The 144,179-nt window shown below is 44.6% G+C and overlaps 1 protein-coding gene across 1 annotated transcript; it reads right to left on the bottom strand.

Annotated features, from left to right (window-relative positions):
• Nucleotides 1–53,166: 53,166 nt before the first annotated feature.
• SDAD1 (SDA1 domain containing 1) lies at nucleotides 53,167–131,646 on the bottom strand. Its single transcript, XM_073637319.1, has 22 exons — nucleotides 131,390–131,646; nucleotides 129,925–130,029; nucleotides 123,628–123,726; nucleotides 120,854–120,964; nucleotides 119,040–119,111; nucleotides 118,863–118,963; nucleotides 117,936–117,993; nucleotides 117,714–117,785; nucleotides 117,526–117,627; nucleotides 114,417–114,486; nucleotides 112,227–112,330; nucleotides 109,669–109,726; nucleotides 102,479–102,537; nucleotides 97,918–97,994; nucleotides 89,801–89,898; nucleotides 84,268–84,344; nucleotides 80,262–80,391; nucleotides 80,084–80,175; nucleotides 75,127–75,317; nucleotides 65,057–65,144; nucleotides 60,773–60,934; nucleotides 53,167–54,178 (listed from the first exon to the last, which is right to left on the bottom strand). Exons 1-22 carry the CDS (start codon nucleotides 131,477–131,479, stop codon nucleotides 54,128–54,130), a joined length of 2,067 nt encoding a protein of 688 aa, XP_073493420.1. The 5' UTR covers nucleotides 131,480–131,646; the 3' UTR covers nucleotides 53,167–54,127.
• Between the last annotated feature and the right edge of the window lie 12,533 nt (nucleotides 131,647–144,179).

The following is a 144,179-nucleotide window of genomic DNA, read 5'->3' as shown; positions in this document are numbered from 1 at the left end:
GGCGTAGTCGGACATTCCAAAACACTGATAAATAGACTGCCACAATTTGGTCTGACCAAACTGAGCCACGGGATCGGGTTGCCACTACTACCCCCATCATCGCACTGAAGCCCGGTTCCGGGTGCCCCACGGCCCAGGGGGCGAGTCAACTATATAAGCCAGGAGCCTCCGGTTTTTGCAGCCGAGACTTGAAGTACACGACTGGGCCAGGGGCCGGTCCCCTTCTTGCGGCCTACGATCCCTCTGTCTTCTGACAGATTCGGAGCGTACGGGTGCCGTCCTGCACTCGCCGTACCCCCTAGGATGCCTTTCAACAGAACGGAGCCTTCTCCCTGCTCCCCTCCTGGGCCTCTTACACTAGGCTCTAGTTGTGGAGAAGAGCTCCTAATGAGACTCTGCTCCCAGACTGTTCTTCTGAACTGTCTTCTCACTACTCAACTGCCACCCTAAGATGGCTTCCCTATCTATACTCCCTTCTACAAGTGCTCCCTCTAACTACTTCCTCCACCCACACCCACTACTGCTTCCCCCTACCTCTGGGTTCCCCCCACTCCAGCCAGGGTCAGGGCTCAGCAGAAACATACATTGCGTCTTGCCCTTCCAGCCGGCCTGGAGCAGTGTAGTGTTGGATGCAGGTGTTGGGGTTCCGGGCAGCACTCCCTCCTTACTTGAAAGAAGGAGATACCACACCTCTGGGTGAGGTGCAGTACCCCTGTGGCGACTGAACCCTTAGGGGCGCCACATAATTTTGTTATTTATGTATTGATATTTTACATTACATTTATACACCTTTTAGACCAAAATGCTATCTAAGGGGTAACGTTTCTCCTTGTGGAGAATGACAAGCCAAGCCTGGTATGTCAGAGTGAAGAGATTTAAAAGCCATGTATGTTCCTCTGGGAAATTAAATATGCAAATTGTCTCTTCAGAGCTGGTTTGGCTTTTATCATATTGCAAGGCAAGGCTTTTAAGAGTCGATATTGACTTTTAGGATTGCTGCTTCCAATAGGTGGTATTAGAGTTCTAGTCCTCTTCCTCTCTGAAGAGACAATTTGCAGACCAAAATGATAAAATCCTTTCAAATATTTAAGTTTACAGCTTGAGGATTTTAATTAAACAAGATCAACCACTTCCTGGAATACTTCATGAAGTAATATAAAATCTTCATCAACTATATATAATTAGGAAAACTAAAAAAAATTCCTTTCAAACTTATTTTGTATTTTCATCATTCTTGGAAGGGGGGTTAAAGGGAACCTGTCACTAGGTTTTTGCTCAGTAATCTGGGGACAGCATGAGGTAGGGGTTAAAACACTGAATTTAAGGATGTCACATGTTAAGCTGTGTGCTGTTGCTTACTTATAATATAGGTTTTATCACCTGGTGATTATCATTGCTGTGACTAGCTGGCACATGGGCACTCGTCCAACTCGGCCCCCTTCTGTGATAAGCAGCTCACTGTCTATATAATATGTACACAGAGACATATTATATTCTGCTTTTGTCGTCATTTTCCGAGACCTGTAACGTTTTCATTTTTCAGGATGTGAGGCTGTGTGAGGGCTTATTTTTTGTGCCCTGAGCTGATGTTTTTACTGATACCATTTTAGGGTAGATATAATGTTTTAATTGCCTCTTATTGCAATGTTTTGATTTTTTTTCTCATAACGCCATTTACCGATTGGACTAATTTACTTGATATTTTGAAAGATCAGACATTTCTGAATGCAGTGATGCCACATATATATATTAACATTTTTTATTATTATTGTTTTATTTTTAATGGGGCAAAAGGGGGGTGATTTAAACTTTTTTTTTTTTTACTTTTTTACTGAATTTAATAGTCTGTCATGACAACCCATCGACGCCCTGTGATCAGGTCTCGAGCCAATGGGCAGAAGGAACGTGCTCCCTGCTTGTATGTGTTAAATGCCGCTGTCAGTGATTGATTAACCCCTTTACCCCCAAAGGCTGTTTGTACCTTTATGACCAGGCCAAATGTTACAATTCTGACCAATGTCATTTTATGACGTAATAACTCTGGAACGCTTCAACGGATCCCACCAATTCTGGAAACGTTTTTTCATGACATATTGTACTTCATGATAGTGGTAAAATTTCTTCGATATGACTTGCGTTTATGTGTGAGAAAAATGGAAATTTGGCGAAAATTTTAAAATGTTGCAATTTTCAAATTTTGAATTCTTAGGCTGTGTGCCCACGATGCGTTTTTTATGCGTTTCCGCAGAGGCAAAAATGCTGCAGAAATGCTTAAAAAACGCTTGGTAGAAGGCCTGCCATGTTCCCCAATGATAATCCGCATGTGCTGTGCACATGCTGCGGAAATTTCCGCTGCGGATTATCATTGCGGAAAAAAACGCAGCACTACCAATTATTTTGCGGAAGCGCTACGTTTTCGCCGCCATTGACTTGCAATGGAACGCATGGATTGCGCATCACTGTATATGTAGATGCGCATTCCATGCGTTTCAATGTGCGGATGATACCCGGGTTTGGAGAAGAGGAGACTCTCCTCCGGACCCGGGTACCATAGAACCTGTGAAAAAAAGAATAAAATAAAAAATATATGTTATATTTACCTTCTGATGGCCCCCGCTGCGCTCATCCTCCCATGCCGGCAGATCACGGTGGACTGAAGGACCTGCGCTGATGTCATAGTCATGTGATGGGTCACGCGATGCTGACGTCGGCAGGTCCTTCAGTGTACCGCGATCTGCCAGTAGCCAGGACGGAGCGAAGTAAGACTCCGGGGGCCATCGGAAGGTAAGTATATATTTATTTTTTATTTTTTACCATTCTCTACGGTCACAGTATATAAATCCATGCCGGTTGCATGGATTTATATAGTGTGACCAAGTTGACAAGCACTTTCCAAGTGATGCTAAAATCGCTTGGAAAGCGCTTGACAACCCGCATGCGGAAATGCATGTGAAGAACGCTTCCCTTCCGCATGTCCCTGGCAGGAAAAACGCATGTACAATCCGCATGTACAATCCGCATGTACAATCCGCATGCACAATCCGCATGTACATGTGACACCCCAGGGGTCTGGTTGCCACAGTGATAGAGATATTACGTCTGAGAGCAGGTGGGAGGTCTCTTGGTCAGGAATCCTGTGCATGCCACACCTCCTGCCCAGTCCTGGGAGGGGAAGAACTTCCCCTATATAAAACTGGGGCTGAGGCAGGGTTAGAGAGTTAAGAAGGAGAGTTAAGAAGAGGAGAAGCAGCTATAGGAAAGAGAGATCAGGAGCTCTGGGGAAGTCGCGCTAAAAGGAATCAGGGGCTGGCAGCTGTAGAGCTCGCCCTGATTGAAGAATTATCACCGGACCCGGAGTCCGAGGCTGTGGGGACTAATCCTTACCCAGCAGCAGAAACCGACCGGCAGGGGATTTCAGGTCCTCTGGCCAAGAAACCCAAAGGTACGGTCACACGCGTGGGACCAGCACCGCCGTCGTGGAGCGGAAGCCACTAGAAGGCCCCGAGTCACCGGCCATACGGGTGAGCACCACACGGTACACTCAGGGACGTGGGCTACTTTTACCCGCCTCTAGCAAGGTAGCCAGAAGAGTACAATTAGTTGGGGAGGCCTACAACTCCGCCTGGCCAGGGGAAATCCCATCTGCTCAAAGACTGACCAGGCCCCGATCGCTAGCCAGTACTCCGGGAGGGTCTATCTTTATCACCAGTAAAGACCCTGAACTACACCGCATCGTCTCTGAGTGGTTCCTGCTACCCCCATCATCCACGTCGGCTGCCCTGAGGCCATACCCCTCCCGTTGGGGGTTATACCATCTACGCTGCACAATCGTACCACCGGCCTCAGCGGTCTGCCCTGCAGCGGCAGCTCCATAGCTGCATTCAACGGGTGGCGTAGTCGTCCAACATCTACTGCTAATACTCAGCCACACAGTTTGACTCCCTGGGCACGGACCGGGTCACCGCCACGAGACTACTACCCCCAACAGGCCCGGCTCCGGGTAGTCCCCGCGTGCGCAACGCTACACCAAGCAGGCCCAGGGGCGCGTCATACAATCCGCATGCGTTTTTTCTGCCAGGGGAGATGCAGAAACGCTCAGGAAAAATCCGGAGCATTTCTGCATCGTGGGCACATAGCCTTATGCCCTTAAATCAGAGAGATATGTCACACAAAATAGTTAGTAAATAACATTTCCCACATGTCTACTTTACATAAGCACAATTTTTGAAACAAATTTTTTTTTGCTAGTAAGTTGTAAGGGTTAAAAGCTAACCAGCGATTTCTAATTTTTCCAACAAAATTTACAAAACTAAAAATTTTTTTTAGGGACCACATCACATTTGAAGTAACCTTGAGGAGTCTATATGACAGAAAATACCCAAAAGTGAGACCATTCTAAAAACTACACCCCTCAAGGTGCTCAAAATCACATTCAAGACGTTTATTAACCCTTCAGGTGCTACACAGGAATACACAGGAATTTTTGGAATGTGTAAAAAAAATGAACATTTAACTTTTTTTTCCCAAAAAATGTACTTTAGACCTAATTTTTTTATTTTTGCAAGGGTAACTGGAAAGAATGGACCCCAAAATATGTTTTGCAATTTCTCCTCAGCATGCCTATACCCCATATTTGAGCGCATGGCAGAGCTCAGAAGGGAAGGAGCTCCATTTGCTGGAATAATTAGCGGCTGCCATGTTGTGTTTGAAAAGCCCCTGATGTGCCTAAACAGTAGAAACCACCGACAAGTGACCCCATTTTGGATACTAGACACCCTCGAGGAACTTATCTAGATGTGTGGTGAGCACCTTGACCCCCCAGGTGCTTCACAGAAGTTTATAATGTTGAGCCATGAAAATAATAAAAAATCAAATTTTTCCCACAAAAATGGTTTTCAGCAACAAATTTTTCATTTTCACAAAGGGTAACAGGAGAAATTGCAAGACACAATATGTTGTGCAATTTCTCCTGAGTACGCCGATACCCCATATGTGGGGGGAACTATTGTTTCGGCGTAAGGCAAGGCTCTGAAGGGAAGGAGTGCCATTTGATATTTTGTGCTCAAAATTTTCTGGAATTATTAGCGGATGCCATTTCTCATTTGGAGAGCCTCTGATGTCCCTAAACAGTGTAAACCCCCCAAAAGTGACCCCATGTGTGGTGAGCATCTTGAACCCCCAGCTGCTTCACAGAAGTTTATAACGTTGAGTTGTGAAAATAAAAAAATCCAAATTTTCCCACAAAAATGTTATTTTAGCCCCATTTTTTTTATTTTCACAAGGGTAACAGGAGAAATTGCCCAATACAATTTATTTTGCAATTTCTCTTAAGTACACCGATACCCCATATGTGGGGGAAAAGTACTGTTTGAGTGCACGGCAGGGATCAGAAAGGAAGGAGTGACGTTTTGAAACTCAGATTTGATGGAATGGTCTGTGGGTGTCATGTCGCATTTGGAGAGCGCCTGATGTGCCTAAACAGTGGAAACCCCCCACAATTGACCCCATTTTGGAAAATAGACCCCTCTAGGTATTTATCTAGACATGTTGTGGGTTCTCATCACTATAGAAATGCCAAACATGTGGATGCTAAATGTGGTTTAGGCACACTGGGGCTCAGAAGGGAGGGGGGCATTTAGATTTGGGAGTGCAAAATTTGCTGGATTCCTTTTGGGGGGCAAGGAGCCATAGCGCTTTTCCAGAGCCTTTGTACTACCAGTAACGTGGCAGCCCCCTATATTTCCGATAACAGATGATGCCCCCGAGTGGGGGCTTTTTGGTGGATTGAGTTGAAGCTTTTATTGGGAACATTTTACATAACATTTAGGATCACATTTATCCGGTACTCTACACTGAGCACTTACATCGGGATTTCCATCTAAATCTCTGAATGACATGATTCAGATGAAGTCGTGGGAGCGCCAATCGGAGTGCACGGGGGCTCCCTCCCTCTGCATGCCTGTTAAATTTAGCGATCGCAGCATTTAGGGGGTTAAAGTGCCAGGAGTGGACCTGGCACTAAGTGACAGCTGACACCCGGCGGCAATCGCACGCGCACAGCCCCTGTGCATGCAAAATCACCTGGACGTACTCAGTACGTCCAAGGTCGGGAAGCATTTACCAACCAGGACGTACTGAGTACATCTAAGGTCGGGGTTAAATCAGCCATCAAGTGCATATAAATATTTTGATCACGCCCCTAGCCACACCTCCAAACCATGCCCATGTATCATTTTTTTCTTCCCTGGCAGGAGGTGTCAGAGGAGTGGTGGCAGTGAGGAACATTCAGCAGATGCCTGAGACTGCAGGGCGTAGACCTAAATCCAGAACTGTTCGCTGTATTCGGGATGGTTGGAACTAGAGATGAGCGGATCGATTCACGAGTCTATGGTCCAGGGTGCAGGTCAGTAGTACCAGGCGGATGGACAGGAGGCTGCGAATCTCTTACCTTCCGGCGTGGCTTTTGATTAGCCAGGGCCGGTGCGACGTCATCTGTATGTCCTGCTCATCTCTAGTTGAGATCTATGGATTTATTTTTTGTTCATTCACTCATCTTTATGTAGTTTCACTATATGACATCTGGCTTTTTAATGTCTGTAAGGCCATGTTTACATGTTGCAGAAATACTGTGTTTTTTGTTTTTTGCATGTGTCCGCACCAAACTACGCAATAACAATCTTCTCTGGTTATTTTATTTTTGCTGCATTTTTTATGCCTTTCCCTCTTCTTTGATGTGTTTTTTGTGCAGATTTGAAGCCACGTTTTTAATAGTACAGAAAAGTTTTGATTCTGCATTTAAAAAAGTATCTGCAGACTTTTACGTGTTTTTTTTAAGCTCCACCTAGAAGACAAGAGAGAAAAAAAAGCACCATAACCGCACAGTTCAGCAGCTTTTTTAGACGCTCAGTGGGCACAGTTTTCATGAAATAACATGGACTTTGCTTGGACAGTTAAACACAACAGAATTTCTGTGCTAAAAATGCATCAGAAAATACGCAGCATTTGTGCTACATGTGAACATGTTCTAAATGTCCGAGCAAAGTGGATGTGATTTAATGAAATCTCCTGCCTACCCTCAGTGCATCTAAAGAAGCTGCTGAACTGTGCTGTTGTGGTGCTTTTTTTTTATATATAGGCTTCTATGTGGAGCCTGAAAAAAACGCATGTAAAGAAAAATGATGTTGCATTTTAAGGCTATGTGCCCACGTTGCGGACCTGAAGCATATTTTTTACGCTTCTCCCTGGCGGGAAAATCGCATGCGGATATTACATGCGGTTTTCCCGCCAGGTAGAAGCGTTTGTGAGGCGTCTTTGCATGCATTTCCGCATGCGGGTTATCAAGCACTTCTCCAAGCATCACTTGGAAAAGTGCTTGACAACTTGTTCAGAATGGTAAAAAATAAAAAAATAAACTTTATACTCACCTTCTGATGCATTCTCTGCCCCGTCTGGAGTCTTGAGCGGCTCACGCTGTTGTGTGCAGGACCTGCGGTGATGTCATTGAGTCATGTGGTGGGTCACATGACTCAATGACGTGGCAGGTCCTTCAGACAACAGCGCGACGGAGGGAAAACATCAGAAGATAAGTATAAACTTTATTTTATTCTTTTTTTTACAGGTTCTTTGGTACCCAGGTCTGGAGGAGAGTCTCCTCTCCTCCAGACTTGGGTACCATCCGCACATTGATTCCGCAGCGCTTCCGCAAAATTAATGAACATGCTGCGGATTTTTGACTGCAGCATATACGCTGCGGAAAAATCCGCAGCATGGGCATTGACATTGCGGAATGCCATTGGGGACCATGGGGTGCGGATCTACATGCGTTTTTCAAGCGTTTACGCTGCGGAAATTCCGCAGCATATACGCTTGAAAAACGCTACGTGGGCACACAGCCTTAAGCACAGAATCAAAGCTTTTCTTTAGTATTATAAAAGCATTAAAAACACGGATTCATAGCTGCACCAAAAACGCAGATGGGGGAACACTAGAAAAACTCAGCAAACATGCAATAATCAGAGAAGATTGTTATTGCGTCATACGGTGCGGACAACTGTAGAGAATGAATAGAAAAAAACACCAATTAAGAGTGAAAGATCAGTTCAGGGGGAGAAAGAAGAACATTTTCTGATAAGTTATATTACAAAGTTGCCTATTTTCATGTGTACTAATGATTTTAAATATAAATGTTAAAATGATGGTTACTTTTTGAGCTTAAACATAGCCTGTAAGGTTAAATGTAAGTACATGCAGATTTTGATGCTGGTTTAGATCTGGATTTGTCTCTGAACCGAAGCTTATTTCAGCTTTTGCGTTACATTGCATGCAACATGTGGATTTTATTCTATCTAAATTTGTCAAGGCTAAATTCTTTGTGGAAAAATGATACACATAGGTTTCACCCAAAGCATTCAATGCGCTTCATTTCAGTTATTAGAGTGACATGTTTAGTAGTGATGAGCAAGCATGCTCGCTACTGCTCGGCGCTCGCCGAGTATTTCTGGGTTGCTTGGGCGGGGAACTCGGGTCTCCTCCCTGCATGTTTGGCGCTCTTTACAGAGCCAATGAACATGCAGGGATTGCCTGCCATGCACTGTGATGCCGTAGCCATGTTAGTTGTGCCATTACAGTGATTGGCTGGCCGCACAGCGTCATCAGGTCTATATCAGACCTGGCGCCGCCATGCTCGTCACAGTCACTCCGGATCAGACAGTGTAGAGAGAGGTGCTGCTGTGTCAGGGAGAGATTTGCTTGTGTATTAGGTAGTGTAGGGAGAAAAAACGTACATTACACATATCCATCTTAACAAACAGTCCTTCTGAGGACTAACTAATCCATCTGCAGAGATATCAGGCAGGCAGTGTATATAGCAGACTGCAGTGCATATAGCACAAGAGGCTCCATTCCAATTCTGCCTTCTGCTGCTGTTAGATATTTCTATACAAAGGCCCAGGTCTCAGGGGCCAGGAATACTTTTCTTTGGATCTTAATCCTCATTATTTGCTTAAAAAGCCATCCAGAGAACACCATTTTTCTGCGTCATTTGCTTGTTGGCACTGCAGAATACAGCCAGGTCCTTTCCATATTATAGTGCTAGATATCCAGCTATTTAAAACTGTGTTTTCTCCGTCACATGGATCACATATACGTTGTCAGAAAATACTGCCATTTCTGGCCTCCATTAAAAATTTCTTTTAGTGTGTCAGTGAAGAAATTCACAGCAGTTTGCTGTTCAAACTAGTTACCTACAGGTCAGGTATTTAAAACTCTGTTTTCTATATCACACGGATCACATATAAGTTCGCTCCAAACTCAGTCATTTGTAGTGAGCGTGGAAGATACTGTCCTCCATTTAAAATGGGCAAGGCACATGGCAAGGGACGGGGAACTGGTAATGGTGCATGCAGAGGCCGAGGACAAGGCCGTGGGCAATCTGAAATTGTGCCACAACAAACACCCACATCTTCTCGCCTGACCATCCTGTCCCAATTTCTAGGGGACCGCAGCACACCACTATTGAACCCAGAGCAGTGTCAAAAGGTTGTTGGTTGGATAGCGGATAATGCTTCCAGACACTTTGCCACCACCACCACCAACACCCTGTCTTCCACACGGTCAAGTCTCAGTAGCCGTGAGTCTGGACCGCATATTCCTCACCCTGATCCTCCTTCCTCCCACCATGTCGAGTACCCAGAGTCAACTGATCCCACACTTGGACACTCTGAAGAGCTGTTCACTTTTCCATTTATAGATTCGGGCCTCTCGCCCGGTCCACTTGAAGTGGGGCAAGAGGAGATCGCGTGTAGCGATGCCCAAATATTTGAGCAGTCACGGTCACAAGAAGGCGACGGTGGGAAAGTGTCACAAGAGGTGATGAGAGACAATTGCCAGAAAGTCAGGAGGAGGACCAGGGTGCGGAAGTGGAAGACGAGGTGGTGGATGATATTGTAACTGACCCAACCTGGCAGGAGGACATGCAGAGTTAGGACAGCAGCACACAGGGGGGGGCAGAGCACCCCAATAGGCAGGAAGAAGCAGTGTGGTGGCCACAGACAGAAGGTAGGCAACCGTTCCCCGTAACACCAACATGAAGGAAGTTGCCAGTACAACTGTTAGGTCTTCCCGAGTCTGGTTGTTTTTTAAAGACTCTGCCGATAACCCCAAAAAGGCCATTTGCACCACCTGCCAGGCCAGCATCAGCAGGGGTAGCAAAACGACCAGCCTGACCACCACCATCATGATTAGGCACATGGCAGCAAAGCACCCGACTTTGTGGGCCGAATCCCAGGGTCCAGGAACAGTTTCTACGGGTGGCACCATTGCTTCTTCCGCTGTTGTGCATGCAAGCCAATCCCCTGTCCATGGTGCATGCAAAGATGCCTCCTGCCCTGCACCTGTCGTTGCACACTCTCAAGTAGCAGCATCATGAAGCACGTCCATGTCATTGTCCCAGTGCGTTCAGTTGTCCATACCCCAGTCCTTGGAACGCAAGCGCAAATATGCAGCCAACGCCCCACAGGCCACACTACTAAATTCTCACATTTCACGACTGATGGCAATCGAAATGTTGCCTTTGAGGCTCGTGGAGATGGAAGCATTCCACAACTTGATGGCGGCAGCCGTCCCTCGGTACTCAGTCCCCAGCCGCCACTATTTCTCCCGGTGTGCCGCCCCCGCATTACACAAGCACGTGTCCCAAAACATTAGCCGTGCCTTCAACAACGCAGTTACCGGTAAAGTCCACCTAACCACGGACACGTGGACAAGTGCTTGTGGGCAGGGACGGTACATCTCGCTGACGGCACACTGGGTTAATATAGTGGAAGCCAGAACCCAGTCGGACCCTGGGACGGAGCACATCCTCCTGACGCCAAGGATTGCGGGCCCTAGGTCAATCAGGGTTGCCCCCACAGTCTACAGCTCCTGCACCTCATCCTCCTCAGCCTCCTCCTCCTGTTTAGCCTCCATCTCCGAAATGACCACATCAGTCACAAGCTGGAAGCACTGCAGCATTGCCTCTGCCAAGCGGCAACAGGCTGTGCTGAAGCTAATATGCTTAGGTGACAAACCGCACAATGCTGAAGAGTTGTGGACAGCTCTGAAAGAGCAGGAAGATCACACCACTGAACCTACAACCAGGCATGGTCGTGTGTGACAATGGCCGGAACCTGGTGGCGGCTGTGAGGCGAGGTGAGCTCACATACGTACCATGCCTGTCCCATGTGCTTAACCTCGTGGTTCAGCAGTTTCTCAAATTCTACCCGGAGCTGCCGGATCTGCTTGTGAAAGTACGCCACCTGTGTGCCCATTTTAGAAAGTCAGCTACAGCTTCCGCCGCCCTTGCAGTGTTTCAGCAGCATTTGCAGCTTCCGGCTCACAGACTGGTGTGTGATGTCCCCACGCGTTGAAACTCTACACTGCAGATGTTGGGAAGGATTTGTGAGCAGAAGAGGGCAGTTATTCAGTTCAGACTCCACACATAAGACCTCAGGAGTGGACATGGATGTCAGACATATGTACCATCCTCCAAAACTTTGAGGACTCCACCAAGATGGTGAGCGCGATGACGCCATAATTACCGTCACCATCCTGCTTCTCTGTCTTCTAAAACGCTCTCTGCTCACAATCAAAGAGGATGCATTGCAGGCGGAGCACGATGAGATGGAGTAAGGAACCATATAAGGTGATTACACACAGCCAAGCCTCATCTCATCCCAACGTGGATTGGGTGACAATGAGGAAGAGGAGGAGGAGGAAGGACAGGAGCTAGTTTCATGCACTATAGATGGTACTACCTGCACAGCTGTCATACCGTCTGTTCAGCATGGATGGCCAGTGGACAGAGAGGAGGAGGGGGAAAGCATGGTCAGTCATCCTCTTGGTGAGGATACAGAAGTCTTGCCTGTTAGTAGTCTGGCATGCATGGCTGAGTTTATGTTATGCTGCCTTACCCTCGCATTCTCAAAATTTTGGGTGACAGTCATTACTGGTTGGTGACACTTCTAGACCCACGCTACAAGGAGAACTTTATATCTCTTATTCCTGAGGCGGACAGGTCTACAAAAATGGGGCTGTACCAGAAGGCCCTTGTTGCGGAACTATTAAAAAAATTCCCACCTGAAAACGCTGGCGGCATAGGGCACACTTCGTTGGACAACCAAGGAGTACAGGCGAGAGAGACACAACTTCAATCCAGCAGAGGCAGGGGAACACTGTCAAGTTCTGGGAGAGTTTTCTAAGACCCTCCCCTTGCACAGGCCTGAGGCGCGGGGTACTCTCACAACGAGTGCAAAGTTTGGGAAGATGCTGAGGGAGTACCTTGCCGACCGTACCAATGTCCTCCGTGATTCCTCTGTGCCTTATAATTTTTGGGTATCCAAGCTGGATACGTGGAATGAACTGGCTCTCTATGCCTTGGAGGTCCTGGCCTGCCCTGCCGCCAGCGTTTTATCAGAGCGGGTTTTTAGTGCCGCTGGTGGAATTATAACTGATAAGCACATCTGCCTGTCAACTGAAAATGCTGACAAGCTGACTCTTATAAAAATGAACAAGGGCTGGATTGGGCCAGACTTCTCAACACCACCGAATGATAGCAGCGTAACAAACTCTAATCCAGTGTCTTTTCTTGGGAGGTGTATTCCCATGCACCTTTTCACACCCACACATGGGTATACGCTTCCTGATTGTGGCTATTTGCTCTTGTCCTCCTACTTCTCCTCATCCTCCACCACCATATTACCAGGGTGACTGTGGTCCGTGATGCAACACCCACATAATTTTTTTAAAGGGTGTTTATGATGCCCGTAAAAAAATGTTTTATACAGTATGTTCATGTATGTTCAGGGGTAAATGTTTGTCAGCCCATACACTTAGTGCATGGGCATTGCAAGTATAGGAGGCCCGCTCCTTTCTAATGGGAACATTTTTTTATGAGGCCCTCCTCCACGTCTCTTCCAAGGGGCATTGAAGTGTCTCCAAATTTTTGGCTGTCCTTGCATTCACTGCATAGGCCAATGTAGCACCCTGAGGATTCGGCTGCTACAGGGGTATTGCACCTCAACCCAGAGGTGTGATATTCCACTCCCGGGTAAGGATGGAGTGTGGAACTGAGCTCAGACAGACTGCATGCACTACATACATCCCATTTCAGAGGAGCAGGCCGACGGTACTCCCACTTAGAAATGTGCAGGTACAACCGAGCCTGTTCCTGGCTGGAGTGGGAGGGGGGTGGTACATCCCATGTAGTGTAGGGGCAGATAGGGGGAGCAGTCTGGGTAGTGTTAGGAGCTCATTGGGTGCTGGTCACCTGAGCTCACACATAGAGGGTGTATATAAGGTGGGCACCAACTGAGATCAGGGTCAGTCTGTCAGAATCAGGAAGAGGAGCAGAGCAGAGCCCTAGAGAGAGAGAGAGGAGGAAGAAAGAGAAAGACCCAGAGGGGGAAGACTGAAGGGACCCAAGAACCCAAATTAGAACACCGGGTGAGGAGTCAGCATCAGGGTACCGGAACCCAAGCTGGTGGGGGTAAAGACATTCCCCAGCCAGAGACCGGAGACCGTGGGCAGTGTCTGTCACGGTCACCCACTACATTCACCCCGAAGGCACACCACATGGAGGGTCAGGGAACCCAGGGCCAAGGGTGTCCCAAAAGAAGGCCCGAGGGAGCTGGACCTAGGTGAATCCCTGGTGGGGACGGCTGAAGAAAGGACAGAGGGAGAGCTCAGGGCCACGCTCCGGACTTGTTTGGGGGTTGGCTGGATCCAGGACCTGGTGGACGCAGCACGGCTCGGGTGGTCACTAGCAGCTGGAGTGACCAGTACAACATCTGCAGTAAGTAAACACCCTTAACTGCACAACCCGAGTCTGTCTTCATTGCCGGCTGCACCGCACCACCACAACCCCCATCCTCTGCACCTGACCCCCTGAGGCTATACCCCTCCCGTTGGGGGTTATCCCACCAAGCTGCGCACCCATCATCAGCCTCAGCGGACCCTGCTGCAGCGGCGGCCACAGTGACCGCATCCCAACGGGTGGCGTAGTCGACACAAAAGAACTTTAGTAACATCTGTAAAGCTGCCACATAACACTGAGCTTGACGCCCTGGGCACGGGGCCGGGTCACAGCCGCTCGGAGACTACAACCCCCCATCTGATCCGGTGCCGGGTATTCCCCTCAAAAAGGAATATGTCCCAGGGGGCGCGTCAACTTTGGCGTAGTCGGCAGGATTACGTGCCCACAACAACCGGGTACTGCGTGCCTGAAGAAAAGTGCAAGTTTACCTCAGAAAGAAGTCTCCCGCCGGTTCCGGAGGGTCCACGCCATCGGACTCCATCACCAGTCGTTTCCCGCCGATTGTCCGCCATTTCCAGCTTGTTCCCGCCATCTGCAGAGTTTCCCGCCACTGGGCGACGCTTCCCGCCAAAACCGCAGATTTCCCGCCTTGGAAGAGCAGCGGACGCCATTATGGGCGTGCCAAAGGAGGGCAGGAGGCCACCTCCCATCGTGGGCCAGGACAGAAAATGGCGCCAAAAGTGGAAACCGCCCCCACCAACAGAGACTGTGATGCTGGAGGTGTCTGTCAGCGTGAAAGAACTACCCCTGGAGCTGACAGTCACCGAGTTGCCCCGGGACCGCCCTCGAAGTGGGAGGAGACGAAAGAGAAGAGAAAAGATGGGTGTCGCTTGGAGCAGTCTGGAGCGAGCGCACCCGGAGGCAAGAGGTCTAACGAGGAGTAGCGGAGGAGCTCACCCGGAGATGGAGAGAAAGCAGAACAGCACCGGCCCGCTGGCCAGGAGTCTGCTAGAGACCGAGGAAGGAGGGCAGAGCAGCACCGGCCCGCTGGCCAGGAGCCTGCCGGAAGCAGAGCAGAGCAGCACCGACCCGATGGTCAGGAGCCTGCTAGAGTCCACAACCCCGCTAGGTCTAGCGGAGATCCTAGCGCAGCTCCCCCGAGACCGGGAGTGTGCACAAACTGCCCTGGAGGGCCTCGCAAGGAGGATGGCCCGGGTACAGCGTGAGATACTGGCGGAGTGGAGCCGGGAGATGGCTCAGCACGCAGAGACCAGTCAGCGGAGCACGCTACCCTGGAAGAGGAAGCAGACCGCCTCTGAGGATGGCGCGGGAGGACCCAAGGCCGGAGACGGCGCCGAGGAGGGAGCCGAACGCATGGAGGCAGGTAAAGGGGACGCCTATACCCCAAGCCGTGACACCGCTCACCTGCCCCAGCTCCCCGTCGCAGAGCCCGAAAGTCCCCCTGCTGTGCCCGTAGCCGCCACGTCACCGCAATGGACTAGGCCCCGACCGGAAGCCGCCGCAGCGACCCCTGTGACGTCACGCGCCTCGACCCGGAGCGTGACAAAGCAGGAAATACCACCAGCCTGGTCGCAAGGCCTAGTACCCTCGGGCGCCGCATCACCAACAGCGCCCCCTACCTCCGCGGAGCCTCCGGCCTGGCCGCAAGGCCAGGTAGCCCAGGGCGCCGCCGTATTAACGGTGCCCTTCACCTTCCAGGTGCCCCAGGCCTGGCCGCAAGGCCTGGGCAACCCGGGCGCCACCACCACCGCGCCCGCGCCCGTAAAACCAAGGGTGCCACACCTGGGGAAGGACTTGTTCAGCCAGCTCACATGGCCGGACGGGCGGCCCTTCATCTGGCCCGAAGGATACCATGAGCTGGAACGGCAGCAGAGACTAAGACCCCTGGATGAACCCCTGATTCCGGCTCCGAAGCCCGTGGCACGGATCTCGCCCCCGCTAGCGGAAGCGCAGTTTGAGTGGGACCCCACTGGAGAAGATCTAATGGGGTTCACTCAGGAAACTAGGGCAGCTGCAGCAGACCGCGCCGAGTGTTGCCGACAGCAGCTCGAGGAGTTCGCGAGGGAGCGGAGAGAGAGGCGGGTCCGGGAACAACAGGCCCAAATAAGGAGCGCCGAGCAAAAGAGCCGGACCAGGAGGGACCCCCGTGCAGCGCACAGTCCCCGTACCACCGGGACTGTCATCAAGTTTAACCAGCAGCACGGGTGGGGCTTCATTCGCGACAACAACACCCACGGCGACGTCTTTGTCACGCGCAGAGACGTGGAGTCCCATCTGCCGGAGGGGCACAGAGGTCGTGACCTCTACATCGGAGATGAGGTCACCTTTACCCGGCACAAGTGTGCCAAAGGACCTTACGCCCTCCACGTACACCGCCTGACGGAGGAGGAGTTGCGGTGCGAGGAGGAGGAGCAAGAGGACCCGGACGGGTCTGAAGTTCAAAGAGCAGGAGGAAGACGCCGTTGAGTGCGGCAGAGCAGGAGCTGTAAATAAGTTACCCAATGGGGGTATAAAGAAACTGAAACTGTTGCTGCTAAAATAGTCCCCGTTGGGACCAGTGAACTGTTACCCGTTAACCCCTTCATCCTACAGGCTGAGGACTGTGAGCAGCCATTCCCTTCCCTCTACCTGGCCGAGGACTGAGAGCGGCCAACTTTCCCTGTATATAGTTGCGCGTCCTAAAGCGCCCCCTACCAGTTTTATAGAAAACCAGATTTTCTAAGAGACTGTCGCACTTTTCCCGGACACACGGTGCACAGTGTCCGGAGGAGGAACCTGAAACAGGAGACGACGAGAAAGTTTTATCTGCTAAGATATGTTATTTATATAATGTTTTTATATGTTTTATATGTTTATATGAAAAATTTTGTATGTTTTGGTGTTATTTATGTCTTTACAGCCCGAGGACGTGCTGTGATTTACCAGGGGGGAATGTAGCACCCTGAGGATTCGGCTGCTACAGGGGTATTGCACCTCAACCCAGAGGTGTGATATTCCACTCCCGGGTAAGGATGGAGTGTGGAACTGAGCTCAGACAGACTGCATGCACTACATACATCCCATTTCAGAGGAGCAGGCCGACGGTACTCCCACTTAGAAATGTGCAGGTACAACCGAGCCTGTTCCTGGCTGGAGTGGGAGGGGGGTGGTACATCCCATGTAGTGTAGGGGCAGATAGGGGGAGCAGTCTGGGTAGTGTTAGGAGCTCATTGGGTGCTGGTCACCTGAGCTCACACATAGAGGGTGTATATAAGGTGGGCACCAACTGAGATCAGGGTCAGTCTGTCAGAATCAGGAAGAGGAGCAGAGCAGAGCCCTAGAGAGAGAGAGAGGAGGAAGAAAGAGAAAGACCCAGAGGGGGAAGACTGAAGGGACCCAAGAACCCAAATTAGAACACCGGGTGAGGAGTCAGCATCAGGGTACCGGAACCCAAGCTGGTGGGGGTAAAGACATTCCCCAGCCAGAGACCGGAGACCGTGGGCAGTGTCTGTCACGGTCACCCACTACATTCACCCCGAAGGCACACCACATGGAGGGTCAGGGAACCCAGGGCCAAGGGTGTCCCAAAAGAAGGCCCGAGGGAGCTGGACCTAGGTGAATCCCTGGTGGGGACGGCTGAAGAAAGGACAGAGGGAGAGCTCAGGGCCACGCTCCGGACTTGTTTGGGGGTTGGCTGGATCCAGGACCTGGTGGACGCAGCACGGCTCGGGTGGTCACTAGCAGCTGGAGTGACCAGTACAACATCTGCAGTAAGTAAACACCCTTAACTGCACAACCCGAGTCTGTCTTCATTGCCGGCTGCACCGCACCACCACAACCCCCATCCTCTGCACCTGACCCCCTGAGGCTATACCCCTCCCGTTGGGGGTTATCCCACCAAGCTGCGCACCCATCATCAGCCTCAGCGGACCCTGCTGCAGCGGCGGCCACAGTGACCGCATCCCAACGGGTGGCGTAGTCGACACAAAAGAACTTTAGTAACATCTGTAAAGCTGCCACATAACACTGAGCTTGACGCCCTGGGCACGGGGCCGGGTCACAGCCGCTCGGAGACTACAACCCCCCATCTGATCCGGTGCCGGGTATTCCCCTCAAAAAGGAATATGTCCCAGGGGGCGCGTCACCAACACTATGGGAGACTCTCTCCTTTCTAATGGGAATTTGTTGTTACTGTGGCCCTGCTCTATGTGTCTTTAAATTCTTAGTGGGGTTTTTCCTAAAATTGGTCAGCCATTGGATTCACTGCATACCCTATAACTGTATAGCAGACTCTCTCCTTTCTAATGGGAACATGTCGTACTTGTTACTGTGGCCCTGGTCTGTGTGTCTTTAAATTCTTAGTGGGGTTTTTCCTAAAATTGGTCAGGAGTTGGACTCACTGCATACCCTGTAACTGTATAGCGGACTCTCTCCTTTCTAATGGGAACATGTTGTACTTGTTACTGTGGCCCTGCTCTGTGTGTCTTTAAATTCTTAGTGAAGTTTTTCCTAAAATTAGTCAGCCGTTGGACTCACTTCATACCCTATAACTGTAAAGCAGACTCTCTCCTTTCTAATGGGAACATGTCGTACTTGTTACTGTGGCCCTGTTCTGTGTGTCTTTAAATTTTTAGTGGGGTTTTTCCTAAAATTGGTCAGCCGTTGGACTCACTGCATACCCTATAACTGTATAGCAGACTCTCTCCTTTCTAATGGCAACATGTCGTACTTGTTACTGTGGCCCTGCTATGTGTGTCTTTAAATTCTTAGTGGGGTTTTTCCTAAAATTGGTCAGCCGTTGGACTCACTGCATACCCTATAACTGTATAGCAGACTCTCTCCTTTCTAATGGGAACATGTCATACTTGTTACTGTGGCCCTGCTATGTGTGTCTTTCAATTCTTAGTGGGGTTTTTCCTAAATTTTGGCAGCCCTTGCAGTCACAGTATGGGCATTACCACTATAGGAGACCCGCTCCTTTATAATGGGAATTTTTTTTTTACTGAGACCCTCCTCTATGTCTCTTCAAAAGGGTATTGGGTTGCATCCAAATTTTTGGCAGCCCTTGCAGTCACTGGATACGCAATAACAGTAATAATGAGAACAACAAAGCATAGCCGGCTGATGGCTCTCTAACAATAGCGAGGGCCAACTGCTGGCCTTTTAAGAATAGTAAGGGCCGTCTGATATCCCTATAAAAATAGGCTTTATGACTTTCAGAGTCCCTCCATCATAAATTAAACAGGATGTGTCTGATGATGTGTCACACACCACATTGCCAGATAAGGTAGTAAAATGTTAAAATTACATTTCCCGGTGAATGCATTTGTCTTAAAAAAAAACGTAAAAAAACCAAACCAATAGGATCTTTCTTTAACCTCAATGTAATCACATTGTTCAGCTCATGTACCTCCTCCTCCATCTCCGAAATGACCACATCAGTCACAAGCTGACCGCACTGCAGAACTGCCTTAGCCAAGCGGCAACAGGCTGTGCTGAAGATGACATGCTTAATGCGCCCAGCGCTGCAGAGTTGTTGAAAGCTGTAACACAGCAGCCTGATCTGTGGCTCTCACCACTGAACATACAGCCAGGCATTGTCGTGTGTGACAATTGGCGGAACCTGGTGATGGAGAAATGACAGCCGGAGTAGATACGGTTTCCCTCTATGCCAGTGACTCGCCCCCTGGGCCGTGGGGCATGCGGATCCAGGCGATAGGGGAACGATGGGGGTAGTAGTGGCGGCCCGGTCCCGCGGCTCAGGGTGGTCAGACCAATGGTAGTCTGCTACGTGCTTCAGATAATGTCCGACTACGCCACCCGTGGATTGCGGTTATTAGGAACCGCCGCTGCAAGGCAGTCCGCTGGGGCTGATGATGAATGCAGCTGGGATGGTGTGACTCCCCACGGGAAGAGTGCGGCCCCAGGGCAGTGTAGTGGATGGTGGGAGTGATGGTGGTGAGAGTCCCAGTACCGGTAGTGCTGGAGGCGCGAAGGAGCACACAGACAACAAGTTACAGTCCAGGGTCTTTACTCACAGTTCATTTGTTCCGGGTCACTTCAGTCAGCAGTGACCGCCCGAGCCGTGCTGCGTCCACCAGGTGGGGGGCTCGGTCAACTCCCAAGCAGTTCAGGAGCATGGCACAGGACCCCCTTTAATCCTTTCTCTGGCCTGCCTCACCAGTGACCCACTTTTGTCCAGCTGCCGCGGACTTGTGCGGTTAAACGTGGGCCCCGTCCTCTGCTGTCCTATGTGGTGCCTTCCTAGCAGGTTTGATGAGGTGTCGCACCAATAGATGATCACGACGACCGGTCTTTGGCTGAGGGTAGTTTCTCCTCCACCAACTTGGGGTCCGGTACCCTTAATCTGCCTGACCCTTCACCCTGGATTCTCGTGGGTTCTTAGGGTCCCTTCCACCTTCTTGTTCCTGAGCCCTTCTGTTTCTCTGTCTCTTCTTCTCCCTTTCCATTCCTTCCTGTTCCGTTCTCTTGGAGCTGAGATGAGCCAAAATCTCAGCTCCCCTTCACCTCCTCCTCGGCCTCTCACTAGGCCCTCCTGGAGTAGAGCTCCTACAGAGCCTCTACTCCCTGTCCTCTCCTCTGACTGAACGAACTTCTCTTCTCTCCTAGAGCTAAGATGGTGCCCACCTTTTATACCTCCCTCTGACCATGAGCCCAGGTGACCAGCAACCAATGGGCTCCTGCCTATGCTCAGGAACCAACCCCTATCTGCCCCTACAGCACTGGGTGTTCCACCCCCCTCCCCACTCCAGGCAGGGACATAGTCGGTCGTGCCTGCACTTCTGTCTAGTGGGAGCACCGTTGAGCTGTCCCTCGGAAATGGGGTGTGTGTGCTGTATGCAGCTAACTGAGCCCTGGTCCATACTCCATCCTTACCTGGGAGTGAAATATCACACCTCTGGTCTGAGGTGCAATACCCCTGTAGCGGCCGAACCCTCGGGGCGCTACACCAGTCCTTTCACTGACCTAAATACAACTCTCAGCAATAAAAGTTGTGGACTGGCTCCGTACCGTCCCTGACCACATTCACCTGACCACGTGTTTGTGGTTAGGCGGTCCTTCCCAGTAAGTGCACTGGGCACGGGTAATGTTGTGGGATCCGTGCTTGTGGAAGGCGGAGGCGACACCGGGAGAAACAATGGCGGCTGGGGACCGAGTATGGACACCCGGCAGCCGCCGGCATGAGGTTATGAAAAGCTTCCACCTCCACGAGCCTAAAAGGCCACATTTCAAGTGCAAGCAGCTGTGAAAAAATTGGCAGTATAGTATTGCAGCCTGTGGGTGGGTGGGTGGCTGGCTGCATACTTGCGCTTGCATTCCAAGGAATGGGGTAGGGACAACTGAACGCTGCACTGGGACAAGGACGTGGACGGTGATTGTTGCAAGTCTGCAATGACAGGTGCATGGTGGGAGGCATCTTCGCATGCGCCAAGGATCACTTATGATGGGCAGACTTTTAGGCAGTGACCTGGGAGTCAGAAATGCTTCCAGAGGTCTTCCCCTTGCTGTTCCCATGTCTTTTCAGCACTGTATGCATGTGTCTGATGATGTGTCACACACCACATGGGCAGATAAGGTTGTAAAATGTTAAAATGACATTTCCCAGTGAATGTATTTGTCTTTGTTGAAAGCAATGCAAAAAGTGCAAAAATGCATCAAAAACGCTATGTGTGAGCATAGCCCAAGGTGTGGAGGAGTATTTTTGTTTTTGGTTATTTATTTTGCTTTATATATATTGTACATGTCATGGAAAGGATGTTCCTTAACATATTTCCCAGGAAAATCCATTTTGGTTTCGTTTTGGTATGTTTTATTGTGAGTCCGTAAAAGTGGCGTAATACCTTTGACAGCAGTGACCTGGGAGTCAGAAATGCTTCCAGGCGTCTTCCCAATGCTGTCCCCATGTCATTTGAGCACTGTTCCCATCGATTTGGGCAATTTTTAGGCCCCCTGCAGACCGCCGGGGGGGAGCCGCCTGAAAAATGTTCGAGTTTCCCATAGACTTACATTGGTCTTGTTGCGCGGGTCGAGCACCTGAGTATTCCAATTTGCTCGACCCGAGCATTTTAGTGCTCGCTCATCACTAATGTTTAAACATTTCTGTGGAAATTTAATAAAATTCTCCATGTAAGGCCACATTCACACGTTCAGTATTTGGTCAGTATTTTACATCAGTATTTGTAAACCAAAACCAGGAGTGGAACAATCAGAGAAAAGTATAATAGAAACATGTCACCACTTCTGTATTTTTCACCCTCTCTTGGCTTACAAATACTGATGTAAAATACTGACCAAATACTGTGTGTGTGACCGTGACCTAAGCCTTATACACTTGACCTAGTACATTTTGGTCCATAATGCAGTGCACATTAGAAACTGAAACTTCCATATTCCGCTGAATGGCATATATCTTCCTTCTTAGAAACATTGAAAACATATTTTTGAGAAGACAGTACAATTTGATACGTGAGACATCTAATAGTGTGATTCACATTTTTTGTGGGCAGTTTCCAATAAAATATACTGTGGCAATGTGAAAATATATTGTGAGATCTTTATGAAAAAGAACATTGTCCTTGGTGCAAAAAAAAAAAGTTTTCTGGTTACATCCTTACTGAATCCCCTCTGGAGGGTCTTGGCTCATTTTTGCATTCCACTGACAACCCAACATTTTCTCCAAAGACACGCATTTCCTATAACAACTAACTTGGTATTCCCCGACTTTACTCTCATGAAAAATGAAAGCATTTATGAGGTCTTTTATTGCACTATTTATTTGATGATGCAATGGGTGACTTACAGACATGGTTCTTTTATGTTAGTTTCACCTGATAATTATGTCCTCCTTGTACAAACTATGACAATTAATCTTAACCCTTTTCTGAATTAGGATTTTTAATAGACAAGCAAACTATAAAACACAGTGAAAGGTTAAAAGGTTGGAATTAAGAGGGTTTGGGTGTCATCACTTAATCAGATATTTTTAAAATGTATATCCAGGTATGCGTTAAAATAGGACCCAAGGACAGTACTTGACACCATATCACCCACTGTGAAGTTGCGTTTCTCTATACCTGATGTTCTATATTGCTTGGAGGTACACTTCAAGTAAAGGCTTATTCATACAGTAGTGTTCAAAATAATAGCAGTCCAATATAACTAATCAGATTAATCACTATTTTTGGTGTAAATGATATTACCACATGTCAAACAATTTACCAGTTGGTGCAGTAGATTCTAAGAAAACCAACAGACTCAGCATTCATGATCTGCATGTTTTTGAGTCTGTGTATTTGAATAATGAATTGAAAGGGGGAGTATTCAAAATAATAGCAGTGTGGAGTTCAATTAGTGAGGTCAATCATTCTGTGAAGAAACAGGTGTGAATCAGGTGGCCCTTATTTAAGGGTGAAGCCAGCACATGTTGTACATGCATTTCTCCTTGAAAGCCTGAGAAATATGGGTCGTTCGAGAAATTGTTCAAAAGAACACCCTTTTCTCTGGTATGCATTTCTCAGGGATAGTCGTCCATGTTCATAAGTTCTTTTCCTGGACTATTCTACCCTGTCGTGCCCCGGTAATGATTCCTGCCCTTGCAAGGGCAGTACCCAAGTATACCCTCAACTTAGTCCAATAAAAACCCTCCCGACGTGTTTCTTTCTCCTTTCGGAGAAGTCATCAGGGGAGTATGATGAGTTTTAATATTAAAATTATTTTAATATTATTTTTGCTGGAAAGAGTGGTGGCAGCACTCTTCACCACTATGAGAGATCACTCACCACTGTGAGGAAGCTCTTTGGACATTTTTAAACACTTTTTCACTTTTTAAGCACAAAGTCACTTTTTTTCTATTTAATACCCGTGCCTTCCCAAATGCCTAACATACTCCTCCGATGACTTCTCAGAAAAGAGAAAGTAACACGTCGGGACGGTTTTTATTGGACTAAGTTGCTAGGGCAGGAACCATTACCGGGGCACGACAGGGTAGAATAGTCCTGGAAAAGAACTTATAAACATGGACGACTATACCGGAGAAATGCATACCAGTGAAATGGCCACCTTTTGCTTTGATGACTGCTTTGCACACTCTTGGCATTCTCTTGATGAGCTTCAAGAGGTAGTCACCGGAAATGGTCTTCCAAAAATATTGAAGGAGTTCCCAGAGATGCTTAGCACTTGTTGGCCCTTTTGCCTTCACTCTGCGGTCCAGCTCACCCCAAACCATCTCGATTGGGTTCAGGTCTGGTGACTGTGGAGGCCAGGTCATCTGGCATAGCACCCCATCTCCTTCTTGGTCAAATAGCCCTTACACAGCCTGGAAGTGTGTTTGGGGTCATTGTCCTGTTGAAAAATAAATGATGGTCCAACTAAACGCAAACCGGATGGAATAGCATGCCGCTGCAAGACGCTGTGGTAGCCATGCTGGTTCAGTATGCCTTCAATTTTGAATAAATCCCCAACAGTGTCACCAGCAAAGCACCCCACACCATCACACCTCCTCCTCCATGCTTCACGGTGGGAACCAGGCATGTAGAGGCCATCCGTACACCTTTTCTGCGTCGCACATAGACACGGTGGTTGGAACCAAAGATCTCAAATTTGGACTCATCAGACCAAAGCACAGATTTCCACTGGTCTAATGTATATTCCTTGTGTTCTTTAGCCCAAACAAGTCTATTCTGCTTGTTGCCTGTCCTTAGCAGTGGTTTCCTAGCAGCTATTTTACCATGAAGGCCTGACGCACAAAGTCTCCTCTTAACAGTTGTTGTAGAGATGTGTCTGCTGCTAGAACTCTGTGTGGCATTGACCTGGTCTCTAATCTGAGCTGCTGTTAACCTGCGATTTCTGAGGCTGGTGACTCGGATAAACTTATCCTCAGAAGCAGAGGTGACTCTTGGTCTTCCTTTCCTGGGGCGGTCCTCATGTGAGCCAGTTTCTTTGTAGTGCTTGATGGTTTTTGCAACTGCACTTGGGGACACTTTCAAAGTTTTCCCAATTTTTTGCACTGACTGACCTTCATTTCTTAAAGTAATGATGGCCACTCGTTTTTCTTTACTTAGCTGGTTTTTTCTTGCCATAATACAAATTCTAACAGTCTATTCAGTAGGACGATCAGCTGTGTATCCACCAGACTTCTGCACAACACAACTGATGGTCCCAACCCCATTTATAAGGCAAGAAATCCCACTTATTAAACCTGACAGGGCACACCTGTGAAGTGAAAACTATTTCCGGTGACTACCATTTGAAGCTCATCAAGAGAATGGCAAGAGTGTGCAAAGCAGTCATCAAAGCAAAAGGTGGTTACTTTGAAGAACCTAGAATATAAGACATATTTTCAGTTGTTTCACACTTTTTTATTAAGTATATAATTCCACATGTGTTAATTCATAGTTTTGATGCCTTCAGTGTGAATGTACAATTTTCATAGTCATGAAAATACAGAAAAATCTTTAAATGAGAAGGTGTGTCCAAACTTTTGGTCTGTATTGTATGTTACCTAACCATCTGGACATTACAAATGAAGAGATATGACAGATATGACATTTATGAATATAAGAGTTTATTGTGTCTGTTATATATAGCTCTTAATGTCCTGAGGTTAGCAGGATCTTTTTAAGTTAAGCTTCTCGGGTCTATGGCAATTGAGACCTGTATTTTTTATAATGACAAGTAAAAGTTAAGTTTTAAGAAAATCTTCAAGGCTGTATCTGGTAACAGTTGAGAGGTGCCAGAAGTTGGTTGACTCTATGCAACATAGATGTGAAGCAGTGCTAAAAAAACTGTGGGTATATAACTAAATATTAGGTTAGTGATTCACAGGAATGCCAGCCAAAAATAAATGGAAAGAGGGGAGTGAAGAAATATATATACATTACACACGCATATATAATGTGTGTGCATATATGTAATATATATATATATATATATATATGAGGGGCGTTCATTAAAGATTTCCCCTGACCCACTTCTATTTATCACAGGACGCCGAAACTTCACATGTGTAATGATATAAGTCTCTATAGGTTTTGTGCCAATTTGCAACTCAGAACTGATAGAGGTCTTGATTTTACAGGTGCTGAAGTGGTGTGAGGTTTGATAATGGACCCAATGGAATACAGAGCAGTCATCAAGTTCCTTTACATGAAAGGCCACACACCAAAGGAGACATTCGATGAGATGAAAGAGGTTTATGGTGATGATTCCCCATCATATGATGTAGTCAATTGAAATGTGGTCGGACTTCGGAGCAAACAGCTCCAATTCCAAGGTGACCCCGCTCTGCTATTGATGAACACAACATTCAGCAAGTGGAGGGCGCCATTTTGGAAAATCGCCGCTTAACCATTCGCCACTTAGCCCAAAATGTCAAGATTAGTGTGGTGTCTGTGGAAAAAAATCATATAAGACCATCTTAAAAATGCATAAGGTATCCGCTCACTTGGTTTCCCGGCTGCTCACACCTTTCCAGAAGCAGGAACGAGTCAAATGCTCTCAGGCTCTATTGACAATGTGCCATAGAAACCAGGACTTTTTCAACAGACTGATCACACAGGATGAAAGATGGGTCCATCACTATGATCCTGAGACTAAAGTCCAGTCGATGCAATGGAAGTGTTACGCACACGCCCGGACTGACTGGCGTGAGCGTGGTTAGTGATCCCACTGGACCATGAACCGAGGAGTGCCTGGAGGGGCGTGACTAAGTATCAACTTGGTCCGAGTCGCACGGCGGCTCAGTCGACTCCGTGAACCAGGGAGGAACCGAGCAGAGGGACCAGGTGCAACTCCAGGTCAGACCCCGGTCACAGCTGTTGACCCACACCGGGGAATGCAGGAACAGGCAGGTTAGACTGGCATACAGACAGGTGGGTACTGGCAGGCACGGCTGGTATGCGGACAGGTGGGTACTGGCAGGCACGGCTGGTATGCAGACAGGTGGGTACTGGTAGTCACGGCTGGTGTGCAGACAGGTGGGTACTGGCAGGTAGGAACGCAGGCAGGATAGGGGCCAGTACAGACTGGGATACAGGAAAAGAGCCGCAGGTGCGGTAGACAAGCAGAGCTGAGCAAGAGCCGCAGGTGCAGTAGACAAGCAGAGCAGAGCAAAACCCGCAGGTGCGGTAGACAAGCAGAGCAGAGCAAAACCCGCAGGTGCGGTAGACAAGGAGAGCAGAGCAAAACCCGCAGGTGCGGTAGACAAGCAGAGGAGAGCAAAGCCCGCAGGTGCGGTAGACAAGCAGAGGAGAGCAAAACCCGCAGGTGCGGTAAACAAGCTGAGCAGACCAAAACCCGCAGGTGCGGTAAACAAGCAGAGCAGAGCAAAACCCGCAGGTGCGGTAGACAAGCAGAGCAGAGCAAAACCCGCAGGTGCAGTAGATAAGCAGAGCAGAGCAAAACCCCCAGGTGCGGTAGACAATCAGAGCAGAGCAAAACCTGCTGGTGCGGTAGACAAGCAGAGCAGAGCAAAACCTGCAAGTGCGGTAGACAAGCAGAGCAGAGCAAAACCCGCAGGTGCGGTAGACAAGCAGAGCAGAGCAAAACCCGCAGGTGCGGTAGACAAGCAGAGCAAATACACACAAGGTACTTACAATGAAGTAGCGAGTGGACACTAAACTCACAAACAGAAGTACAGAGACAACGAGTTGGAGTTAAGTGCAGATTCAGACACTGCAGGAAAAGGGAAGATACGGACATAGAGACAAACAAGTAATGGGCTAGGACACTGTTCAGACAGGAACTGAACCAGGAACAAGATACAGGAACGAGCCTGGGAACTCAGCCCCCAGGGTGGCGGAAACAGACTAGAAGTCACAGATACAGGTAATGGGCCTGGGTATACAGCCCCCAGGGTGGCGGAACAGACTAGAAGTCAAAGATACAGGTAACAGGCCTGGGTATACAGCCCCCAGGGTGGCAGAAACAGACAAGATACAGGACAGGACCTGGCAACTGAGTTGCACAGAACACACTGAAAGTGTTGCTTAGGCCCCTCCTACTGGGTGGAGGGGGTTTAAGTATCCAGTGACTCACAACAATAGGCTGGGGACGCATTGGGAGTGCGCACACAGTGACTATAAGAATCAGGCAGTAACCGCGCCGCCGCCCTAAGCAATTAGACAAGAGACATGCACACAGCAGGTACTGGAGCAAAGTGTGCAGCCTGGACTGATAGGTAAGATGGTGGTCTTGCATGGTGGGAGGTGGTAAACCATGCCAGCACGTCGCCAGGGATGTTATAGGAAGCATCATGACTACTGATGAGCTAGCACTAAAATGCTCGGGTACTCGTTGCTCGGGTCAAGCAAATCGGAATGCTCGAGTGCTCGGTCCGAGTAACAAGCCCAATGTAAGTCTATGGGAAACTCGAACATTTTTCCGGAGCCCCCCCCCTCCCGGCGGTCTGCAGAGGGCCTAAAAATTGCCAAAATCGATGGGAACAGTGCTCAAATGACATGGAAGCATTTCTGACTCCCAGGTCACTGCTGTCAACAATGTTGTCAGAGGTATTATGCGACTTTTACGGACTCACAATAAAACATACAAAAACGAAACCAAAATGGATTTTCCTGGGAAATATGTTAAGGAACATCCTTTCCAGGGTAATGACTTGTATATAAGGCAAAATAAATATACAAAAACAAAACTGCTCCTCCACACATTGGGCTATGTTCACACGTAGCATTTTTGATGCGTTTTTGCACTGTTGCATTGCTTTCAACGGTGAAAAATGCATTCACCGGGGAATGTCATTTTAACATTTTACTACCTTATCTGGCCAAGTGGTGTGTGAGACATCATCAGACACATCCTGTTTCATTTATGAAGGAGGGACTCTGAAAGTGACAAACACTATTTTTATAGGGCCATCAGGCGGCCCTTACTATTCTTAAAGAGCCAGCAGTTGGCTATGCTTTGTTGTTCCCATTGTTAAAGAGTGGGTCTCCTATACTGTTATTGCGTATGCAGTGACTGCAAGGGCTGCCAAAAATTTGGACGCACCCCAATACCCGTTTGAAGAGACATACAGGAGAGTCTCAGTAAAAAAAAGTTCCCATTATAAAGGAGTGGGTCTCCTATAATGGTAATGCCCATGCAGTGACTGCAAGGGTGCCAAAATTTGGGAAAAACCCCAAAAACTATTTAAAGACACATAGAGCTGGGCCACAGTAACAAGTACGACATGTTCCAATTAGAAAGGAGAGGGTCTGCTATACAGTTATAGGGTATGCAGTGAGTCCAAAGGCTGCCAAAATTTAGAAAAAACCCTATTAACAATTTAAAGACACATAGAGCTGGGTCACAGTAACGATATGTTTCCATTAGAAAGGAGTGGGTCTCCCATACTGTTCTTGCGCATGCAGGGACTGAAACGGCTGCCAAAAATTTGGAGGAACTCCAATGTCCCTTGCAAGAGACATAGAGGTCGGAGGGCCTCCTGAAAACAATGTTCCCATTATTAGGAAGTGTGTCTCCCATACTGTTTGCCTATGCAGTGAATGCAACGGCTGCCAAAAATTTGGAGGGACTCCAATGCTCCTTGCAAGAGACGTAGAGGTCGGAGGGCCTCCTGAAAAAAAATGCTCGCATTATTAGTAAGTGGATCTCCCATACTGTTTGCCTATGCAGTGAATGCAACGGCTGCCAAAAATTTGGAGGAACTCCAATGCCCCTTGCAGAGACGTAGAGGTCGGAGGGCCTCCTGAAAACAATGCTCCCATTATTAGAAAGTGGGTCTCCCATACTGTTTGCCTATGCAGTGAATGTAACGGCTGCCAAAAATTTGGAGGAATTCCAATGCCCCTTTGCAAGAGATGTAGAGGTCGGAGGGCCTCCTGAAAACAATGCTCCCATTATTAGGAAGTGGGTCTACCATACTGTTTGCCTATGCAGTGAATGCAACGGTTGCCAAAAATTTGGAGGAACTCCAATGCCCCTTGCAAGAGACGTAGAGGTCGGAGGGCCTCCTGAAAAAAATGCTCCCATTATTAGGAAGTGGGTCTCCCATACTGTTTGCCTATGCAGTGAATGCAACGGCTGCCAAAAATTTGAAGGAACTCCAATGCCCCTTGCAAGAGACGTAGATATGGTGATATGGTAGATATGGTGGTGGAGGATGAGGATGAGGAGAAGGAGGAGGACAAGAGCAAATAGATAAAATCAGGAAGCATATACCCATGTCTGTGTGTTAAGGCATAGGTGCATGGGAATAGAGTTAGACCTCACTGTATTTGAGTTTATGTTACGCTGCTATTATTCGGTGGTATTGAGAAGTCTGTCCCAATCCAGCCCTTGTTCATTTTTATAAGAGTCAGCCTGTCAGCATTTTCAGTTGACAGGCAGATGCGCCCATCGGTTATAATTCCACCAGCGGCACTAAAAACCCGCTCTGACAAAACACTAGCGGCATGCCAAGCCAGGACTTCGAAGGCGTAGAGAGCCAGTTCATGCCACGTGTCTAGCTTGGATACCCAATAATTATAAGGCACAGAGGAATCACGGAGGATGTTGGTACGGTCGGCAAGGTACTCTCTCACCATCTTCCGAAACTTTGCACTCCTTATGAAAGTACCCCGCGCCTCAGGACCTGTGCAATGGGAGGGTCTGAGAAAACTGTCCCAGAACTTTGACAGTGTTCCCCTGCCTCTGCTGGACTGCATTTGTGTCTCTCTCGCCTGTACTCCTTGGTTGTCCAACGAACTGTGACCTCTGCCGCCAGCGTTTTCAGATGGGAATTTTTTAAATAATTCCACAACAAGGGCCTTCTCGTACTGCCCCATTTTATTAGGCCTGTCCTGCACGGGGATAAGAGACAGAAAGTTCTCTTTGTAGCATGGGTCTAGAAGTGTCACCAACCAGTAATGACTGTCACCCAAAATTTGAACAATGAGAGGGTCACGGGAAAGGCAGCGTAACATAAACTCAGCTATGTGTGCCAGACTGCTAACAGGCAAGACTTCCGTGTCCTCACCAAGAGGACGACTGACCCTGCTCTCCTAATCCTCCCTATCCTCAGCCCATCCACGCTGAACAGACGGTATGACAGTTGTGCAGGTAGTACCGTCTATAGCGCAGGAAGCTAGCTCCTGATCTTTCTCCTCCTCCTCCTCTTCCTCATTGTCACCCAATCCACGTTGGGATGAGATGAGGCTGGGCTATGTGGAATCACCCTGTATGGTTCCTTGCTGCATCTCATCGTGCTCCGCTTGCAATGCATCCTCTTTAATTATGAGCAGAGAGTGTTTCAGAAGACAGAGAAGCGGGATGGTGACGCTAATTATGGCATCATCGCTGCTCACCATTTTGGTGGAGTCCTCCTTTTTTGGAGGATGGTACAGATGTCTGACATCCATGTCTACTCCTGAGGTCTTATGTGTGAGTCTGACCGGAATACCGATGGCCTTGTTGATGCTGGTAGTCAACAACTGCCCTCTTCTGCTCACAGATCCTTCTCAACATCTGCAATGGAGAGTTCCAACTCGTGGGGACATCGCACACCAGTCGGTGAGCTGGAAGCTGCAAATGCTGCTGAAGAACGACAAGGGCGGCGGAAGCTGTAGCTAACTTTCTAAAATGGGCACACAGGCGGCGTACTTTGACAAGCAGATCCGGAAGATCGTGGTAGGTTTTGAAAAACTGCTGAACCATGAGGTTAATCACATGGGCTAAGCATGGTACATGTGTGAGCTCACCTCGCTTCACAGCCAGTTTCCGCCCATTGTCACACATGACCATGCCTGGCTGTAGGGTCAGCGGTGTGAGCCACAGATCTGCTGCTCTTTCAGAGATGTCTACAACTCTTCAGCATTGTGCGGTTTGTCACCTAAGCATATTCAGCACAGCTTGTTGCTGCTTGGCTGAGGCAGTGCTGCACTGTTTCCAGCTTGTGAATGATGTGGTCATTTCAGAGATGGAGCCCGAAGAGGAGGCGCAGGAGCTGTAGAATATGGGGGCAACCCTGATTGACCTATGGCCCACAATCATTGGCGTCGGAAGGATGTGTTCCGTCCCAAGGTCTGACTGGGTCCTGGCTTCCACTATATTAACCCAGTGTGCCGTCAGCCAGATGTACCGTCCCTGCCCACAAGCACTTGTCCATGTGTCCATGGTTAGGTGGACTTTCCTTGTAACTGCGTTGTTGAGGGCACGGCTAATATTGTGGGACACATGCTCGTGTAATGCGGGGACGGCACACCGGGAGAAATAGTGGTGGCTGGGGACTGAGTACCAAGGGACGGCCATCGCCATCAGGTTGCGGAAAGCTTCCGTCTCCACGAGCCTAAAAAACAACATTTCGAATGCAAGCATTCGCAAAACGTGTGAATTTAGTAGTCAGGCCTGTGGGGCATTGGTTGCGTATTTGCGCTTGCGTTCCAAGGACTGAGGTAGGGACAACTGAACACTACGCTGGGAAATCAGCTGGGGATATCAGCAGAGTCTTTAAAAAACAACCAGACTCAGGAACACCTAACAGTTGTACCGGCAACTTCTGTCGTGTTGGTGTTACGGGGAACGGTTGCCCGCCTTCTGTCTGCGGCCACCACACTCCTTCTTCCTTCCTGTTGCGGTGCTACGCCTCCCTCCCCCTGTGTGCTGCTGTCCTCGCTTTGCATGTCCTCCTGCCAGGTTGGGTCAGTTACTATATCATTCACCACATCGTCTTCCACTTCCGCACCCTGGTCCTCCTCCTGACTTTCTGGCAATTGTCTCTCATCATCGTCCACCTCTTGTGACACTTTCCCACCGTCGCCTTCGTATGACCGTGGCTGCTCAAATATTTGGGCACCGCTACATGCGATCTCCTCTTGCCCTGCTTCAAGTGGACCAGGCGAGAGGCCCGAATCTATAAATGAAAAAGTAAACAGCTTTTCGGAGTGTCCAAGTGTGAGATCAGTTGTCTCTGGGCACTCGGCATGGTGGGAGGAAGGAGGATCAGGGTGAGGAATATGCGGTCCAGACTCACGGCTATTGAGACTTGACCGTGTGGAAGACAGGGTGGTGGTGGCTAAGTAACTGGAAGCATTATCTGCTATCCAACCAATAACCTTTTCACACTGCTCTGTGTTCAATAGTGGTGTTCAGCGGTCCCCTATTAATTGGGACAGGAAGGTCGAGCGAGAAGATGTGGGTGTTTGTTGTGGCACAATTTCAGCTTGCCCACGGCCTTGGCCTCTGCATGCACCATCACCATAACGTCCAGTTCCCCGTCCCTTGCCATGTGCCTTGCCCATTTTAAATGGATGACAATGTCTTCCACGCTCAGTACAAATGGCTGAATTTGAAGCGAACTTATATGTGATCCGTGTGATGGACAAACCACAGTTTTAAATAGCTGGCCTGTAAGTAACTATTTTTAACAGCAAACTGGTGTCAATTAGCTTCACTGACACACTGAAACAAAATTTCAATGGAGGCCAGAAATGACAATATTTTCAGCGCAATTATATGTGATCCGTGTGATGGACAAACCACAGTTTTAAATAGCTGGCCTTTAGGTAACTATTTTTAATAGCAAACTGGTATCAATAGCTTTACTGACACACTGAAACAAAATTTCAATGGAGGCCAGAAACGGCAATATTATCAGCGCAATTATATGTGATCCGTGTGACGGACAAACCAGTTTTAAATAGCTGGATTTTTAGCGCTGTAATATGGAAAGGACCTGGCTGTATTCTGCAGTGCCAACAAGCAAATGGCCACTGAAAAACGGTGTTCTCTGGATTGCTTTTTAAGCAAATAATCAGGATTAAAATAAAAAAGAAATTATTCTTTGCCCCTGATACCTGGGGCTATTGCTACAAATATCTGTAAAAGCAACAGACAGAACTGGAATGGAGCCTCTTGCTATATGCACTGCAGTCAACCACATGCGCTGCCTGCCTAGCATTGATATGTCTGCAGCTGGATTAGTCCTCAGAAGGACTGTTAGTTGAGATGGATATGTGTCTTTATAGTCTGGTATACCTACACTAACTAGAAACAAGTAAATCTCTCCCTGGCTCAGCAGCACCTCTCCCTACACTGTCTGATTCTGAAGTGACTGTGACGAGCATGGCGGCGCCAGGTTTGACATAGACCTGATGACGTTGTGCGGCCAGCCAATCACTGTAATGCCACAACCAACATGGCTACGGCATTACAGTGCATGGCAGGCAATCCCTGCATGTTCATTGGCGCTCTAAAGAGAGCCAAACATGCAGGGAGAGGACCCGAGCTCCCGCCGAGCAACGAGCATCTCGAGCAGTGAGATGCTCGGGCGAGCACCGAGCAGTAGCGAGCATGCTCGCTCATCACTAGCGATGGGCGAGCATTAAAATGCTCGGGTGCTCGATGCTCAGGTCGAACAAATTGGAATGCTCGGGTGCTCGACACGAGCAACGAGCCCAATGTAAGTCTATGGGAAACTCGAGCATTTTTCAGGTGGCTCCCCCCGGCAGTCTGCAGAGGCCAAACAATTGCCCAAATCGATGGGAACAGTGCTGAAATTACATGGGAACAGAATGGGGAAGACCCCTAGAAGCATTTCTGACTCCCAGGTCACTGCTGTCAACAACGTTGTCAGAGGTATTACGCCACTTTTATGGACTCACAATAAAGCATACAAAAACAAAACCAAAATGGATTTTCCTGGGAAATATGTTAAGAAACATCCTCTCCAGGGTAATGACTTGTATATAAGGCAAAATAAATAACCAAAACCAAATACACTCCTCCACACCTTCAGCTATGTTCACACGTAGCGTTTTTGATGCCTTTTTGCACTTTTGCATTGCTTTCAACTGTGACAAATGCATTCACCGGGAGATGTCATTTTAACATTTTACGACCTTATCTGGCCATGTGATGTGTGAGACATGATCAGACACATCCGGTTTCATTTATGAAGGAGGGACTCTGAAAGTCACACAGCCTATTTTTATAGGGCCATCAGGCAGCCTCTACTATTCTTAAAGGGCCAGCAGTCGGCCCTCACTATTCTTAGAGAGCCATCAGCCGGCTATGTTGTTCCCATTACTAAAGAGTGGGTCTCCTATGCTGTTATTGCGCATGCAGTGAGTGGCAGGGCTGCCCCAATACTCCTTTGAAGAGAGGGTATTCATGAACATACTGTATAAAAAAAAATTTTTACGGGCATAATTAACACCCTTTAAAAAAATTATGTGGGTGTTGCATCACGGACCATGGTCAACCTGGTGATATGGTGGTGGAAGATGAGGATGAGGAGAAGGAGGAGGACAAGAGCAAATAGCCAAAATCAGGAAGCGTATACCCATGTGTGGGTGTGAAAAGGTACATGAGAATTTTTACATATTGTGTACCAATTATGGTTAATTCTGGTTTTGAAATCATAAGTAGTTTCACCTACATATATCAATTTTCACGGACATTGTAAAATATATATTACATAGTCCGTGTCACACGTCAAATAAAACCTAGAATTGTACACTTTACCAGAAATAGGGTGTTGGAAATTTTCTCCTTTCAGCATATATGGACAATAAACACAGCCCAAGCAAGGGAAACAACCTGTTCTTTTCCTCCCTGTCAAAGTTACTTGGCTCTTCTTTTTAATTGGACCAATATCAGAATGAACCAAATCATCCTTCAAATTTCTAAAACGCTTATACGAAAAAAGAGGTGGAACTGTAAACTCTTCAACACCTGATATACATTTTCCCAACATACCCCAATGTCTCTGGATTATACCCGCAACTTCGTTGCTTTCCTCTGAATAAATTGAGACCATAGGGATCCTTTCAGTAGTGTCTCTATCTTGATGTGTACTATTTAACAAGGTAGAGCAGTCACATTGTTTAGCTCTATCTTCACATTTTTTTCAACACTCTCATGGGATAATTTCTATCCTTAATTTTTTTTGTTAAAGCATCAAATGCTAGCTGTACCTTGGACTCATCACCAGTGATTCGCTTTGCCCTCAAGTATTGACTAAAAGGAAGCGACTCCACTAGTCTCCTAGGATGTTGACTCTCAAACCTCAGTATATTATTCTATCAGTCAGTTTATGATATAACATAGTAGAAAAACCACATCCATCTCGCCTCACCAATACATCTAAGAATTGTATTTCACTATATGAGTAGATAAGGGCAAATTTAACGTCATTGTCTATTCTTTTCAAAAAGTCCTTAAACTCCAACAAACTTGTTAAAGTCCCATGCCATAGGAGGAAGACATCGTCTATGTATCTCCACCACCCAAGTATATGACTGTGGTTGTGGGATACATAGACGAGGTCCTCCTCCAAGGCCAGCATCACCAAATTGGCATACGCAGGTGCCATACTGACGCCCATCGCTGTATCTCGCATTTAACCATAAAATCTGTCACCAAATAAAAAAATAATTATTCTTTAACACCAGATTCAACAAGTCCAAGATAAATTGTTTACAGTTGGTAGTATAATCAGTGTCTGATAATTTTCTCGTCACCACTGCCAACCCTCTAACACGATTGATAGAGGTATATAACGAAACTATATCAAATGAGGCAATAATTATTTCTTCAGCCCTTTTAACGGTAATTTCATCGATTTTTCTCAAAACATCTGTTGTATCCTGCATATATGATTTAGTACATTTCGAAAGAGGACTCAATACTCTGTCCAAAAATACAAGTATGCAACTAAAGACCAAGTCACTTCCCGAGACTATCGGTCTGCCCGGTGGGTTTATTAAGGTCTTATGAATTTTATGTAATATATATATCACAGGTGTGATAGGACACTCATAATATAGAAATTCAGCCATATCCTTATCAATAACACCATTTAGATTTGTCTCATCCAAGATGTATTTCCTTTTTTGCAAAATCTCAAATTTTGGATCCCCTTTTAACTGACAATACACTTCTCCATTGCCCAACTGTCTTTCAATCTCAGAAATGTATTTTGACGTATCCATGACAACGACAACACCACCCTTGTCGGCGAACTTGATGGTGATGTCGTCATCATGTATCATCTGTTGCAGGACTTTATATTCCTCTGCAGTCAAATGCGGGTGTTTAAATCTTTGTGAACCCCTTTCTTTCAACTTCTTTTCTTTTTAAATCAAATGTTTTTTATTGATTTTTATAAAGATTTTCACAAAGGTAAAAATAAAAACAACAACAACAACCAGACAAACATTGAGAAACACAGTTCTCCACCCCCCAACCTTAAGAAGCATTAAACATGAGTTATTTATACATCTTGGCTCTGCAAAACCAGCATAATTAGATGAACAAATATTTGAACATAGTAAAAATAGTCAATCCAATTACATATAACTTGTGGAAGTACTAATAACATTTTTATTAATGTTCAAAGAAGTTTTATTTGAGGCATCATATAAACGTAACTCAAAGCAAGCCGAGGCGAAATCTCCTCAGTTCCCTGTTCATGTCAAACAAGAGCCATCAATCCATAGACCCCATATCTTGTCAAATTTAGAGATAGCATCTCTTTTTATGTATATGCCTTTTTCAAAATTTACTAGCCAGTTTACTTTATCAATAAATTCTGATATTATAGGCTCCTGATCTGCTATCCAATTTTTGGCTATCAACTTTCTTGCCATATATAACATACTGTACGTGCTGCCGCAATTTTGCCGTACTCATCAATAGTCAGATCTTCAACATATCCCAGTATACATATTAATGGTGAAAGCTTTACGTCAATTGAATAAACCCTGTTAATCATTGTTACAACACTCTTCCAAAAGGACACCAGGTTAGGACAGTTCTACATCATATGAAGCATATCTGCTATGTTAGTTTTGCATCTAGGATAGTGGGGATTTGAACGAAATCCTATTTTAAATAAGAATTGAGGTGTTCTGTATACCTGGTGTATCACATATATATGGGACAGTCTATGGGATTCACTTAAAGACAGCTGTGGAACTCTCTCCAGTATATCTGACCAGTGATTTTCCTCTATGAACAGGGCAGAGCAGTATTCTTCCCCTTTAGGGCTAAATAGGAGCAGAACCATATGCCTTCACTGATATGCTGCTGCGTTTCCTTATGGATGATGGCTCCCTCCACTGAGACAGCCCCAGAACTAACTACCACAGAGATTACCACAATGGGTGAGGACGTTCCGTTTTATATTTAATTTTTGTCATATTCACCATTGGGGTGATTTATATGGAGTGTATTGTCTTTCCTAACGGTAATAGGATGCACACCGTATACCTACTCTGTCTATTGACTGATATGCACATGGTTAGATACACTGAACATTGGGGTCACTAAGCATACTCCTTTTTTCCATATATAGATAGATGCATATTCATGTCTTTTCCATTGTTTAATGGTTTGAAAATGGTTCATATGAGTATTCATTATTGGGACATGGAGTCAGCTCCATAAGCTAATTTCTCCGTGGAGTCTCACTCTCAGTCCTTTTTGGTACGAAAGTGTCACTGTATTTTGGAGTATTATCATATACTTTTTGTGTTGGACATTGTTATACTTCTATATTGACCTTGATTGGGTCCTACTTTGGTTTTACTAAGTGTTGTATATTCTTAAATCTAATTAATTAAAGGTTATAGAGAAAATCTGGGCAGTGAGAAAGACAAAAAAACTGGGAGAAGAAAGGAGCGCTATCTGAGCGCAGTAAATAACATCACATATAGAATTTTGATAAGGTAACTGGAGAGGCTCACCTTTGTGGGTTGTGCAGATCCAGGCACAACTCTAATAGAGATTTAATAAAATGTTTTACAGGGTCTCCACCAATGGTCTGCCGCTCATCCGTGAGCCGTGGTTGCACACCTTGTCCTGGCCCGACAGGTTGCCTCCACGTGGGTTTGTGAAAGAGATTACCGGAGGTGCTCCCGTGGATAATGATAGAGACTCCACTGTAAGTTTAGTGGAAACGTTCCAATAGGCTCGCAGGTGACTGCTCAAAAGCGCATAGGTTCAAGATATGAAAATTTATTTGGAATTAAATACCACTCAAAGGATGAGTGGTTGACATATAATAGCATATAAAGGCACAATGCGTTTCTGCTCTCAAGGAGCCTTCATCAGGTGCATGTTGAGCTATACAATATACAAGCTTTAAATACCCTATTTGTATAGTAAGGGGCTCTCTCCCCGTGCATTGAGCTGAGCTTCATTATATCAAACAGCCTACACCTTCCCACCCGCACACAGGCTGCAAGAACACTCCATCCCGACCACAAAAAAAAAAAGCCTGCCAGTATCCAAAAAATGACCCGCATACACATGAAATACACAATTAATTGAAAGGATTCTATACAAAAATAAAATCAAGAGAATAACCAAGGAGAAAATGAGATTCTCACAACCCAATATGATGTATTGGACTGATAAAATAAATCTCTAAAGGAACCATTTTTGATTTTTAGTTTTACATTTGCATTCCCCATTTATTTCATATTCATTCATAAATAGATTCATGTTTTGTATAGTTGGCCTTTAGATAAATAGAAAAATATATGTATGTATTATTAATAAAGGGACAATAATAATAATAAAAAAAAGTAAAAATCAAAAAAATAAAAAATGTCTTTTTTTCTTTTTTTTTCTTCCTTCCTCTCTCCCTTCTCTTCCCTTTTTTCCTCTCCTTCCTTCTTTCCCTCCTTTGCAATAGAATAAATATATTAAAATGGCGCGAAACCCTCAAGTCCGAAAGCCTTTCCTCCAATGTGAATTCTAACTATGGGCTATATTTGTATATATTTTATATATTCCATCTGTGAATGAAGAACATTGCAAATGTGAAACTGTTTTGCTTTGATAATGACTAGTAAATAGGCGCTTGATAACACTGTTTGTATAGTTTATTGTCATCTTGAGATTGAAAAAAAAATAATAATAATTAAAAATAAATGAATAAATAATAAAAATATATATATAATATATATATATATATATATATATATATATATATATATATATAAAAACCTAAAAAAAATAAAAATAAAAAAATAAAAATAAAAATAGAAATAAATAGTGGACTCATATCATTTATTTCATAAGGAAAGTCCTACTAGAGTTGCAATAAATTATCAATCACAAGTGCGAAATATACGCACCTATATCTGAAACTAACAAGATTTTTATTTTGGCTGTGGGTGATTGATTCCGTCTACTATTAAAGGATGGTATTAGACGGACTCTACAACCTCATTTAAACCATCCAGATGGACGCTCCCTAATTTATAAATCCAGAAGGATTCTTTGGAATTAAGGGTGGCTCTTCTATTTCTGATACCTGCAGGGATCTGTTCAAGCGGTGTGACTACTACAGAATCAAAATTTTTATTATGCACTAATGTGATGTGCTTGGATAGACTTTGCTTGAGAAAGCCTGTTTTGGCATAATGCCTGTGGCCGTTCATACGGTTCCGCAAGCACACCATTGTTTTTCTTATGAAATTCTCAATAAGTTTGATGGGTCACATGACCTTCTTCCCATTGAAAAAAATAAAGTTGGATCCAAAATGGCCAACTTCAAAATGGCCGCCATGGTCACCACCCATCTGGAAAAGTTTTCCCCCTCCCATATACTAATGTGCCCCAAACAGGAAGTTGATATCACCAACCATTCCCATTTTATTTAGGTGTATCCATATAAATGAACCACCCTGTATATTAATTATGAATTGATTGAATCACCTATTTATATAACCATGATATAATAATGATTCATTGCTTGAAAAAGGTCTCAACTAAAGGTAAATACAATAGAAAAATATAGGTGCAGTACCAGCAATATATTAATAAAGTAGTTGGGCGCAAAAAAACGCCTTCCAGGCAAAATCAAACCTCAATATATCCATAAAAGACAAAGGCAGCACTCCATAGTCCAATATTATGATTTATTGACCCATCATGTCAGGGCAATGGTTCAGTCCAACAGTGGAGACCTTTTTCAAGAACCATGATATAATGATTCACTGCTTGAAAAAGGTCTCCACTGTTGGACCGAAACGTTGCCCTGACATGATGGGTCAATAAATCATCATATATTGGACTATGGAGTGCTGGCTTTGTCTTTTATGTATCCATATATCTATATCTATCTATCTATCACATATCTATCTATCCATATATCTATCCACATATCTATCTATCCATATATCCATATCTATGTATCTGTCTATCTATCTGTATATCTATATCTATAGATATATGGATAGATCGATAGATGGATAGATTCATAAATGGATAGATTCATAGAAGGATAGATAGGATAGATAGAAATATGTGAGTGAGATATATAATGACTGTACCTTACTGTACATGTAATTTATTAATAAATGATTACATTTCAGAAAAAAATGGCATGGGATCCCCCTAAATTTTATTAAGCAGCAGAGGGAAATTGGACAGCTTGGGCTGATGTTTATAGCCTGGCAAGAGGGTAATACTCATGGGGCTTCCCATGCTCTTAATATCAGCCCACAGGTGTATACATAGCCACTTAACCTTTACTGGTTATTAAAATGGGGGAACCCCCCAAAAAATTGAGGTGGGCTAGGCCACGGATATTGGCCCCCTTCTGAGGCTAAAAACATCAGCTCTCAGCCGCCCCAGAAATGGCGCATCTATCAGATGCTTCAATTCTGGCGCTTAGCCCCTGCTGTTCCCACTTGCCTTGGTGCGGTGGCAAGTGGGGTAATAGGGTTGGGGTTCATGTCAGCCTTGTATTGTCAGCTGACATGAAGCCCAAGTTAGTAATGGAGATGCGTCTATAAGACGCCCCCATTACTAACCCCTCTGTAAGGTTTAGAAATAAACACGGCCTGAAAAAAATCCTTTTATTTCAAATAAAGTCCACACGGTTTTAATCATTTATTTAAAAATAAAAAACACTGTATACTCACCTTATGCCTAATCCACTGAAGACATTGTCACCTGTAAAAAATCTAAATGAAAAAAATACCCATATCCCTCACCTGTCCGCTGTGATGACACAATCCCGAGTGTCCCACGACAATCATTTGTAGGACCGTCACATCAGCAGTCACTAATGTGATTGCTCTACAAGACAGCAGGCTATACACTGACACAGGAGTGTAATCAGTCCTGTGTCAGTGTACAGCGCTGATCTGTTGGGAGAGAGGTCACTGGAGTTTAATCAGCTGATGAGCTCTGGTGACTTCACTTATGGCACCACTGCTGGAATTTTCTCACGCAGCAGTTCAGTATGTGAGGTCACATGAGCTCATCAGCTGATGAACTCGTGTGACCTCTCTCCCGGCAGCTCAGCGCTGTACACTGCCGGAGCGATGACGCTCCTGTTAGTGTATCGCCAGCTGCTGAATAGAGCAGTCACATCTCACGATGTAGCTGTCCTATTCATGAGATCTACGTGGGACACTCGGGACTACAGCGGATAGGTGAGGACTGGATTATGGTGGTTTATTATTTTTTCTTTATTTCAGGAGACATGGGCATCGGCGATTAGGTGTAGGAGAGTATAATGTATTTTTTATTTTTATTTAAATAATTATATATTAATTTTAAGCTGTTTTTTTTTTTTACTTTTACTGCACAAGCGCTGGCTGATGAGATTGCTCTCCTCATCAGCGGCACTTGCAATCACTGTTAACAGTGAGAGCAAGCACCGGATGATGGGAATAGTCCATCAGCCGATGCCTGTGACCCAAAATAACCTTTTTACTGGGGGTCACCGTGACAGCTGTGGGATCACGCTGACATCTGACAGCATGATCCCACAGCGCTCTGACCGGCGCTAACTATGTTACCGCAGATCAAAGCCCGACAGCGTGGGAAACTACTGATCTTTGAGTTCACGTTCAGGCGCAAGAATACAAGCTTTTTTTTGATGATCGGGTTTAGTTGACGAACCCAAGCATCAAAACGTTATCTCATCTCTACTTATCAGGAGTAGATGAGAATAGTGAACTTTGCCATGCTCCAATTTTGGAACTGGTGAGATTTCACCTGATGCTTGCAGATCTTTCAGACAGGACATTAGAGCTTTCTTTATTTTCTGAGATGAAAAGTTACTTTCATGCTTTGTGGGGAGTAAGAGGAGAACTCTATCTTTATTCCTACTCGGACGTATTCCAGAACCCCTTGATCTGAGGAAATCATCTGACACTGGGAAAAAAAATTCTGAGATTCTTCCTCCTACACGTCATTGTCTATTTTGGCACTGGTTCTAAAAAATGTTCCTACCCTTTCCTCCTTTGGGATAGCTCAAGCGTCCTGTTTTTCCCTTCCCTCTGTACTGCGGAGGTTGGGTCTGTCATGGACAAAAGGATCTTCTCCTGAAGACTTAGTTTAAGTAGTGACTTCTTATCTGATGCTTTCTCCAACAGTTTGTCTAGGGCAGGCCTGAACACACACTCCCCCTCGGAAGGGAATGAAGCAAAGTTTGGCTTTGAATATGATAACTTTTTTTTACATCTTCAGCCAGAATGCCTATCTTGTTGTGATTGATAATACTGAAGACCTGGATGCTACCCTGACTCTGCTGAGGCATCTGTTAGGAATCCGGTAAGTTTCTGAAGGAGAGGCAAGGAAGCTAGTAAATCTTCTCTGGGAGTCCCCATGCTCAGAATGTCTTTGAGTTGATTCAGCCATCAGAACATGGACCTTACCACACAGGTGTAAACGGCCTTTGCTCTTAAAGAAGCCGTCTACGGCTCAACAGACTATCCATCTTCCGATCCATCGTGTCTTTAAGTTGTAAAGAATCCTCAAACGGCAAAGTTGTCTTCCTAGCAACCTTAGTGACCTAGATGTCAATCTTGGAACTCTTGGACCAATATTTCGCTATCTCTTCCTCTAATGTAAATCTTTCTTTTATTTCGGCTGGAATGCTCAAATGTTTCTCTGCAGATTCCCATTCATCCAGAATCAAAACTTTGAATATTGTCATGAATAGGGAACACCATTTCCTTTTTGACATAAATCCCCCAAACATTTCATCCTGAACTGGTCGAGCCAACTGTTACTTCCTCAACCTCCATAGTGCTTCTTACTGCTGTAAGGAGTTTCTCCATGTTTTTGGAAGAAAAATATTATCTGGCCTCTTGGTCCAAATCCCGAGTTGGGGTTAATTCCCCTTCATGGATACATGGACTTCTTCTGAATCTGAACTCTCCAATAAACTAATTTTCCTCTTCTTTGTCACGGGAGGTGCCAGAGAAAACAGTTGAGAAAAAGCAACTGGGGAAGACTGAATCTCCTGATGTACCATTCCCCTTATCTCTTCCATTAGGGAAGGCTGTTGTTCCTTCACAATCTTCTCTGTACATCCTTGACATAACTGTTTTTTTATGGGAAGATGGAAGCTCCTTATTACAAATGGCACATTTACGACCCATAGATTTCTCTCTAGCTTTTGGTGCAGAATCCTTTTCTCTCTGAGAGAGGAAAAGGCAACAATAGCCATATCCAGCTCCAAAAGAATGGCCTACCCATACCAGGATTACTTACTGTGCTTGGGTTCGCATTGGGATTTGCAGATGTAGATCATAGAGAAGACGCACCCTCTATAATTATTGAAAATTTCAGTCCTACCTTAGGGTGTCTTCCATCAGGGTCACTTATAACAAAGTGACTGTGATTCAGTGCGGCAAAATCTATTTCAGATGGGACTCCTTCCCCTCTTTGCTGAGGAATCCTGGTAGTGCTGAACAAGGTAGGGTTCCCTGCAGTTCCAGTTGTCTCCCACCAATTGTTCGTTCCCATGCCCGAAAAGGCTATAAACGATTGTACGTTCCATGGTGGGATGCAAGCGGAAATGACATCAAACAGAGTTAGTGTGGTGTGTTCCATATAATTCCCTTTCCCAAGTCGGCATGGAGGGGAAGAATAGAGGCTGGGGAGTTTTGGGCGAACCTAAGCCTGCCATCATTTCAGCTTTGTCCAGGGATCAGAGGTGAAAGGCAGTGCTATCTACCTCGGCTGCCCGGCTTACAGGAAAGGAAGGTAAAATTGTGTAGTGTATGTTGCTGACCTAGAGCACCGCATGATAATCTCTTCATGCCCCTAAGGACAGGAAAAAGACTGAGGATAGGAGGTGGGGAGGGGATACAGTAGTGTTCAAAATAATAGCAGTGTGTTCAAAAACATAAGTTAAGCACAAAATCTTTACACTAGTTTTTATTTCTATGGATTGGGAACATTGCACACTGTTTTCTAATTCAAAACAAGAAGAGAGATGTATATAATTTTTAACTACTTTATAGACAAAAAATGAACATTGGGCTGTTCAAAAAAGTTTTTTTTTTTACAACTGCTTCACATCTATGTTGCATAGAGTCAACCAACTTCTGGCACCTGTTACTCCAGCCCAGGATGCTTTGACTACATCCCACAATTTTTTGGCATTTGTTGCCTTTGCCTCTGAAACGGCCTTTTTTGATGTCACCCCACAAGTGTTTTATCGGATTAAGGTCTGGGGATTGGGCTGGCCACTCCATAACCTCAATTTTGTTGGACTGGAAGCAAGGTTTTGCTCATTTACTGGTGGGTTTAGGGTCGTTTTCTTGTTGAAACACCCATTTCAAGGGCATATCTTCTTCAGCGTAAGGCAACATGACCTCTTAAAGTATTTTAATATATATGCAAACTGGTCCATGATCCCTGGTATGCGGTAAATAGGTGCGGCACCATAGTAAGAGAAACATGCCCATATCATGATGCTTGCACCACCCATGCTTTACTGTCTTCTGAGTGTACTGTGGCTTGAATGCAGAATTAGGGGGTTGTCTGATGAACTGTCTGCGGCCCTTGAACCCAAAAAGAACAATTTTACTTTCCACAGTCCACAAAATGTTTCTCCATCTCTTTAGGCCAGTTGATGTGTTCTTTGGCAAATTGTATCCGCTTCAGTACACGTCATTTTTTTTTTAACAGTGGAACTTTGCAGGAACTTCTTGCTAAGAGATTAGCTTCACACAGGCGTCTTCTGTCACAGTATTCACAGGTAACTTGAGACTGTCTTTGATCAACCTGGAGCTGATCATTGGCTGAGCCTTTGCCATTCTGGCTATTCTTCTATCCATTCGAATGGAAGTCTTCCGTTTTCTTCCACGTCTCTCTGGTTTTGCTTTCTATGTTAAAGCATTGGAGATCATTTTAGCTGAAAAGCCTATCATTGTCTGCACTTCTTTATAAGTTTTACACTCTCCAATCAACTTTTTAATCAAAGTGCGCTGTTCTTCTGAACAATGTCTCGAACGACCCATATTGCTCAGGTTTTCAAGGAGAAATGCATGTACAACATGTGCTGGCTTCACCCTTACATAAGGGCCACCTGATTCACACCTGTTTCTTCACAGAATGATTGACCTCACTAATTGAACTCCACACTGCTATTATTTTGAACACACCCCTTTCAATTAATTATTCAAATACACAGACTCAAAAACATGCAGATCATGAATGCTGAATCTGTTAGTTTTCTTACAATCTACTGCACCAACTGGTAAATTGTTTGACATGTGGTAATATAATTTATACCAAAAACAGTGATTAATCTGGTTAGTCATATTGGACTGCTATTATTTTGAACACTACTGTGAACTACCTCTGTGTTTCCGGTCCTTATTATGAAGGGGAGGCAACCTCCTGTTGTGATGTCGTGGAGGGCGATTGAAGAAAACATACTTATAAGGCAATACATGAACATATTGTGGATTTGGTGTGGTTCTTCTGCTGTATATCGACAGCATTTCCATATAAATATTTGCACGTGTTTCATATAGATCCTGTTCAGATTTTTTCCATGAAAAAACGAAGTCTTACAGTACCAACAAAGTAAATTACATTTCTGAAATCTCATGCACACGCTGATTATTTTTTCCTTGCAGACATCAAACAGTTTTAAATCTGCAGCATGTCAATTCTTTCAGCGTTTTTCATCCATTCAAATGAATGGGGAAAAAAATGCATCAAAAATTGCATGCAAAAATGGGCACATTTTATGCAGGGTTTTCTCTGCAGAGACGTTTTTGATGCAAAAATGTCTGCTGCAAATGCTCAACATGTGCACATATGCAGTGCGTGCATTTAGCCCAAGTTTACATATTACAGAAAAAAAAAATGTCTTTTTTTTTTTACTATCATAACGACAAAACCTAGATTTGATTGCAAAGTGTGAACTCACTACGAATTATTTATTTGACCAGTATTTAGTAGGTCTTCAAACAATGAAGATGTATAGTGAGAAGTAGAAGTGACAGCATTGACCACGATCAGCAGAAAGTATAGCTAAGCCATGTCAACTCAGGGAAAGTTTAACACACACACTGAATTCTTGTACCTTTTTAAAGGAAATTGATATTGCATCAGATGCCAAACACATTTTATACATATCGGCGCTTAATGGGGTGTTCCCATCTCCAAGATCCTATCCCAATAAGTAGTAGGTGTAATATTAGTAAATACCTCCAATTAGAAATGTAGTATAGTTCTTCTGATTTGCTGTGTCACTTTCCCCATGTAGTGCATTGCAGTAATCTGAAGTTATGACCACTCATAGTGACGAGGGATACCTAAACTACTAGAACCAAACAAGAAAAGAAACAGAGAATCGGTCAAGGATATAAGAGATAGTGATTTGATAGTTAAAAAATATCTTCATTTGGTGTATATGGGCATGTGGTGGCACAGAAGGCACTCACACAAAATAAAAATAGCTCCAAGGAGCAGCCATGGGGGCATCCTTTGCACCATCCTATGCCAACCTGGTCTTGGGGCTGTGGGAGAGGGACTTATTCATGTCTGCGTCCTTTTTTGGATGCAATACATTGACAATATTTTTCTGATATGGCATGATTCATTGGAGGTTCTACACACATTCATGGCATCATTGAATCAGAATGACTATACCATCCATCTTACACACAGACGGAATAGAACATGTATGGATTTTTTGGATGTCAACCTCAAGAAGGATCAATCTAATTGCCTGCAGAGAGATCTTTTCCGTAAACGATCTGCGGTTAATGCCCTCCTACTTGCCTCATCATCACATCCACCAGCCATGATCAATTCCATTCCCAAAGGCCAATTTTTACGCCTGAGATGGATTTGTTCCGATGATGCGGATTTTGAGGATCAGGCGATTGAACAAAAAAATAGATTCTGCGATAGAGGCTACAGTCATAGATCAATAAAGGCATATAACAGGGCTAAACATATAAGAAGACATGAACTATTGTATTCCTTCACATTACAAAAGAAGCCATACATAGGAATATGATTCATTATGGATTACCACACACAGGCGGACCGTATTAGAAAATGTTTGGAAAGATCATGACATATACTCTTGGCTGATACTGTTCTTGCACAGTAGCTTTCTGATAAACCAATGATTACCTTTCGCAGATCTCCTAATTTGAAGGACAGCCTAGTGCAAAGTCATTATTTGAACAAGCCGGTTACATTTCTGAATTCTACCAAAGCTCCTTGGGGTTATGTACCTTGCGGTAGATGTGTGGCCTGTCCGAATATCTGTCGGGCAAAGACATTTACAGATCAGGATGGCAAGATCATCTACAACATTAAACACACAATAACATGCACTACTCGTGCTGTGTGTCCGTGTCCGAAGATTTATATAGGCCTTACGAAACGACAATTGAAGGTGATTGGGATTATGGCAGCCAGGGATGTTGAGGATCCAACAACTCTAAAAACCACTCTGAGACATTTCAGGAAGTACTATAACCGTGACCACTCACAGTTTATGGTAAGGGGTATAGACAGGATCATTCCTAACAACAGAGGGGGCAACATCAGCAACTCTTTGGCAAAACTTGAGACTAAATGGATATGAACATTAAATACCGTACAACTTAACGAAAATATCAGCTTTGTTCCTTTTTTTATTGTATTTTATATTTCATACCTTGTGTTTCATTGTAGCTAGACACTGTTTAGTTTGGGGATTGTTTTTACTTAAGTATTTTAACGATTGTTCTTTTTTCCTGCCGTCACAAGTATACACAATAATTCATCTTAACATCGGCCAAGTGACCAGTGATGAATTTCCCACCATCCACGCTGTGATTTACATACGAGGAATGTCTTCCTATGCATATTGTGATTTAATTTTTCTTTTACACTCCAAAACCCCAGCTCCCCAGGGATACAGTATTTTCCTTTGACAGATTAATACCTTCACCTTTATAACGGTATAATCTGATATGGTTTTCTGTATATTTATCTTCTTTCCTTGTGGGCGTTTTTGGTGAGCATCTTTTTCATTACAATGCTTTTTATTATATATGGATTACACCATTACATATAAGATTTATCGAATCACTGCTTTTTGCATGCACATATCCTCTTTCACATCAATAAATATCATGTTTTCTTCATATGTCTTCTTGTTTTTCTTTACGTTGATATGTAAATTATCATGTATCACACTGTTTGCACATACATATCACCTATCCTAATTGGTGTCTAATAATTGTATTTATTCTTGATTCACTCGTTTATTTACTTTTCAATCAATCTATTGGTACATATGATTATACACCTTCGTTCAATACCCTATGGATTTTTTTATCTTTTATTTTTTTCTATGTTGGACCTTATCTATAATATAACCGAGGATGCGGGTCTCTGTCTGAAGCCTCGACAGACTGCGCATGCGTGACGCGCAGTCAGGCTCCAGCCAGAAGACCGCATCCAGCCGTTACAGGTAAGAGGAGGTGTATGGTGTCGGAGATCGCGGTATGCGTAGGCACTGAACGCACATTGCGATCTCCGGCGCCATACTTACCTGACCGGGAAGAGCGTTGCCGCGGCGCCTCTCTTCAGCGGAGACCAGGGGCGGAGTGAGACGTCGGATCGGCGCGTGCGCATAGCGCTATCCGGCGCCATTTTACTGAAGACACATTTACAGTGTGTCTTCAGCAAAATGGCGCCGGACAGCGCGGTGCTCTGGCGCCGCACTCCTCACCCGGCCTCCGGCAGAACAGGACGCTGCAGCGCTGGAGTACAGAGAAGAAAGGTGAGTATAACTGTTTATTTTTGGGGGGATGTGTGTATAGTGGGGGGGGGGTGAGGGGTGCCACGCATACCGGGATTAGGGGAGCCATGCATACCAGAATAGGGATGAGGGGTGCCACGCATACCAGGATTGGGGATGAGGGGTGCCACGCATACCAGGATTGGGGATGAGGGGTGCCACGCATACCAAAATAGGGATGAGGGGTGCCACGCATACCGGGATTGGGGATGAGGGGTGCCACGCATACCAGGATTGGGGATGAGGGGTGCCACGCATACCAAAATAGGGATGAGGGGTGCCACGCATAGCGGGATTGGGGATGAGGGGTGCCACGCATACCGGGATTGGGGATGAGGGGTGCCACGCATACTGGGATTGGGGATGAGGGGTGCCACGCATTCCGGGATTGGGGATGAGGGGTGCCACGCATACTGGGATTGGGGATGAGGGGTGCCACGCATACCAGAATAGGGATGAAGGGTGCCACGCATATCGGAATAGGGATGAGGGGTGCCACACATACCGGGATTGGGGATGAGGGGTGCCACGCATACCGGGATTAGGGGATGAGGGGTGCCACGCATACCGGGATTGGGGATGAGGGGTGCCACACATACCAGAATAAGGATGAGGGGTGCCACGCATACCAGGATTGGGGATGAGGGGAGCCACGCATACCGGGATTGGGGATGAGGGGAGCCACGCATACCAGGATTGGGGATAAGGGGTGCCACGCATACCGGGATTGGGGATGAGGGGTGCCACGCATACCGGGATAAGATGGTGGGAGCAGCACAAATACCAGGAGGGGGGCAGCACATACCAGCATGGGAGACCATATACCAATAAAAATGCTCGCCACCCGGGTGTAGAACGGGTTCAATAGCTAGTATATTATATGCACTCTAGTACATACAACTGTTTTTTGCTAAGATTGATCATCCACTTCATCCCCTATTATACATGTATTCCATGCGGGATGCGCCGCAAACCTCCTGCACAGCATCATTTGACTGCAGCAATCTGCTATTTATAACACCCCCCTGACAAAGGCTAGGTCCAAAACGTGCGTTGGGGTTTGGCACCACTCCGCTTGCAGCTTCACAGTCTCCCGTTGGTATGTATAGCCATATGCAACTTTGCTTTCTACATTGTATGGTCATACCTTGAATTTTCTGAGATAGAGGATGAATACATATGAATTATTAATGACCACTTTTTGTATTTAGTCTATGGTTTAACTTGATATATTGTTTCAAGTACCATTTAATATCTATCTAGTATGATGAACTATTGTGAGTGACTCATGAACCTGTAACACCTGTGCACTTTATATTTATGCTCATATTCATATTTCTCTGTATAATATGACTAATGCCAGTATAACTGTGAATACTAACACTTGTGCACTTTCTGTACATATTCGCCTATGGTACGGTGTTCAACCTTGTAATATGCTGCTCTATTTTTATACTTGTTTGCATTGTTATTTATTGTTTATTCTGTGTGAGTGCCTTCTGTGCCACCACATGCCCATATACACCAAATAAAGGAATCTTTTAACTATCAAATCATTCTCTTATATCCTTGACCTATTCTCAGTTCCTTTTCTGGTTTGCTTCTAGTATCCGCCGAGTGGTCTCCACTCTAGTCTGCTGGTTTATAGATTGATATCTATGTACAATACTATTGGTAAATGGAAATATATATTTAACCTCTATCTGCAGTGGGTACGGAAAGTATTCAGACCCCTTTAAATTTTTCACTCTTGTTTCATTGCAGCCATTTGGTAAATTCTAAAAAGTTCATTTTTTTCTCATTAAAGTACACTGCACCCCCATCGTGACTGAAAAAAACAGAAATGTATAAATTTTTGCAAATTTATTAAAAAAGAAAAACTGAAATATCACATGGTCATAAGTATTCAGACCCTTTGCTCAGTATTGAGTAGAAGCACCCTTTTGAGCTAGTACAGCCATGAGTCTTCTTGGGAATGATGCAACAAGTTTTTCACACCTGGATTTGGGGATCCTCTGCCATTCTTGCTTGCAGATCCTCCCAGTTCCGTCAGGTTGGATGGTGAACATTGGTGGACAGCCATTTTCAGGTCTCTCCAGAGGTGCTCAATTGGGTTTAGGTCAGGGCTCTGGCTGGGCTAGTCAAGAATGGTCACAGAGTTGTTCTGAAGCCACTCCTTTGTTATTTTAGCTGCGTGCTTAGGGTCATTGTCAGACATACTGGAAGTTGCAGGTTTACGTGATACAAGTGTATATGAGGCTGACCATCACCTGCAATTAATCAACGTACTAAGCTTGATGATGTATTCATGTACTGGCGGTTGTTCTGATCATGTAGCAACCCATACCATGCTTAATGGTATAACTGAAAAATCCTCAAAATTTAGTTTTGAGATTAGGAGGACAATTTAATTGAGTTTCTGCTCCAAAAACTCTTGAAATCCCTCTCATACCCCTTTATATTTTTTGGTGGCTCTTTGGATTGGTTCAGTATGACAATATCAAAAAATGGGCCAAAAAATGCTGTGCACCTCTGCTTATGAGCTTGGAGCTGTGAAAAAAAAAAAAAAAGGCAAACTAAGTTATACTCAACTATTGGCACCCTTCTTGATCCAGCGCAGGCTGCTCAGAGGACTGTATTGACACAGAAAGACACCATTCCACTATCAGGACTTCTGCAGGCTATGATTGGCTTCAGGTGATATAAGAAGTGCATTATCGGATGTTTTTCTGATAGCATAATGTGCTGTGAGTGATTGGGTCATCGGCTCTTTACTCTACGTTGCATAAGCTCTTCATTATGTCAGTTTTATAGAGTAGTTGACAACTACTAAGACTCTTATGAATCATGTGTATAATATATTATAATTTCACAGCTACAGTACACGCAGCATGGCTGCAGAACATCAGAGTATATTATTTTAGGTCCTGAACCAATCAACTACTACATAACCAAGACAAGACGACAAAGTCCAGTATATTTCGGCTATACACAAACCAGCTATAAACACTGAAATCCGTAAGTGCTGTAGTGACTAACAGTCATCTTGTTACAATGGCTAAGGATAGATTAGGTCAGAGCATCTCTTGAAATGGCAGGGCTTGTAGGGTGTTTTACACATGCATTGATATGTAGCTTTCAAAAATAATTATACAAAAATACATTTGGTAAACCTGTGACAGGGTCATGGGCACCTACGGCTCAATGATGCCCATGTGGAGTGAAGGCTGGTCCTTTGCTGTACATATACTGTTAAACGTATCTACAGTATGCAAGCAAACCTCAAAATTCAGCCAAATACTGGATCTACAAATTCTAAAGAGTGTGACATACCATAGGGGAGTGTACAAGAGGAGAGTGACAAAATTTTATTTACAATTAATCTCAAAGTTACATCGAGGAACAAAGAAAGAATCCAGGAAAAAAAAATACTGCAAAAATAAATATTTAGGGGGAGATTCATTAAAGGCGCTTATACCTGAAATCTGGCATAAATACATTACAGTAAGTTGCAATGTTTTTGGGCAACTTGACAGTTGAGCAAAAATATTGCGACTTAACGTTTACACAGGAGTCTTGGTCAGCTGTGCCAATATGGGCATGGCGTGGGCAGAATGGGACATGATCCCGCCCTACCATCAAATTTATCCAAGTTATGCCACTATAGTGGTGTAAAGCTGGATTCGAGACACGCCATGTTCATTAAGCCGCTTAATGAATCAGGTCAGTGTACGCCAGAGAGCACTTCATTGAGACTGGCATGTGCTACAGTTCAGTTTATTTTTCTCAGCAAAGTCCACAAACTGAATACTTCCAAAAACCAATAAGGATGTGTCTCTTGTGAAGTTCAGCACTGGCATTAAAGGGAATCTGTCATTAGGCATGCTGCCCGAAACGAACCTGAATCCAAGAGAAACACCGTGATTGCAGCCAGGTATGTTTTACTCTGGAATGCTGCCAGTGACTATAGTGACAGACTGAACTAGTCCTATGACATAGTAGGTCAGCTCCTCCCTGCCTCTCTCCAGTCGATTGACAGGTCTTTTGCAATGTATACATATGGGAGACCAGGCGATGAAATGACCCAGGAGGTCATCGGAACAGTCAAGTCTCTATTGCTCCTGGCTGGTTTGCTTAGAAAAACAGTAGCCAGGGTCCGATTCATGATGTCTGTGGTTTGGGCAGCAGGAACGTTCGGACAGGTTCCTTTAAAACAATTTCCATACAAAAAATGTGAGCAGGGCAGCAAAACAGCTTATACAATAAATGACTAAACTACATTTCGACAACAGAAAATACTTTTATTTATTAAGTCGTTTTCGTTTTTTCAGAAGTGATTCTCGCAGAGCAATCTGAGGAAAGAACAAAAAGATGTTAACTATGAGATACTAAACTATTTGTTAAATCAGTGTTAGGTTATGTGCATATGGAGTTTTTTTTTTTTTTTTCACGGACGTCAAAAAACAGTGAATTTTCTAGTAGAAATTGCTTCGGGAAACAATTCTTTGAGGGAGTTTTTGGAGGAGTTTTCGTTTTGTGAAACCGCTTTTGAGTTTTAAGTTTGTTTGTTTTTTTTGTTTTTTTTTTTAAGAATGAAGCAGAAGGAAAATGCTCAAAAGACTTAATGTAAAATGATAACAAAGACTTCTTTAACCCTTTTAGCCCCGAAGGTGGTTTGCACGTTAATGATCAGGCCAATTTATACAATTCTGACCACTGTCAGTTTATGAGATAATGACTCTGAAACGCTTCAACAGATCTCGGTGGTTCTGAGAATGTTAATTTTCACAATTTTCAAACTTTGAATTTCCATGCCCTTAAATCAGAGAGAGATGTCACACAAAATAGTTAATAAATAACATTTCCCACATGTCTACTTTACATCAGCACAATTTTGGAAGCAAATTTTTTTTAGTTTGGAAGTTAAGGGTTAAAAGTTGACCAGCGATTTCTCATTTTACAACAAAATTTACAAAACCATTTTTTTTTAGGGACAACATCTTATTTGAAGTGACTTTGAGGGGCCTTCATGACAGAAAATACCCAAAAAGGACACCATTCTAAAAATTGCACCCGTCAAGGTTCTCAAAACCACATTCAAGAAGTTTATTAATCCTTCAGGTGCTTCACAGGAATTTTTGGAATGTGGAAGAAAACAATGAACATTTATAATTTTTTCACAAAAATGTTACTTTAAACTCAATTTTTTTATTTTTATAAGGGTAACCGGAAAAAAATGGACTACAAAATTTGTTGTGCAATTTCTCCTGAGCATGCCGATACCCCATATGTGGGGGAAAGCCACTGTTTTGGCGCACGGCAGGGCTCGGAAGGGAAGGAGCGCCATTTGAATGTAAAATTTGCTTGAATAATTAGCGGACGCCATGTCACATTTGGAGAGCCCCTGATGTGCCTAAACAGTGGAAACCCCCCACAATTTACACCATTTTGGAGACTACACCCCTCAAGGATTTTATCAAGGGGTATAGTGAACATTTTGAACCCAGAGGTAAGACACAGAATTTGATAACATTAGGTCATCATATTGAATAAGTTGTCATTAGTCTTGAGCGCAAGTGCTCACTACTTGAGTTTGCATCGGGTGCTCGGGTATGCACCATGTATCGCGGGTGCTCGAGTGATATGCTCGAGTCCACGCCCGCATGTTTCACGGTTGTTAGACACTCAAAAGAAACATGAGGGGATTGCTCGTGTATGGCAGGCAATCCCACGTGGTTTTTTTGGCTGTATAACACCTGCAAAACATATGGGGCGGAGACTTGAGCATGTCACTCGAGCACCTGCGATACTCGGTGCATACCCGAGCATCCAATGCAAACTCAAGAAGCGAGCACTTGCGCTCAACACTAGTCACCATATCGTCATCATTTTTTTTTTTCTTTACTCTTGAAAAATACACAACCCCAACCCACCCCCTTCCCAAGGGATCCATTCACTAGAGTGAGGCAGCAGAGTTACTCTGCAGTCCGCCTGGCCTCTATTTAGCAGTGTCTTTTTTTTCAGAGGTTCACAAAACTGTGGTCGACGGCACTTTTATGGACGCCCAACAGAAAGACGGGACACCGAGGGATCACAGGCCAGACCGCGTCCAGGGTGCCTCCATCTGCCTCATTACAGGGAATCTTCCGCCGGGGGTTCCGTCTGAATCACGTATTTCAAAGATTTACACGGAAACCCCGGTGTAAGCGCTCAGCGCAGAATAGATGTGAGCCAATTCTTACTGCAATCTTTGGGAGGCAGAATGAACAAATCAGCAGCAGGTGAAGAATTAGCTTTATTTTTTTTTTATGCCGTCCCTTGTGCGGTATAAGTGATTAGAAGACTTTATTTTTCGGGTCTGTGCGATTACAGCAATACCAGATTCATATGGGGTTTTTATGACTGACAGCTGTCGCACACTAAAAAATCATTTTTCCATATTTCGGCCGACAGTCATGTAAGGGCTTGTTTTTTGAGGGAAAAGTTGACTTTTTATTGGTACCATTTTTGGGCAAGTGCCATTTTTTGATCGCTTTCTATTCCAATTTTTGGGCAGTAGAATAAACAAAAAACAACAATTCAGGAATTTTTTTATTTTTTTTTATGCCATTCCTCGTGTGGTAAAATTGATAAGGCAGCGCTATTCTTTAAGTCCGTACGTTTACAACGGTACCATGTTTATATAGTTTTTTTTATGTTTTGGCGCTTTTACACAAACCATTTTATAGAAAAAATACAGTATTTTTCGGACTAGAAGACGCACTTTTTTCCTCCAAAAGTTTGGAGGAAAGTGGGGGGTACGTCTTATAGTCCGAATACTATATACATGGCCGTGCGTGATGGGTGTGGGGGAGCAGCAGCAGGGGATCAGCGGGGCACAGGAGGCAGCAGCCGCTTGCTGCAGTCTACTCTGTGCCGGCTACTAAAGAAAATGAATATTCCCTGCTCCCCACGCCCATGGGCGTGGAGAGCAACGAATATTCATTTTTCTTAATAGCCGCCACACTTGAGCCGCAGCGCGGCTCCTGCTTCCGCTCTGCGGTCTGTGTGCCCGCTATTAAAGCTCATGAATATTCCCTACAACCCACTCCCATGGGTTGTAGTGAATATCCATGGTCTTTAATAGCAGGCACACAGACCGCAGAGTGGCAGCAGGAGCCGCGCTGCGGTACAGTGTGCCGGCTATTGAAGAGACTGAATGGTCACTGCTCCCCACGCACAGAGTCCCGGCGTGGGGAGCAGTGACTATTCCAGCACAGCATCTCACACTGTGTGAGGGCGAATGGCAGGGACGCCATGGGAGTCCTGCCATGCGCGGCTCACACAGTGAGTGTCGGCAGCAGAGCAGGACAGTGCTGGAGGAGAGAGGAGGGGAGTATGAGTGTTAATTTTTTGTGGGCAGCATGATGTGGGCTCAGAGGCAGCTTGTTTTTGTGGGACAGGATTACACTTTCAGCTGTACCATTTTTATTCATATTCATCTTTTCATAGCTTTTACCAAAAACCACCTGGGATGGGGATTTGGCTTAACAGAAAGAGCTGTGGGTTTTTTCGATGCAATGATTACAAGATGTGTGAACAGATGAGTCCAGGAAAGTCGTTTGTTAGTGCTTCAACTGGTAAGAGTTTTTTTTTTTATAAGGGACTTCTGTAATTGTAAAACGGAGAGTGTCATCTACAAAGCCACCTGCTCCTGTCCGCTTGATTATGTTGGGAAGACATGTAGAGAATTTAGACGTAGGGTGGGTGAACACCTAGGGGACATACGCCATGAGAGATACACCACTGGCGAGACACATTAATGGGGTTCATCATGGCAATATAAAAGAGGTCTCATTTAACATTTTGGAAAAAGTAAGACGTAATGCTAGAAAGGGAGATCATGATAAACGAGTACTCCAGAAGGGGTGTGAATGGATATTTAGACTAAATAGTATCACACCGAAAGGCATTAATGAGCAGCTGTCATATGCCCCTTTCTTATAGGTTCTTTTTTATGGTTTGTGGTTTCTTCTGAGGGATTTTTCTGGTACATCACTCAGGCCCAGTTTTGGACTAAAAATTGATTGCTGACCTGCCATGATCTATGGGTTGTCCTATGCTTGGGACACCCACATCATGATTAATCTTTACATCATATATACTCTCCGTCCCATTAGGTTTACCTTTATGTGCATCATATTTGTATATGGATAGAATAAACCCCCACTCTAAGCTGAACCCCTTCTGCAGGGCTATCAAGCCATATTGTTTAGGGGGTTTATAAATGATAAAAAAAATTTTTTTTATCGACTCTGTACTCTGTTTGGGCCCCTTCCTCTAGTATTGTAATCCATAGAGTGACATTTCTATATCTTTTATAAGCGACGGGTAAAGTGTCTATATCTGCTGGCCTGTCTGCAGATTGCGCATCTAAGTGCACATATTTGGCGGGTTTACGCCCCCTTCAGGTGTCTCTGGCTGTGGGGCACATCAACCGTGGTTGATCCTTTTACGCTGCTACGTAGTGGTCAGCACTATGCGTTCCAAGAAGTGGAAGGCAAGTGCTTTTCCGGGGAGCGTCGGATGTGACGCATTAAACCTTTAGCTTTGCGTTACAAGGGCTGGAATGCACAAACACCACACTGCCGAGCACCGGAAGGGACGTCTGTGGAAACCGGAAGCTGTGCGTTCCACGATGTGGATCTGCCAGGTCTAAGAGTGCTGGATTAGACTAGCAATGGAGACTATGGAGCGCAAACACATGGAGTATGAGGCCTATTTATTTACAGGTTGCACACCTGGTATCCATTATTGGGATGTATTGGGACCAATGGAATCAGGGGGGAGGATGTATTTAAACAGGACTATTGGTAGGTTTGAGTTACCTACTCTAGTTCTGACTATAAAAATGGACTGATCATCAGTTTGCATCTATATATTATATATCTATACCCTGGACATTCCTTCTTTATCAGCCTCCTGAGGAACTGTACATTTGGGGAAATGCGTTGAGGCACTGGGACACTAATCAGGGACCTGAGATATGAGGACACGATTTTGAGGCTTTAGGCTTCTATCATCTAGTTGGGACCATTTTTTATCTTTGGTCATAAGTCCTCCATTGGAGACACTGGGACACTGGTCAAAGGCTGAAACCTTCGTTATACATCCTAGACCATCCCCCTACGGGCAAGATAAGTTATTTACATTACTCTCAGTTTTTTTTCGCTGTGTTTATAATATATGCGTTAGATTGCATCTGATTGTGGTGCAATTAGGAATAAATTTGAGGGCGAGCCAGGAAGTTAGGGATAGCCGGCGTGGAGCGGGGGCACCAAAATCGCCAACTTTAATTAGGGTGCCAACCTCCTTAGATAGGCAGGAATCAGCATTTAGGTAATAATTTAGGGCCTGGTCAGTGTTCTATTTAGTGTAGAGATCTATGGAAGAGTGATCCTACTTGTTTGTTTTAAGTATGCACTACAATCACTTTGTTCACTGGGTTGCACTTATCCTTGTGAGGTACTGAAAGACTCGCTATAGGATTCTATATAATCCTTTCTATATGTATAAAGGAAGGGATTACTTGATTATGATTAATGGTATATTATCTGTGTGAGCTACCCCCTTCTTTTTAGGGCTCTATGGAACAAACCAAGAGAGTCCAGTACTTCTATTGTGTTTTTTTCACAACAATATGTATGTTTGTCCACTTTTTAAAGAGATTTTTCTGATTAAAGGATTTTTTTTATTCTGAGGTTACATGTTAGCCACGCTTTTTCCTCAAAACAGTTGTATTATAATATAAAAAAATTTATATTTGTCTTTTTGATCGCGTTTTATTCCACTTTTTGTTCGGCAGTATGATGATAAAAAACTAAGCAAAAAACGGTGCTTTATTTTATTTTTTTTACCGTGTTCACTAAAGGTGTTAACTAGTGGGACAGTTTTATAGGTCAGATCGTTCCATTTTTTTTTTATTATTATTATTTTTTTTTTTATATTTTTACAACCTTTAATTTTTTTACTTAGTCCCACTATGGGACTTTCACTTTCTGCAGTCTGATCGCAGTTATAATGTATAGTAGTGCAGGATCACTGCTATACATTATGACCTGTCATCCCTGCAGACATAAGTTACTTTGATTGTGCACTGCGCATGATCAAAGTAACTTGCTGGTGTCTGGTGACCCGGATGTTGTCATGATGACATCAGGTTGCCATGGCAACGATCGGGACCCCTGCGCTCATGTGACCCAAGCCTATTCTCTTATCCAAGAGAACCGGGTCGATTATGCAAATCACACTTTGATCAGTGTTGTTTGATCAGAGTCTGACTTGCATAATTGACCTGGTTCTCTCGGAGAATATATGCTAGTGTGATTCTCTCGGAGAGAAGTTGGGAGAATTTTTTTCGTCGGATCGCACTCGGACTGATAGTAAGGGCTCATGGAGACGACCAAATTAAGAAATTAAGTTGCACTATAACGCTCTAACAGCTTTCCCTAATGCAGGCTCCAGTCACCAGAAGTATGAGCATTTCGTGTGCCTCTCTGCTTCTGCCTCCCAATAAACAGAATTGTAAACTGATTTGAGCAGTTTGTAAGAGTGAAGGATCAGTGAAGAAAATAATGATATTATATACACACACACACACACACACACACACATACACACATACATACATACATACATACACACATATATATATATACACATACATACATATATATATATATATATATATATATATGTGTATATATATATATATATATGTATGTTGGTACTGGGAAAAAAAAATATTAAAGCGTGACTATTCTTTAAGTTGACCATACACCACATAAGATATGATATTGTTTGCTCCCACAATTGAAGAACACGTGTCTCTGAAAAGCTGACGGCCACGCGCTCTTATGTGTAACAGTTCATGCCAATGTCATTATTTTATTGGAGTGGTCTGTTACCTGCTTGTCTCTGAATGAACGCTTGTTTTTAGATCGGATGTTCTGGCTATATCTCATCATCATATAGTTCTTATTCCTTTTCTTCTCCTTGTTGGTAGTGCTGGCATGTGGATTCATTCTCATTTTTTTCTTCACAAATTCTTTTCTGTCCGTCTTACCGGCCTATAAAATAAAAATCATTGTGGAGAATCCGTGAAACATTAAAATGTTTAATATGAAAGCTAAGTGGTCTATCAAAGATAAGTTAGTACAGAGCTGGGCAAAGTGCGTCCCACATCCAGTTGTCTGGCTGTTCCAGTCAGGCCAGCGGACCGACACAGCCAAAGGGCTGAAACAGTTGCCAATGGGCAGCACCATGCCCTGGCCGGCCACCGCCCGAAGCCAGATGTCACGGCTATCCACATCCTCAGGATGTAGACAGCGGTGAATACATGATTAGTGGAGAGCGGAGCAGCCAGCTCCTCCTTCCACCAGTGTGTGCTATTGACACAGCAAACGTGATGCCTTCACTACATCATGTCTGCTTTGTGGAGAGTCCATGCACCGGAGACAGGAGCAGACCGCTGAGAAACTGGGAGCGAGGTGGGTAGGTTTTTATGTATGGGATGTTTGCACGTCTATAGGGGGCTCATACTGTATACAGAAAAGATATGTGGGAGCTCATTGTATGTAGGGGGGGCTGTGTGCAGGCTCATATGGTATATAGGGGGATGTCAGCATACTTCATTCTGCTCAATAAGTGATATTAATATAAAATAATTATAATTAATATGTTAATATTAATATGGGGCAGAATTAATTTCCGCCTATTGGTTTGGCCCACCATAACAGTCACAGTCTCTCATGTGGCACTCTGGAAAATTAATTGCCCACCCCTGAGTTAGTATATAGCTAAAAAACATACAAAGTCACATTAGACAATAATATAGAATCCATTTTTGTGAAAACTATACCTTTTCATACATACAGATTTAAAAAAATTAACTGTAGAGAACACCAGATTACATGCCTCTGCCCACTTTAGTCTGTTAGTTGAATCTGACACAGCTACTAAGCTGCAAGTCCTGCCTTGATGGTTTAAGTCTGTTTCCCCCAAACTTCAATCCTCACAGCCCCAATTACATCATGTTTTCTGGATTTCCTTAATATTGCAGAGGTGATGCAACCATTATCAAGGCGTCAAAAATTGCCACAGGTTATCTCACCTGTGTGATACTAATGAAATACTGAAAACATGATGTGTTAGGAGCACGTGAGGACTGGAGTTCGGAAACACTGGTTTAGGTAGAGAACTGCCATTGACTTGTCTGTCTGAACCCCAATGGATCTACTGCTACACATTTGTGCGGAGGAGATAGAAGAATGGCTTAAAGTTACAGGATACTACCCAGCAAAGAGGACTCAAGAGGGGACCACACAGCTTGAAAGACCCTTACTCAGCCACTGAAACTGGCATTCATAATCATGACCAGCTAATGAAGCGCTAGGAAGAAGTGGCAAGGGCCAGTTTGGGGTAAAAGGGGTACGAGAATGTTGCTATTCAGTTTTCGCACAGACTTATCCCAAGTTAAGTGGAGGGGGCAATTATGGAGCTGGGCATATGGGATCATCTCCCATGGTAAAACCAATCATTCCCAGCATCGGCATGCCATTATGAACTGGGACTTGATGCTGCAACTGTAGAGTTAAGACATTCTTCTGTAAAGAGCAATGAGCTTTGAGCTTCCAGTGAGAGAAGAATCTTGGCTTCAGCTGGGTTAAGACACATGCCCTGAAAGGATAGATAGAGAAAGGTACAGCAAAGACTTAGAGTGGTTGATTATGAAGTGGTAGAAAGACAATATAATAACTTCCTTAATAGGCAAACCTGGATGTGGCTTTGGTCATAATGTCATCCAAGAAGAGAAAGGATAGGACCTCTGTGAAGACACCTGGAACACTTGCCAAATCAAACGCGAAAGACACAAATGGTAGTGGCTGAATGGGACTGCAAAATAAACATACACTGGAGAGACTCACAGATAAGGATGTGCAGGTAAACATCCCTTGATTTCTGAGGATCTCTTAAATCCAATGACAGGAACTCCCCTTAGATCCATTGATGCAACAACTCTTCAGACACAAGACTGGACGTGCAAGTCTTTTATTTATTTTTTTTTGCAAACAAAAAAGTTTTAATAATAAAAAAAAAAAAATGCTTCGAAGTGTTTTTGCAGAGGGACTAAAACTAACCCCTAGGGAAGAAGAGGCTGTGGGAAAAATACAGCATTTTTTGGTTGTGTCTCTTCTCTTTCCTGTAAGAAGGGTGCGGCCTTACAAGCCTCAAAAGGAACAAAATTGAGTTCTACAATCTTTAGGGATATCAGAGTGACTGGACCTCTTTTGGGGCAGGTGAGAGCAAGTCACCTACATCCTCAGAAATATCTGGTCAAGACGGCTGCCAAAAAGGTGTGAATTTACCAATGGGAGAACTGTTACGGATAGCCTCAGGTATCCAGTATTTCAGTTATAAAGCTTCTGGTGAATGGGTATAGATACTGGTGAATGGGTATAGATAGTGGTAAAGAACAAGCTGGCAACTTGGCCTCATCCAGAGGGGCAAGGAGGAATCTCTGCCAGTATGCATTGACAGAGTGGTTGTCTGTTTTGTCCTTTTAGTAGAGGCTCACTCAGGAAGAGGAAAGTAGCAGCTGCCATAGATAGAGTGGTGTGTTTGGCTATGGCAGAAACTTGAATGTCTCTTGTTCTGGAAAAATGTTTTTGTTTAATCAAGTCATCTGGAAGTTACATTCAGGCATTTTTCTTTAAAAAAAAAAAAAAAAAAGTTCCTCCTTTCTGCATAAAAACATGTTTAAATTCATGATGGTATGGAAAAAAAATCTAAGAGGCGGAACATTGGGAAGCTGAAAGAAAAACTCTCTTAAGAAGAAGATTCCTGGTGCTGAACAAGAAGTATATTGTTAATAGCAGCAATAAGACTGTCAACTCTAGAGGTAACATTTAAAAGATTGAAGCTTGTTCAGGATAGAACCTGAGTGAGTCCTCAGCAGGGCTGCGGAGTCAGGGTCCATCTTGGTGGAGTCGGAATAAAATGGACCGACTCCAACTCCTAAAATATATAATAAATTGGGTACAGTAGTTCAATGCAGTTTGTGGGGAATATGGTTTCATAAGAACTTGGGAAAGTTATGAAATGTCCTATAAATGTCTGTCCTATTCCTGATCTAAGGGTCTAGAGTTTTTGCGGGGATGAATCGGTGCTACAGTAAATTTATCACTTAAACATGAGCCATGTATGAGGGAGTCGGAGTCGTGGAGTCGGAGGTTTGACTTACCGACTCCACAGCCCTGGTCCTTAGCAACCCTTGTTTTTAGAGATAAAGTCACATCGCATCCTCTGGGGAAAGGGGATGTGGATAAATCAGTGGTGTAACTAGAGTCCAATGGTTCCCAATGCAAAATTTGGACCTGGGCCACCACCTTCATGTTGGTCAGATGTAGGTGCCCTTGTAGTGTTCTAAACCCTATAAATACATACGTGTTGCCCCTCTCCCACCTTAATTATGTATTAATGTCCCCCATCCAGGGTGCCTTCCAGGTATAAATGTCCCCACCATCCTGGTATAAATGACCTCCATCTTGGGACCCTTCCTGGTATATAGGTCAGTCCCTCCAGGGCCCCTTCCAAGTATACATGTCTCCCATTCTGCCTCTGCAGAGAAAAAAAAAAAAAAATCATTATTCTCACCTTTCGCCACTCCCATGGTATGCATTGTCCTCTTCTGTAGCCAGCACAGAAGCCGACAGCAGCTGACATAGGCATGTCTGCTGTGGTGACGCTTAACATCCCCGCCATGCGACACCAATGCCTGGTACGCCATAGTCATCTGCCGCTTCTGATTCACTGACAGCTTGTACTGCGTGCAGGGACCTAGCAATCGCCACGCCACTATACATTTCAGCTGAATGTGCATCCTCGGACACAAGAGGGCGCTTACAGAAAAGTTGGACATACCTCCTAGTGGTAGCAGCCATACCCAATGTGATCAATTGCGGATGAGAAATATTGTTATACAATCTGCACAAAACATGATCAAGGCAGTGACAGTAATATAACTATATGGCACATTTTTATAACTACTAAAATGTCTTCTGAACACCACCAACCACAAACATCTGGAAAAGTATCGAAATATAACTTTCCACGAACAATGCCTTATTGAGTCCGTGCAGCAAGTGTGGTAGTGTAATGGTCATAATAAAACAAACAATACAAAAACTTACCATAACAGTCGCAAGCCTTGTTTCTTTATCAGACTTAGGCTTTTTGTGAAGATGTTCAATATCTCGGAGTGACAACAATTCACCTTTGCTAGAAATAAAAGCAGCAAGTATAGTCATCAATAAGTGCAAGTATGATAAACGCATTAAGTTAAATTTAATAGCAAGATAATAAAATTCCATCTTTAAAAAAGGGAGCCACTAGTTTTGGCTCCTTGAAATTGTTGACAGTGCAAGGCAAATAAGGGGTTAAGCAGGGTAGGGTCTGGAGTGAGTTCTGGGCAGGAAGCCCAGGACATCACTCATTAAGAGACCACCCACAAGGGACTTGTGATACCAAAGTGAGGAGGATTAAAGCTTACTTTTCGCAGTCATGCAAGTAGCAAAATCCTTAATCTAGGTGTGATTAACTTGCTTTCATGGTGATATTTGATGTAAAAGTTGATCAGCATTCATTACACATGCCTATGAATACTGTTTTGAACAGAATAATCATTAAATACGGTTTTCTCAACTTTTATTTTGCAAGCCGCTGTACTAACATAACTAAGATATGCCGTGTACTGTGTAAAAATGGGGTCTCTTCCTTCCTTGTCACTCTTCTAGCCATTTCCCCACATCACTTTATACAGTAGCATGGGCGTCCTGCACTAGTCATCACAAAACAGCTCTCCACTTTAGTGTACTGCTGACAATTGCCTCTCCCCATACAGCCTTCATGATAATGGAAGCAGCATAGTCCATTCCAACAGTAATTCATGGTCTAAAGGCATCATCAGCCATGTATGCTCTGGCTTCTAAAGACCTTCGCTCCCGCACATGGTGATGAAACTGTCCCCAATCAAAGGGTCCACTGCCTGACCAGCTTGGTTAGGCTGCAATATCCACTCACATCCTATTAGAATCATTTTTATTAAGGGGTTTTTAACATTCTGGGGTGAGGAGAGAGCCATCCAAATCCTCAAATAAACAATATATGGAATTTACATATATAGTAAGGTTACAAATAACGAGGCTTATTATTTAAAACAAAAGCATCATAATAACTTACTTCAAAGTTATATGAAAGAGAAAAAAGTTAGATAATATTAGGATGAGGATAATAAAGGACACCGAGAAGATAGGAAGGATATTGGAAGGGAGAAAAAACTTGGGAGTAAAGGGAGGGGGGGGGGGGGATATAGGGAAGGGTAAATAGGAGAGGGAAGATAGAGGTAAGAAGGGCAAGGGAAACTAAAAGGGGGAAAAAGAAGTTAGTCTTCTGAGATAATATTTCACACACAGAATCATAGTATAAAACTTACTATTGATAACAATAGAAAATCAGATTATGTAATCATTTGATCATACTAGAAGAATTTTAGTGTAACATTTGAAAAGCTAATCCCACATGGGAACAAAAGTGAGAATTCCATAGTGACCATTTAGACGGATATATTAACAGAGTTGTTTTTGAGGGCAAAAGCAAGTTCAAAAGGTATTATGATGAGTGACCTTTTCCAAAATATCGTTTACGGTAGGTATGTCAACAGCTTTCCATTTAGCAGCGATAAGAAGCTTAACTACTAGTGTTGAGCGAGTATGTTCTGTTAACCCTTTCGGCGAGTATGCTCGGGCCGAGCTCCGAGTATTTATAGCTGCTTGGTGATGAGGTTGAATCGCTCCCATGTGAATGATTTGAGACTGTTTGACAGCTTTATTACATGTGAGGAATGTCTATTTCTTACACATTCTTCACATGTAATAAAGCTGTCAAACAGTTGCAAATCATGCACACGGGAGCGATTCAACCTCATCACCAAGCAGCTATAAATACTCGGAGCTCGGCCCGAGCATACTCGGACAGAACATACTCGCTCTATACTATTAACTACTGAAAAAATATGTATAGAGCGTCTCTAAAGATGAAAGAAATAATTGTGGAGTCATATGTAGTTTTTCCTTCCCCAAGATGTAGAGAAAGTCATAAATCTTTTTTCCATAATATTTTTATTTTTGGACAGGTCCAAAAAATATGCATTATGTTGCATTTGTTCCAGCATTTTCTCCAAATAGGTCAGAATAGTCTGGGTAGGCTTCTTTGAGTCTGACAGGAGTCAAATGCCATCGGGAAATTATTTTGAAAATTTATTCTTGACTATTTGCCTTAATAAAAAAATGTATGCATGTGTGTATTTTAGTGTATATTGCCAGTCACTTTTGGAAAAATTGTTCTGACAGTCAGCTTCCCATTCTAAGATTTGTTTAGATTTGGAGAATTCAAGGTCCGAGTTGAATAGGGAATATATATTTTTCGTATTCCATATTTTATCTGAAGAAGGTTGGTCTAATATCGTAATGATGGTCCATGGTAAGGCCAAAGGTAGTGATATTTATTTTCTTACAAGTTTCCTTAGTTCTAACAAGTTGAAAATTTCCTCTTCTGTTAAACCGTAAACAGTTTTTAAAAAGTCTAAAAGTTAAGTATTCTGTCTTTATTTAGGCCTGTAAAATATGAGAATAGTCTTTAATTCCTAATTTACTCCATTTCCCAGTTGGAAATTTTGGAATAATTAGACAAAGTATTTAAAGGAACTTTTTCAGGGGGATAGGGACAAATTTTGTCTAGAGATAGTTTGTAAAGTCTTTTCCATTGTTTAATGGTGGATTTTAAGAGGACGAGATGGTAATGATAGATTTGGGATTAATAAATCAATTAGGATTAAGGAAGATAAAGGGATATTTCTGTTTCAATATTCTTCTAAAGAGACCCAATTTTGTATGTTATTTTTTAATAGCCATTTCTTGCTTTGTAATACGACATTAGCCTTGTAATACGTGCAAATATTGGGTACCACTATACCTTCGTTGGCCTTACTTTTGAAGAGAAACCTCTTGGAGGTTTTTTCTGCCAAATATAATCTGATAATTGCTTGTGTAATTTTTTAATCCTGGGGGGGGGTAGGGGGGCGAGTGGTATATGAAGAGGAATGGATATAAACATATATAGAAGTCTAGGAAGAATCGTCATTTTGTATGTTGTTATGCTTCCTAGCCAAGATGTGTCAGTTTTAGCAAAATTTCTTAGCGTGTTCTGAATTTCTTTAAATATTTCCGAAAGGTGTGTCTCAACTAGATCACTCAAAGATTTTGTTATCCCAAGAAAAAGGAAACTCACCCTTAATGATGTTTTTTTTAAATTCGAATCCAAGTAAAAACTGAGGATTTTTGATTTCCTTTCATTTACTTTATAATAAGAAACAAATGAGAACTTTTCAGTTATTTTGGTTATTTCACGAAGAGAATTTAAAGGATCCGTAATGGTTATGAGGATGTCAGCAAAAATGCCTATTTTGTGCTGCCTCAATCCCGAGGGAATTCCCTTGATGCTTTTATTACGTCTGATTACTTCTGCAAGGGGTTCTATTGATCGGGTAAATAGTAGCGGTGAAAGAGGGCAACCCTGACGAGTACCATTTGTTAAAGGAAAGAAGTTAAAAGTAGTGATTATTAACTATAGTTTTGGCAGAAGGATTTGAGTAGAGCGCTACGATAGAGTTTAATATATTGCCTTCAAAGCCAAATTTTTGAAGTGTTAAAAACATGTAGTTAGAATTTATGCGATCAAACGCTTTTTCGGCATCTACTGATAATAAAATCGATGGGATTTTTTTCTTTTCGATCATAGATAGTAGATTTATCACTCTTCTGGTGCTATCTGGGGCTTGTCTGTTTTTAAAAAAAAGACTACTTGGTCAGAATGAATTAACTCTGGAATAATGTCTTTCATTCTATCTGCTATAATTTTTGCATATAATTTAACATCTACCTTAAGTAGGGAAATGGGATGGTAGTATTGTGTTAATTCTAAGTTGCTATTTGGTTTGGGGATAACGAATATTTGCGAGTAAGGATTCCCTCAGAAAAGAACCAAAAGCAGAAGGGCAATTAAAATTAAAGAAGAAAAGTAAAGGTTTTGTTAAATATTTTTGTCATATTTTATAGTATTCATTGGAGTATCTGTCTGGGCCTGGGGATTTATTGTCTTTGATTTTAGTAATAGAGATTATCTCTATAGTGAAGGGCTCATTTAAAGAATTAAAAAGCTGTTCTTGATTTAGTTTAGGTAGAGAGACCTCTTCTAGGAATTTGTTAATATCTTCTGTATTCGGTTGTAAATTGTTGGGGTCGTCCTTTAGATTATGGAATAAAATTTCCCAAACTGATCTACAATCATTTGGGGGGGGGGGGGGGGGTGAAGAGTAACTGTTTGGGTTTCCCATTTTTAAGGATTTTATTCTTGATTTGAAACGTTGATTTTTCACTCTGTTTGTGGTAAGTTTGGACATTTTATTATAAGAGAAATAAAAATTTTGCTGAGAAAATGTAATCATTTTATTGTAATCTTTTAAAAGTAGGGCTTTAAATTCTGACCTGAGTTTTAATAGATCAGTGTGTGTTTGGGTTGATGGGTTTTTTTGTTGATTTTTTTTCTTCTGTTGATTTTTTGAGTAATTCCTTTATTTGTTCTTTAGTCTTTGTTTTGTGAATGGAGTTTATTTTTATCAAAATTACGCAAATGACAGCCTTGTGGGCATTCCATAAACAGGAGATATTTCGGGGGAATTCTGTTCTTTAAAATAATTTTCCAGAGCAATTTCTATTTTCTTTTTATATAAAGGATAATTAAAGAAAAATTAGTTATCTTTCCATTCTTGGGAGGGGGGGGGTTAATGATGACATCCCTAATTTGCATGTTATTGGGGCATGATCTGACTATGTAATATGACCGATGGAGGCTTCTACAAATTTTTGAATAGATGATATGTTAGCGAGTATTAAATCAATCCGTGAATAAGATTTATGTAAATTGGAAAAAAAGGAGACTTCTCTTGAGGAGTTCAAACAATGAAATACATCATACAATTATTCTTTTATTAACCAATTATTTAAGGAATGCCTACTACACCTAGTAGAAGCTGTAGAGTCAAGTTGCTTGTTTGGGATGATATTAAAGTCACCTAAAATGAGGAGGATACCTTTGTAAATTTTATTTACCTTCTTTATCAATTTATTGAGGAATGTAATTTGTCCTAGGTTAGGAGCATAAATGTTGACAATCGTATGTGTTACAAATTCCAGTTCACATAAAATATGGAATCATCCATATGGATCTACTATTTCATCAATAAATTGGAAGATAATGGTATTCCTCATTGCGGTATGAACTCCAGCCTTTTTAACTGAAGATGAAGATCTAAAGGAATAAGGAAAAGATCTATGGCTAAATTTAGGAGGGTTTTTTTTCTTTAAATTTAGTTTCTTGGAAAGAAACTATGTCCGCCTTTGATTGTACAGCCTCCTTCCAAGTGGAATATCGCTTCAAGGGACTGTTCAAGCTTTAAATGTTTCTCAGAAAACAGAGGTGGGAGTGGAAGAAAAAAGATAAAATATCTCACTCCTTGACCTAACTGGAAGGAAAAAGAAAAAAAGTTCAGCAAGGCTCTGCACAGAAGACCTGGAATTTTGCAGATGTAAAAGGGATGTGTTCTTCAAGATAAAAAATAACTATTAGATATAAATGTGAGAAGTCATGGACAAATTCGGGCTTTCCGAAGAAACGAAAGAAGAATCCTCAGTGAATATCTGGATAAAGTCAAGTGAAGTCCTCTTCCTCTCCCAGGAGATAATTGTTCTTTAAAAAGAGACGACCTTCCTCCTGGTTTGTGACGATATGTGTTTTCCCGCCAAGTAAGATCAGTAATTTCAGAGGGAAGCCCCATTAATATGGGATGTTATTTTGTCTTAGTGTTAAAGTTCTCTCTCCCAGGGATTTTCTGAAGCCCAAAGTTTCTCTAGAGAAATCTGGGAAAACCCTGATTGTGTCATATGGTGGCGGAAAGGATTTGTGGTCTCAAATGTTTGAGGAGCATTTCTTTGGTCTCAAAGAAGTGAAATTTCGTAATGGTATCTCTAGGTAAATCTTTGGGGATAGATTTTGGTTTTTGAAGTCTGTGTGTCCTGTCCAGAACCAATTCAAGTTTTGAGATAGCTGGGAAGATTTTTTTTTTTAGGATGTTTTTTTTATGTAGGAGGATAGTTCTGTCAGAGGGACTTTTTCTAGCATCACTCTAAATTTAAGATTGCATCTCCTATTTCTATCCTCTTGTTCAATGATTTTGGTTTTAAGCATTTTAATTTCAGATCTCAGGGCCGAATTTGAATCTAATATGTCTTGTCTAGATGAGATATTATCAACTCTTTTCTGTATTTTCGTCTTTGTTTTATTTCTGTTATTGAATTTTGAAGTGTATCAAATATTTTAAGATTTTCATCCATCAAAGATATTGTAGTTTTAAAATAATTGCATATGTAAAATTTCAGATGGGGACAGGTTAATGTGGGAGTCCTCTGGATGTGAGGATTGAGCCTCCATAAAACTGATCTACACGGTCAATGGATAAAGAACCCGGTGGTGTATGAAAGTCTATTTTTGATTTTTGTTTGAACGGCGTTGGGTTTGGGGAAGAGTTGACAGACTCCTCATCGTAATCAGAAATGGACAGGGAAGACTATTCATTATTTTTATTGCTATCTGTCCAATCTTTTCTTTTGTATCCAGAACTTTTATCTTCAATAAAGAAGGACTTATTCAGGTCTTTAGCAATAGATTTGTCCCCCGAGATATCTTTGATAATATCCTCATTTAAGAGACCTTTATCGATTGTCGACCCTTTTTGGGTTTGTTGTCTTAAAGTAGGAAGGGTATCTTTTGCGATTGCAGGGTTTCCTTGTGAACTAATGGAGTCTTTCCCTGTTTTGTTTCCCCTTTTGTGGAATGACCATTTGTTTGGGGGATATAAACTCCTTACAGTGTGCATTACTAATGTTCACTGTGGGTATATGAGATTGCGGCTGGTCGGCAGTAGGCTTAGCAGAGGCAGAAGAGATCTGGGTTTGTAATACTCCCCTTTGCTTTATACCAGAGTTTAGTGCGGGTAATAGGGGTGTCTTATATCCCTTGGGGATTTTCCCCTTAAAGTTTAGGCACATTCTGAGATTTGGGGGTGGCACACATTGGTTGAAGTCGGCGGGAGTGAAGGATCGCGCGCTGTGGCTGAGGTAACCTACTCACCGCCCGAGCCGCGGTCTCAGTAAATAAAGCCCCGGCTCTGGTCTTCTGGCGCTTAACCCTCTTCTTGATAAACTGCATCGGTCCACCAGGAGGAAGAGGGGTCTTCTTCCTGAGGTCCTGGGTGGAAGAGGAAGACAGCGCAGTGTCTGGATGCAACAGGAGGCTTGTGCTGAGGAGCATGGACGCGGTATTTGAAGTCTCAGCTCCGGTTTCCAGCTGCAGGTCTGTCTTTCCGATAAGATGTCCCAGTCCATTTGAGAGGAGTCTTTTCTTTATGGTCCGGGAAGTTTGAGGATAACTTCGCTGGATCCATGGAAGATGAGTGGCTTGCACTCGAGTCTTGGCACAGCGGCGGATGTATTAGTTGCTGGTATTCTTTCATCTTTTTGACAGCTGAAGAGGAGTTGCTTGAAAGTGCGAAAAGGTCACCCTCCAGGTCCCAGGGGTCAGTTGTTGATGAAGAGGTTTTCACTGGAGCTTGATTGGCTTTCCCGGTTGTCATGGCGCTGTAGGTCTCCACAGGCTGTGACAGTTTAGGTCGCAACCGTCAGCGGTTTCTTTTTTCCTTCCAGGTTCAGGCATTTTAAGCCAAGAATCCTCCAAAATGTCCGCAAAAGAGTCCCGAGTATATCAGAAAATTCTCCAAATGCTTTTTAAGCGTTGACAATCCGTTGAGTAGGCATAAATGAGGATACCAGGTCTCTGGTATGCAGAGCTAAGAGAAGCACGTCTTACTCAGTGCTCATCTCATCCAGTCCCCAAAATCCACCCACATCCTGATACCACAGTGTTACACCTCTCCCCATACAAATGTGCTCTTGTACTGAAGTGTTCCTCACTTTTATGGTGTCATCCCAGACACCTGCTCATCACGGAACTGATCCGAATTCTCTCAGTCGCTTGGACAATGGAAAAGCAGCTGTCTGTGGCACAGGAATAACAAAAATGATGATTCTCAGCATTGTGCTAGAGGAAGGCCACCATCTTCCTCACATGTCAAAGCCCAAAGCCATAACTACTGACAGCAAATGGCCCTATTGAGCAGAATTTTTGAATGCATCTCACTGTGCATCCTCGCCCTTTACAGTGAAACAGCTACACCACGCTACTGTTATGAAGGGAGGGGGAGCACTGAGGAGCAGCTCCAGCGCCACATTGAATTGCAGGTTCTGTGAGGGCTACAAATAGCACTATTCATATTTTTGCTAACTTTATACTTTATGAAGGCATAGCCATTAGAATATATTTTTTTTTTTTTATCTCCCCGGAGTACCCCTTTAACTTTCATTTAATAAGACAGCAGTTTTCAGGGGTTGAAACTGCAGTAATACCCTGTAACCAACACAAAAAAACTACCTCCACCTTTACATGAATGATTTAACTGTTATCTAGTGGAAATATTAATTTTTACATACACCTTATATTTACCTTTAAAAGGTGGTCATGTGGGACTTTTTTTTGTCATTTCTTATACTATGGGCCTAAGAATTAACAGGCAGGTAGCTGCTAACCGCCTGCCTGTTTTCCCGCTGCCGATCTGGCTCACAACAGTCACAGAGTGCTCCAGAAGGCGATTCAGCGCCTTCCGCTGATGTCACGTCAACATAGCAGCTGCTTCTCTTCTGCTCTGCTTTGTCGAAGGGGCATGACTGCTGATGTCAAGTCCACTGCGGGAAGCTGGCTGTCTGTAAGCATGACACCAGAAGTTACACCCTGTCGACAGAGTAACCCGAAAAAGGAAGAGCTGCTCTGTTGATGTGAAGCAGTAGAATCACCAGCAGGAGAGGTCTATGACCTGCCTGAGCCGGCTCCAGGTAGGTACCACCTGGCTGTTAGTTCTGAGGCCTGCACATCTGCCTCCTATTCAAAATCAATAGGAGGCAGATGTGTAGTACCCAGTCGTGGGCACTATCAGAAGACAGAGCATCTGTCAGAGTAGTTGCGGCCAGCGGATAGGTCATCAATGATAAAGTAATGGACAACCTCTTTAAGCTTAAGGCTATGTGCCCACGTAGCAGATTTGATGCAGAGCGTTTTTGCCTTTCTCTGGCAGAAAAAACTCATCCAGATTTACATGCGTTTTTTCTGCCAGAGAGAAGCGTTTTTACATGCGTTTTTTCAAGCACTTTTCCAAGCGATTTTGAGCATCACTTGGAAAAGTGCTTGACAAGTTGATCACACAATATAAATCCATGCAACCGGCATGGATTTATAATGTGGGAACTTAGATGCTTTAAATGCAGCATCTAAAATAAAAAAAAAAAAAAAAAATGAAAACGTTAAAAATAAAAAAAAACCCTGCATATTCACCTCTTCGGCGGCCCCCGGTCTGCTCTCCTGTCTGCTCCCGGCCGCGTCTTCTCTCTTAAGCGTCCCGCAGTGTACTGTCAGGACCTGCGGTGACGTTAGTCAGCTGATGGTCACGCGACCATCACCTGACCGCCGACGTCAGCGGTCGCGTGACCATCAGGTGACTAAATGACGTCACCGCAGGTCCTGACAGTAACACTGCAGGACGCTGAAGAGAGAAGACGCGGCCAGGAGCAGACAGGAGAGCAGACCGGGGGCAGCCGGAGAGGTGAATATACAGGTTTTGTTTATTTTTAACTTTTTTTATTTCTTTTTTTCACCGCGTGGTAGCCGGGATGAAGAGGAGTTGTAGTCTCCTCTTCATCCCAGGTACCACACGCACCGCGATTATGCTGCAGCGTAAATCGCGGTAGAAATGGTCATGCTGCGTTTTGCAAACCAATGCGAATTCGGCGCGCAAATTAGCGCATCATGTGCACAGCACATCCAAATTCACATTGCTTTGCATGACAGACTGTTTTACAAGCGTTTTCGCGGCCGTAAATACGCCGCAAAAACGCTACGTGGGCACATGGCCTAATACTAGAATAGACATGTACAAAACCCAAAAATTATTCTTTTACAAAATAGGACAAAAAGCAACACAAACCCGTCTTCCTCATCACTGTCTATTTCAATATTCTTCCTCTTATCTGATTTCCCAGGTGCAGATGATACTTCTTTTGCCAACTGTGCAACACGGATTTTCTTGAATTCTTCCTGGGTAAGAAGTCTGCTGGCACTGACAGCAGCAGCTTTAGCCTTTCGCTCATCTTCTGGCATTGCTTGTAGCTTTTCTGCCTACAAAAGCCCAAGACACATAGTTTAGCACTTCAGTTGTGTGACGCAATCACCTTGAATAAAGAGGTACCACTGTTATCTTTGCGTACTACTAATTTTGCAGAGCCATCGCTGTTGTCAGCCTTTTAGCTTGTCAGTTCGGGGGAGAGGGGTGGGGGGACTTTTTGGGAACAAAAAATGTGAAAAACAGAAGCAGTGGGTCAACACTGATTATTATTATGGGGTCCATCTGGATTAAATGGAAAGAAAAAAAAAAAGCTCTGCATGAGGCACTTTTATTTATTTATTTTTTTTTTAAAGGTCGGACTGCTGGTACCCGCACTGATTGGCAGAATGGGGAATTTTTTACCAGTTATAAAATAGAACGGCAGGTGTGATGCTGGACCACCACTCCATTCCTTCATTCATTCTCTACAGAACTGCCGCTTCATTCGGCATGACTGACAGCGTGCATGCTGTGTGACTTCAGGTAAAGGAGCAGTCAGTCAAACAGGAGGAGGCGGTGCTGGGCGGGGAGTAGAGCTGCAGTGACAGAGGTTTCAGATCTTCAATTTGAGACTCACTTTCCACCAATAGTGGCATAAACGCAACTATAGATATTAAGCAATAGGTATACTACATTATTTGACAACTTGTGAAGCCTCAGCTGTTTTGAAACTACAACTCTCACTATACTTACCCAACCTATAGTTGTGCAAGCATGCGGGTAGTTGTACAAAAGGTGAAAAGCAGCATGTTGGAGTATAATGATGTACATACTCCGTTCTTGCATAAGTGTACAGTAAAAATATGCCCAAAAAAATATGTATATTCAATAGGAATTGTATACACCATCACACATAATACACCAATTTACTACCACAGTATCAAACATACAATATCCAACAGCTCTGAAGCATTGTATCACACATGAAAGGATTAGATACAGTGTCTCTGTAGCACAATGTCACAAAGCAGACACCATCATACATTAAAGGCTAGGCTACATCAGCTTAGCAGACAGTAACACACAATAAGTATATCTAACCTATTACTTAAAGGTGTCGTCCAGAGTCCAATTAAATTTCATTCTAGATCCCCATCTATTTGATGCCATAATCTAAAACTATTTTCTAATATACTTGTATTAAAAATTCTCTAACTACACTAACAGCTATTTTATTTTTTTCCTATTTCCTGTGTGATGACGCTTCATTTGAGAATCCCAGTGCATGCTGGGATACTCAAAAGAACCATCATCAGAGCAGGGGGCACACTGCGGTCACTGCCACAGCCCTTGCCCCCCCTGCCTGAAACGAAGCGGCAGTGACGCTAGTTTCGGGGCTGTCCTTGTCCCTAATGTATCCCTCCTGGCGATCTGCACAGTGACAGCGTCCGCTCTGTTGTCGGCTCAGATCAGTAATAATCAGCTGACGACAGATGTGTTAGAATAGCCGGCATGCAGGAGACTTGCGCCGCCTCCCCAATGACGTCACTGGTCTCCTGCATGCTAGGTAATCTAACATCTCTGTTGCTGGCTGATTATTACTGATCTGAGCGGACGCTGTCACTGTGCAGATCGCCGGGAGGGACACAGCAGGGACGAGTACAGCCCCTGAAACGAGCGTCACTGATAACGCTTTGTTTCAGGGAGGGGGCAGGAGAAGTGGCAGTGACCGCAGTGTGCCCCCTGCTCTGATGACACTTCGTTTGAGTATCACAGCATGCACTGGGAATCTCAAACGAAGCATCATCACACAGGAAATAGGGAAAAATAATAGAACAGCAGTTTGATAGAGTACCGTAGTTAGGGAATTTTTAATACAAGTATATTAGAAAATAGATTAGATTATGGCACTAAATAGATAGGAATTTAAAATAAAATTTAGTTTGACTTCGGACCACCTCTTTAAGCATAATTTCAAAAAATTACATGGTTAAAAAGATACACCTGATCAGTACCACACAATATCCTTGTATACAACTGCCAAGCAGCAGTGTCACACAGCTCAGTATACAGTATAACAAATGAAAGGCTTAGGCCTAGTTCACATTCATTCTATACAATGAGCACCATGTCTGTGGTACCAAACAAATTCTCAAAAAACGAGATACAGATGGAACCCCGGACAGCAGTCTCTAATGAGGCAGAAGAAGGCACTTTGTACTCCGCCTGGCCTCCGATCCAGCTGTGTCCAACTTATTAGGTGTGGTAGATCACACCTGTGTCCATCTGAAAAGACATTTAAAATGACCTGAGGAGTAGTGATGAGCGAGTATGTTCTGTTAACCCTTTCGCCGAGTATGCTCGGGCCGAGCTCCGAGTATTTATAGCTGCTCGGTGATATGGTTGAATCGCTCCCGTGTGCATGATTTGCGACTGTTTGACAGTTTTAATACATGTGAGGAATGTCTATTTCTTACACATTCCTCACATGTAATAAAGCTGTCAAACCGTTGCAAATCATGCACACGGAAGTGATTCAAGCATATCACCGAGCAGCTATAAATACTCGGAGCTCGGCCCGAGCATACTCGGACAGAACATACTCGCTCAACACTACTAAGGAGGTAAAAAAAAAAAAACCCTACTTGAGAGGTGATAAAACTTTTATTTAATTTGAATAAAAAGTGGTTTAAACTATTTAAAAGTATTAAAGTAATCTTGTATCATTTCTATATTTAATAGGATTCCTAGGATTAGGGAATCCGGCCCTATCAACTAATTTTCCTAAACATATTACTAAGGCTGTACTGTCCTACGTAAACCCTGGTTGCAGTCCATGGATTTATATAGCACCATCAGGGCAAGTATGATTAGTAGTATATACAAGAAACACTAAAGCTGATTAAAAGTAACTCAGCTTGAACAGGCTTCCTCAGCTATGGCCCAAGCCCCCTGAGGAAGCCTGTTCAAGCTGAGTTACTTTTAATCAGCTTTAGTGTCTCTTATATATACTACTTAATCATACTTTCCGTGATAGTGCTATATAAATGCACGGACTGCAGCTATGGCTTAGGTAGGACAGAACAGCCTTAGTAATATGTTTAGGAAAATTAGCCAATAGGATTTCTAGGTTAGGGAATCCTACCCTATTTAATATAGAAAAGATATAAGATCACTTTAGTAATTTGTACTAGTTTAGACCAGGGCTGTGGAGTCGGTAAGCCAAACCTCCGACAGACTCAATTTCCATGACACCGACTCCCACTCCCTCATACATGGATCATGTTTAAGTGATAAATTTACTGTATGACAGATTCATCTCAGCTAAAAGTCTAGACCCTTAGATCAGGAATAGGACAGACATTTATAAGACATTTCATAACTTTCCCTAATTCTTATGAAAAAATATTCCCCACAAACTGCATTGAACTACTGTACCCAATTTATTATATATTTTAGGAGTTGGTGTCGGTCCATTTTATACCGACTCCACCAAAATGGACATAGACTCCGACTCTACAGCCCTGCTTAGACCACTTTTTATTCAAATCAAATAAAAGTCAAGTTTTATCACATCCCTTAAATAGGGTTTATTTACCCCTTTGGGTAATTTGTTAAGAATTTTCATCCCTGAAGGGCTGTCTTACACCCGCTAGTTTGTTTGCACCGAAAAAGCCGGACACCACTTGAACGTAGGCCAGACAAAGTGATTCTGTCTGCCTCATTATAATGACTGTTCTGGTCAGCGATCCCATTTGAATTCTGTATTTTTTGGAGACGTGTATGGTTTCCCCTGATGCAATGCAGTGTAGTGTAGTGTATGACTATGAACCTAACTTTAGATATACTGAACTAGGACTGACTGCAATATCATGGGCTCAAATTCTTGTTCACCAATGTAGTATCAAAACATTATCACTGATAAATAGCACTATCTGAATGGGGTTATGTACAGTGGTGAATCAGCACACTACAAAACACGATCGGCTTAGATACAACAGCTCAATTGACATGACGTAGGCTTGGATTCACAAGAAACAGCATAGCACATCACACATTTGTACAACAGCCCAGAATAAGAGTATCATACAGGATTAATTTAAATGCACCAGCTCAATGGATCAATTGAATTATCATGGCATTAGACATCTGGACATTGCAATAACCACCACCAGATTGTCAGCAAGGACACTGCTGATAAACAGCCTGAAATCTGGGGACATTTCCTACTAGAACACAGCACGAGGAGCTGCCAATCCAAAGATATCTGTTCCCATAGTCTGTATTTAGGGTGGCTCTCTCATAACTATAATGACTTATTAACAGTCATTACATATCCAAAGATAATTTATTAGAGGGTTTGCTATATTTATTGATTTCTTACTGTAATAATTATGTTTGAGGGTAGGTTCACTCGGGTGTATTTAAAAAAAAAAAAAATCAAAAAATCAAAGTGTTATCCAGAAAATTAGGACGACATATTTTCTCACATGTCAACCGTGTACAGTCCATATGCAATCAGTTATTTACAGCAGCAGGAAGAAGTAAAAGACCATATGCAGTTTCCTATGTTACAGGATTGCAATGTATCCATAAAAATCAGACTTGAATGGGGAAGTTTAATACGATTTATGGAAGAAATTAGTGCATGCTGAAATTTTTTCACACACACAGACCGTGAGAAAAATCGTTCGGCACTGTCCCAATGGATAACATTGGTCAGAGTGTGTTCTGTTTTGTCCACAGCACTTGGACGAAAAATACCGTCTTGTGAACGAGCCCTAGTGGTGAGAAGTCCTCTTTAAAATTGGGAAATATTAAACCATGTTTCAATACTTACAACCTCCTTTTGTTCCTCATCAGATGAGTGATGGACATCTATCCACTCCCCATCTTCATCATCATCACTAAGGCTTGCACTTTCCCAGCCATCTGAGAACACAACATATACAGTATAATAAGTTAATATATTTTCAAAGGTCTCAACTCTGTCATTGACATTTTGTGTCTTCAATTACCATCTTCCCCTGCTTCTTCTGTTGCGTTATTTTCAACTTCCAACACCTCAGCTCCAGGAATATAGTCTTTTGCAACCAATTCTCCATATGCATGAATTTTTGCCTCTGTAGATGCTTCTGTTGGTTTACCCTGTGTAAATGTATTAAATGTTTAGAATGTGAACAGAATTTATACTACACAAAACCTCACTTTTCATTTGTGTCCGCAGGCGACATGAAGATTATGGGTATAGGCTGCTTCTACTACCAATGTAAAAGTGGTTGCTCCTCCTCCGCAGCCTATATCCCGCCTGCAGACAGTGGACTGAAAAGCTTTATCTTTGTGTAAGCAAAAAGTAAGGTCTCCACTTTTATTAATTTAGTTTATTTTTTTTATTTTCTCCCTCACAAGGTGAGGCAGTGATGATCATTAGGTGTGACGCACTGAAAATAAAGTGGACCTGGACAACCTAGTTTCTCTGCCTCGCACAAGCCGTGGGATCATCCACCATCCTTGGTTGCAAGAAGAGCGATAAAATGGTGTAAAAAAAATGAAATAAAAACTAAAATAACCAACAGATCGAGGACTCGCCCTCCCTGGTTTCAACGCCAGCTCCCCACTGCTGTTCCAGTCTGTATTGGCTGCAGCGATTACGTCATATCGACTGTGCACATCACTGCTATAGCAAATCATTGAGCTCAGCGACTGACTAGGTAGATAGCATGAGTTGGTAACGGTTGGCTACAGCATTGTCGATATGGCATCACTGCTGCAGCCAATGCACCGATACCCGAGCAGCAGCAGGGGGATCTGGATCTGGGGATTGTGAATATCCACTCAGTTTGTTATTTTAGGCATTTTCACAGCCTTTGGGGATAACGTTTCCTGAAAATCAAAATTATCATCAAGCTGTCACATTCTCTTTTTCCATAGACAGGGTAACTGTTATTGTTAGGTGCTATAACTTCCATGACTTTGCAGTTAATATGGCATCCTGCTCTTGTAGTATCACCCTATATAGGTTTTGTAATTGTAAACCTGCAGATTATCCCTTTTGTTTAACTGTGTAATTACCTGCTCCAAAACTTTAAAGAGAGCTCCTACCCCTATTCAGCAGTGTCTTTGCTTACACTAGGTGCTACTCTATCCAGAGATGGTCCTGAACCCATCCTGCAATACCTACCTGGCTCAGAAGTGGCCATCTTTGGCCCTTGCTTGTTCGCAGCCTGTCCCACATGATATGAACTTACAGACCGACTGGATAGGATGCTTGTCTAGAACACTTGTTAAAGTTTTCTTGATTTCTCAAACCTCCCACAAGGATGCCCAATGAAGTATAATTGCTGGACAACCTTTCCAACAGTCTGCATAAGAGGAGAAGGTGTACTGCTTCCTTTGACTCCTCAGTTGGACGCTCGTTCCGGTGCGCTCTTTAAAACTGTAAAAAACTTTTTTTTTTTTTTTTTTTTAGAGGGGGAGGGTCACTCATTTTAATTTGTACCACCTACAATTTATTGCTCTAGCCTGAAAGATGCTACAGATTAAGATCTCTGGATCCTTCTGGTGCATCACAAGCTTAAATGGATTTTTCACAAGAAGTGTCTGCACTCAGACAGGTTATTCTTCTACAGATATCTGGATCTCCTGTTCCATGGCAGATGCTCCTCTTCCATGTCTTTTCAAATGGTCACTTGAAATCCATTTCAAAGCAGGGCTGTGGAGTCAGTAAGTCAAACATCTGACTCCCCAGCCCTGCCTCACTACTGAGCGTGTACATAAAGTGTAGAACAGATTCATCTCCACTAAAAGCAGAGATTCTTAGATCAGGAACAGAACAGACCTTTATAGGACATTTCATAACTTTCCCAAATTCTTATGAAAACATTTACTGCACATCCAGCATTGTACTACTGAACCCAATTTATTATGTATTTTAGGAGTCGGTCCATTTTATACTGACACCAGCTCCACCAAAATGGACACAGACTCAGACTCCACAGCCCTGTTCCAAAGTCAGACTTTAAAGTCAAGGTCACTACAACTTTGTGCATCTCGTCATCAAATGAGGCTCAAGAGTGGAATAAGCTTTCCCCACAGGCCTTCTCATTAATGGTTCTCACCTATAAAGTAACCTTGCTCCAAAATAAACTGACTCTCGTTTTACAACAAAGAGACTGGTTCTTGTTCTCACTTTAGCACCAGTTCTACAGGGGAAGATGGCTTATCTAAACATAAGAAAAAAAAGCCTTCAAGCCCATCCATCCTAATGTTCACATTACAGGAATCAAGCTCCTAACGGCCATACTCTATATGAAGGTGAGCACCTACTTGGGCTTTCTGGGGTGGGGTTAGCAAGCTTTACCATTTTTAGCCCTCTTGGTTAGGATACATTTCAGATGCTCGGTCTGCAAATATATTCTTTGGACTACAAATGAATCCTTACATTCTTGTCCACAGACTTCTTTTGATTGGACTTTCTCCTCTAAAAAAATAGCCATTTCTAGTCCACTGGAGGAAAAAGTCAGGTGTATTTTACTCTAGTTCTTAAGATGACCATCTGATAGAAGAGCTTGTTTGCCCAATACAGGACACCTTGATTAGATTTTTTGGAAACACTTTTGAATGGAGTGATAAAATGTTTGGATTGCCTGCAAAGAAGTAAAACTTATTTCTTCCTTCCGTGAATAACTTTAATGGCACAACCCAATTGGTCTGGGTGACCAGCTCCTTTTCAAGTTTGTGCTTCAATCACAGGATTATAAGCTTGAGGCCCATTCCTCCAGTCTGGTGACTGCTCTGTGCGAACCAATTATGTTTGCCATGCTTGTTCTCCGCACATGACCTTCATCCTGGTAAATGTTTATTCCAACTTCAAAGTTTTGTCTTGAAACCTATCATATCCTCTGTATAATCTATTTCCTTTCTCTCTACGTTCAGATGACATTCCTAGTCATTGTATCTTCTTCCCCAGCACAGGCTCTCTTCAAATATATAATTGTTTCATAGGAACATAAGTCATTCGCTTTGGGAGAAATACTCCGACTTCTCCATTCTCTTTTAAAATTACTTTTGTCCTGATGTAAGGCCCATTATTTCAGAGGGTCAAACATGCATAAATTAAAATAATTAACAAGAGAGTTTTGTGTTTTCCTTGGCTGTAAGCCATAATCATCAACAGAAAAACACTTGAAATACATCACTGTTTGTAATGACTCTATATAATATATGAGTTTCACTTTTTGTATTGAAGAACTGAAATAAATTAACTTTTTGATGGTATTTTAATTTAGTGAGATGCACCTGTATAACGCATTAAAGCGCACCTGTCAACAGGACTGTGCTCAGTAAACTACATACACTGTCAGGCGGATGACATTACACGGATTAAAATGATACCTTGGTTGATGAAAGCTGTCCTGGGGTTCTTGTGTAATCTTTACATTCATTTTGGAGATGATATGCTCGTGCTTCGGGGCGGCCTGTGGTATTGGCTCTATCTGGTTCCCTGCTTACATATTCATCTGTATGCTCTTATGACAGCTCACCGTGCCTTTACTGACCTGCCTTCTATTTTACATAATGCATCTAGTAGTGCGGGGCTAGGTAAAATAGGAGGCAGGTCAGTGAACAATCAGTGAGCAGTCATAAGAGCATACAGATGAATATGTAAGCAGAGCACCAGATAGAGCGCCCCCAACAGGCCACCCCGGAGAACGAGCATATCATTATCTACAAACTGAAAGTAAAGATTACACAACAACCACAGGACGGATTTCATCAACCAAGGTATCATTTTAATCAGTGTAATGTCACCCACCTGACAGTGTATGTAGTTTACGGAGCACAATCCTGCTAACAGGTGCGCTTTAACATGTGGGTATTCAGTAATGTAAATAATAAATGTTACAGAAAATTAAAATGTGACTGACCGAAGTTTCACTGACTGAATGATTTTGAAAACTGACCCTATATGGCCATGAAAAGGTCTCTATAAAAACACCTATTAAAAGCAGAATTAAAACTTACCCGAAATTTCTTTTGCAACATCTGAGGATTTAATGTACGGAAGAGCTGGATCAGCGCCCTGGCCGACATGGATACATCTAATTTGGGACACAGACAAAAAAAAATCCAAACTATAATAAAACATTTTCATTTGTACATGCATCATTCAAAGAGCTCTTGTACCACCAAGAAATGTTTAACCCCTTTGTGACAACCAATTTTGACCTTTATGACTAGGAAAAATATTTGAAATCTGACCAGTGTCATTTTATGTGGTAATAACTCTGGAAACGCTTCAACATATCCCCAGTGATTCTAGGGCTGTTTTCTCGTGACACATTTTATTTTATGTTCGTGGTAAATTTAGGTCAATATGTTTTGTGTTTGCGGAAATACCAGAATTTTGGCGCAAACTTCACAATTTTCAATGTTTATATCGTAACACCAGTTAGTCATGCTGTAAATGAAGAAATAACATTTCCAATATGTCTACTTTACATCTGCATCATTTCTCAAATGTAATTTTATTTTGTTAGGATGTTAGAAGGGTTAAAAGTATAGCAGCAATTTCTAATTTTCTCGAGACATTTACAAAACCTGTTTCTTTATGGACCTACTCAGATTTAAATGGACTTTGAAGAGTCTATCAAAAACTCCCCACAAGTGATACCATCTTAAAAACTACACCTCAAATACTTCAAAACTGCTATCGGGAATTTTTTTTAACCCTTTAGGTGCTAAAACAGGAATTAATGGAAAAAGCTAATGAAAACAATTTTATTTTTTTTATTTTTCCACTATAATACTGTTTTAGCACCAATTTTATAATTTGCACAAGATGTAATATGAGAAAACGAACCCCCTAATCTGTTATGCAATTTTTACCTAACACTGCAGCACTCCATATGTGGTTGTACACTACGGTATGAGCACACAGCAGGGATTGAATGGGAAGGAGACTGCTTGGTTTTCAGAATGCAGATTCCACTGAATAGATTGTGGGATCCATTAGCTGAGCCCCTGAGGTGGCAGATCAACAGAACCCCCCCCCCCCCCCTCCCCCAGTTGACCCCATATTGGAAACTTCACTGCTTAAGGATCTCATTTAGGGGTTTAGTGAGTATTTTGAACCCAAAGGTGCCTCACAGAATTTTATAACAATGGGTTGTGGAAATATGACATTTTAGTGGTAAAAAATATTTTATTTGTTGCAAATGTGTCAGTTGCACAAGGGTTAATAGGTGAAACTGGACCCCACATGTCGTCAGAAATTACTGTTAGGCCACACGTTAGGGCTGAAAAGGAAGGAGCGCTATCTGGCTTTTGGAGCACAGATTTTGCTAGAATAGTTTGAGGACGACATTTGCAGAGCCCCAATTGTGTCAGAACAGCATAAAAACCCCCAAATTGACCCCATTGTAGAAACTGCACCTCTCAATGAATTACTCTACGGCTGCGGTGACTATTTCGTAACATCCACACCAGGCTTTATTCTGGAGAATTGCAAATAAGCCAGTTTAGTGTCCATACATTGTGCTCCCATAGATTGTAGTGCCCCCATACACTGTGCCCAGCTTGTGCTTCTAGTGACTCGCACCCCGTAAATTGTTAAGTGCTCTCTCCCCACTACAATAATGGCAAACAAGTGGCTGCTTACTATGGTTTAGGCACAGTGGGGCTCAGAAGGAGGGGGCATTTGGATTTGGGAGCGCAGATTTCACTGGATTCTATTTGGAAAAACGACATGGCTCCCACCCCCTCAGAATCTTTGTTCTGCCAGTAATGTGGGACCCCCTCATTTCCAGTGACAGACTTGAGTGGGGGCTGGTTTTGTGCGGTATAAGTTAGAGGTTTTTATTGATAACATTCTGGGGTACATAACATTTTTTGATCGCTTTCAGTACAAGGCTGGGATCACATTCTTGTGTTCTACGCTTAGCACTTATGTTGGGGTTTCCATGTAAATCCCACATAAATGCAATTATGACAAAACCCCCAATGGAACCACTCACTGCAATGAGGCAGATGGAGACACTTTGGAATCTGTTCCGCTGGTATCCATCTTTCTAAGACGTGCACAGATGTGTGGTCAACCAGACTTATGCCCTAAAAAGACGCCTAAAATAACGTGACACCACCAGAACACAGACCAGTCCAAAATGACTCCATCTGCCTCATAAGTGATTCCATCGGGGTTTTGTCTGAATCGCAGTTTTTGGAATTTACACAGAAATCCCAATGTAAGGGTTCAGCGGAGAGCGGAGGATAAATGTGAGCAGAGTCTCTTTCCTATTTTTGTGAGCGAGAATGAACAAATAGATAACAGTACAATAGCTCTTATTTTTGCACTGTTCCTCGTGCGGTATAAGCGATTAGACCACTTTATTCTTCGGGTCAGTGCGATTACAGCGATACCAGATTTATGTATTTTTTTCTGTTTTGCTACTATGCCATAGTAAAAAAAAATAAAAAATTTTATAAAGTTATTTTGTCGCCATATTCTGAGAGCTGTAACTTATTTTTTGTGAACACAGCTGTATGAGGGCTTATTTTTTGTGTGATAAGTTTGAGATTTTTTTGGTACCATTTTGGGGCACATAACGTTTTTTGATCGCTATACAAAACAGATTATTCAGATGCAGAATGAACAAAAACCAGCAATTCAGTTAGTGTTTTTATTTTTTGCATGGTTCACTGTGCAATACAAGTGATGAGACTGAATCGGATCAGTATGATTACAGAGATACTTGATTTAAAAAAAAAAATTATGCTTTGCTACTTTTACAGATTAAAAACAATATTTAAAAAAAGATAATAATTTGTTTTTGCATCAATATATTCTGAGAGTTTATTGCAATTATTGTGGTATTGATCCTCTACACCTGATGGGAGGCATATATAAAAACATGCTCTCACATATGCCCACACAACCCCCCGAGGAAGCCCATGCGAAACGCAAATTGGGGCTGCAGATGCACGCAGGGACATATCATTCTACAGGTAAGCACTTGTCACTTTACATCAGGGCTGTGGAGTCGGAGTCCGTGTCCATTTTGGTGGAGTTGGTATAAAATGGACCGACTTCGACTCCTAAAATAAATAAATTGGGTACAGTAGTTCAATGCAGTTTGTGGAGAATATTATTTCATAAGAATTTGGGAAAGTTATGAAATGTCTGTCCTATTCCTGATCTAAGGGTCTAGACCAGTGTTTCCCAAACTCCAGTCCTCACGGCCCCCACAGGTCATGTTTTCAGGATCTCCTTAGTATTGCACAGGTGAGAGAATTCCCGATGCCTTGATGATGCTTCAATCAACTGTGTAATACTAAGGAGATCCTGAAAACATGACCTGTGGGGGGGCGTGAGGATGGGGTTTGGGAAACACTGCTCTAGACTTTTAGCTGAGATTAATCTGTGCTACAGTAAATTTATCACTTAAACATGAGCCATGAATGAGGGAGTCGGAATTGTGGAGTCGGAGTCATGGAAATTGAGGAGTTTGAGTCGGAGGTTTGGCTTACCAACTCCACAGCCCTGCTTTAAATCCATACATTGTTTTCCTTCTCTTCACTGCTGCTTTTGCACTTTCATCTTTTTCAATATGATTCATTTGGGTTATGTGATAGCTATATGAGCCTTGTGCCTTTTTGTGGGGGCCACCTAGTGGTCATATCACATTACTTTAATTACCCTGAAGCATACTGTATATTCTGTGCATTTTTTTTTTACTGTTAGCAACATTTAACCACCTCTACATTCATTTGTCGCTACCCAATTACTTGCAGATTATATTTTTTGCTCTTGATGCAGTCTTTTTGTGTCCTCACCATTGATCCACTACTATATATACAGTACAGATCAAAAGTTTGGACACACCTTCTCATTTAAAGATTTTTCTGTATTTTCATGACTATGAAAATTGTACATTCACACTGAAGGCATCAAAACTATGAACTAACACATGTGGAATTATATACTTAACAAAAAAGTGTGAAACAACTGAAAATATGTCTTATATTCTAGGTTCTTCAAAGTAGCCACTTTTTGCTTTGATGACTGCTTTGCACACTCTTGGCATTCTCTTGATGAGCTTCAAGAGGTAGTCACCGGAAATGGTCTTCCAACAATCTTGAAGGAGTTCCCAGAGATGCTTAGCACTTGTTGGCCCTTTTGCCTTCACTCTGCGGTCCAGCTCACCCCAAACCATCTCGATTGGGTTCAGGTCTGGTGACTGTGGAGGTCAGGTCATCTGGCGTAGCACCCCATCACTCTCCTTCTTGGTCAAATAGCCCTTACACAGCCTGGAGGTGTGTTTGGGGTCATTGTCCTGTTGAAAAATAAATGATTGTCCAACTAAACGCAAACCGGATGGAATAGCATGCCGCTGCAAGATGCTGTGGTAGCCATGCTGGTTCAGTATGCCTTCAATTTTGAATAAATCCCCAACAGTGTCACCAGCAAAGCACCCCCACACCATCACACCTCCTCCTCCATGCTTCACGGTGGGAACCAGGCATGTAGAGTCCATCCGTTCACCTTTTCTGCGTCGCACAAAGACACGGTGGTTGAAACCAAAGATCTAAAATTTGGACTCATCAGACCAAAGCACAGATTCCCACTGGTCTAATGTCCATACCTTGTGTTCTTTAGCCCAAACAAGTTTCTTCTGCTTGTTGCCTGTCCTTAGCAGTGGTTTCCTACCAGCTATTTTACCATGAAGGCCTGCTGCACAGTCTCCTCTTAACAGTTGTTGTAGAGATGTGTATGCTGCTAGAATTCTGTGTGGCATTGACCTGGTCTCTAATCTGAGCTGCTGTTAACCTGAGATTTCTGAGGCTGGTGACTCGAATAATCTTATCCTCAGAAGCAGAGGTGACTCTTGGTCTTCCTTTCCTGGGGCGGTCCTCATGTGAGCCAGTTTCTTTGTAGCACTTGATGGTTTTTGCAACTGCACTTGGGGACACATTCAAAGCTTGCCCAATCATTTCTTAAAGTAATGATGGCCACTCGTTTTTCTTTACTTAGAATTTGCATTATGGAAAGAAAAAAGCAGCTAACAGTCTATTCAGTAGGACTATCAGCTGTGTATCCACCAGACTTCTGCACAACACAACTGATGGTCCCAGCCCCATTTGTAAGGCAAGAAATCCCACTTATTAAACCTGACAGGGCACACCTGTGAAGTGAAAACCAATTCCGGTGACTACCTCTTGAAGCTCATCAAGAGAATGCCAAGAGTGTGCAAAGCAGTCATCAAAGCAAAAGGTGGCTACTTTGAAGAACCTAGAATATAAGACATATTTTCAGTTGTTTCACACTTTTTTGTTAAGTATATAATTCCACATGTGTTAATTCATAGTTTTGATGCCTTCAGTGTGAATGTACAATTTTCAAAGTCATGAAAATACCGAAAAATCTTTAAATGAGAAGGTGTGTCAAAACCTTTGGTCTGTACTGTATATATAATATATATATTACACACACACAGAAGAAAGTGCTATATATATATTTTTTTAAATATATAAAATGTTTTATAGTCTTTGAAATACTCACTTTTATCCTTGTGGGTCTTATACTGTGACAGATCCTGTAAGAGCTCTTCTTTCATTGCCAAAGGACACCGAGCAGTTATCTCTTTTATGGCATTTATTCTGTAAAGTCAAAAACGTAGGACAATATTTAAGACACAACAAGAAGGCGCATACTGCAAGATCCAACATCGCCTTTTGTGATACAATTTTCTCAAAGATGAGGAGCAGTTAACAGTGATTTGGTGGTGTACCAAAGAGGCAAATGTCAGATTTCAGCTAAAATATTCAATGTATCAATCTTCATTCATCCTCTAATGTGGGTTTCTGACATTGCCCCTGCAAAGATAGAGTTGAATTGCATGCAGAAGACATCTTTAGAATACTTAAAAGGTGTTAGCCCACAAACAAAGTACATTTTAAATGACCATGTTCCTGGACGGTCAGACACAGCCATTGCACAGTACACAGCAGGGGCTCATTTATAAGATTATCTCAGCGCAGGGGCACATTTATAAGATTATCTCAGCACAGGAACATTTTTCGTTTAACACATCCAATTGTGGAACTTAAAATTATCCAAAGATCTATTGATTACTTTACTCGTGTTACAACCCCTTTAAGGCTTCCTGTAGGCTCTTATTTCCCAGTTTGGTTGATATTTCACTCTTCTGAAACTGGGAGAATTGTAAAACATACTTCTCAATGGAATCAGTCCCATTGCTTGACTTGTGTGTATTAACACAGAAGGATACTGAAGGCCGTATCTTAAATTTATGTGAAAATCTACCTATAGATTATATGAAATTCTGGTTATTGGTAAAGTTTAAATAGAAGGAAAACCTGGATTATCTTAAAACATAAAGAATGGCAATTAACCCTAAAAGTTGTCCCAGAAGCGTCTTTAGGCCCCTCTCAGACTCAAATTATTGCACAGACCAAGGTTAGGAGACTCAGATAATGTCCCAAAAGGTCAATATTAGTGGTGGGGATCTAATGCATCTTCTACAAACGTGCCCTTAGTTGCAACATTTCTCGAAGAGTTAATCATAGAATCATAGAATGGTAGAGTTGGAGGGGACCTCCTGGGTCATCTGGTCCAACCCCCTGCTCAAAGCAGGATTCACTAGATCATCTCAGACAGATGTCTGTCCAGCCTCTGTTTGAAGACGTCCATTGAAGGGGAACTCACCACCTCTCGTGGCAGCCTGTTCCACTCATTAATCACCCTAACTGTCAAAAAGTTTTTCTAATATCTAATCTGTGTCTCCTCCCATTTAGTTTCATCCCATTGCTTCTAGTCTTTCCTTGTGCAAATGAGAATAAAGATGATCCTTCTACAATGTGACAGCCCTTGAGATATTTGTAGACAGCTATAAAGTCTCCTCTCAGTCTTCTTTTTTGCAAGCTAAACATTCCCAAATCCTGTAACCGTTCCTCATAGGACATGGTTTGCAGACGGGTCACCGTTCTGGTCGCTCTTCTCTGAACTTGCTCCAGTTTGTCGATGTCTTTTTAGACTTTTTTTTTTTATATTCAGAGTGGTGAAGAAAAATCGGCATAATGTTAACTGTAGACGATTTACTGGGCAATGAATACTATCATATAGCGGTATCTAGCGCTCTATCTGTAGCACATTAATGTATTGCTTTCAAATAGATAATTTCAGGTCAATGAAGATATTCAATCATCTTCAGAATGTGAACTCATTGAAAACTTGAAAAACAAGATTTTGGGCACTCACTGTAACACCTCTCTCTCGAAGCATTCATTGGGGGACACAGGAAATCACAGGTGTATGCTTCTGCTACTAGGAGGTGTATGCTTCTGCTACTACACTATGCAAAAAAGTTAGCTCCTCCCCAGCTGTGTACACTTACCATCTGGCACAAAGTTAATGAGTGAGAAAGCAGTAGGAGAAGCAACAAAAAGGCAACATAGCTGAAACAAAATAACTTTACACAAGGGTGGGTGTAGTGTCCCCCAATGAAGGCCCAGAGAAATTTTACGGTGAGTACCCAAAATCATCTTCTATCGCTTAATTAGGGGACACAGGAAACCATGGGACATCAAAAAGGAGTCCCAAAGGTGGGCAAAAAGACAGTACTCTCAAATGGAGCTTGAGCCACTGCAGCTTGCAGGACCTTTCTAATAAGATTCGCATCCGACGAGGCGTAGGTGGGAACCCTGTAGAACTTTGTGAAATTATGAATGGAAAACCATGTAGCAGCTTTGCAAAGCTGTGAGGCCAATGCCCGGTGACGGATGGCCCAGGAGGCCCCCACTGCGCTAGTGGAGGGAGCCATGACCCTAGATGAACGCGCTCTGTCCCTTATCCGATTGGCTTCCAGAATGGCAGAATGGATCCAGCGGGCAATGGTAGCTCTAGAAGCATGAAGGCCTCTGCAAAGATGGTCTGGAATTACAAACAGAGAATCCGCCCGTCTGAAGGGTGCCATCCTAGAGAGGTAGAGACGTAGTGCTCTTACAAGGTCCAGCTTGTTTAGTGACTGCTCCAGAGAGGGAGCCGGAGAAAAACAACGGGAGTATGTCTTCATTAAGGCGAAAGGAGGAAACTACGTTAGTAAGAAAGGATATGATCAGACACAGGACCACCTTGTCCTGGGGGAACATCAGGTAAGGGGAAAGGCAAGAAAGAGCCCAAAGTTCAGACACTCATCTGATCGAGGTGATAGCTACTAGGAAGGCAACCTTTCAGGAGAGGAAGGAGAATGATCTCTCGAAGCGGCTCGAATTGGGACTACTGAATGACGTCCAGAACTAAGTTGAGGTCCTAAGGCTCTACCAGGGGTCAGTAAGGAGAAAGAGTGTGCGACCCCCTGAAGGAAGGTCCTGATCTGAGGACGAGAAACCAGATTCTTCTGAAACAGAATGGACAGTACATAGACCTGACCCTTAAGAAAACTAAGGGACAGGCCAGATTCAAGGCCCGACTGCAAAAAAGGCATGGTAGAGCAAAAACCATGAGGGCGGCCTGATTGGCTTCACACCAGCTGAAGGCGGCCTTCCACGAACGGTGCGAGCGGAAGAAGACTTCCTCAACCTGATCATGGTCTGGATGACCAGATCGAAGAAACCAGCAGACCTCGGCTTCAACCGCCGTGCCGTAAAAAAGATCTGTAAGTTTCCACAGAAAGTCCGGGAGGAGACTGATTACTTACGCGTACCAAGGTCTTCTGGGCCAGTCTGGAGCCACAAGTATGACGGGCACTCTTTACACCGTGATCTTCTTTACCAGCCTGCATCAGTGGCAGAGGATGAAACAGATATGGGATGGAGAGCTGGGACCAGGAGATCGAACGTCGGAGGCGACTGCTAGGGGGTCGCGAGATCTGGATACAAACTGGGGAGTTCCCCATCTGTGGCAGATCTTGTCGAAGACTGTCTGGTTCAGGGAAAAAAGTCACCGCCTCTGGGTTGAGAAAGTTGGTGGCCCAGTAGTCCACTACAGGGATGTGTAACTGCGGAGATTGCTGGTACCTTCTATTCGGCCCATGACTGGATCGGAGACAATTCTGACATCACCGTTCGATTCAGACTTCCACCTTGGTGGTTGGTGTATTCCACCCCCGTGACATTGTTGGATTGAACTCGTATCGAACAGCCAGAGAGAAGGTTCTGCCAGTGAAGAGGAGCCAGGAAGATTGCCATGAGTTCCAGAATGTTGATGGGAAGGGACGATTCCTGAAAGTTCCACCGGCCCTGAACTGTTAAATCTTGAAAAACTGTTCCCAACCAAGCAAACTGGCAACTGTTACAACCTTCCAACACATTTTCACAAATGATGTTCCGCGACGAACGAGGGAAGAATGTCTCCACCATTCCAGCGACCTCTTGATCCAGGAGGGAAGTGTGGCAAGCCGGTCCAGTGAGCAAGTGGACTTGTTTCATCTTGAAAGGAGAAAGAGCTGTTGAGGGCATGTGTGGAACCAAGCAAATGGGACGGTTTCCTTTGAGGCTACCATCTTGCCCAGTACACTCATGCAGAACCGGAGAGAGGAAAATGGTTATGTGCAGATAGGCATCCTGAATGTTCACAGAGCATATGAACACCTTGGGCTCCATGGAAGGCCATTACCAAGAGACTCCATCCTGAAGTGACGCAGACGAACTTGTCTGTTTAATAATTTGAAGTCCAGGATGGGGTGAATGGAGCCATCTTTCTTTGGGAGAACAAACAGATTTGAATAAAAACCCAAAAAGCATTCCTGACGGAGAACAGTAATGAGAACACCTGCCTTGTGGAGTAAATTGATAGCCGTGAGGAATCTGTGAATGACGGGAGTTCTTTGGAGGGCAAGACTCAAAAAAACGAGAGAATGTGGGGGAGGGTTAAAAATTCTATTTTGTAGCCGTAGGAGACGACGTTCCGGGTGCAAGCGTCGACTACCGAGAACCACTCGTCTCGGAAGCGAAGAAGGCGGCCGCCCACCGATAGACTTCCCAGGTGGGGGCGACCCGTCATGCCAAAGAAAATCTGTTGAATCAGAGCCTGGAGGACCTGTGCTTGTGGGTTCGTGGACGCCAGGAAGGGGCTGGCTTGAATGAGGGTTTCCTCCTGGGCCAAAGAATTGTCTTTGCGGTTGCTGTTCCGGTCGTGGCGTCCGAAATTATCTTGACTAGTTCTTCTCCTAAGAGCCAGGAGCCCTGGAAAGGGAGACTGGTGAGAGACTTTTCGGATACCGAGTCAGCGTTCCTTGCTATCAGCCATAAAAGTCTGGATAGCCAGCTGAGCAAGCGGCTGCATCGAGAGAAGCAGACAGAAGGTACTTCCCTGCGTGGGCAATCTGGTCTGCTACATCTGCTAATTCGGCAGTGGGAGTGCCCGACAATACCTTGGCGAAGGAGTTTTGCCCAGGTTGAAACAGATTTGGATACCCATGTTGCGGCGAAAGACGGAAAAAGGGCCAATTCCGCGGCCTCAAAGGCAGATTTAGCGAGAGCTTCGATATGCCTGTCAGAGGGATCCTTCAGCGAGGCCCCATTGGAAAGGGGGAGGATAGTGTTAGTGGAGAGCCGGGACTGTCCACTGGGGAAGACTCTGCCCATTTCTGTAGGAGGTCAGATGCAAATGGATCCAAGACCTCCATCCATTTTCTTCTCTGAAAGCGCTTTTCCGAGTGCTTTAATTCCCTGGTAAAGATTCAGTTGAATTCTTCGTTGTTGGCGAAAACCCAAGGATGGTGCTTCATCTTCCTGAATATGATCTGCTTGGAGGGTAACATGCACCACGTCCTTTACACTAAGGGTCTGATTAACTGCCAGAATCAGACTATCCACCATATCCCATAGTTTTGAGATCTGTTCAGAGTAAAGATTGGAATCTGACTCTGAACGGGAGTCTGATTCCTGAACCGAAGTGTCGGAAGAAGGAGAAGAAAAGGAGGATGCTATCCTGGAGGATGTGATAGGCGACTGAGAACTGGAAGATGAGCTGGGGCGTGCCTGCTTTTTACGTGATCTACCATGGTGGGGTTGAGGAACTGGGGGGTCCGGATCGCCTGGTAAAGCAGATGGGACCCCTGCGGCGGTAGCAGGATCGGACAGTCATCCTATGACCTAGACCAAGGTCTCGGACACATTGGTTAGGTCGGCGACTGATTAGGAAAGGGCTGCGGCCTACTCAGATGGTGAGGGGGGGGGGGCGCTTTCGTTGTGGGCAGTGGGGGCTCCTGGGTAGATGGACTGCAATCCGGGCAGAGGAACGAGATCTGACCAGAGGTACACCTCCTGTTGCAGGAACAGCAGGCAAAGTGCAGGACAATAGCCTGGGGATGGAAGTGAGACTCCTCCTGGGGTTAGGCAAAAAGGAGGTGAAATGTCCCAAAGACAGCATTGCTGGGGATAGTGAGCTGCCCCCAGATGACAGAGCTTACACAGGACCTGGAGCCTGTGACAATGGAGATCTCATAGTAGCAGTGGCTCAGCAGTCCAGAGCTGAGAGCAAGTCTGTGGGAGTCGTGGAGCTTGCGGCGGTTGAAGGTGAGCTGGAGACTAGATGGTACAGGGAAGGAGAAGAGGAAGCAACGTCAGAAAGGAGAGCTGATAGCTGACGTGTGCGACTGGCTAGGCTGCTGGGGGCATGGCCTAGCCACCGGACAAAGGTCCCGGCGAAAGCCAGAGACTAAATTTTAAAGCATGGGCGCCAAGGAGAACCAGGGCAGCATGCAAGCCACAGATGGTTTGGAGGGAAAAGACAAGGAGCAAATAGTGACAACTCCACACTGTGCTCTCGGTCTCTATGTGGGATGACAGAGTAACAACTTCCCTCTGTTGTCCTCAAGTCGTATCTGAAAGAAAAAGGGAAACATAACAAAGGGTAGAAACAGGACTGGGTGCAGACCCGTGCCTGCCTCCTACTGACACCGCAAAAATTGATTAAATTCTTGACAGTTGGTGGGTGTACAAAGCTGGGGAGGAGCTAACTTTTTTGCATAGTGTCAGCCTCCTAGTAGCATACACCTATGGTTTCCCATTTCCTCCAGTGAAGCGATAGAGAAGTCTCATTTCATAAAAGGGCTATACTTTATTATTGTAGATGAGACAGAATAACATTGTTAATGGGGTTTTCCGGTCACTTTGTGTGAATGCAGACTTCTGAATCCCTCAGTGCATGCACTGTGCGCTGCGAAGAGTCACTTATTTCTGAGCTGGGACCGGAGGGCATGTATGCGTTAGGCTTCGTGCCCACGATGCAGAAATGCTGCATATTTTTTCCGCTTCTCCCTGGCAGGAAAAACGCATGCAGTTTTTACATTCGTTTTCCCGCCAGGTAGTAGCGTTTGTCAACGTTTTTGCATGCATTTCCGCATGCGGGTTGTCAAGAGCTTTCCAAGCGATTTTAGCATCACTTGGAAAAGTGCTTGACAACTTGTTCACACTATATAAATCCATGCAGCAAACGGCATGGATTTATAGTAGTGTGACCAAATTAGTTAAAAAAAAAAAAAAAAAGAAGAAGAAAAAGAATGGTAAAAAATAAAGATTATACTCACCCTCCGATGTCTTCTCCGCTCCGTCCGGTGTCTTGGGCGGCTCGTGGTGGTGTGAAGGACCTGCGGTGACGTCATTGAGTCATGTGACAGGTCACATGACTCAATGACATCATGGCAGGTCCTTTACAACACCGCGACCCATACAGCAGACCAGACGGAGGGGAGAAAACACCGGGAGGACATCGGAAGGCAAGTATAATCTTTATTTTTTATTTTAAATTCTTTTTTTTTTTTTTTTACAGTTTCTATGGTACCCAGGACTGGATGAGAGTCTCTTCTTCTCCAGACCTGGGTACCATCCGCACATTGAACCGTGTGATATCCGCTTGTGCAGATGCAGTGATGCGGATGTCACGCGGTCCATTGCAAGTCAATGGCGGCGATTACGCTGCGTGTCTGCAAAATTAATGGACATGCTGCGTATTTTTCCGCAATGATAATCCGCAGCGGAAATTTCCGCAGCATGTGCACAGCACATGCGGATCATCATTGGGGACCATGGGGCACGTATTAACAAGCGTTTTCGCTGCGGAAATTACACGGCAAAAACGCTTGAAAAAACGCATAGTGGGCACGCAGCCTTATATATACTCCCGGCCAGTGAGCGCGGTCTCGCTCCCCTACACTTGTATAGAGAGAGCCCACGTCCTATAGACGGCTACGTCACAAGTAGGGACGCGGCCTTGATCAATACAAGTGTATGGAGCAATGCCATGCCCATTAGATGGCCCCTGGCTAAGAGTATGTACAGTATAATGCATATATACCCTATGGTCCCGCCTCAGAAACTGGCAAATCCCCCGCAGCGCATAGTGCGTGCCCTGGGAGTGCGGGGGGAGGTTTATAAGTCTGCAGTCACACAGTAACTGCAGGCTTATCGATTTGGACCGGCAACCCCTTTAATGGTTGTAGACTTCCTATTATGCTTAAGAGAGGGTGATGGGGTTGGGATGTAGGGTTTGGGTGGTTTTGTCTATGCAATAACTGATCATGGATACATTTTTAGATCAGGATAATTTTACGTTTTTCTGCAGTATCCAATCATTCTGATTTAATGGTTTTCCTCACCAACTGTGACCGAATTCTGAAGATGCTACCAGACGGACGATTACAATTGATTACTTACCCAACAGTCATCACCTCTCCTGAATTTCGGTCAGTCACAAAGTTATTAGCAATGGTCATCAGCACAGACTGAGCAATCTGAAACAAAACATGAGATTACAGCATGTGATTATTATTACAAATCATGACCATATTGCCATAATCTAATCTTACTAAGGCATGTGCATATACAGTACAGACCAAAAGTTTGGACACACCTTCTCATTTAAAGATTTTTCTGTATTTTCATGACTATGAAAATTGTACATTCACACTGAAGGCATCAAAACTATGAATTGACACATGTGGAATTATATACTTAACAAAAAAGTGTGAAACAACTGAAAATACGTCTTATATTCTAGGTTCTTCAAAGTAGCCACCTTTTGCTTTGATGACTGCTTTGCACACTCTTGGCATTCTCTTGATGAGCTTCAAGAGGTAGTCACCGGAAATGGTCTTCCAACAATCTTGAAGGAGTTCCCAGAGATGCTTAGCACTTGTTGGCCCTTTTGCCTTCACTCTGCGGTCCAGCTCACCCCAAACCATCTCGATTGGGTTCAGGTCTGGTGACTGTGGAGGCCAGGTCATCTGGCGTAGCACCCCATCACTCTCCTTCTTGGTCAAATAGCCCTTACACAGCCTGGAGGTGTGTTTGGGGTCATTGTCCTGTTGAAAAATAAATGATGGTCCAACTAAACGCAAACCGGATGGAATAGCATGCCGCTGCAAGATGCTGTGGTAGCCATACTGGTTAAGTATGCCTTCAATTTTGAATAAATCCCCAACAGTGTCACCAGAAAAGCACCCCCACACCATCACACCTCCTCCTCCATGCTTCACGGTGGGAACCAGGCATGTAGAGTCCATCCGTTCACCTTTTCTTCGTCGCACAAAGACACGGTGGTTGGAACCAAAGATCTCAAATTTGGACTCATCAGACCAAAGCACAGATTTCCACTGGTCTAATGTCCATTCCTTGTGTTCTTTAGCCCAAACAAGTCTCTTCTGCTTGTTGCCTGTCCTTAGCAGTGGTTTCCTAGCAGCTATTTTACCATGAAGGCCTGCTGCACAAAGTCTCCTCTTAACAGTTGTTGAAGAGATGTGTCTGCTGCTAGAACTGTGTGTGGCATTGACCTGGTCTCTAATCTGAGCTGCTGTTAACCTGCGATTTCTGAGGCTGGTGACTCGGATAAACTTATCCTCAGAAGCAGAGGTGACTCTTGGTCTTCCTTTCCTGGGGCGGTCCTCATGTGAGCCAGTTTCTTTGTAGCACTTGATGGTTTTTGCAACTGCACTTGGGGACACTTTCAAAGTTTGCCCAATTTTTCAGACTGACTGACCTTCATTTCTTAAAGTAATGATGGCCACTCATTTTTCTTTACTTCGCTGCTTTTTTCTTGCCATAATACAAATTCTAACAGTCTTTTCAGTAGGACTATCAGCTGTGTATCCACCAGACTTCTGCACAACACAAATGATGGTCCCAACCCCATTTATAAGGCAAGAAATCCCACTTATTAAACCTGACAGGGCACACCTGTGAAGTGAAAACCATTTCCTGTGACTACCTCTTGAACCTCATCCAGAGAATGCCAAGAGTGTGCAAAGCAGTCATCAAAGCAAAAGGTGGCTACTTTGAAGAACCTAGAATATAAGACATATTTTCAGTGGTTTCACACTTTTTTGTTAAGTATATAATTCCACATATGTTAATTCATAGTTTTGATGCCTTCAGTGTGAATGTACAATTTTCATAGTCATGAAAATACAGAAAAATCTTTAAATGAGAAGGTGTGTCCAAACTTTTGGTCTGTACTGTACAGTATTGGTCAAAAGTTTGGATACACTTGTTCAAGCTATGATGACATCTTTACACACCTATGGGATTTTCTCAAGCAGCTTCATAAGGTATATAATGGGAATAGCTCTTCAAGAGTCGAGAAGGCGTTCCCAGAAGTGGTGAGAACTTGTTGGCTGGCTTGACTTCGCTCTGAGGTCCAACTCATCCCAATTGGGTTGCTGTCTGGTGATTGTGGTGGCCATGTCATCTGACGCAGTACTCCGTCCCTTTCCATGGTGATGCAGCCTTTACATAGCCTGGAGGTGTGTTTTGGGGCATTGTCCTGTTGCAACACAAATTATGTTCCCACTAAGTGCAAACTAGATGGGATGGCATGTCACTGCAGAATTCGGTGGTTGCCATGCTGGATAAGTGTGCCTTAAATTTGATATAAATCACCAACAGTGTCACTAGAAAAGCACCCCCACACAACACTTTCCCTTCCATGCTTCATGGTTGGCACCAAATATGTAGAAACCATCTGTTCACCTTTTTATGCATCTAAGAAAGACACGGCAATTGGTACCAAAAAATCAGACCAATGTACAGTTTTCCAATGATCCAATGATCAGTCCTGGTGTTGCTTCACCCAAAGAAGTCTCTTCTTATTTGTGGTCTTCAGAATTGGCTTTTTTGTTTCAATTCGACCATAACGCCCTGCTTCTCGCAGTCTCCTTTGAACTGTTGATGCAGAGTTGTCTCTGCTACTTCATGTCTGGGCATCATTTATGAGGTCTGTTATCTGAGATGCAATTAATATGCATTTTCTCAGAATGGTAATTCTGATTAAATCATCCTCTGAATCAGTGGCAATTCTTTCCTGGGTCGGTCCTCATGAGAGCTAATTTCATTCATGCGATTGATGGCTTTCATTACAGCACTTGAGGATATCTTCAAGGTTCTAGCAATTTTACGAAATGACTGACCTTCATGTCTTAAAGTAATGAGGTTATTCTTATTTGAGTGGTTCTTGACATTTTCTGCCTTCAAAACAGTTGTGTAATAAGGCTCAGCACTGTATGCATTTGTGTACTAACGCTGTCTCTGCAAAACGCATATGATTGTAAACTAACTCTTAAGGCATACCTGTTCAATGGAAACCATTCCAGTTGACAACCAGGTAAAGCTGCTTGAGAGGATGCCAACGGGTTGTAAAGCTGTCGTTAAAGTAAAAGGGTTATGTGACTATACAGCTTATAATCTAAATCAGCCAGACATTTAGACTTGTTATTCCAAGAGAAATACACTATTATCTTTGTGTTGACTTGTAAATGTATGTGCATTTCTGTGGCAGGTCAAGAAGAATAGTGACTCCGTGTGGATCAATGAATGTTTGCTAAATATGTCGATTAACCATTGTGTGGATCCTGTGGCTTGTTGACTCACAAAACAGGACAAACTATGTAAATTGATTAAATGCGCAAACAATGAGACCTGAGCTCTGTGGAAAATCATACCTAACCCTTGACCTGTGGATGTGTACTTAAAAAGAACATGCGTCTCTGTAGCAGGCAGACTTGACAAGGAGAATCAAAGATCAGACTCTCTAAGGCCATCAGCTTGGAAGCATGGCTTTAATCTACATGACTCCGGCCTAAGGATATATGGCCATGACTGGAAAGAAAATGATCTGCTCCATTGACCATCAGAGAACCCATGGATACATATGGGGAAATCAGGTGGGACCCTCCAGTCGCTTGGAACCCATAAAGACGTTCAGAGAAACCAGAATGGGACCAGCCAGTCATCTGGTCCCATGCAAACTCTCGGACAGGCCAGGGTGGGATCCTCGGGTCTCCTGGCCTTGTACCTCGATGGACTGCTAGCTTCCTAAGCTTGCTGCTACCTTCTCTCTGTGGGGGCCTGCCAGAAGCGGGGGGCCACTGGTTGAGGTAGTTGGCCCTGGAAGTCCCAAAGTTGCAGCTGTTCTATCCCAGGAGGAAGGATGAGACTGTGTAATGTTAGAACAGTCCCAGCAAATACACAAGCTGTTATATGTGTATATTATCTGCTTTGTGGTTCAATAAAGTATTGCCACACTGTTTTACCCTCACCTGGGGTTGTCTGAGTAGTATTACACCCATGGAAGACCCTGTATCTTCACAGGTTACTTTGAGGAATTTAAGGTTTAACATATCCTGGTTAGTTTCAAAAGGGTTTATTTAATTCTTGGTTTCAGGTGTTCTTTTGTGCTTTTGCTGCCTTCAGTCTGAATCTATAATGTGGACATTCCAATAAGAACAAAGAAAACCATTGAATACACTGGTGTGTCCAAACTAATGAAGAGTACTGTACATGGGCAATTAATCTAGCTTTACATTAATAGCAAGAAAAATCTTATATCTTAATCATTAACACAGCTGCCAAGCTTCTATTCACAGATGGCTCGTAGAAGTGCTGCCCCATGTTATTTTTGCTTTACCAGTTTGCCTGCCAAAGAGTCTGCATCAAAGACTTTCTAAAGCCTCTTAACATTCTCAAGGTGATAGTTAGGTGCTAGAGACATGTTTGTTATGCAAGAAGCAGGAGTAGGGACTATAGCATGAGCCAAAGCGGTCATTCTTCCTGTTGCTGGTGTGAGCAGGAACTTTTGCTGGTCCAACAATAACAAAAGAGCACAATTTGAAAAATTCAGAGCAATTTTTAAGTGACTAGCTGGAATGAATCACTAAATTAATATGGTTGTTGTACTTACTAATAAGAACATGTATTTGCAGTTATGGGAAGAATCAAAAATTACCTCTGGAGGAACTAGGTGATGGGTAGCATGAGCGGCAAACAAAAGGATTCTGGTCACCTCTAATTAAAAGAAAATAAGAAATTAGAGAAGATGGGGAGATCTGACAATGGACTCCATGCCTCTTAGATGGAAACCTCCCATAACCCCTTAAGGACTAGGCAGTTTTTCATTTAGGACATTTCATTTTTTGCACCCCATCTACCAAGAGCCAAAAACACCAAGGTTACTTACCGGTAGCCGGTTTTTCCTGAGCCCATGACAGCACACCTTGAGAGAGGATCCGCCCCACCAAGGACAGGAAACCGTCTGAAATAAAAGGGCGGTACCTCTCCCTCGCTTCAGTTGTTTACAGAGCATTGAGAGGACCTCCCTAAACAGGTTAGGCACATAACCAACACCACAATATACAAATACACACCACCCCACACAGTGCACACCAGGGTGTGAGAAACATAGAAAAAATAAGGGGGGGAAACTACGGGTGCTGTCATGGGCTCAGGAAAAACCGGCTACCGGTAAGTAACCTTGGTGTTTTCCCCTCCCCCATGACAGCACACCTTGAGAGAATTTTGGAGAATTTATGAGCACCCTAGGGAGGGACCACCGCCTGAAGTACCCTTCTCCCAAAGGTGAGATCAGAAGAGGATAGATCCAACCGATAGTGCTTAAAGAAGGTGGATGGTGTAGACCAAGTAGCAGCCCTACATATCTGCTCGATCGAGACGTCTGCTCTCTCTGCCCAGGAGGTTGCAACGGCTCTGGTGGAATGAGCCCTCACATTGTCCGGGGCTGGAACCCCTGTGGACGTATAGGCTAAGCAAATGGCCTCCCTGAGCCACCTAGAGATGGTACCCTTGGACACCCCATGACCTTTCCTACACCCTTGAAAGGCCAGGAACAGAGAACAGTCTTTCCTCCACAGACTAGTCATGTGAATGTACTGTAGCAGGGACCTCCTAACATCTAGGCTATGGAACCTGACTTCCCCTGGGTTCTTGGGATTGCTGCAGAACGAGGGTAGCACAATCTCCTGACTACGGTGAAATCTAGATACCACCTTGGGAAGGTATGCTGGATCTGGCCGCAAGGTGACCCTATCCTCAAAGATTTGTGTGTAAGGAGGATTAACCGAGAGGGCCTGCAGATCCCCCACCCTACGGGCTGATGTTAAGGCCACTAGAAGGATGGTCTTAAGGGTGAGAATTTTTGGAGAAACCTTGTGTAGGGGTTCGAATGGTTCACTAGTAAGAGCGTTCAAGACTAAATTCAGGTCCCAAGGAGGAACACCCATGGACCTAACCGGTCCAGCTCTGGCACAGGACTTGATAAACCTCGAGATCCACCTATTCCCAGCCAGATTACAATTGTAGAGTGCGCCCAAAGCTGAAACTTGAACCTTAAGGGTCCCTGTAGCTAGACCCAGGTCCCGCCCCTTTTGCAGAAATTCCAGGATCCCTCTGATCGGAGGTTTGCTCGATAGCGGAATATCTATAACCTCTAGGAATTTACCCCAAACCCTGCTATAAATCTTAGTTGTAATCGGTTTTCTGCTCCCCAATAAAGTAGAAACTAAGCCTGGTGAAAACCCCTTGCTACTCAATAGCGACCTCTCAAATTCCATGCCGAAAGATGGAATCCCCTGGCCTGGGCATGGAATACTGGTCCCTGCATGAGAAGGTCCGGCCTCTCTGGTAGAATCCAGGGATCTGACACCGACATTAGCCGAAGCAGAGAGAACCAAGGCCTCTTGGGCCAAAAAGGGGCTATCAAAATCACCCTGGCGCCTTCCTCCCGGATCTTCCTCACCACTACTGGAATCATCACTAATGGCGGAAAGGCATAGGCCTTCCTGAACCTCCAAGGAATCTGGAGGGCATCTATGGCATGGGGATTTTCTGCCGGATTTAGGGAGCAAAATCTCTGCACCTTTCTGTTTGCCCTTGTGGCGAACAGGTCTATGTCTGGCTGCCCCCATAATTGGACAATCTGATGGAAGACCTCCGGGTTCAACCCCCACTCCCCCTGTCTTAGGGTATGGCGGCTTAGAAAATCTGCCTTCACGTTTTCTATCCCCTTTATGTGAAGGGCGCTGAGGGATAGGAGGTTTCGCTCTGCTAGACCAAGGATCCTGTCTGCCACCACCATCAGAGGGCGTGACCTTGTCCCTCCTTGGTGATTCACATAGGCTACTGCGGTCCGGTTTTCGGACCTGACCTGGACATGGTGATTTTGGATGTGAGGGAGGAAGCCCCTGAGGGATCTTTCTACTGCCCAAAGCTCCTTTAAGTTTGAGGATGATCCCCTCTCGTGGTAAGCCCAGTGACCCTGTATTGAGAGTTCTGCCAGATGACCCCCCCATCCGGAACTGCTTGCGTCGGTCGTAACTACCCGATCTATCGATCTGGACCATTGAACGCCTGTGGTCAGATTTCCCCTGACTGTCCACCACGAAAGAGAATCTACTACTTCTGGGGAGAGAGAGAGCCTGCCTTCTAAACGCCCGTTGCAGGACCTCTGTGCTGACAGGACCTCCCACTGAAGCCGCCTCATATGCCCCTGGGCCCACATTACTGCTGGGAGACAGGCCGTCATAGAACCCAGGAGGGACATTGCCTCTCTCAGAGACATCTCTGGAGCTTGAATGGCCTTCGAGACTAATGCAATTAACCTGCAGATTTTGTCCTCTGGGAGGAAGCAGGTTTGACGACGAGAGTCTAGGATTAGACCCAGAAAGGTCTGAGTCCTGGAGGGGGTTAGTCTTGATTTTTGGAAATTTACTAACCACCCCAGCTGATGCAACACTTCCGTGACCACTAGGAGCTGACTGGAGCAGTGGGCTTCTGTTTTCCCTATTATCAAGAAGTCGTCTAAATATGGCACGATCACTACATTCTTGATCCGTAGGAAGGCTGTCACTTCTGCTATTAGTTTCGTAAATATTCTCGGGGCAATGGAGAGGCCAAAGGGTAGGGCAGCAAACTGAAAATGCCTCAGCTTCCCCTGAATAAACAGGGCTACTCTCAGATACTTCTGATACTCCGGATGGATTGGGACGTGATAATATGCGTCCTTCAAGTCTATTACAGCTATAAAGCAGTTGCGATGTAAGAGCTTCACTGCCGAGCCTACTGACTCCATTTTGAAAGTCTGGTTTTCTACTACTTGGTTCAGACTCCTGAGGTTGATGATGGTCCTTAAGGACCCGTTTGGTTTTTTTATCATGAATAGTTTTTGGTCACACAGCCCTGGCAAAGTGGTTTCTGCCACTCTACTGAGAGAGAAGCTTGGCAAAGGGCACACATCCTATGCTTTTGCTTGGCACTACTCTTCTTAGGCTCCTAAAAAAAGGAAGCACATAAGAGACTTCCCGTTACTAATCAGTGACATTCACGAAGCTCACTCACCCTCGGAGGTCACAAACGGGTACCGGATTCGGAGGCTGTCGCGGAACTGATGATTCCATTCTGGATGGTCCCGAGGCGCTCGAAGCCTTACTCCTGCGGCTGCCACTACGATTACTCGAGCGGCTGTCTGTATACGATGCATCCCTCTGCTTCTGTTGCTGAGGTGGGGGGGTAAGCTGCTGCTCCTGGCTATCTGGATCAGCCATGTCTCAGAAGCGCACCACGCTTCCAGGAAAGCTCCCCCCCCCTTAAATATAGGGCCATCCAGCCTCCTCCGGTCTGTGGGTCCTCCCCCTTCGCCAGGCCGGAGCTCCGTTGAAAAAAACCGGCCTGGGACGCTCCGATGGGCGCCGCCATCTTGGATCGGCGCCGCCTCCTGACGTCACCCAGCGCGCCGCTCCCAGCGTGCCCTGCGCCGTGACGTCAGGCGCGTCACACCCGGAAGCGTTCCACACTGCAGGGGGAGGACGGCGCCGCGGTCTCCGGGAGGACAGAGCCTGCCTCACCGCGTGCGCCCCGCTCGGCGCAGAGACCCCAGGGGAAGCTGCGGACGGCGCTTCTGGGATACTGAACCCGGTGCACAGGCCAGTGCCCGCTCTTCCACACCGGGACAGCCCCAGGTAAGTCTTCTTTCTTCCAGACAGGTTCCCCATCAAGGACAGGAAACCAACTGAAGCGAGGGAGAGGTACCGCCCTTTTATTTCAGACGGTTTCCTGTCCTTGGTGGGGCGGATCCTCTCTCAAGGTGTGCTGTCATGGGGGAGGGGAAAACTTATTTTTTCATTTTTCAGTAGAAATGGCTGTATAAGGGCTTGTTTTATTGTGGAACAAGTTGTTGTTTTAAATGACAATATTCACTTTACCATATAATGTACTGAAAACAGGCAAAAAATTCCAAGTGAGGTGGAATCGAAGAAAAAAATTAAAATTAGCTGGTAAGTTTGCCCTATGGACTAGTATGATTAAGAGGATACCAAATTTATATAGTTAGGTTTTTCTTGTTTACTTTAGAAAATACACTGCTCAAAAAAATAAAGGGAACACTTAAACAACAGAATATAACTCCAAGTAAATCAAACTTCTGTGAAATCAAACTGTCCACTTAGGAAGTAACACTGATTGACAATCAATTTCACATGCTGTTGTGCAAATAAAATAGACAATAGATGGAAATTATTGGCAATTATCAAGACACCCTCAATAAAGGAGTGGTTCTGCAGGTGGGGACCACAGACCACATCTCAGTACCAATGCTTTCTGGCTGATGTTTTGGTCACTTTTGAATGTTGGTTGTGCTTTCACACTCGTGGTAGCATGAGATGGACTCTACAACCCACAGAAGTTGCTCAGGTAGTGCAGCTCATCCAGGATGGCACATCAATGCGAGCTGTGGCAAGAAGGTTTGCTGTGTCTGTCAGTGTAGCGTCCAGAGGCTGGAGGCGCTACCAGGAGACAGGTCAGTACACTAGGAGATGTGGAGGGGGCCGTAGGAGGGCAACAACCCAGCAGCAGGACCGCTACCTCCGCCTTTGTGCAAGGAGGAACAGGAGGAGCACTGCCAGAGCCCTGCAAAATGACCTCCAGCAGGCCACAAATGTGCATGTGTCTGCAGAAACTGTTAGAAACCGACTCCATGAGGGTGGTATGAGGGCCCAACGTCCTCAGATGGGGGTTGTGCTCATAGCTCAACACCGTACAGGACACTTGGCATTTGCCACAGAACACCAGGATTGGCAAAGTCGCCACTGGCGCCCTGTGCTCTTCACTGATGAAAACAGGTTCACACTGAGCACATGTGACAGACGTGACAGAGTCTGGAGACACCGTGGAGAGCGATCTGCTGCCTGCAACATCCTTCAGCATGACCGGTTTGGCAGTGGGTCAGTTATGGTGTGGGGTGGCATTTCTTTGGAGGGTAACACAGTCCCCCATGTGCTTGCCAGAGGTAGCCTGACTGCCATTAGGTACCATGAGGAGATCCTCAGACCCTTTGTGAGACCATATGCTGGTGCGGTTGGCCCTGGGTTCCTCCTAATTAACGACAATGCCAGACCTCATGTGGCTGGAGTGTCAGCAGTTCCTGCAAGATGAAGGCATTGAAGCTATGGACTGGCCCGAACGTTCCCCAGACCTGAATCCAATTGAGCACATCTGGGACATCATGTCTCGCTCCATGCACCAACATCACGTTGCACCACAGACTGTCGAGGAGTTGGCGGATGCTTTAGTCCAGGTCTGGGAGGAGATCCCACAGGAGACCATCCGCAACCTCATCAGGAGCATGCCCAGGCATTGTAGGGAGGTCATACAGGCACGTGGAGGCCACACACAATACGGAGCCTCATTTTGACTTGTTTTAAGGACATTACATCAAAGTTGGATCAGCCTGTAGTGTGTTTTTCCACTTTCATTTTGGGGGTGACTCCAAATCCAGGCCTCCATTGGTTAATAAATTTGATTTCCATGGATGATTTTTGTGTGATTTTGTTGTCAGCACATTCAACTTTGTGCAGAACAAAGTATTCAATGAGAATATTTCATTCATTCAGATCTAGGATGTGTCATTTGAGTGTTCCCTTTATTTTTTTGAGCACTGTATTTGCCTTCAGCCGCCACATTTTGAGAGGCATAATTATTTTTGGGTCAACAGTTGTAGGAGGATTTGTTTTTTTGCTAGATCAACTGTAGTTTTTATTGATACTATTTTGGTGTTCATACTGCTTTCTGACTTCCTTTTATTCCATTTTTTTTTAACAAAGAAACTGATTTTTTTTTTGCCACTATCAGTTTTTATAACGGTTTCGATGTTTATCATATGGGATAAATATTAACATTTTATTAGTTCTGAAATTATGCACATAATACTAAATTTTTTATTTTTAGATTTCATTAAATACGGCTTAAGAAAATGTGTTGATTTAAAAGCTGATATTTTGGCTGGTTTTTTTAAAGTTTTTAATGTTTTATACATTTTTAATTAGTTCCCTTAGGGGACTTGAATGTGTAATCTCTTGATTAGATATGTAAAAACTCTAGCATTGCATTCTATTGTAAAATTACTGGTCTCTGATGACGCCTACTCACAGGAAGGAATTCATAGTAGTAATGCCATGGTTAACACAGAGGCCATTAGTAGGCCCATGGCAACCCATTCACAGGTCGATCACATTGAGTGGGAGTGCTGAGGAGCACTGGAGTGACCTCCACCATGACAGAGGCCTGTTAAAGGTCATACTTGCTCCAACTGTACAAGTTACTCTTGAGTGCTCACTATGCAACATAGCCGATACTTGCACTTTATGGAGTGGGCTTAGCTCCCCGAGATCTCTCCATGCAGTGATGGCATACTTCCACTGTACATGTAAATCAACAGTTGCCGATGGGCTAATAGCGGACAATTTTATATACAAAACACTACAACTGGCCAGATAAAAAAGAGCAAATAGATTTTCTTTAAGGCAAATTATATAATTTAGCAATATAATATATTCTATGGGTGTGTAATAAATATATCAATTTTTAAATAAACAACCATCCTAAAATAAAACTAAAGTTAGCCTTAAACTTTAAAGCAGGTCATCTAAACCCACTGATTTTGACAGGATTGGTCAATGGCCTGGGGTTTATGGCCAAGAGCACAACATACTCGATTCTTAGTTTCAAAAGGGATAAATCACGGATTATGGTGAGGTCATATGATTTAACAGTTGGCTGATCATTAATCTCACTTGTATGGCAGCCTTTGCTATTTGTAGAGTATGTGTCAGACAAAATAAGGAGTCTTACCTCTTTGATGAGGTTGCAGAAATCTTTGTATGAATGGGTAGAAGTTAAAAAGGAACAACTGTAAGAAATTCATTGCAATTATTAATCCATCCAAATATCTACGAAAGCACATCAAAATTGCAAGTAACAGTGTAAACCTATGCCCGACTACAAAACTTTGTAACTTATTAGCAATGCTTTACTATATGGGTTTGCTGCATCCTGAGTGCATTAGTTCTGAAATCAGGCAGATAAACACTCTTGCCTTTTTTGCTGTGTTTTTTTTTTTTTTTTATTAGCTATGCTTCCAATGCTAGACATGAAAGTATTCACTCCAAACAAGTACAGCATGTATATCTATACAGATACATATCAGGAAGTAGATATAGCACTCGAGATTAACTGACATTTGTTTTAAATTGCTGGATCAAACAAGACACCTCAAAATATAAAATTAGTCATAGTTAATGTTAGGAGGGCGGTTGCAGACAACTTTATTTTAATGAAACACATCCGACCCCGGGGTCTGCAATGCAGCCTAATGGACTGCTGCCGAACACCTTCCAAGTGGAAAGGAAAGCGACAACTAAACTGATAACCCGTCCGTGTTAACAGCACACCGGACCGGGTAAGGCGATACGCTCTATCTCCGTTAACTGCACGGAGGGAGAGCGACCGGCGACGCACCTATCTTAGCCCTTTGTGTTAATGCACACAGAAGGGTAAGACGGTTCGCACAATCTCCAAGAACCGCAGGGAGACGTGCGACCGTGGGAGAAGCAGTACCCCTGTCTTTGATACAGGCGCTACGCTATGGGGATTGGCACTAAAGCGGTTCACACAATCTCCAAGAACTGCAGGGAGACATGTGACCGGAGAAGAAGCAGTAGCCCTGTCTTCGGTACAGGTGCTACGCTATAGGAGACGGTGCTAGTATGTGGGTGTAATACCCGCCGGGTATTCGTGCACTCAGCCAGCGAGCTACCGGACTGAGCAGACCCGCTCTATATGGCTCAAGCTACCTGCCTGCATAAAGCTATGGCTCTTAGAGGAGCCCAAGAGTTTAAGTGTGCACAGCACAAACAACCAGCTCAAATGATCTGAGCGCGTCGCCATGTTTGTGGGCGGGCCTTTTAAAGACTAAGCCCTGCCAACCGACGCGCCATTGGTGACGTTACCCGTGGACCAATCAGGCGGTGCCAGGTCACCGGGTCAGGTGGGTGCCAAACCACCAATCATTATCCGCCAGGTCACGGACATGCTCAGTACGGCAAACTCTGGACTTAGACTCCGCAAGCACTGTCTCTCTCTGCAACCCAGGCTTAACATTGTTAGGCACAACTACCTGGGAGATAAACAGTGCTCGCGGACCAGCTAGGCGTTGGCGCTGACGACTATGCTGAGCAGCATCAGCCCTGGCTGGACCGAAATGGGAGACCACAGAAGGTCCTGGACCCATTTTGAATCCAGCACCAGACCGACGCCTAACAGTTAATGACTAAAAAAAAAAATAATACAATTGGGATACTGAGTCACTCCTCACGGTGAGTCAGGGTAGTTATGGAGTCCGAGGTCAAGAACCAGGAGGGTACATCATGAACAGTGGGAAGACACAAAGGCATAATCAGATCACAGTCCAAGGTCAGCATCAAGGTAAAAGGGGTAATACAAACGAGTAGGCAGTAGGCAAATCCAGGGTCCAGCAACAAAAGATCATAATTTCTGAATTCAGAGACCAAAGCAGAGAACATATCAAACTAAGCTGAAAGCTATGACTGGCAGCTATCTGGAACTGACAGCTCAGTTAAGTAGCTGGGTAATCACTTGGAACAGGGAACACCTTAAGGAAGCTCAACACCTCCCAGTCTCAGATTGTCAATCAAAATACAGACCACTCAACACGGCCCTGCATTAGATTGGATGACTGAGCTGTCAGTCACTGCGTCTGAGACACACTGAGTGGTAGAATAGTGATAAAAATGCTAGAGAATCCCAAGATTTCTTGTTATATAAAAGGCTGCCATCTGTAGTTTATGTAGTGCAGACAGGTGTTGTTTTTGGTTTGGTTGCCAAATTTGTCGACACCCTTTCTTGCAATCAAAAAAAATAGAGATCCTGCAAAGAGCAGCTCTCACTAGGAAGACCATGGTCATGACTATTACATTCAGGCAACTAACCATCTCAACCTGCCACATGGGCACGCCAACAAGTGGCTCTTATTTTAAACGACAGGTTTAGAGAAGAATTGTTGTAGCAATAATCAGATCATCTTTAAAAGGCTACCAAAAGTCTAGCCATATATCTTCCTCTGATGATATTCTGATTTCTCCTGCAATGGTCAAATGTCAGCCATTCAAATGAACGTATCTGGTGCACCAGAGTGGCTAACAAGTCAGGCTCATTGAGCTGGGTGCCAAAACAGGGGGACCAATTTTTTTGACGGCTGTATGGCGAAAAAAATTGTCTGTGTGCAACCGCTTAAAACGCAGTGTTCCTCCCACAGATTTTTGTGACCTTTTGTAAAAGTAGCAGAAAAATAATTTTCTTTTAGAAACAAACCAAGATAAACAGCAACCCACCTCATGGATTCCAACAAGCCTGGAAATGAGGTCCATAAACATCATCTTGACTTCAAATCGTTCTTTGGATTTTTCCAACTCCTTCAAAAGTTTTTCTGCAAAATCTAAAAGAAATATTGAAACCAGTGTGGAAATTGTAAAGAGCTCCAAGGTTGTTTTTTTTTTGTTTCATTAACTCCTCATTAAAAATATTTTGCACTTATAGGGGTTATTTGAGATTAAAAATGGGTAAAAATCACAAAGTGCTTATAAAAGCAAGCAACTTTGCAATTTACCCCTTATTAAAAATCTTCCCTGTTCTCAAAAACTAAGGAAAATGTTAAATAGGCTTGCAAGCTGTTTGACATACAGGTCTTAAGAGCCACAAGAGGTAGTAATAGCAGAGACCATGTGAACACTTTATACAGTGCCTACAAGTACTATTCAACCCCCTGCAGATTTAGCTGGTTTGATAAGATGCAAATAAGTTAGAGCCTTCAAACTGCAAACGAGAGTAGGTTTTATGAACAGAAGCATAAATCTTACAAACCAAAAAGTTATGTTGCTCAGTTGAATTTTATTAAATTTTAAACATAAAAGTGTGGGTCAATTATTATTCAACCCCTATGTTTAATATTTTGTGGAATATCCCTTGTTTGCAATTACAACTAATAATCGTCTTTTATAAGACCTGATCAGGCCGGCACAGGTCTGTGGAGTTATCTTGGCCCACTCCTCCATGCAGATCTTCTCCAAGTTATCTAGGTTCTTTGGGTGTCTCATGTGGACTTTATTCTTGAGCTCCTTCCACAAGTTTTCAATTGGGTTAAGGTCAGGAGACTGACTAGGCCACTCCAACACCTTGACTTTTTCCCTCTTGAACCAGGCCTTGGTTTTCTTGGCTGTGTGCTTTGGGTCGTTGTCTTGTTGGAAGATGAAATTACGACCCATCTTAAGATCCTTGATGGAGGAGCGGAGGTTCTTGGCCAAAATCTCCAGGTAGGCTGTGCTATCCATCTTCCCATGGATGCGGACCAGATGGCCAGGCCCCTTGGCTGAGAAACAGCCCCACAGCATGATGCTGCCACCACCATGCTTGACTGTAGGGATGGTATTCTTGGGGTCGTATGCAGTGCCATCCAGTCTCCAAACGTCACGTGTGTGGTTGGCACCAAAGATCTCGATCTTGGTCTCATCAGACCATAGAACCTTGAACCAGTCTGTCTCAGAGTCCTCCAAGTGATCATGAGCAAACTGTAGACGAGCCTTGACATGACGCTTTGAAAGTAAAGGTACCATACAGGCTCGTCTGGAACGGAGACCATTGCGGTGGAGTACGTTACTTATGGTATTGACTGAAACCAATGTCCCCACTGCCATGAGATCTTCCCGGAGCTCCTTCCTTGTTGTCCTTGGGTTAGCCTTGACTCTTCGAACAAGCCTGGCCTCAGCACGGGAGGACACTTTCAAAGGCTGTCCTGGCCGTGGAAGGCTAACAGTAGTTCCATAAGCCTTCCACTTACGGATGATGCTCCCAACAGTGGAGACAGGTAGGCCCAACTCCTTGGAAAGGGTTTTGTACCCCTTGCCAGCCTTGTGACCCTCCACGATCTTGTCTCTGATGGCCTTGGAATGCTCCTTTGTCTTTCCCATGTTGACCATGTCTGAGTGCTGTTCACAAGTTTGGGGAGGGTCTTAAATAGTCAGAAAAGGCTGGCAAAAGAGATCTTTAATCCACACATGTGAAGCTCATTATTCTTGGTGCCTGAACTACTTCTTAATACTTTTGGGGGACCAAACAGAATTCTTGTGGTTTGAGGGGTTGAATAATAAATGACACTCTGAATTAACTTTAAAAAAAAAAAAAAAAAAAAAAAAAAAAAAAAAAATTTGCAGCAGTGCATTTCCCACTTCCAGGCTGATCTACAGTACAAATGTCACAATGCCAAGTTAATTCCGCATGTGTCAACCAGCTAAATCTGCAGGGGGTTGAATACTACTTGTAGGCACTGTAATTGATTGAGAGAAACTGAACTTGATGGACCCATGTCTGTTTTCTACTTATGTGTATTTGTACACTAAGTTGTTCATTTATAGGTGTACCTTAATAGAAATAACTACAATATAACTATAGCCGTTAGACAACGTCTAACCTAAAAGACTGAAATGGGAAATTGGTTTCCTTTGAACATCAACTATAAATATAATTACCTTGAGGGTCATGCACCAGATGAATCGCTGAAAAGTTGAAAACTTCTGGCCGCCTCTTCTTTTTATGTTGCTGAGTGATTCAGAAACAATGGCACAAACGAGCAAAATGAATATAAGTGAGGTTTGCCATAACTTTTTCCAACTACTGTATCATTTCAAAGGTAAAACCGCTTATAGTCAACTCTCATGCTTTCATTAGAATAGTTTAAAGAGGACCTTTCTGCAGTTGGCCACATCATGTAATAGTGGCTGCAGAGCTAAATAAAATGTAGTACTCAAATTTCTCCTCTCCATTGCGGAGATATTATCTTGTAAATTTAGTTTATACATTATAAGTGGATGTTACCAGAGAATCCATCATTAGGAGAATGTACTTTTTCCCATGCATCACATTGACCAATCATAGGATACAGATGTCATGCAGGGGGAGGAGAAAAAAAATGTCAGAAGAACATGCTTTCTCCTGAGATGTAATGATAGACAGCCCTGATCTCTGCTCCTACTGGGTAGTATAGAGCAGAGCTGTGTGTGATTACAAACACCTATAGCAGCTCCCATCTCATGGCAGTCAATGAAGGTGCAGTGGTAGAGCTGACAGAGCTGTGAAAGTAGAGCTGCAGAGGTGTTTGTAATAAAACTCAACGCTGCTGTATCATAAATTACAAATGAAACTTTACAAGTCATTATCAGCGCAATGGAGATCAGAAAATAAAAAGTTTTATTCAGCTTTGCAGACACTGCCATGATGTTGCCAGTTTAACATGTTATAACTAGTGAAAAGTTCTCTTTAACAAGTTCAAGACCAAGTCATATCTTCAGATTTTTTTCGTACATGCAGCTATAAGAACGCTACATTTTTTTCCACAAAAAGACTAAAGACAATTTAAATTGTGTTCCCCTTTCCGTAACAAATATTTTTATAAATCAGACACGTGTTTTTTTATCCCACCAATGTGGGCAGGGAATGAAACAGATATTGGGAATGGTAGCAGCTCCCGCCCCCCACTTTTAATTATTAATTTTTACCATTGTGCCATTTAAAAGATCATAAAACCACTCTAAATTTCCCTGTAACCGGGGTTTACATATCTCCCGTTATATGTCAAATCCAGCCTCCTGGCTGCCCTATAGAGCTGATCTAAGTCTGTTAGGACCCAGCAGCTTCTCCCGTCCTGTCAGCCGGTGGTCACATACAGTGCTGGCCAAAAGTATTGGCACCCCTGCAATTCTGTCAGATAATACTCAGTTTCTTCCTGAAAATGATTGCAATCACAAATTCTTTGGTATTATTATCTTCATTTAATTTGCTTGCAAGGAAAAAACACAAAAGAGAATGAAGCAAAAATCAAATCATTGATCATTTCACACAAACTCCAAAAAAGGGCCAGACAAAAGTATTGGCACCCTCAGCCTAGTACTTGGTTGCACAACCTTTAGCCCAAATAACTGCAAACAACCGCTTCCGGTAATCATCAATGAGTTTCTTACAATGCTCTGCTGGAATTGTAGACCATTCTTCTTTGGCAAACTGCTCCAGGTCCCTGATATTTGAAAGGTGCCTTCTCCAAACTGCCATTTTGAGATCTCTCCACAGGTGTTCTATGGGATTCAGGTCTGGACTCATTGCTGGCCACCTTAGAAGTCTCCAGTGCTTTCTCTAAAACCATTTTATAGTGCTTTTGGAAGTGTGTTTTGGGTCATTGTCCTGCTGGAAGACCCATGACCTCTGAGGGAGACCCAGCTTTCTCACACTGGGCCCTACATTATGCTGCAAAATTTGTTGGTAGTCTTCATACTTCATAATGCCATGCACACGGTCAAGCAGTCCAGTGCCAGAGGCAGCAAAGCAACCCCAAAACATCAGGGAACCTCCACCATGTTTGACTGTAGGGACCGTGTTCTTTTCTTTGAATGCCTCTTTTTTTTCCTGTACACTCTATGTTGATGCTTTTTCCCCAAAAAGCTCTACTTTTGTCTCATCTGACCAGAGAACATTCTTCCAAAACGTTTTAGGCTTTCTCAGGTAAGTTTTGGCGACCTCCAGCCTGGCTTTTTTATGTCTCGGGGTAAGAAGTGGGGTCTTCCTGGGTATCCTTACCATACAGTCCCTTTTCATTCAGACGCCGACGGATAGTACGGGTTGACACTGTTGTACCCTCGGACTGCAGGGCAGCTTGAACTTGTTTGGATGTTAGTCGAGGTTCTTTATCCACCATCCGCACAATCTTGCGTTGAAATCTCTTGTCAATTTTTCTTTTCCGTCCACATCTAGGGAGGTTAGCCACAGTGCCATGGGCTTTAAACTTCTTGAGGACACTGCGCACGGAAGACACAGGAACATTCAAGTCTTTGGAGATGGACTTGTAGCCTTGAGATTGCTCATGCTTCCTCACAATTTGGTTTCTCAAGTCCTCAGACAGTTCTTTGGTCTTCTTTCTTTTCTCCATGCTCAATGTGGTACACACAAGGACACAGGTTGAGTCAACTTTAATCCATGTTAACTGGCTGCAAGTGTGATTTAGTTATTGCCAACACCTGTTAGGTGCCACAGGTAAGTTACAGGTGCTGTTAATTACACGAATTAGAGTAGCATTACATGATTTTTCAAAGGGTGCCAATACTTTTGTCCACCCCCTTTTTTAGGTTTGGTGTGGAATTATATCCAATTTGGCTTTAGGACAATTCTTTTTGTGTTTTTTTCATTGAAGACAAATTAAATGAAGAGAATAATACCAAAGAATTTGTGATTGCAATCATTTTCAGGAAGAAACTGAGTATTATCTGACAGAATTGCAGGGGTGCCAATACTTTTGGCTAGCACAGTAAGTACTGGGTCCAGAGGAAGAATCGCTGTCAGAGCTTCCTATACTGTATACTCGGTACATGTTCAGAGCTGGGAAAACTGCAATCTAATGCAGCGGCTTACTATGCGATGACGTTTCAGAACATCACTGCACAATAACATGAGGACCACCCAAATGTTTAAAGTCTATGGGTTGTCCTAAATTAGTTATTGTCATACATAGATCATATGTATGAAAGATGAACTCAATCCCATATCAATAAACAAGACAACTTAAAATGACACAAATATCTATTGCATATGTACCTTCAAGACTTTCATGGCTTTCTCCAATTTCTTCTTGCTCTTTGTATTCTTTTTACCAGTGGCATATCTCACCATTAAGTCTCTTGCAGTTGGTCCTTCATCCTTTAAATTAAGTGGGAATTTAATTTACTCAAAAAAAAAAGTAATAAAGTGTGCAAAATTGAAACATCGATCCCTAAAGGACTAACCTCAGACTCTGAGTCACTGTCATTCTTCTCATTGTCCTTCCCTAGAAAAAATTGCAAGGCTGCGACCAGGATCTGGGAAGAAAAAAATCACAGCGATTTAAAGGAATGCATCACCTGAAATTTCACATGCAGTAGCAAACAATCAGTAATTTTTAATGACTGCAAAAAAAAAAAAAAAAAATGTAAAAAATAAATAAATTAGGGTTAAGTTTATAAACTCACCTTCGTGACTTTAGAAAAACAGGCGGTTGTTATTACATTGACTGTTTTAGCATCATTCCTGGGGAAAAAAAAAAGCCATCAAGCTATTAAAGAATATAATCATCACTTAAAGAAGTTGTCCACTACTTCGACAACGCCTTCTCATACCCCACGCTTGGCCCCCATAAAATAGAAAACCTTACACTCCCCTCCCATGCCAGCGACGTTCCCGCGGTGTCCACACTAGTGGTCCCGGGACTATCGTGCAGTTGTTGTGACACGTCAGCCCGATGCCCAATCAACGCTGGCGTCACTGTCCCCACCTTCCGGCGAATTTAACATGAAGAGGAAGTGAGATCAGCTGCAGAACAAACTTCTCCATGTTCAATTTGACAGAGGATGGAGACAGTGACGCCAGTGCTGATTGGGCGCCAGGCTCACCTGTCCGAACGACCGCAGGAGAGCCCCGGGACCGTGAGTGCCGACACCTCTGGTATGGCACAGGAGGGGAGTATAAGATTTTTTTATTTTATCGGGGCCAAACATTTAGATCAAGAAGGGGTTATCCTAGTAGTGGACAACCCCTTTAAGATAGTAAATATTTACTACACAATATTGAGAAGTAAAATTAAGAGTAAATTTACAGCTTCACGTACAGTGACGTGTTAGGATGGCCTGGCGAGTGGCTACATCCTGCACAATTAAAAGCAGGCATGGAACAGGCAGAGTTGCCGATTTAATAGCTAAGTCAGCCCTCCTCCCTGTCTATACTTCGGCCCAGCTTTCCCAGTGAAATTCACTGACTGCTTTGCTCATATGCTGAAAGAGGAAACCGGAATGAAAACTGGGCACAGCTGCAGAGTCGATTGTAGGTATAAAGTATTTCACTGTGCCAACATACAATTCTCTGACCACAAGCAACATCACACACTTGTTGGATTTACTTACCAGATATTTCTTCTGTATAGTTCTATCATGACATCCAGTGACATCTTAGCTGCTATTGCATTGTTGTCTCGTAGCATTGTATACATAAAGTTCTGCAGGGTCTAAAATACACAAGTAGCACATGGGTTATTTCAGGGTACTCTTACCCAAACCAGGTACTGTGGAGAGGGTACTTACTGTGTTCACTTTGTTGTTCTTATGTTTTGCATTTATATTCTTGATGTCTGTTACAATGTGAGTGTACAAGGTCTGTAAAAAAAAAATTAAACAGTGGTCTCCAAAGATTTTTATGTAGTGCACCATGCCCTGATTTATTGCATTACTGCTACATCACAGCAATGCATAGATGTACTGAGTATATTGCTGTAAACTCGATAGAACCATGGAAAATCCAGGTGCTCGTCTAATATGTCCACTGTGTGCAGAATTATTAGGCAGCTCGCTTTCCTCAGGCAAAAAGGAGCAAAAAAGATTTAACCAACTCTAAAAAGTATTTTTCTTTAAGTGTAATTCTTAGTGTCAGCCTCCTGGTAGCATACACCCATGGTTTCCCATGTCAACCAAAGAAGCGACTGAGAAAGTCACATTTTGTTAAGTCTTACAGAAGCTTTGTTGATATTGGGGCGTGATCACAGGATCATTAAAAGTTTTGAAGCAAAATTAACAGGGTCGCAAAAAAAAAAAAAAAACAGACTCACATTAACTGCCAAAGATTTGAGAATCAAACGTGAAGCAACAGAAAGTCATTATCCTTCACTGTTGTCATATTCCAGAACTGCAACTGGAAGCTCCAGAAGTACAAGGTGATCAGTGCTCAGAGACATGGGCTGAGGTAAGGAAGGTGGAAGTCCGACCACTGAGCAAGACACAGAAGATGAAATATCAAGAATGACCACGAAATATCTGAACACGGAATCAAAGGTTTTACGGACTGGTGAGATGAGAGTGACTCTTGACCGACCAGATGGATGGGCCCATGGCTGGATCAGTGATGGGCACAGACTTTTGTCTTAGACTCTGACGCCTGTAAGGTGGAGGTGGAATATTGCTATGGGCTGGTGTTATTAAAGAGGAGCTAGTTGGACCTTTTCGGGTTAGAAGATGGACTCAAAATCAACTCCCACATCTGCTGCCAATTTTTAGAAGACACTTTTTATCAAGCAGTGGTGCAGGAAAAAGTCTGCATCTTTCCAGAAAACCATGATTTTTATGTAGAACAACGTGCCATTGCATATATAAAAGCTCCTTCACTGCTTGGCTGCTAGTAAGGCCTTATAGATGAAAGAATTATGACATGGCCCCTTCCTCACCTGACCAGACCCATTTGGGAACCTATGGGTCCTTGTTAAACAGGAGATTTACAGTGAAGGAAAACAGTCACCTCTCTGAACAGTCTTTAAGAAACTGTGGTTGGTGCTGCCCAAAACATTGATTGGCAACAGATTAAGAAACTGACACCATATATGGAAGGCTTATGAATTTTATTGAAAAGAAGGGCGGCTATATTGGTCACTGATATATTTTTTTAATGTCAGAAATGGATTTTTATACATTTTGAGCTATTTGGTTATTATTCTCCCTTTAACAGATGAAAATGAACAATCGAGATGGAAAAATGTACATTTTTCATTAAGTTACATAATAATAATACAGCACATTAATAGTTGCCCAGTAATTCTGCACATGTAGATATTCGAAAAAGACATAACCTCACTTTTACTTTTTTAAATATTCAGGTTTCTTAACCTTTTGGACTGACCAAACGCACTGTAGTTCAATAATCAAATTAATCACCAAAAATACAAATTGCCTAATAATTAACCACTACACGTTGCATCGGAGGGCTGGACCACACTCAAGAAACCTCAGTTCTCTGCTCTTGGTGTTTTAACCCTTTAGGGGCATTTTTCTAATGTATTTATTTAAAGGACCACTCTAAACAAATGAAGTTATTTGTACTTAAGAAATTAAATATTTCTAAATCTCATTACCTTTCTTAGAAGTTTATCTTGGCATCTTAAAAGTTCAAAAAAGAGTTCAAGAAGAACAGACGGGTTTATTAAGTCCTTGTTTCTTAACATGACTAGAGCTTTGCATAAAGTCTGGAAGACAAGAAGCAAATGAGTCGCACACAAAAATACTTAGATTTTTAGCACCAGCAATACATTATACACATTATCCATTGTATTTGCAAAGACCACTTTTCATTGACATTTTGGGTGGTTGTCTCAAACAACTATCACTATAGTAGCAGCTTCATCTATTACAAATTAATAGACTATAATAAATACACTCATATCGGATTTTTGCGATATTAAGACTAAATGTAATGAAACCGGGCTCTCTCCCGTCGTACTTTTATGGTATTGCTCATGACTGTACAGAATTAAGACTGTGGTGCTGTTATTAAAAGGCTCATACACATATTGGCCAGCTGCTACATATTTTTGTGGAAGTGTAAAAGAGTTTTCACATTTTGGACAATTATGGAATAGCCACAGGGGGTTGTACCTCTGGGACATATACACCTATATCAAGAAAGTGCCCCCCCATCATGTGCTTGTACTAATAAATTGACACAAGAATGCAAAGAGTTACATCAAGGAAATGGGAATACCTGTAATTTTTCGTATATACCTAACAAAACTACTGAATAAGACTGCTTACAGCTCCACTATTGCAAGATTTGCCATGGCAGAACCTGCGATAGAGATCCAACCTCAAAATCTACTGACAGATTAAAGAATTTTGGAAAAGGTAATTCACCTCACTGTTCTGCCTTAAACTAACACTCGGCTATTAAAAAGAGCTATGCCTAAACATGATTGGTGTATAAAAAGAACTTGGAACTCCAGCAATGGAAGGCCAAGTTCAATATATAGGTTTAATGGAGGGGGACCCTACTTGTGCACCCACAGATTAGGAGTGCCACTCATCTTCTCGTAAACATGATTGGTGGCAAGAACTATGGTCACGTCCTTCCTTTACAGATACGTGCATTGTGAATTCTCTTTAGCAGAGTAACATTACTGCCAAAGCCGAAATATGGTATCATGTCAGATGTGGCGCCCCTGAGGGTTCGACCGCCACAGGAATGCTGCACTTCTTTAATGGAGTGTGGTGTTCCTCCTCTGAGGTAAGCCCAGTGCGATGGTTGTGACCTAACCTTTTGCATCCAACACCACATTTCCACCAGAGGGAGCTATTATGCACTAGGTGCTGCTCCCCTGGTTACAGGGAGACTGGGGAACACAAAGTGGTAGGAACCAGTTAGTGGGTGAGGGTGGAGGAACAACTAGATAGTTACACTTTAGATTTCATATTTAATAGTATGCCATCTTTGATCTTGGGTCCTTCGGCTGGTTCTTCGTTGGTCTTCTGCTGGTTCTTTTTGGTCTAGCCTTTGCTAGTCTTTCGGCTGTCACTGTGCCGTCAAAATACTGTGTGTAATGTGACTTCCCTCCGGGAGCGCAGATCCTGTGTGGGCCTGCAACGGGATGGGACACAGCCCTCGTACCCCAATCTTTGGGACGAGAGGAAGGTTGCAGACAAAGGAATGTCTCAACCCGGCCGAGCAACAGGATCAAGAAGACCCGGGAGCTTTAGAGTGTGGCTCCACAGCAAATGGGTCCCGGGGAGGATGCAGACAGAGCGGAGCACTCCACCTGTCCTCGCCTACCTGATCTATTCAGAGGGATTCTGGCTGAAAAAGGAGTACCTGCCCCCAACCTCGTACTCTACGTCCAGGACGGGAAAGCCCGGTTAGACCCTGAGGATCCCATCGGGCGTCGGATGGAGAGGAATTGCCACCCGAGAGGAGCTCAGAGGGAGACCCGGCCTATCCACACACGCACAGACGGGAAAGGGTGAAGTCTGCAGTGCAGGAACACTCTGGTGCAGGGTCGCTACCGAACACTGGACTTCCTCGGAGGTAGTCGGACCCCCGTCCCTGGTGGCCGCAGGACTCCGCGAGGAGCAGGGAGTCGCCTTCCCGCTAACATCTCTGAGTGAGTAAAGCTTTGGAAGTTCACCCCTATGGCCTCCGGACTGTTCATTACGCGCCATACCATGCAACGCGGGGCCCGTACTCTTCCGCGCTACTGCTACCCCCCTTGCCTGCCCTGAGGCCCTGCTCCGCCTGTGGGGAGCAGCGAGAACTTTAGCCGCCATGACACCGGGCCTCAGAGGATTGCTAGCGGCGCTGGTGGCCTTCACCAGACACCACAGGTGGCGTAGTCGTTAATCAGCCACTCAACCCGGAATAGCCCACACCATCTCTTTCTAATGTGACGGCCCTGAGCACGGGTCGGGCCCGGGCCACGGCTGCATCCCATCTTCCCATCACAAGGCCCGACACCGAGTCCCCCAACACCCAGGGTAAAACACGGGCTTTCTGAGTAGAGGCGTCACATCAGATATCTCTATTTCCATGAAAAGTGAACATGTAAAGTTATCATTCCAACTGACTTTTCTTATTAAAATAAAAAAATAGACAGTGCTCCAAAAAAATATTCTCCATCCAGCATAATCCTGCTAAAGCTACCTAAAAAAAAACTATTAGGCAGCATTTACACATCTAGGTTTCAAGCACAAAGATGCTATAAGTCTGAAAAGCAGACCAAAGTTGGACATGCCACCAATTTATTTTTTTTTTTAAGGGTGGGGGTGAACCTTCAGTGCGCAAAAAAGGGCACGTGGCCTGTGTTCTGTCTGTAAAAAAAAAAAAAAAAAGTGTGAATGGGTCCTAATGCAAGGAGCAGATTACCATTCTGAGATCTGGATCCATGACGGTGTGTTGTGATGATAGGATTGATTTCAGCTGCTGTGGGAAGTCCTGAAGATGCTCTGGATAGCAGTGAGCAGTCTGGAATATACAAAGACAACTACATCAAGGCCAGTTTCACATGGATGTAATGCAGTAACATTTTAAGATTTTTATTAGGCTAAGTGCCCACGATGCAGAAATGCTGCAGATTTTTTCCGCTTCTCCCTGGCAGGAAAAACACATGCGGATTTTACATGCGTTTTTTCCTGCCAGGTAGAAGCGTTTGTCAAGCGTTTTTGCATGCGGGTTATCAAGCGCTTTTCCAAGAGATTTTAGCATCACTTGGAAAAGTGCTTGACAACTTGGTCACACTATATAAATCCATGCAACCAGCATGGATTTATATAGTGCGACCAAGTAATAGTTGAAAAAAAGAATAAGAATGGTAAAAAATAAAAAAATAATGGCAGGTCCTTTAACACCACCACGACCCATACAACAGACTGTACGCAGCGGAGAAAACACCGGGGGCCATCGGAAGGTAAGTATAATCTTTTATTTTAAATTCTTTTTTAACAGGTTCTATGATACAAATGTCTGGAGGAGAGTCTCCTCTTCTCCAGACCTGGGTACCATCCGCACATAGAATCGCATGATATCCGTATGTGCAAATGTGCTGACACAGATGATATGCGTTTCAATGCAAGTCAATGGCGGCAATTACGCTGCGTGTCCGCAAAATTAATGGACATGCTCCGTATTTTTCCGCAATGATAATCCTCAGCAGAAATTTCCGCAGCATGTGCACAGCACATGCGGATATCATTGGGGACCATGGGGCACGTATTACCAAGCGTTTTTTAAGCGTCTTCGCTGCGGAAATTCTGCGGCAAAAACGCTTGAAAAATGCATAGTGGGCACGCAGCCTTAAAGCCACAACACACTCACCCTTCTACTCAATGGTTCTGCTAATCTAAAATTTAAGTCACCATAACACTGTAGCACCCTGAGGATTCGGCTGCTACAGGGGTATTGCACCTCAACCCAGAGGTGTGATATTCCACTCCCGGGTAAGGAAGGAGTGTGGAACTGAGCTCAGATAGACTGCATGCACTACATACATCCCATTCCAGAGGAGCAGGCCGACGGTACTCCCACTTAGAAATGTGCAGGTACAACCGAGCCTGTTCCTGGCTGGAGTGGGAGGGGGGTGGTACATCCCATGTAGTGTAGGGGCAGATAGGGGGAGCAATCTGGGTAGTGATAGGAGCTCATTGGGTGCTGGTCACCTGAGCTCACACATAGAGGGATATATAAGGAGGGCACCAACTTAGATCAGGGTCAGACGCTGAGAACAAGTCAGTTGGAGAGAGAGAAGGAAACAGCAGCCCTGGAGAGAGAGAGAGGAGAAAGAAAGAGAAAGACCCAGAGGGGGAAGACTGAAGGGACCCAAGAACCCAAATTAGAGCACCGGGTGAGGAGTCAGCAAGAGGGTACCGGAACCCAAGCTGGTGGGGGCAAAGACATTCCCCAGCCAGAGACCGGAGACCGTGGGCAGTGTCTGTCACGGTCACCCACCACATTCACCCCGAAGGCACACCACATGGAGGGTCAGGGAACCCAGGGCCAAGGGTGTCCCAAAAGAAGGCCCGAGGGAGCTGGACCTAGGTGAATCACTGGTGGGGACGGCTGAAGAAAGGACAGAGGGAGAGCTCAGGGCCACGCTCCGGACTTGTTTGGGGGTTGGCTGGATCCAGGACCTGGTGGACGCAGCACGGCTCGGGTGGTCACTAGCAGCTGGAGTGACCGGAACATCAGCAGTAAGTAAACACCCTTAACTGCACAACCCGAGTCTGTCTTCATTGCCGGCTGCACCGCACCACCACAACCCCCATCCTCTGCGCCTGTCCCCTCTGAGGCTATACCCCTCCCGTTGGGGGTTATCTCATCAAGCTGCGCACCCACCATCAGCCTCAGCGGACCCTGCGGCAGCGGCGGCCACAGTGACCGCATCACAACGGGTGGCGTAGTCGACATAAAAGAACTTTAATAACATCTGTAGGACTGCCACATAACACTTAGCTTGACGCCCTGGGCACGGGACCGGGTCACAGCCGCTCGGAGACTACAACCCCCCATCTGATCCGGTGCCGGGTATTCCCCTCAAAAAGGAATATGTCCCAGGGGGCGCGTCAACTTTGGCGTAGTCGGCAGGATTACGTGCCCACAACAACCGGGTACTGCGTGCCTGAAGAAAAGTGCAAGTTTACCTCAGAAAGAAGTCTCCCGCCGGTTCCGGAGGGTCCACGCCATCGGACTCCATCACCAGTCGTTTCCCGCCGATTGTCCGCCATTTCCAGCTTGTTCCCGCCATCTGCAGAGTTTCCCGCCACTGGGCGACGCTTCCCGCCAAAACCGCAGATTTCCCGCCTTGGAAGAGCAGCGGACGCCATTATGGGCGTGCCAAAGGAGGGCAAGAGGCCACCTCCCATCGTGGGCCAGGACAGAAAATGGCGCCAAAAATGGAAACCGCCCCCACCAACAGAGACTGTGATGCTGGAGGTGTCTGTCAGCGTGAAAGAACTCCCCCTGGAGCTGACAGTCACCGAGTTGCCCCGGGACCGCCCTCGAAGTGGGAGGAGACGAAAGAGAAGAGAAAAGATGGGTGTCGCTTGGAGCAGTCTGGAGCGAGCGCACCCGGAGGCAGGAAGCCTGGAAAGGAGCAGCAGAAAAGCTCACCCGGAGATGGAAAGAGAGCAGAACAGCACCGGCCCGCTGGCCAGGAGTCTGCTAGAGACCGAGGAAGGAGGGCAGAGCAGCACCGGCCCGCTGGCCAGGAGCCTGCCAGAAGCCGAGCAGAGCAGCACCGACCCGATGGTCAGGAGCCTGCTAGAGTCCACAACCCCGCTAGGTCTAGCGGAGATCCTAGCGCAGCTCCCCCGAGACCGGGAGTGTGCACAAACTGCCCTGGAGGGCCTCGCAAGGAGGATGGCCCGGGTACAGCGCGAGATACTGGCGGAGTGGGGCCGGGAGATGACCCAGCAAGCAGAGACCAGTCAACGGAGCACGCTACCCTGGAAGAGGAAGCAGACCGCCTCTGAGGATGGCGCGGGAGGACCCAAGGCCGGAGACGGCGCCGAGGAGGGAGCCGAACGCATGGAGGCAGGTAAAGGGGACGCCTATACCCCAAGCCGTGACACCGCTTACCTGCCCCAGCTCCCCGTCGCAGAGCCCGAAAGTCCCCCTGCTGTGCCCGTAACCGCCAGGTCACCGCCATGGACTAGGCCCCGACCGGAAGCCGCCGCAGCGACCCCTGTGACGTCACGCGCCCCGACCCGGAGCGTGACAAAGCAGGAAGTACCACCAGCCTGGTCGCAAGGCCTAGTACCTCCGGGCGCCGCACCACCAACAGCGCCCCCTACCTCCGCGGAGCCTCCGGCCTGGCCGCAAGGCCAGGTAGCCCAGGGCGCCGCCGTCCTAACGGTGCCCTTCACCTTCCAGGTGCCCCAGGCCTGGCCGCAAGGCCTGGGCAACCCGGGCGCCACCACCGCCGCGCTCGCGCCCGCAATACCTAGGGTGCCACACCTGGGGGAGGACCTCTTCGGCCAGCTCACATGGCCGGACGGGCGGCCCTTCATCTGGCCCGAAGGGTACCCTGAGCTGGAGCGGCAGCAAAGACTAGGGCCCTTGTGTGAGCCCCTGATCCCGGCTCCGAAGCCCGTGGCTCGGGTCTCGCCTCCTCTAGCAGAAGCCCAATTCGTGTGGGACCCCATGGGAGAAGATTTGATGGGGTTCACCGGAGAAACTCGGGCAGCCGCAGCTGAACGTACAGAGTGTTGCCGTCAACAGCTGGCAGAGTTTAAGAGAGAACGGGAGGAGAGGCGGGTCAGAGAACAACAGGCCCAAATCCAGAGCGCGGAGCAGAAGAGCCGGACTAGGAGGAACCCCCGTGCAGCGCATTGTCCCCGCACCATCGGGACAGTGATAAAGTTCAACCCGCAGCATGGGTGGGGCTTTATTCGGGACCGTAACAACCGCGGTGACGTTTTTGTGACTCGCAGAGACGTCGAGTCCCACCTGCCGGAAGGTCACAAAGGCCGTGACCTCTACGTCGGAGACGAGGTCACTTTCACCCGGCACAAGTGTGTCAAAGGACCTTACGCCCTCCACGTACACCGCTTGACGGAGGAGGAGTTGCGGTACGGGGAGGAGGAGCCAGAGGACCCGGACGGGTCTGAAGAAACATCATATCAAGAAAGAGCAGGAGGAAGACGCCGTTGAGTGCGGCAGAGCAGGTGCTGTAAATAAGTTACCCAATCGGGGTATATAGAAACTGAAACTGGAACTGTTGCTGCTGCTAAAATAGTCCCCGTTGGGACCAGGGAACTGTTTACCCGTTAACCCCTTCATCCTACAGGCTGAGGACTGTGAGCAGCCATTCCCTACCCTCTACCTGGCCGAGGACTGAGAGCGGCCAACTTTCAACTTCCCCTGTATATAGTTGCGCGTCCTAAAGCGCCCCCTACCGGTTTTATAAGAAAACCAGATTTTTCTAAGAGACTGTCGCACTTTTCCCGGACACACGTTGCACAGTGTCCGGAGGAGGAACCAGAGACAAGAGAAGTCTACGAGAATGTTTATATAAAAAGTTTTATATATATATAATGTTTATATGTTTTATATGTTCATATAAAAATTTTGTATGTTTTGGTGTTTTATGTCTTACAGCCCGAGGACGTGCTGTGATTTACCAGGGGGGAATGTAGCACCCTGAGGATTCGGCTGCTACAGGGGTATTGCACCTCAACCCAGAGGTGTGATATTCCACTCCCGGGTAAGGAAGGAGTGTGGAACTGAGCTCAGATAGACTGCATGCACTACATACATCCCATTCCAGAGGAGCAGGCCGACGGTACTCCCACTTAGAAATGTGCAGGTACAACCGAGCCTGTTCCTGGCTGGAGTGGGAGGGGGGTGGTACATCCCATGTAGTGTAGGGGCAGATAGGGGGAGCAATCTGGGTAGTGATAGGAGCTCATTGGGTGCTGGTCACCTGAGCTCACACATAGAGGGATATATAAGGAGGGCACCAACTTAGATCAGGGTCAGACGCTGAGAACAAGTCAGTTGGAGAGAGAGAAGGAAACAGCAGCCCTGGAGAGAGAGAGAGGAGAAAGAAAGAGAAAGACCCAGAGGGGGAAGACTGAAGGGACCCAAGAACCCAAATTAGAGCACCGGGTGAGGAGTCAGCAAGAGGGTACCGGAACCCAAGCTGGTGGGGGCAAAGACATTCCCCAGCCAGAGACCGGAGACCGTGGGCAGTGTCTGTCACGGTCACCCACCACATTCACCCCGAAGGCACACCACATGGAGGGTCAGGGAACCCAGGGCCAAGGGTGTCCCAAAAGAAGGCCCGAGGGAGCTGGACCTAGGTGAATCACTGGTGGGGACGGCTGAAGAAAGGACAGAGGGAGAGCTCAGGGCCACGCTCCGGACTTGTTTGGGGGTTGGCTGGATCCAGGACCTGGTGGACGCAGCACGGCTCGGGTGGTCACTAGCAGCTGGAGTGACCGGAACATCAGCAGTAAGTAAACACCCTTAACTGCACAACCCGAGTCTGTCTTCATTGCCGGCTGCACCGCACCACCACAACCCCCATCCTCTGCGCCTGTCCCCTCTGAGGCTATACCCCTCCCGTTGGGGGTTATCTCATCAAGCTGCGCACCCACCATCAGCCTCAGCGGACCCTGCGGCAGCGGCGGCCACAGTGACCGCATCACAACGGGTGGCGTAGTCGACATAAAAGAACTTTAATAACATCTGTAGGACTGCCACATAACACTTAGCTTGACGCCCTGGGCACGGGACCGGGTCACAGCCGCTCGGAGACTACAACCCCCCATCTGATCCGGTGCCGGGTATTCCCCTCAAAAAGGAATATGTCCCAGGGGGCGCGTCAACACCCTTTGGTGATCCGAGTTTGGTACTCTGGAACCATGGGAGTCCAAGTGCTAGAACTGAAAATAGACGTTATGGGATTCCAGCCTTAGGCTGCATTCACACATCTGTGTTGTGGTCTGTGATGCACATCTAGCCGTGGATCTCCTGATCTAAAATAAACCGCATCATTGCTGCATATGAGGCTGTCAAGTTTGGGTTCGGAGACCCCTAGTCAGACCATGCATTGCAGTTAATACTCAAGACCACAACACACAGATTATCTAACCACAGATCCTAAAAATAAACTCACATTAGGCGCAACAGTAAGCAATTCCCAAAATAGTTTAAGATTCTTACCTGTGCCATAAACATGACCAGTGTAGCCAAATCCTTGTTAGGTCGGTCTGGCTGCAGTTTGAATACTTCAATGATGGACTGATAGTGTTTGTACTGCTGTAAAAACTTCACAAAACATAAAAATTTTAGCATTTAACACTATATGACAACACATGCTTTCATTGGTTAAATGCTATATTCACAAAAAATAAAAAATAAAGTCAGCCATCTCCTGACTCGAAAGATTAGGTTTGGTAGCCAAATAGATGGCAATACCCAAAAATAATGTTGTCAGAATTGCTCCCTTTAAATGTAGGAGTGTCCAAATAACCTAGAATTTCAGACTACCCTGGAGACCAAAAGTGTAAATTCAGACAGCAGATTTGTTGCAGATCTTTGAGACAAAAAATCATTTCCATTTTTCGAATAGAAAAGGAGTCTGCAGTTTATGTACACATTTGTGCCATGCTTATTTACGAGTGTGAAACAAATCTATGCTGTGCAAAAATGTTTAAGGGTATGTTCACACACAGCGTTTTTGCAGTTTTTTCCCTCAAGAGAGGAATACAATTCTACATTAAAATGTGCATTTTTGAGAATTAGCGTCCTCACAAGTCAATGGCTCCACCGGGGCTTACGTCAGAAGCCTTAGGAAATGGGATTTATGTGTATGCGCTGATGGGGTCATTGACTGTAATGATGGAGACGGAGTCACGGTGTGTTCTGTCGGACATCATTTTCAGCTGTATCTACGTGGTCTACTAAATTTCATCGCCAACCTCAAATAGGTCGATACGGCCAGTACTGATATTTAACAGAGCACACAGTGACCCCGTCTGCATCATTATTTATTGATTTTACTCCCTTATATAGAGCCATTAATTCCACAGACATTGTGAGCCCCAATGGGGACAGTGCTGATAATCTATATTCCCTATCAGTATATCTTTGGGAGTGTGGAAGGAAACCGGAGGAAAAAAAAACATACAAACTCCTTGTTGGGATTTGAACCCAGGACCCGCGCTAACCACTGAGCTACCGTGCTGCTCGTCATCATTACAGCACATATGCCCAAATTCTATTTTCCATGGCTTCATACATAAGCCCCAGCGAAGCAACTGTAAACGCAATGTGAACATAGCTCTGCAGACAGCAGGGAGCACCAGGGCTCAGTTCTCCCATTGGTGACACCTGCTTTATGTTTCTGGCATATTGCTAAGGTGCTCCGGAGGCTGCGATCAGACAATCTCCATGCAGTAACCTATAGTAACACAGCAGGGCTCACGATGTACTGCTGGACCTTTACCACCTTGGCATGGCCAGATGGGCACTGGAGGAAGCACATCCCCCGACACCCTCCCTCCCTATTGGTGTGCAGCACTGGGAGGCGATACTGACACATTCATACATATATTTTGGTGTAAATCCACCATGTACAGAGAGAGGCAGCTGGTCTCCATTCCTCTCCCTGGCACCCAGCTCTTACCTCCTCGGTGTAGGAGGACGGCTCCCTCTTTATCAAGTTCTGCAGCTGCGGAAGGTTGTTCGGCAGTTTGTTATTATTTCTCCCGGACATGATGACGACTTTTCAGCAGCAGCGCTTCCTAGATTCTCTAATACTCCACAGCCTGCTGAGCAATAGGCGTCAATAACCAGTACACGTGTGCACACACTAGGAGGCCGCCATGTTGAATCACCCGTCTGCGCTGTTCGTTACGTCAGGACGGCAAGTCGAACAGGACAAAATTCTTCGATAGCGCGCAGAACACAGGGCCATCTAGTGGTGGATATAGCTTACTGCAGGTACAGTGATATGTTACGGATTTATCAGTGGGATGATTTTTGTCACTGTCTGTGAGAGGCGTTTCTCATATTCCACAGCTCGTCTCATTAAATGGAATGACAATGAACAATTATATTTAGTCTGGGAACATCCATGCAGATAACAGGCACAGCTATCCCGATTTTTCAGACACAATCCCAGCAAATTTATGATATGCAGAGATTACAACCTAGGGAGCCCTTGACAAGGGGTCGCCCGATAACCCCCCAAAATGGGAGCCGCCTTTAGATGGGTATGGCTTATATATAAGGGCATGGGTGACCAAAATCCGGGTCAAAGCTACTTGACAGAAAACAAGAAATTACAGATGTGCCCCCCACTCAGGTGCGAAGGTACAGACTGGGTGAGGGGCCACTGATTGGGGGTCTCTGCCCAATCTGTCCTCCGCAGCACTCTAACGTATGGTTGGCAGGCAGACTTTAGAGTCACAGCAATGCAGGTTCAAGGAAAAGTGTTCCTCTCCCAGGGATGAAATCGGAATGTCAGAATCGTGGTTTTATGGTCACTTAGCCCCCCCTCCAAAAAAAAAGAATAAAATAAAAAGAGACCAGAAAGTTCTAAATATTAAAGGGGTTCGTCATGACTGGACAACCCCAGCTTAATCAATCCAGGACTCCATAAAATATAAAATATTCCCCTTCTGCAACGGCTCCGTTCTTTCGATGTCGCCACTGCTGTTCCCGGAGAGTGACATGATGTGTTGTGTCACATGCAGGCATCAATATTCCATCAGGGTGGACATCCAATATGATGAAATAGTACAGGCTGCAGCTGACTCATTGGCTGCTGCCTGCATGTGACACAACACATCGTGTCCCTCTCCGGGAAGAGCGCAACTGCAGCAGGTGAGTATACATGGTGTTTATTTTATAAGGGGTTCTGTATTGATTGTAGTCCAGTCGTTCACAACCCCCTTAATACTACCGTTTGTACCACAAACAAAAATCCCTGATACAACACAATGGATCAAAAAATATAAAAGTTATACATTTTGAAAGGTGAGGAGTTAAAAATGATAGCTAAGTGGGCTCTTCTAGGACAGGGTCACCCAAGGACCTGTATACACCTGCAGCACGTCCTGTACCCGGATGTCGCATCTCCTCCTTAGGACTCATTCACACGTCTGTGTTTGAACACATACTTGAAAAAATGGTACCGGTGTCATCAGTGCTTTGAATCAGTGTGTCATCAGGGTACGGTCCATGTGTTGGTTTTTACCGTCAGTGTGTCATCAGGGTACGGTCCGTGTGTTGGTTTTTACCATCAGTGTGTCATCAGTGTTTTTCACTGATAAATAAATTACAAAAGCTTCTCCAATCCTTTCAATGTTAAATACAGACAACAACACGGGAAGCACACGGATACCATCCATATAGCTGTACGTGTTTTTCATGGATCCATAGTAGTGTTGAGCGAGCACTAAAATGCTCGGGTGCTTGAAGCTCGGGCCGAGCTCACCGTGATTCTCGGGTGCTCGACCCAAGCAATGAGCCCAATGTTAGTCTATGGGAGACCCGAGCATTTTTGCAGCGGCACCCCCGGCAGTCTGTAGAAAGCCTAAAAAGTGCCCAAAACGATAGTGACAGTGCTAAAATGACATGGGGACAGCATGGGGATCACCCCAGGAAGCATTTCTGACCCCCAGGTCACTGCTGTCAACAACTTGGTCAGAGGTATTAAGCCACTATTACGGGCTCACAATAAAACATACAAAAACTAAACTGAAACTGTTTTCCTGTGAAATATGTTAAGGGACATCCTTTGCAGGGTAAAGACTTGTGTATAAGGTAAAATAAATAACCAAAAACAAAAATACTCCTCCACACCTTGGGCTATGTTCACAAGTAGCATTTTTTATGCGTTTTTGCACTTTTGTATTGCTTTCAACCGTCACAAATGCATTCACCAGGAAATGTCATTTTAACATTTTACAACCTTATCTGGCCATGTGCTGTGTGACACATGCATACAGTGCTGAAAAGACATGGGAACAGCATGGGGAAGACCCCTGGAAGCATCTATGACACCCAGGTCACTGCCTAAAAGTGTGGCTATCAGAAGTGATCCTTGCCGCATCAGAAGATGCAGACTTGCTACTATCCCCGTTCAAGTCCTTGTCCCAGGGCATTGTTCAATTGTAACTCCCCCATTCCTTGCAATGCAAGCGCAAGTATGCAGCCTGCCACCCACCCACCCCCAGGCTGCAATACCATACTGCTTGCTTGCTTGCACTTGAAATTGGGCCTTTTAGGCATGTGGAGGCGGAATCTGGCCACCACGTCAGCAGCCGGGTATCCATACTTAGTCCCCAGCCGCCCGGCGGCCGGGTGTCCACGCTTGGTCCCCAGCCGCCAGGGGGCGGCCGGGTGTCCATACTGAGCCCCCATTACCTGTGCCCTCCCCAGTGAATTTAGTGGGAAGGACAGCCTAACCACAAACACGTGGACAAGTGAATGTGGCCAGGGATGGTCCATCTCACTGACGCCTTCACACTGGGTTAATATTGTGGAAGCCGGAACACAGTTGGACACTGGGATGCAACACGTCCTCCAGACATAGAGGATTGCGGTTCCTGTGTCAATCAGGCTTCAACACAAAGTTCAGAATGTAGACAGCAGGAGTGGTCGGCCTCCTACACAACGAGTAAATTATTCATGATCATGAGGCCATCCAGCTTTCTGTTCCTTGGAATGCAAGCCCATGTATGTAGTAGCGGCTGGGCCTGAGGTGGTCAGCGTTTTGGCGCATATCCTAACTCCTCCGAGGATTGCTGGATGTTTTCCTGCTACTATCCCAGTTCTATGACTCCCGTTAAAACAAAGCTTCAGGTGATGAATGATGGATGAGGTGGTGGCAAAGGAGAAAGAGCAGGAGGAACAGGGACCATTCACATCAATATCAGGCCAGTCAACCACACATGTCTTGTAGGATATGTTTCTGTACCAAAAGGAGCGGTTCTGCTACACAGTTATAGGGCATACAGTGAGTGCAATGCCTACCAAAAATTTTGAGGCACTCCAATGCCCCTTGGAAGTGACATGGAGGTCAGAGGGCCTTAACTAAACCATTTTTTCCATTTATAGCAACTGGGTCTCCTGTACACTGTTGACCTAAGCAGTGAATGGAAGGCTTTCCAAAAATTATGAGGAACTGCAATGCCCCTTGAAACAGACGTGGATTACAGTGTACTAAAAACCTTCTACCCATTATTGGGGAGTGGGTCTCCCTTAGTGTTCGCCTATGCATTGAAAAGGAAAAGCTGACTAAAATTAGGAGGAAATGCAATGCCCGTTGGAAGAGTCGTGGAGGTTAGAGGTAATTAAAAACAACATTTCAATGCCCCTTGGAAAAGCTGTGGCGTTCAGACTGGTTTAACAAGACGGTTTTAATGCCCCTTGGAAGAGACGTGGAGGTCACAGTAGCTTAACAAGACGGTTTTAATGCCCCTTGGAAGAGACGTGGAGTTCAGAGTGGTTTAACAAGATGGTTTTAATGCCCCTTGGAAGAGTGGTGGAGGTCCCAGTGGAATAAAAAGACAATATCAATGCCCCTTGGAAGAGTGGTGGAGGTCCCAGTGGAATAAAAAGACAATATCAATGCCCCTTGGAAGAGTGGTGGAGGTCCCAGTTGAATAAAAATACAATATCAATGCCCCTTGGAAGAGTGGAGGAGGTCCCAGTGGAATAAAAAGACAATATCAATGCTCCTTGAAAAAGTGGTGGAGGTCACAGTGGAATAAAAAGACAATATCAATGCCCCTTGGAAGAGACGTGGAGGTCACAGTAGCTTAACAAGACGATTTTAATGCCCCTTAGAAGAGACGTGGAGTTCAGAGTGGTTTAACAAGACGGTTTTAATGACCCTTGGAAGAGACGTAGAGTTCAGAGTGGTTTAACAAGACAGTTTTAATGCCCCTTGGAAGAGACGTGGAGGTCACAGTAGTTTAACAAGACGATTTTAATGCCCCTTGGAAGAGACGTGGAGTTCAGAGTGGTTTAACAAGACGGTTTTAATGTCCCTTGGAAGAGACGTAGAGTTCAGAGTGGTTTAACAAGACGGTTTTAATGCCCCTTGGAAGAGACGTGGAGGACACAGTAGCTTAACAAGATGATTTTAATGCCCCTTGGAAGAGACGTGGAGTTCAGAGTGGTTTAACAAGACGGTTTCAATGCCCCTTGGAAGAGACGTGGAGGTCACAGTAGCTTAACAAGATGATTTTAATGCCCCTTGGAAGAGACGTGGAGTTCAGAGTGGTGTAACAAGACGGTTTTAATGCCCCTTGGAAGAGACGTGGAGTTCAGAGTGGTTTAACAAGACGGTTTTAATGCCCCTTGGAAGAGACGTGGAGGTCACAGTAGCTTAACAAGACGATTTTAATGCCCCTTGGAAGAGATATGGAGTTCAGAGTGGTTTAACAAGACGGTTTTAATGCCCCTTGGAAGAGACGTGGAGTTCAGAGTGGTTTAACAAAATGGTTTTAATGCCCCTTGGAAGAGACATGGAGGTCACAGTAGCTTAACAAGACGGTTTTAATGCCCCTTGGAAGAGACGTGGAGTTCAGAGTGGTTTAACAAGACGGTTTTAATGCCCCTTGGAAGAGACGTGGAGGTCCCAGTAGAATAAAAAGACAATATCAATGCCCCTTGGAAGAGACGTGGAGTTCAGAGTGGTTTAACAAGACGGTTTTAATGCCCCTTGGAAGAGACGTGGAGTTCAGAGTGGTTTCACAAGACGGTTTTAATGCCCCTTGGAAGAGACGTGGAGGTCACAGTAGCTTAACAAGACGGTTTTAATGCCCCTTGGAAGAGACGTGGAGTTCAGAGTGGTTTAACAAGACGGTTTTAATGCCCCTTGGAAGAGACGTGGAGGTCCCAGTAGAATAAAAAGACAATATCAATGCCCCTTGGAAGAGTGGTGGACGTCCCAGTGGAATAAAAAGACAATATCAATGCCCCTTGGAAGAGTGGTGGAGGTCCCAGTAGAATAAAAAGACAATATCAATGCCCCTTGGAAGAGACGTGGAGGTCACAGTAGCTTAACAAGACGATTTTAATGCCCCTTGGAAGAGACGTGGAGTTCAGAGTGGTTTAACAAGACGGTTTTAATGCCCCTTGGAAGAGCCATGCAGTACAGCATATTAAAAACATTATTCCCATTATTGGGGAGTGGGTCTCCCATAGTCTTTGCCTATGCCTTCAAAGCAAAAGCTGCTAAAAATTAGGACGGAGGAACTTGCAATGCCCCTTACAAGAGCCATGCAGTACAGCATATTAAAAACATTATTCCCATTATTGGGGAGTGGGTCTCCCATAGTCTTTGCCTATGCCTTCCAAGCAAAAGCTGCCAAAAATTTTGACGGAGGAACTTGCAATGCTGGCAACACGGACCTCGGTCACCCTGGTGGTATAGTGGTGGTGGAGGCTGATGATAAGGAGAACAGCAAAAAACAGCCGAAATGAGGAAGCGTATACCCATGTGTGGGTGTGAAGCGGTGCATGGGAATACACCTCCCGAAATAACACAGTGGATTTGACTTTATGTTACTCTGCTGTCATTTGGTGGTGATGAGAAGTCTGGCCCAATCCAGCCCTTGCTCATTTTGATAAGCGTCAGCTTGTCAGCATTGTCAGTTGACAGGCGAGTGCGCTTATCAGTTATAATTTCCCCAGCGGCACTAAAAACACGCTCCGATAACACGCTAGTGGCAGGGCAGGCCAGGACCTCCAAGGTGTACAGAGCGAGTTCATTCCAAGTGTCCAGCTTGGATACCCAATAATTAAAAGGCACAGAGGAATCACGGAGAACGCTGGTACGGTCGGCAAGGTACTCCCTCACCATCTTTTGAAACTTTCCACTCCTTGTGAGAGTACCCCGCGCCTCAGGGCCTGTAAGCTGGGCGGGTCTCAGAAAACTGTCCCAGAACGTTGACAGCTCTCCACTGCCTCTGCTGGATTGGAGTTGCGTCTCTCTCACCTGTACACCTTGGTTGGGCAACGAACTGTGACCTCTGCCGCTAGCGTGTTCAGATGGGAATTTTTTTAACAGTTCTGCAGCAAGGGCCTTCTGGTACTGCCCCATTTTTGTAGACCTCTCCACCTCAGGAATAAGAGAGTGAAAGTTCTCCTTGTAGCGGGGGTCTAAAAGTGTCACCAACCAGTAATGACTGTCACCCAACATTTTGACAAAGCGAGGGTCACGGTTAAGGCAGCGCAACATAAAGTCAGCCATGCGTGCCAGACTGGTAACAGGCAAGACTTCCGTGTCCTCACCAAGATGACGACTGACCATGCTCTCCTCCTCCCCCCTGTCCTCAGGCCACCCACGCTGAACCGACGGTATGACAGTTGTACAGATATTACCGTCTACAGCGCATGATACCAGCTCCTGTTCCTCCTCCTCCTCCTCCTCTCCCTCATTGTCCTCCAATGCATGTTGGGATGAGATGAGGCTGGGCTGTGTGTAATCGCCCGCTATGGCTTCTTGATCCATCTCATCATACTCTAGCTGCAATGCCTCCTCCTTAATTCTCTGCAGAGAGCGTTGCAAAAGACAGACAAGTGGGATGCTGACGCTAATGATGGCGTCATCGCCACTCACCATCTTGGTGGACTCCTCAAAGTTTGTCAGGATGGTAAATATGTCAGACATCCAGGTCCACTCCTGAGGTCTTATGTGTGGAGTCTGACCTGAATATCGACGGCCTTATTGCAGCTGGTACTCCACAACTGCTCTCTTCTGCTCACAAATCCTTTGCAACATGTGGAGGGTAGAGTTCCAACGTGTGGGGACATCACACACCAGTCGGTGTGCTAGAAGCTGCAAACGCTGCTGCAACACAGCAAGGGCGGCGGAAGCTATAGCCGACTTCCGAAAATGAGCTGACAGGCGGCGTAGTTTGACGAGCAGATCTGGCAACTCGGGGTACGATTTAAGAAACCGCTGAACCACGAGGTTAAGCACATGAGCCAGGCATGGTACGTGTGTGATCTCACCTCAGAGCCGCCACCAGGTTATGGCCATTGTCACACATGACCATGCCTGGATGTAGGTTCAGCAGTCTCAGCCACAGATCTGCCTGCTCTTTCACAGCTGTCCACAACTCACAAGCAGTGTGAGGTTTATCACCTAAGCTTATGAGTTTCAGCACAGCCTGTTGCCGCTTGGCTGAGGCAGTACTGCAGTGCTTCCAGCTTGTAACTGGAGGAGGAGGATGAGAATGATGCGCAGGAGCTGTACACTGTGGGGGCAACTCTGACTGACATAGGGCCCGCAATCCTCGGGGTGGGGAGGATGTGTTCCGTCCCAAGGTTCGACTGGGTCCCGGCTTCCACTATTTTTACCCAGTGTGCCGTCAGGGAGATGTACCGTCCCTGGCCACAAGCACTTGTCCACGTGTCCGTTGTCAGGTGGACTCTCCAAGTAACTGTGTTGTTGAGGGCATGGCAGATGTTTTGGGACACGTGCTTGTGTAGTGCGGGGATGGCACACCGGGCAAAATAGTGTCCGCTGGGGACCGAGTACCGAGGGACGGCCACCACCATAAGGTTGCGGAAGGATTCCGTCTCCACCAGTCTAAAAGGCAGCATTTCCAATGCAAGCAGTCGTGAAATGTGCGAATTTAGGACTGTGGCCTGTGCGGCGTTGGCTGCGAATTTGCGCTTTCGTTCAAAGGTCTGGGATATGGACAATTGAACGCTGCTGTGGGATGTGGACGTTGATGCTGTTTCTTGAGAAACTGCCATAACAAGTGAAGACTGAGAGGAGGGGGCATCTTTGCATGCAGTATGGACAAGGGATTGCCTTGCACGCACAACAGGGGGTTCTCTTACACGCACAACAGCGGAAGAAGCAGTGGTGACACCTGCTGACACTGGTCGTGGACCCTGGGGTTCGCCCCACAAAGTCGGGTGCTTTGCTGACATGTGCCTGATCATGCTGGTGGTGGTCAGGCTGGTAGTTTTGTCACCCCTGCTGATGCTGGCCTGGCAGGTGGTACAAATGGCCTTTTTGGGGTTATCAGCAGTCTTTAAAAAAATTCCAGACTCTGGAAGACCTACCGGTTGTACTGGAAACGTTCCTCGTGTTGGTGTAACGGGGAACAGTTGCCCGCCTCCTGTCTGCGGCCACCACACTGCTTCTTCCTGCCTGTTGGGGTACTCTGCCTCCCTCACCCTGTGTGCTGCTGGCCTCGCTCTGCGTGTCCTCCTGCCACATTGGGTCAGTTACTAGATCATCCACCACTTCCTCCTCTTCCACTTCTGCACCACGGTCCTCCTCCTCACTTCCTGGCAATTGTGTCTCGTCATCGTCCACCTCTTGTGACAAACTGCCAGCGTCGCCTTCCTGTGGCCATGGCTGTTCAAATATTTGGCCATCGCTACATGGGATCTCCTCTTCCACCACTTCAAGCGGAGCAGGCGAGGGGCCCAAATATGGAAATGGACCAGTGAACAGCTCTTCAGAGTGTCAAACTGTGGGATCAGTTGCTGTCTGACGACACTCGGCATGGTGGGAGGAAGGAGCATCAGGGTGAGGAGGAGTATGCAGTCGAGACTCACGGCTACTAACACTTGACCGTGTGGAAGACAGACCGGAGGTGGTGGTGCCCAGGTGACTGGAAGTATTATCTGCTATCCAATTAATAACCTGTTCACACTGATCAGTTCGCAATAGTGGTGCTGTTGTGTGCTTCCCTAGTAATTCGATCAAGAACTGGGAGCGAGAAGATGTGGCTGTTGGTTGTGGCACATTTTCACCTTGGCCACGGCCCCGTCCTCTGCACGCACCATCACCAGAATGTCCAGTTCCACGTCCCTTGCCCATTGTAAATGAAGTAAAATAGCTTACACTCGCACTATCAATGGCAAAAGGGAAATAAAAAGGAGATTTGAACCGTGGAAGAGGAAAACCACAGTTCTAGTTCTCTGGCCTACACCAGAATCTTTTAAACTGATATATTTGTGTCTGAACAGTCAGCGAGACACTCAGACTGTTATTTTTTATGGAAAAAAGGCAAAAAGGTGGATAACACCCAGATTTGAACCGTGGAAGAGGAAAACCACAGTTCTATTTCTTTGGCCTACACCAGAATCTTTTAAACAGATATATTTGTGTCTGAACAGTCAGCGAGACACTGAAACTGTTTTTTTTATGCAAAAAGGCGGATTACACCCAGATTTGAACCGTGGAAGAAGAAAACCACAATTCTAGTTCTCTGGCCTACACCAGAATCTTTTAAACAGATATATTTGTGTCTGAACAGTCAGCGAGACACTCAAACAGTTTTTTTTATGCAAAAAGGTGGATTACACCCAGATTTGAACCGTGGAAGAGGAAAACCACAGTTCTAGTTTTCTGGCCTACACCAGAATCTTTTAAACAGATATATTTGTGTCTAAACAGTCAGCGAGACACTGAAACTGTTTTTTTTAATGCAAAAAGGCGGATAACACCCATATTTGAACCGTGGAAGAGGAAAACCACAGTTCTATTTCTCTGGCCTACACCAGAATCTTTTAAACAGATATATTTGTGTCTGAACAGTCAGCGAGACACTGAAACTGTTTTTTTTATGCAAAAAGGTGGATAACACCCAGATTTGAACTGTGGAAGAGGAAAACCACAGTTCTATTTCTCTGGCCTACACCAGAATCTTTTAAACAGATATATTTGTGTCTCAACAGTCAGCGAGACACTGAAACTGTTTTTTTTATGCAAAAAGGCGGATAACACCCATATTTGAACCGTGGAAGAGGAAAACCACAGTTCTATTTCTCTGGTCTACACCAGAATCTTTTAAACAGATATAATATTTGTGTCTGAACAGTCAGCGAGACACTCAAACTGTTTTTTTTATGTTAAAAAGGCAAAAAGGTGGATTACACCCAGATTTGAACCGTGGAAGAGGAAAACCACAGTTCTAGTTCTCTGGCCTATACCAGAATCTTTTAAACAGATATATTTGTGTCTGAACAGTCAACGAGACACTGAAACTGTTTTTTTTATGCAAAAAGGTGGATTACACCCAGATTTGAACCGTGGAAGAGGAAAACCACAGTTCTAGTTCTCTGGCCTATACCAGAATCTTTTAAACAGATATATTTGTGTCTGAACAGTCAACGAGACACTGAAACTGTTTTTTTTATGCAAAAAGGTGGATTACACCCAGATTTGAACCGTGGAAGAAGAAAACCACAGTTCTAGTTCTCTGGCCTATACCAGAATCTTTTAAACAGATATATTTGTGTCTGAACAGTCAACGAGACACTGAAACTGTTTTTTTTATGCAAAAAGGTGGATTACACCCAGATTTGAACCGTGGAAGAAGAAAACCACAGTTCTAGTTCTCTGGCCTACACCAGAATCTTTTAAACAGATATATTTGTGTCTGAACAGTCAGCGAGACACTGAAACTGTTTTTTTTATGCAAAAAGGCGGATAACACCCATATTTGAACCGTGGAAGAGGAAAACCACAGTTCTATTTCTCTGGCCTACACCAGAATCTTTTAAACAGATATATTTGTGTCTGAACAGTCAGCGAGACACTCAAACTGTTTTTTTTTATGTTAAAAAGGCAAAAAGGTGGATTACACCCAGATTTGAACCGTGGAAGAGGAAATCCACAGTTCTAGTTCTCTGGCCTACACCAGAATCTTTTAAACAGATATATTTGTGTCTGAACAGTCAACCAGACACTGAAACTGTTTTTTTTATGCAAAAAGGTGGATTACACCCAGATTTGAACCGTGGAAGAAGAAAACCACAGTTCTAGTTCTCTGGCCTACACCAGAATCTTTTAAACAGATATATTTGTGTCTGAACAGTCAGCGAGACACTCAAACAGTTTTTTTTATGCAAAAAGGTGGATTACACCCAGATTTGAACCGTGGAAGAGGAAAACCACAGTTCTAGTTCTCTGGCCTACACCAGAATCTTTTAAACAGATATATGGGTCTGAACAGTCAGCGAGTCACTCAAACTGTTTTTTTTTATGGAAAAAAGGCAAAAAAGTGGATAATACAGAGATTTGAACCTTGGAACTGCAAAACCACAGTTCTAGTTATCTGGCCTACACCAGACTCTTTTAAACAGATATATTTGGGTCTGAACACTCACAGACACACTCAAATTTTTTTTTTTTGGGGGGGGGGAAATACCAGAAGGTTAATAAGATGGGTATTTGTACAGTCTGACTGAGAAAAAAAAAAGAGGATTTAGATGAAAAAAAAAGGATTTTTTTCTGGCCCCTGAGACCTGGGGCTAAGTCTAGCAATTTGAAAAGCAGCACACAGGACTGTAATGCAGTGTTTGTTAGTATAACCACTGCGTCTCCTATACAGCCTGCCTGCCTGATATCTGGGATGGATATTAGTCCTGAGAAGGACTGTTTGTTTGATTTTGCAGGCTTTAGAGACCCTACACTACCTATTTCGCAGTATAAATCTCTCCCTAGCTCAGCAGCACTCTCCCTACACTGTCTGATCCGGAGCGACTGTGTCCAAGATGGCAGCGCCCGGTTTTAAATACTCGAGGTGATGCTGTGCGGCCAGCCAATCACTGTAATGCCCACAACCAACATGGCTGCGGCATTACAGTGACTGGCTGGCAATCCCTGCATGTTCATTAGCTCTGTAAAGAGCACAAAACATGCAGGGCAGAGACCCAATCTCCCGCCCGAGTAACCCGGAAATGCTCGGTGCTCGCCGAACATCCCGAGTAGTGAGATGCTCGGGCGAGTACCGAGTAGTGTCGAGCATGCTCGCTCAACACTAATCCATAGACTTGTATCGGCTCTTTTCATCCGTGATAACGGAAAAAAAACGACATGTGAATAGCACCATAGATTATAATGGGTATGTGCTGCATGTGCAAAAAAAAAAGGATACAACACGCACATGCAACACAGACGTCTGAATGAAGCATTATATATAGAGTCTCCTCTGCCCACCAAATAGTGTCATGGAGCATCAGCACCACCACACTCTATCCCCCAGTTTACACCAGGCTCTTCCCGGGTCTGCCTAGTACTCAATATTATTACCTATAAAGCCCTCATTCATTTGTCCAGTTATAGCATCACTGACACAATGGCAGCACAGCACCCTTGTCGCCTGCCTTTTCAGCATGCCTACAAAATAGAACTTACATGCAGTGCAACATGGCATAGATATGTAGCGCCCCGAGGGTTCGGCCGCTACCGAGGTATTGCATCTCAACCAGATGTGCGATATCTCACTTCCAGGTAAGGATGGAGTGTGGATCAGGACCCCTACAACTGCATGCATTACACCACATTTCCGGGGGGCAGGGCGACTGATATGCTCCAAGTAGAGCACGACAGTCCCTGTCCCTTGCTGGAGTGGGGGGAGGGAACACCGAGGAAGGGGGGACCCTGTAGTGCATAGGAGGGAGAGGGCAGTTCCTGGGTGCAC

Source organism: Phyllobates terribilis, unplaced genomic scaffold, assembly GCF_046119375.1.
Source record: "Phyllobates terribilis strain yellow unplaced genomic scaffold, ASM4611937v1 Scaffold_1__5_contigs__length_1240528914, whole genome shotgun sequence".
Lineage (NCBI taxonomy): Eukaryota > Metazoa > Chordata > Amphibia > Anura > Dendrobatidae > Phyllobates > Phyllobates terribilis.
Note: the sequence above shows the minus strand (reverse complement) of the source record. Positions and strands in the feature narration are given on the sequence as shown.

Bases quoted from the DNA above. Each gene is read 5' to 3' on its own strand.
- SDAD1 (XM_073637319.1), bottom strand. From the start codon at position 131,479: ATGTCCGGGAGAAATAATAACAAACTGCCGAACAACCTTCCGCAGCTG. The intron at 120,965-123,627 runs GTAATCTGCTCC...CTTGTCTTCCAG, and splicing joins TGGATCCAGATCTCAGAATG to ACTTTATGCAAAGCTCTAGT. The intron at 60,935-65,056 runs GTAAGTTTTTGT...TTTATTTTATAG, and splicing joins CAAGGCTTGCGACTGTTATG to GCCGGTAAGACGGACAGAAA.